The sequence below is a fragment of the Trachemys scripta genome, chromosome 4 (assembly GCF_013100865.1).
Source record: "Trachemys scripta elegans isolate TJP31775 chromosome 4, CAS_Tse_1.0, whole genome shotgun sequence".
Lineage (NCBI taxonomy): Eukaryota > Metazoa > Chordata > Testudines > Emydidae > Trachemys > Trachemys scripta.
The window spans coordinates 63,654,596-63,785,432 of NC_048301.1; the positions used below are offsets into that span (position 1 = coordinate 63,654,596).

Below are 130,837 nucleotides of genomic sequence, written 5' to 3' on the forward strand. Positions count from 1 at the left end.
TGGCAGGCTACAGTTACACAAACACATTTGGGAGTGGCCTGCATGCTGGTGGCCAGTTGTGAGAAATCCAGATTGGAAACTACAACAGCAAGGCATTGTAAGGCACCCCAGGTTACAGGGCACGGGTGACACAGGCCTCCACTGGTCTGGATTCTACCCCGGTATGTCACAGACATCCTCCGCTCCTTGGTGTCCACAAGAATTGCCATTCCAATCAGTGAAGTCCTCCTGGAGGGTTTGTGGCACACTCTGGCCTCGCTTTTTGCAACTTTGAAGCAAGTAGAAAAGCACTACCAAGTCCCATCTAAGGGCTTAAAACATTTCTGTGTGCATCCAGCACTGTTGTTGCTCATTATCTGAGGTCCAAGTCAGAACCTAATCCACCAGGAAGGCCTCAAAAGGAATGTAAGGAAAAACTGAAAGACACGATGAAGGAAAGGTAGATGATACCCAAAACAGTGCCACAAGTGGCAATGGACAAGTCTGATACAGCTACTTGGTCCATGGTCAGAGGGGTCATAATGCACAAGGCTTCTTTGCTACAGGAGCCTGAGATACCTAGAGAAGTCCAGATGGAAATTGAGAATTTAATTTTGATGGCATGATTGAGTAGCTGACCTGAAGGATTCAATGGTCATGTTCAGATCCCTGAGTATTTGTACTACAAGCCTTTCTGGTTACAGTCACTCAAAGACAGAGAACACTGTCTTATTCCCATGTTATCCTAGAAAGCCCTGGTCATCCTCCTCCATTGCACACCAGCCTCCCTCCTAGAGGCATCAGGTTGCCGAGATGGTTGAGAGCTACACCACAACTACCCCAGAGCTGACCTTAAGAAATCTCCTTGCCCGCTTCTACTGAGCATGGGCAGACATTGCAGGCTACAAATCGGTGTGGACGTTGTCATCCATGTCTACCCCATCCAATTCCTTTGTCTGCCCCCTCCCTGTCTCCCTTTCCCATTCCCCCTTAGGGACCTTTCTCACAAAAGCCAATTACAAAATTAAGTGATTTTTTTTTCTTTGTCTAGGAGCCATAAAAAAGATTGCAAAGGAATACACTGCCACCTCAGATTCAGGATATTAAAACTTTCCTCCATTTTTCCATCATTTCAGGCTCAGGGCTGGTTTGTGGCTTTTGACTTACAAGACACGTACTTCCACATTTCCATCCACCTGGCCTGTAGGATGTACCTGAGATTTACTGTGGGGCCTAATTACTATGAGTACAATGTATTACCTTTTGGGCTCTCCAAGGCATCCGGAGTGTTGCAGTGGTGGCAGAACACCTGAGGGAAAAGGGCATCACATCTATCCGTATCTAGCTGACTGGCTGATCAGTGGCAGATCATAGCAGGAAACTCTGAAAAGCCTCAACTGTGCCCCTTCTCTGTTTCCCATGCTGGGCCTCCTGGTGAATTATGAGAAATCAACCTTTTCATCCCATTGCAGATGATAGAGTTCATAGGTGTCAGGATAGATTCCACAACAATGAGGGCATACTTACTCAGGACAGATTCTTCTGACTTCAGTCTTTACTGAACGTGGTGATACCTGGCTACCTTGCCTCACATTATTAGGCCATATGTCCACATGTACATATATGATGCCATTTGCCAAACTTTGCCTGAGGCCCCTACAGCTCTGGCTCAGGTCAGTCTACTCTCTTACAAAGGATTGCTGAGCAAGACATGGTGCTGACCTGGTGGCTGCCCCCCAACAATGTCCAAGAAGGGGTACTGTTTGTGACTTGCTATGCAGGGCATTAGTCACAGATACAACAGATGGGCTGGGGAGCCCACCTGGACCACATAAATACAAGGAGTATGGTCCACAGAGGACACAAAACTACACATAAACAACTTAGAACCTTGAGGGGGCATTCTTCCCGGTCTTATAATGCTCTGTAATGAAGATAATGACAGACAATATATCAGCAAAGTACTACATTAACAAGCAAAGGTAGGTCCTCTTTTTTCCCCTCTGCAGGGAAACAATCAAGCCATGGAACTGGTGCTAACTACATGGCATAATTCCAATAGCCCTGTGCCTTCTGGGAGCCAGCAAGGACTTGGCAGATTTCCTAAGAAGACAGTCTGTCACCAACCATCAATGGGGGGATCAGGGCCGGTGCAAGGAAGTTTCGCGCCCTAGGCGAAACTTCCACCTTGTGCCCCCCCACCCAGCCCTGCGGCAGCTCCCTGCCCCCCCTCCGCCCTGAGGTGCCCCCCCCATGGCAGCTCCACCCCCGCGGGGAGCCGTGCAGCAGCTCCCCACCCCAGCTCACCTCTGCTCCACTATTTAAAAAATAAAAAAAGAGGACACTCCACGGGCCCTGGCCCCGCTCCAACTCTGCCCCTTCCCCACCCCAACTCCGCCTATTCCCCGCCCCTTCCCCAAAGTCCCCGCCCTAACTCCCCCTCCTCCCTCCCAGCCGTGCGAAAAGGGCTGCCGGAGCACTACCAGCTTCACGGTTTGCTGGGCAGCCCCCAGACCCTGCACCCCTGGCCGGCGCTTCCCCAGTGCAGCTGGAGCCCGGGAGGGGAAGCGCCCAGCCGGGGGCGCAAGGTCTGGAGGCTGCCCGGCAAACCGTGAAGCCGGTAGCGCTCGGGCTTCAGGCAGCCCCCATGCCTCCGGACCCTGCGCCCCCGGCCGGGCACTTCTCCTCCCAGGCTCCGGCTGCTGTGCTCCTCCCAACTCTTCGGCTGTTTAAGAGCTGAGCTGCCTGACCGCTATTGGCTTCGGGCAGCCCCCATGCCTCTGGACCCTGTGCTCCTGGAGCCCGGGAGGGGAAGTGCCCGGCCGGCGGCTCAGGGTCCGGAGGCATGGGGGGCTTGGGCAGCTCGGCTCTTAAACAGAGCCGAAGAGTCAGGAGGAGTGCAGCAGACGGAGCCCGGGAGGGGAAGTGCCCGGCTGGCGGTATTTTTCCCGGACATGTTCGGCTTTTTGGCAATTCCCCCCAGACAGGGGTTTGATTACCAAAAAGCCGGACATGTCCGGGAAAAAACGGATGTATGGTAACCCTATGCTCCGTCTCCTCCCCGAGCACGCCGCCCCCGCTCTAATTCTCCTCCCCTCCCAGGTTTGCGGCGCCAAATACCTGATTGGCACCGCAAGTCTGGGAGGTGGGAGAAGTGGAGCAGCGACAGCGTGCTCAGGGAGGGGGATAGGAGAGGTGAGCTGGGGTGGGGAGCCCTGCAGCAGCTCTCCCCCCCATCCTGAGACACCCCCCGGCAGCTCCCCACTCCCCGCCCGGGGAGCTGTGCGGCAGCTCCCCACCCCAGCTCACCTCTGCTCCACCTCCTCCCTGAGAACGCCGCCCCCGCTCTAATTCTCCTCCCCTCCCAGGCTTCCGGTGCTGCTGCAAGCCTGGAAGGCGGGAGAAGTGAAGCGGCGACCGCGCGCTCGGGGAGGGGGCATAGGAACACTGTAAAAAAAAAAACCGCTTTTTGGCGCCCCCAAATCTTGGCGCCCTAGGCAACTACCTAGTTTGCCTAAATGGTAGCACCGGCCCTGGGGGGGATTTGGTAATAGACATGTTTGCCACTTCTGTTCTAGAGGAGGCATGAGCCTGGGACCTTTGCCAGATGTCTTCCTTCTCCAGTGGAATCAGGGACTCCCACTACTAACCCCTAGAGTGATTTACAAGGCCAGACAAGACCAAGTCAAACTCATTTTCATAGCTTCCTACTGGCTGAGGAAGTTGTGGACAACGGCTCTATTACAGATGTGCTCGCAACCATATATCAGGCTTCCAGACTGCTGAGACTGGTTATCACAAGATCAGGGTAAAGTATTCCATCCAGACGCAAAGTTGTTACAACCGACAGCCTGGACATTGGCTTGGTGAATACTATGGAAAAGGACTGCTCCTTACTTGTTCAGGAGATACTGTCACAGAGATGGAAGCTATCTATGAGGAAAATTTACTTTTCCAATTGGTAAAGGTTCTCAATATGGGCAGTCCAGTGTGACCTAGACTCAGACAACGGACCTAGACAACAGAACCAAATCTTTCAGATTGTACCCATATTTATTTGTGTCTATAGCTGGTTGTTCCAAAACGTTAGGCCATTTCATCACAAAGACTTTCAAAATGGGGATAGCACATTGTATCTTACTGTGCTGCCAGCTGCTGATGTACTTCTCCCATTGACTATTAAGGCTCATTGCACCAGAGTCCAAGCTCCACACTCAAGCTGCTTCTGAAATATATTGATATCTGATGTCTGCAAGTTTCTGTGTCTTTAACAAGTTGCTTCTCAAATTCTTTCTTGGCCTACTTTATTATACTTTTACATTTTACTTGCCAGTTTGTGCTTATTTTCCTCATTTTGACTTCCAAATTTTAAAAGATTTGTTTTTGCCTCTAATGGCCTCCATTACTCTGCTGTTTAACCATGGTGGCGTTCTTTTGGTCCTCCTACCGTCTTTTTGTATTTGGGGTATGCATTTAGTTTGAGCCTCTTTTATGGTGTTTTGAAGTCTCCATGTTGCTTTCAGGCATTTTATCCTGGTGACCTGGTCTTTTTAATTTCCATCTAACTAGCATCCTCATTCTTGTGTAGTTCCCCTTTTGAAAATTAAATGTTACTCTGGTTGTGTTTTTTTTTTTATTTTATTTTTTATTTTACCACCTCTAGGTATGCTAAATTTAATTACATTATGATCACCATTACTGAACACTGACCCTGGAACCTATCCTTGCAACAAAGCCCGATGCCAACTCTGTCCTCATATTCAAGTGACATCATCATAGGATCTAATCACATCAGCCATACCATCAGGGGCTCATTCACCTGCACATTTACCAACGTGATATATGCCATCATGTGCCAGCAATGCCCCTCTGCCATGTACATTGGCCAAACCGGACAGTCTCTACACAAAAGAATTAATGGACATAAATCTGACATCAGGAATCATAATACTCAAAAACCAGTGGGAGAACACTTTAACCTGTCTGGTCATTCAATGACAGACCTGCGGGTGGCTATATTACAACAGAAAAACTTCAAAAACAGACTCCAACGAGAGACTGCTGAGCTGGAATTGATATGCAAACTAGATACAATCAATTTAGGATTGAATAAGGACTGGCAATGGCTGAGCCATTACAAACATTGAATCTATCTCCCCTTGTAAGTATTCTCACACTTCTTATCAAACTGTCTGTACTGGGCTATTTTGATTATCACTTCAAAAGTTTTTTTTCTCTTACTTAATTGGCCTCTCAGAGTTGGTAAGACAACTCCCACCTGATCATGCTCTCTGTATGTGTGTATATATATCTCCTCAATATATGTTCCATTCTATATGCATCTGAAGAAGTGGGCTGTAGCCCATGAAAGCTTATGCTCTAATAAATTTGTTAGTCTCTAAGGTGCCACAAGTACTCCTGTTCTTATTACTGAACAGTTCAGCTATTTACCTCTTGGAAAGGATCCTGTGCTCCACTTAGGACTAAATCAAGAATTCCCTCTCTCCCCTTGTGGATTCCAGGACTAGCTGATCCAAGAAGCGGTCATTTATGGTGTCTAGAAATTTTATCTCTGCATCCAGCCCTGAGGTGACATTTACCCAGTCAATATAAGGATACTTGAAATCACCCATTATTTTTCCGTTTTCTGGTTTTGTAGCCTCTCTGACTTCCCTTAGCATTTCACAATCACCATCACCGTCAGGTGGTCGGTAGTATATTTCTACTGTTTTACTCATACTATTTAATCATGGACTTTCTATCCATACAGATTCTGTGGTACTGTTTGGTTCATATAAGATATTCACCTTATTTGCCTCTACATGAATCTGCTCTGTCATTCCTGTATATTTTGTACGCTGGTATTACTGTGTCCAGTTGTTAGGAAGAGAGGCAATAATAGTGAGGGATTTGATTATTAGAAACATAGATAGTTGGGTTTGTGATGACTGGTAGAACCACATGGTGAATTGCCTGCCAACTGCGATGGTAGCAGATCTCAAGAGACATCCAGATACCCTTATCGGTAGTGCTGGGGAGGAGCTAGTGATTGTGGTACATGTGCATACTGATGACATAGGGAAAGGTAGGAGAGAGGTCCTGAAGATCAAATTTAGGTTGCTGGATAAGAGATTAAAGCCCAGGACTTTCATGGTAGCATTCTCTGAAATGCTTCCAGTTCTACATGCAGGGCCAGTAAGACAGGCAGAACTGCAAGGTCTAAATGCATGGATGAGATGATGGTGTAGGGAGGAGGGATTTAGGTTTATTAGGAACTGGATTATTTTTTGGGGAAGGAATAGCCTATACAGGAGGAATGGGCTCCATCTTAACCAAAATGGAACCAGACTGCTGGCACATAAAGTTAAAAAGGTTGTAGAGGATTTTTTAAACTAAGGGCTGAGGGAAAGTCGTCAGGTGCGGAGGAGCAAGTTGTTCAAATAGAGACATCCCTAGGGACCTTTCAGTAGTGCATTAAGCGATGTGACTAACGTATGTCAGATGTGGTTTATTCCCTCTCTCATATCTAACAAGGTCTCATCATGATTCTTAGGGAGCCAGTTTGTTTCTGATTTGCATAAACTGCTTCTTATAATTAAATAGTAAAGTTCCTCAAACTAGACAAACAAACTGACCCTTGCTGAAGCCAACAAAACAAATTTAGAGTTTCTGTCTCAAGCTGATTTTGAGATATGAGGAGCAAAATTAATATTAAGAAACTTTGCAAAAGGTGAAAACAACTCCTTTTTTTAATCTGCTCATTTCCAAATACCTTTGCTGATTTGCTTCAAAATTCCCAGAAAATTTCTATCCTAGCATAAAATCACACACGTAAAATTGTAGGTGGATTGGTTTAATTCTGATACAGATGGGGAAAGGTGTTGATGTAGGACTTGTAATAGAAATCTAGCTTCCTCTGTAATACTATATTCTTACAAGCATTTTCCATTGGAATAGCACAGATTAAAAGAAAGCTACAAAATTTTCATTTTAACTGAATTTTTGTGTTTTAGTATTTATACTTATTTACTCCTAAATCATCAACCTCAAAATTAAACATTCAAAACAGAAATTAAAAACCAAACAACTTTGCAGAAATCTAAGTTATTAAATGCAATAATAATTTGTATTTCTATATTACCTTTCCTCTGAGGATCTCAGCGCAGATTGCGTAGACTGCGTAGACTGTTGGTCCTTCATCAGTTGAGACTGAGCCAATCACAGCACGTCTTCCAATCGTCTCTCGCTCTGGCCATCCTTTGCCATGCTTGTCCATATCTCCGTGTTAGAAAATCATCCCACCTCTTTGGAGGCTGACCGCATGGCTGTTTCTGTTCTTGTGTACGTTTACAATCATTTAATTAAGCCTCCACCTCTATCAAGTAAGTGAAGAAAATAGAAGGAACATTTCTCCCATACACCTGTGAGATGGAACATGCCAACTATTTAACAATGCATGGTGATGACACAAAACAACAGTTTATGGTAGGAACTGAAGAATACCATATCCAATAGAAAATGCAGGGGGAATTTAGGTAGGCAGAATGCAACTACATGCAACTACATGAGTTGGAATTTGGTGAGGATAATAGGGTTTAATACTACTTCTCTTGCAGAATGTAATGCTGTTTTTAGGGATCATAAGTGGACAGGACCTTGATTTTACCTGTCATTCAAAGGATAGCATCTCTGGTAGCACAATATCCTCTCCCACAATGCAGAGGCATTGGCTCAGCTCTGACTCAGAGGAAAGAGTGCCACCTACTGAATATCAGCTCCACTTTTTGCAGAACACAGGTATATGCTGCAAATCTTTCAGCCAAATTCTGACTCAGCATAATTAATTACGGTTATAAGAGCTGACATCATTGCAGCACAAGATATGCCTATACAGCTTAAGAACTTAGGGGTTTTATATGTTTTCTAGGAAATGTTCTCATTTGCTAAGATGTTTTAATTTAGTAATAAAATAAATGATCTAATAGGGAGTATATATATATTGAGCTTTGTTGCTGTTATATTGGTAGAGTCATAGTTTAACACATACACAAACCTTGCAAATCACAGCAACAAAGAGGACAGCATAGTAACAGCAGTTGCTGCAATGAAAAACGATGGTGGCTATGGTTTTAGAGAAAACAAAATTGTAAGAAGCGAAGACTGAGGAATGGGGGAGCTACGTAATAGTGCACGGTGGCAAAACCTTTACAAAACACTTTATAAAGCCTTACATATAGTTCACCAAGGTAACTAGTGAATAAACAAATCCATGTCATGGTGACTTTGAACTTTGTCCTTGTGGTTACTATGTTGCCTTGGCTCTGGGTCAGCAGCTGATAGGTTCAAACTTAGATAGTATAATACTAAGGGGATGGCCATGTTAAAAGGCCTCCAAGAAGGTGATAGAGCACATACATTCTGGGCATTGCAATGTTAACACCTATAAGGCAGGATCATGTCATTTCTGCACAGTGTCGCTTTTGCATTACTATGTTATGGCATTTTCCATTGCAGTTCACAACACAAATATTTTACTTCATTAAACTCAGTCAGGTGAAGTGCTATTCACTCATCCTTGCTAGGAGGCAGGGCTGTGCTCTGGCATGTTCCAACTTGGTTTGAGGGCTTAGTAGGTACTGTTTTTCAAATGAGCTGAATTAAACTTAAATCAGTTCTCTCCATCTCCATTCCCATTCTCCATGAAGGATAGAGATCCTATGACACTTTTGCAAAAGAGCAGGTAATAACTCCAATGTACAACAGTACATCATACTAGTTTGTATTAGGGCAAATTCAACCCTGGAGCCAATGCATGCACCTCCAATTGCCTTCCGTTGGATTCACCACATTTACAACAGGTTTTAATTTGTTTCTTTATGTATGGCCTGTGAGCAATTGCTAAGCACACAGGCCCAGATCCAGAAAGGTAGTTAGGCTCCTACAGACCCCAGATTTAGGTGCCTAAGTTTTAGTTTTGGCTCCGCTGTGATCCACAAAACTCCTAACAAACCCCGAAGGCACCTAAATTCAGTTGGTGCTTAAGTTTTCAGGCCAAAAGTTCCCTTGGTAGTTGGCACCTATGTTTCAGCATCTGAGCCTGCACAGTGCTGCTAGCCTATATAGGTGTTTGGTCACCCATCTCTCACCTATGCTCCAGAGCAATTCACAAACTGGGTGAAGATAGGCATTTGGCTGCCTAAGTTACGTGCAGGGCACAATCCAGTGAGTGGGCTCTGAGTATGCCTGCTGGATTGGGTCTCATTTAAAATCTGGCCAGACAAGGAAGTTGTGGCACCAACCACATTGTGTAACATTTAGCTCTAGTGCTTAGAGAACTTACTGGGGATATGACAGACCCAAGTTCAATTTCCCTCCCCCCAGCAGAGAGAGAGAAAGGATTTGAACAGGAGGGTGTCCCACCTGTAAGGAGCATGCTCCAATCACTGAGCAATCTGATATTCTGATAGGGGTTCTCCCTCATTCTCTCTTGTTGAAGCTCTTCCAATGTGGCTAAATAATGAAAGTGTAACTGGAACAGGGGGACTTGACACAGGTTCCTAGGTAGATGCCCTAATGGCTGGACTACAGAGTCATCTTTCTGCTCTTTCTTTCTCCCTCTCTGACCCAATAACTAATTTAAGTATTTATCCACGGTAGAACAGTTATTGGGCGCATGCTCATGAGAGAGAGTGACTGTGGTCCAGTGGCTACGGCAGCTGTTTAGGAGACCCAGCATCTGGTCCAGTTGCTTTGCTCCAATCACTCATCAAGAGAGGCTCAGGGAACCCCCATACCAGGCTATCCCATAGCTCAGTAGTTAGCACACTTTCCTGAGAAATTGGAGACACCTCTTCAGATCCTTTCTTCCCCTCTAGCAGAGAGAAGGGATTGAATCTGGGTTTTCCACAGCCTGGGTGAGTGCTCAAACCACTGGGCTAAAAGTTATAAAGTGGTGGTGGCGGCGGCAGCAGCAGCTTATTCGCTGCCATTTTTGTGCAGAGCCAGGCAGTTGCCTAACCTTTCCCTCAAAAGTGCCTAAGTTGCCTGACTCCAGGCAGCTGGTTCCCCTTTGTGAATAGCTCAGCAGAGATAGGTATCTCTCTGCTGCCTGGACTTAAGTGCTTATCTCTGACAGTGGCAGCTGGGCTTAGCACACACACCCCTGGTAGGCATCTCCCTTTTACTATCTTATGTAGCACTGTGGCTTGCATGCTAGCTTTTGTGGATTGCATTCTAAGGCACCTATCTCTCATGGATTGTATACCAGGGAGACCAGGCATCTAACTTGGCTTTGTGAATCACTTCCTGTGATTGTTTTTAGGTTCCTAAAAGTTAGGACCTGTCAGGCTCAGCATTCCAACACATAAATCCCTTCATGATCCCACCCATAATTACTTCTGCATTGGATTACAGTCACTGGACTATCATTTCCATCTATACAGCACTTCTGGATAGCAAATATTAATGGTGCTAGAGAAAACTAACTTCTATTTGATTTTACTGTTGGTACAATGTTGCATTAGTGGGGGGGAGGTTGGAACAAGAGATAAATACTACAAAAATTTAAATGAGAAAAAAATCATTTGCTATTTGAAAAAAAAAAAAAATAGGTAACACTAAACCAGGAAATCATGGGTGAAATTCTGGCTCCACTGAAATTAATGTGAGTTTTGCCATTGACTGTAGTGGAGCAAGGATTTTACCCCATATCTTTAGTAAGAAACTATATGTCATCAGCATGCCTGGATAGAATTACATCCTTTGCATTACATGGTTTCTCATTTTTGTACAGGCACTAACAGGGAGGTAGTGTGGTCTAATAGACAGAGCACTGGTCTGGGACACCTGAAAACTGGTTTCTGTTCCCAGATCTACAACTAACTTGCTGTGTGATTTTGAGCAAGTCACTTCATTGCCCCGTGCCTCAGTTTCTCATATCTATAGTGTGAAGATAATTATACTGACCTACTTTGTAAAGCACTTTGAGATCTATTGGTGGAATGTATTCTATTATTATATTGCTGTTGAAAAAAATAAAAAACCCACTAGAGTTGTTTGCCTGTATCATTTGTACATTACAAATCTATGTAAACTAGAGATGAGAAAAATCCCCAGGTTTGAGTACAGTACAGTAATTCTGTATTAACCTTTGTGTGCTGGATAGACCCAAGCCTGGGGCAAAAGTAAATGGGGGGTGAGAATATCAAGTGCTCAAAAGTGAGAGAAAGGGAATATACAGGAGTCTTTTCACAAAATGTTGCTATCTTAACTTTGATTTGTCTTGTTAGTATATTTTGTTCTATATGATCCCCGGGATGATTTTTCTGATCATTTTAAGACTGTCCAAAGCATTGCTTTATATATTTAAAGTTTTGCTTGTGGTTAATGAAATGGGGAGTGATGATGGAACAAGAACTTTACTTCCTGATCTATAGTGGAGCAGGGTGAGCATGTTTGCCAGCACTTAACCTTTTTTTTTTTCCCTCAGGCCAGGGTGACAGAAAGGGTTATATTCCAGAATTGCACATGAATCATTGAGAAATCCCAAAAGTACATATTCCACTGGGTGAGAGAACAATTTCCTGTAGCAAAAAAAAATTATTTTAGAAAGTTTCAGCTGTTTGAAACGTTAAGCATTTGTTGAAATACTCTGAAGATTTGTCAAAAACCCAGAACTCTATGGTTCCCCACTTTTAATCCTACTGTATTTGCTTCGGGGGGGGGGGGGGGGGGGAGAGAACCAGGAAATATATTCTCTGGGGCAAGTAGCTCCCTAAAACAAATCACATTATAATATTTCCTTTTAAAAAGAAGTAAATAGACCAACCTTAACGGGAAGGCTGGGGGCTAAACACATTATATAACCTAGGAGTTTTGCAAAGTATGACATACACAGAGCGGCATTTCACAGCGAGGTTTTGCTTCACAAATCAGTGCCGCATAACTTCCCCTCCCCTCTTTTCTACAAATAAGTAACAAATACCAAGCACAGAAGGTCAAATGAAAATCTGTGAGAAGGCAAGGGCAGCAAGAATCACGATACGGCCAGTCAGAACTCCTCAATAATCAAGGGTGGAAGAGAGGAAGGAGCTGCTTCCCGACTAGAACTCTAAACTGCAGCTTCTGTGAGAGGAGCAGAGGGAGGAGTTGAATTAAAGGGACTCATTGGGAGCCTCCTCCACTTACAGTATGAGGAAGTGACGCTTTTAGTGAGCCCCAGAGAGAAAGGAGCAAAGTTTTGTTTGTTAATTGTTTCCTCTTCGTCCCCCCTTCTCGGAGTAGCAGAGCTGGGAACAGAGCTAGTGCCTTTACCTTCCAAGGTGAGCAAACAAATTCCACTCCCCACCCTCTTTCCTGCAGCTTCATTTTTGGTATTAATTTATTTTCGTGTCAGTGGTATTTATTTTTTAATCAGTGGGTTGGTCTGTGGTTATTTGGTGCAAGATGAGACGAAAAGAACTATAGAGGGAGATCTACTATTAAGTTTCCGTTTATATGGCCTTGACACACACATACACTCTATCTCAGTATTGCCAAATGACAGGAGCAGCTGACTTCGCCCTTCGGGGGCCCAAGCGCAAGCGACTGGAGTGTAGCAGAAGTTCCTTTCTTTATGAGAAACACAGCTTTCGTTTCTTCTGTTTGAAAACAGTAAAGATTAAATTCCTTTAAAATAAATTAAAAAAGAAGGCCCTGCAAAGCCATTGGGGGGGGGGGGGTTGGTTGTTTTTTTGCCAAAGCCACATCAAGGCTCTAAATATGGGTTTGCAACTCCGTCCCCCCCACTTAAGAAGCTGTCTCTTGCGTATTTTTTTCTCAAGTTAAAATTTCCAGCCGATCCGTATCGGGATCTCAGTGCAAGATTTTTGAATGTTCCATGTTTATTAGCCTTTGCAATGTGTAAAGTGTGGGGAAAGTGCTGTCTTTAAGCCTCCTGTGCATGTAGGAGGGAAGCTAAATTATTTTTGTAAAGTACTAACTTAAACAGAAGGAAGCTCTTGCTTTGCAAAGATCATAAATATCACTGAGATTTAAACAGTTTTGGATGTTTTTTTTAACTTGTTTTTGACAATCTTGCATTCTATGTTGTACAATTCTTCATCTGACTGTAACTGCAAAGGACTGATATTTTGCAGTTTACTAGTAAAAGCTGACAATACACCCACGCACATATGTGAATGTCCTATATAATACAAGCCCTTTATTCTAACACTTTAAACAAAGATTTATTTTTGCTTTATAAAGCCTTGCAAGGTTGCAAACCTACAGGATTTTTTTCCACACTGCATTTTGTAGACTTATTTCGCATTTGTTCTAAAACAAATGGTTGAAAATGTTACAATAGACAGGATAATAACTTGATTAAATCCAGCTTTACCGGTTTGTAAGCAGTGCAGAAGTTTTCTGCATCAAAGCAGTGAGCAAACAGCAAAGGGAGGAAAAACAGAGAAGAAATATCCTAATGCAGAGACTGAGATTAGTTGTTGCAGTTCATAGCAGCCATGGCTTTATGAGTGTATAATTACAATGTGATTGCATAGGAAGGCATTGTTGGAACTAATGTGCATACACAGGCTATTGTGCAAGACTTCAGTATGGAACAAAAAGTAGATTTGCATTGCAAATAGTAAAAAGAAAACGTAGCCCTTACTAAGGTGCTAAGTTCTTTTTTGCCTTTTGACCTCAAGTCATCATGATCCCTCCCTGAAAGTTAAAGAGAGGAGAGGAAAATGAAGTTGTTTGCATTGCCCCACCTAAAAAGAAATGAGAGAAGGGAAGTTTTGCACAGGAAATTGGTGCCACTACAGGAGTCCTAGATTTTATGTACTCCACAGAAAATACCTATAATAATATCTGAACTTGTCAAAGATTTTGAAAGCTTATTGAATTTGTGGACTTGCATTCTGACAATTTAGTGGATACTAAGCAGTCAGTTTTGCTAGTAGTAGTTTGGTGGATTTTGTGTAGACTTCTGCTGTACAATTGTGACTCTAGTCAGGGCCTTGTCTCTTGTATACTGGGTTGCAATTCAGCTATCCTGTTTTTTGGTAGAGCAAGAGTCAAAGGAGGTAGTTTGCATGTTCTGTCACAAAAAGTAAAAGGCTCAGAAGAGGAGTGGTAATAGAGACATGATGTTCCCAACTCTGGTGATTTTATTGTGAATCTGGCAATATTCAGTGTTGTTCTTAAAATCCCAGATCCAGGAATCTTTTGATAACAGAGAATCGGTTTCCATTATTATTATTATTTTATTTATCATATATATAAAAATAATTCTAGCCCTCCTGGAGGCAGCCAAGCTTGAAAACATGACCTAAGTATACCCTAAAAGCCACAAAAACCAAGAGGCAAATAACCCACCCCCCAAATTTATTATTTTTTTAAAATCTCATGATTTGAAAGATATTTTATGTTTTTTGGAGGGGCCCAAGTCCATGATTTTTTTTTAAATATTTGGATTAGGCAATACTGGCAGAGCAATGGCTAGTTTGATCCATACGGCAAACCTAGCAATTCTTTGGAAAATCAGAACTGAAGAGGAACATTGATTTTTTTCAATAACAAATTTTGAACCTCTCTTTTTCTGTAGGTAGTGTTGGCTCATACTTAGAGCAAGGAATTGGGAACTAGGATTTCTGGGTTCTATTCCTGAGTGCCACTGACTTGCTGTATGACTTTAGGTAAGTCTCTTTGACTAAGATTTTGAAAAGTATTGTGTAATTTTGGGTGTTTAAGTTCATAAGTGCTCAACTTGAGACACCGTAGAGCTTTTCAGAAGTGCTGGGCAGTGATTTAATTTGAAGTTGTCGGTGCTTGCCACTTATGAAAATCAGGTCCAAAGTGGCTCAAGCAGTCAGAAATTGGCGCTCACAAGATCAGAGGCCACTTCTGGAGAAATTTGGCCTTAAACTCTACTTCAATTTCCTCAGCTATGAAATGGGGATAAATACTGTCCTACTCTGTGGATGCTGTCAGGCTTACTTTTGCTTATAAAGTGCTTTGAGATCCCCCTGGTAAAAGGAACTATAGAAGTGAGAAGTGTTATTTCATAATAATGTCTTGGAAGCTTAGAGTAGATTTCAGCTCTATCCGAAATGCAATTCCTTTGATGTGTATATACACATCAGTTTATTACTGTAGGTTTTCCCTATCATCGGGCAAATAGTGCATATACAATTATACATAGTTCTCTTGAACAAAGAGCATTGAATTTGTTTATTTTAAGCAGAAATTTACTTGATCTTTGCAAATAACTTATAAACCACAATATGTAGGTCAAATGGTAGGCCCACTAACCTTGCCAGTGTTCCTTCAGTGAACCACCAGTACATTAAAATAAATAAGATATTTTTAAACAGTGCACGATTGAACCGTTATATACCTGTGCATTTCTCTTCATCCTGCTCCTCCTAGGGTGACCCCAGACAGCAAGTGTGAAAAATCAGGACGGGGGTGGGGGTTAATAGGAGCCTATATAAGAAAAAGACCCAAAAATCGGGACTGTCCCTATAAAATTGGGACATCTGGTCACCCTAGCTCCTCCTATCTGACTCATTTAGTGAGACCCATAATCACGTGTTCTGACATCAAAATTATTTCCAGAAAGAAAGACAAAAAAAAAAATTCTCAGAAATGCTTATTTCCTTGAGTGGCTTGTGCTGTAATGCAGAAAGATCAGCTCTCACTGAAATCTTTTGTTTTCTTACAACTCATATGAAAGAAGTCTTAGGCCATGTTCCTGCAAATCCTTACACAGATAAATAGCTTTATTCCCATGAATAATCTGATGATATTCAATTAGATGACCCACAGGCATATAGTTACATGCAGAAGAGTGTGTATTATTGAGGGGTTAGGCCCTGATCCTTCAGAGACTTAATTATATGCTTTAACTTCACATACCTGAGTTGTCCGTTGGAGCCAGTGGGACTCCTCACATGCATAAAGTTAAGCATGTGCATAAATTTTTTTGCAGAATCAGAGACTAGATTTTAATACATATGAAAACAGTAGGGGTTTTGAATCATTCTATTCAAATCAATATCAAGGATATAATTGTCTATTCAGCTTTTCTAGGATGGTTCAAGAAACCTCTAGAAAGATTATGCTTTTTTTCATTAAACTTTATTGGACTTTATTATGAATAGAGCCCTACCAAATTCATGGCCATGAAAAACACGTCACGGACCATGAAATCTGGTCTCCTGCTGTGAAATCTGGTCTTTTGTGTGCTTTTACCCTATACTATACAGATTTCACGGGGCATACCAGTGTTTCTTAAATTGGGGGTCCTGACCCAAAAGGGAGTTGCAGGGGTGGTTGCAAGATTATTTTAGTGGTATCGGGGTATTGCCACCCTTACTTCTGCACTGCCTTCAGAGCTGGGCAGCCGGAGAGTGGCGGCTGTTGGCTGGGTGACCAGCTGTGAAGGCAGCACCTGCCAGCAGCAGTGCAGAAGTAAGAGTGGCAATATCATACCCTGCCGCCCTTACTTCTGCGCTGCTGCCTTCAGAGCTGGGTGGCCAGAGTGTGGCGGCTCCTGACTGAGGGCCCACCTCTGAAGGCAGCAGCGCAGAAGTAAGGGGAGCAATGCCATACCATGCCATCCTTACTTCTGTGTTGCTGCTGATGGTGGCTCTGCCTTCAGAGCTGGGATCCTGGCAAGCAGCTGCTGAACTCCAGCTGCCCAGCTCTGAAGGCAGCCCCACCAGCAGCAGTGCAGAAGAAAGTGTAGCAGTACCGCAACCCGCTCTGCAATAACCTTGCGACCCCCTGACAACTCCTTTTTGGGTCAGGACCTAAGTTCCCTCTAAGCTGTGTGGCCGCGCAGTTGCCTATTAAGCCCCGCGCAGGAGCTCAGTGCTGTGGTTGGGAGAGATGCCTCTCCCCCAGCACGGATGCTTTCCCCCAACATGCCAACATTCTCAGGCTTGTCTAGATTAAATTGCGACCATCTGCCTCTCTTCCACACCTCAAACTCAGATAGACAATGGTTTATTTTATTTATTCTATACTACATAAGCTGTACTGACACACTGTGGAATTTCCATATCTTTTTATCACCAGTGAATCTGACAAGCAGTCATATGTACTAATAAATTACACTGGTACCTGTTGTTGCTTTGACAGCTAGTGTTTAGCATGAAAGTAGACTTGTAATTTTTTTTTTAGTATGAAGTTAAAATAAGACTGGGAGAACCCAGATAAGTTTAGAACTTGTCAAAATAAGCTATTTTGAAAGACACCTAAAAAAGCATGGGAGGACTCCTGGGTTCTGTTCCTAGCTTTGTCATTGGGTTCCTGTGCATTCAGTGTTTGAATACAAAGAGAGAGAGCCAAGACAGTGCAACATTCAGGTTTCATTCCTTCCTCTACATATGCTGGCCTCTCATAAAGTACTTCATGAAAGCGGAATTCTCTAGTTCCTTGGCTTTACCCTATACATAATCATACTACAGCTGCTCCTATGGGGAAAACTATCTGGCACAACATCTTTTTTGTCACATTTATTTCAGAAAGAAAAATTGAAAATGTATACTATAACTCATTTACATATTTAACGTATCATACTCCCTTAAAGTCTCTCTCTCATATATGTACACTTAATATCAACATATTTTTGGACTAACTCTTCACTTGCTTGGGAACTAATCTCTGGATCTGGCAGGGTTGTTTTATTTATTTATGTATTTATTTATTATGCTTTAATATTTGTACATAGTCTTTTGTATAACTTAGGCAGGTTGATGATGAGCAGGTATAACTTGTTTCTTCTGGTGATGTGGTGTGTTGAGAATCTTTTCCAATATCTATTAATCGCTTGTGAGCCTGTGTTCCTGATGATCGTCACAGAGCAGTGTATATTTCTCTATTCTCCACATCTATGTCTTGTGTTCATAGTGAGTGAATGTATTTTAGTTTCAGTTAAATATATGTCCATCCCCTGTTGTCATATGAATGAGGATTTATCTATTCAGTACATCTTGCCTGCTTCTAATTGCAGGATGTGGCCCGAGTAAAGAATTGGATGTTGGCAGGATCTCCTGTTGTGGTTTTGGAAGGTCTTTAGCTTGTCAGTCATAGCAGGTTTTGGCCTTTGCAAGTCTCTCTTCCTTTTTGTCTGTTACTCCTTCCACCACTGCCAAGTATAGTAATGCTGGGGCTATGGGCAGCAAGGTATGCATGTCTTGACATCACATGTTGTAATGGGCTGCTATTAAGGCCTTCTGTGGGAGTGTTTCTTAATTCAATAATAGTTTGCCATATATTTTTTTTGCTTTTTGCAGCTTTCTTTAGTAGAATCTTAGCAATTTTTAACAGCCAATTCAGGTTTCTCATTTGACTGGCTATTGTATGGTGATGAGGTGATATGACTGAATTCCCATTCCCAGTTAAATTGTAGGAATTTGCTGTTGGTCAGCTGGGGTCTGAAACTACACAGTTTGGGATACCATGCTGCTGAAATGCTTCATTGCTTTGTCTGTGATGGCCCTTATTGTAGTGTCTGACAGTTCATCTGGTTCTCGAGGTCTGAATAGTAGTCTACAGTAATGAGGTAGTTGGTGGTGAAAAGGTCATACTTTGCACCAAGGTCAGTTGGGGATGTTGTGTATTTTTCTTTTATTTTAATGCTTTCCCTTCGCTATTTGGTGAATTATCTCTTGCTGGCTTCATTTACTCTCTGTTTTGATGTGAGCTTGTTCACTAGCTTTGCATATGTTTATAGCTCTTTGTAGAGTTAGTGTGGGATCTCTTAGCATTCTCATTTGAGCTTCTGCATCTTTCATCCCTATTACTAAGTTACCATGAATTAGTTCATCTTTTAAATTTGATAATCACAGGAGTTGGCCATTTTGCACTGTCGGGCAATATACTGATCTATTGTTTCTCCATTTTTTTCATCACAATTATTGGAAAGTTACCTTTTGTATATGACATTTTGTGGGTTGAAAATGCTTTTGGAGTGATTCTAGGGTTTTACATTTGGTTTTGCTCTAATGCAAAATAAAAAGTGAAACATTTCTAAATTCTCCGCAAAAGGGGATGGAGCTGCAGCTCTGGGGCAGTCTGCCTGGTGGGCTGTGGCAAAGCCACACAACCTGAAAGTTTGGTCTGTTGAGCAGGGAAGCTGGGAGGAGAACAAGTAGATTTTGAACCCGGCCTGGGTTCTGTTGGAACTTTGTCAAGATCAAACTGTCTCAGTGGTTGCAATTTAAACCAACTGGCAAATTCTGACAAAAAAAAAAAGTCAGAATTTTTTCCAAACCAGCTCTAGATATTACCTCCTGTATGTAATCAGTCGTAACACTGTGATCTTGTGTAAGTCACACAATCTTTCTGTGCCTCAGGTTCTTCACAGGGTTGTTGTGAAACGTAACTAATTAATTCTTTTAAAGGGCTTTGAGATGCTTGGATGAAAGATGCTAAGAAATTAAATGTACTGTTCTTAGGACTAGCACTTTTATTGTTCTTAGACTGTGAACTTGAAGTAGAAGTGATCCTTTTTGAGTGTTTGGCAAGTACATTGCTAGGGCCCTACCAAATTCATGGTCCATTTTGGTCAATTTCACAGTCATAGTATTTTTTAAATTGCAAATTTCATGATTTCAACTATATTTAAATGTGAAATTGTAGGGGTCCTGATCCCTACAATTTTAGGGGGATTGCAGTATTGCTACCCGTACTTCTGCGCTGCTGCTGGCGGTGGAGCTTCCTTCAGCGCTCGGCAGCTGGCGAGGAGCTGTCACCAGCAGCATCACAGAAGTAAGGATGGCATGGTATGGTATTGTCACCTTTACTTCTATGCTGCTGCTTGCAGAGCTGGGCTCTCAATCAGCAGCCACCACTCTCTGTCTGCCTAGCTCTGAAGGCAGCAGCGCAGACGTAAGGGTGGCGTGGTATGGTATGGTATTGCCACCCTTACCTCTGCGCTGCTGCTGGTGGGGCATTGCCTTCAGAGCTGGGTGCCCGGCTAACATTTGCCGCTCTCCGGCAGCAGCTCTGAAGGCAGTGCAGAAGTAAGGGTGGCAATACCATGACACCCCTAAAATAACCTTGTGACACCCCCCCTTCCCGCAATTCCCTTTTGGGTCAGGACCCCGAATTTGAGGAACTCTGGTCTCCCTTGTGAAATCTGTAGAGTATAGAGTAAAAGCACACGAAAGACCAGATTTCATGGTCCAGGATGTGTTTTTTGTGGCCGTGAATTTGATAGGGCCTATACATTGCACATAGTGGGTGCTATCACAAATAAATAATAATATTGTTATGGTGCCTTTGTGTCATTTGTGCAAAAAGCAGCATTTTAGTTTAGTCTCAGAATTGAAATGGCCTTCATTCAAAAACATTACTTCCCCGGGTCCCAAACTGTGTGTGAGAATGAGGCACTTAGGAGCTGATTTGTTTTCTTTCCCATTGTACCAAAATATATATCCTGAAGTCTGAGGGCTGTTTTGAGTCTTTACTTCTGCTTTTGGTGCTGGTATGGTCATCCATTCTCCCCCCCCACACACACCCCCAGCAGAGGCAGAATATCCCAGAAACAACATTCTGTAGAACTATCTTGCTACTGGAGCACTGTAGATTACTTGTGATTATTGAATTTTTTTCTGCAGTGACTAGGGCGCTGTGACTGCATACAAGAGGGGAAATGTGAGAATTATGATTTTTTGTTTATATTCTAAAAACAATTTTTGATTTATTAAGTTTGAATTTAAAATAGAAAGAATAACCACTCAAAGAAATATTCAAATGTAAAAACTCAAGAAGTTTAGAGTGATACCCTTACTCATGTTAAACAATTCTGTACTCCTCAAGTAATCTCCTTGAAGTCAGTGGCACTATTTGTAAAGTACTGGTCAGTATGAGTAAAGGTATCACAATTTGCCCTTTAGTGGGTAAAACCCCCACACCTAATGCATCAAATAGCAGAGGATGCATGTCTCAAGCAGCTGCAAATATTCTATCTCAGGTTGTCACAGAATCTTACTACTATAATTAAAAAAAACCCTAACCATTTAAACGCCCCCATAAACTCAAAACAATGGCAAATAAATATATTTAAATATCACTCTCTTCAACATCAATTATTAATTTATCATCTTTCTGAACAGGTGAAGATTTAGAATCTAGAAAAGGTTTAGCTTCCTTATAGTCCTAAAAAGTTAAATTGGACGTTGTGGATGATATTGGACAACTTTACGAGGTATAAAAGAGAGGCTGTTGCTCCAATTTTCAAAAATCTCACTTGAAAGTCTCAAATTTATATCTATAATTCTGATAGTTTAGACAAATTGGGGAATTATTTGATTAACCAATTAATTTGTGTTTTATTGCATTGTAAAATATTACATTTCTTAAAGTTCTTGTTTTTGTTCCACATTTAATTCATCTGGGGTTTGAAACTGCTAGACATGTGCTTTTCCTCTGACCTGTAAACACCTTCTCACTTAAAATAAAAGCTTGAAAGCAATTTTTGGAAGTATTCTCTGGTTTTGTTTATTTTCGTCATTATACCAAGAGTCATGGTGGATGTTCCATCACTGACCACTTTTTAATGAAGATTGAATGTTTGATCTGAAAGATATGCTGTGGGAATTTTTTTGGCCTGAGTTATACAGGAGGTCAGACTAGATGATCACAATGATCCCTTCTGGCCTTGGAATCTATGAAGACATAGTGCTTACGCTAGCCTACCCCAAAATTTAAAAACATCATATTTGCTACTAGTGGTGTGGTAGGGTTACCACCTTTGAGATGCAAAAATCCCAGCACCCACTCTCCCCACAAGGCAAACCTGCCACAACCCCAACCACAAAACAACTCTGCAACCTCCTTCCACCCCCTTCAACAGCCACTTATGGTATCTAGGGAGATACTTAATCTTATCTATATATGTTAAGAAAATAATGTTCTCACACTGCAGAAGTGGGAACTCTGCAACATCTTTAGCTGGACACAAACTTTTAACATTAGATATACTAGTGTATTGTGATAATAATGCAAATCTTTAGATCCACATTAAAAAAAAAATGGGCAGATCAAATTATTTTTCTGGTAACTGGCAAATCCATAAACAAGTCAGGCTGGTCAAATACTAGCCAGGAGGTAACCTATGGTGTGGTGTACCTATTGCAGGTACTAGGATGAGGAGGCCTAGGCCTTCCCACAACTAGAGGCCCGCTCCCTCAGTCAGGGGGAGGAACCACTGAGTCCAGTTGCAAGTGATTATGAGGGACAACAAATTAAAAAACAAGAATGGGAGTGAGGGTCATAGGACCAAAACAAGGGTTCCAGATGGGCACACCGAGCACAGAACTCCAGACATCACCCACTGTTCCACAAAGGAATCCAAATATTTAGTAGCCAGTGCCAAGAGGAACTCTGCCTGAAGATGTGATACAGAGGTCTGGAAACAGGCCCCAGAGTCAGAGAACTCCCTGCATTTAGCTTTCTCCTCCTGGTGTGATGGATGGCCATCCTTGCCAGTGGCAGAAGGAGGTTAATGAGATCTTGCAACTTTGTGGGGCCGCAGATAGGGTGTGTAAATATAAGAAGGTGTGTGCAGAAATGCAGCCAGAACCTCAGCAAGAGGTTCTGGAGGAGCCAGAAGAGGGGCTGCAGCCTGACACACTCTAATAGGTGTGTGCCAGGGTCTCCCTCTCATTGTAGAAGGGGAAAGTGTTAGAGGAATCCAAAAACTCTGCCAACCACACACCTATACTCACGGCTCCAGGTAGGAGCCACCAACTAATATCCTCACCGGGATGTGGGACCAGGGTGGTGAATAAGCTGGTCCATTGGGCTCCCTGCCCTCTGCAAGCGGCAACAGGTCCTGCTGCTTGGTATTTGGGTGGGACATAAGGGCACGGAAGTGGGTGGTATGGAGCATGAGCATGTACAGATATTCTCTGTGTGCAGTTCAGAGATGGACTGGCTGGATGGCATTCAGCCTACTCAGGTTGTGTATTGGGGTGGAGAACTACTCGTGAGGCAAGGATCCAATGACGACCTCCGGTGGTCAGGGAGCGCCCTCCCACAGGGCCTGCTTGAGAAAAGTGAGAGAAACAGGAGGCAAGGCTGTCCTCACCTCTTGGAGCACATGACAGGGGATGCGCGGGGTGGGCAATCCCATGCACTAGCTGTGCACCATGGGCTGCACCCAATACCTCCAACGGTAGTTCAGAAGGTCTTTGATTCTCGTGTCACCAGCCAGGACCATCTTCTGGTGCACCAAGGGGGACTCCACCACCAGCACACAAAGGTGGGGTTGCATAGTAGGGGTTCTGTGAGGAGGTCTTTTCCCTCAGTGGCCACTGTGAACATGGCTGCTGAAATTAGTTTCCAAGTCCAGAGGTGGTCCTGGTGAAAGACTGGCAGCTTGGAGAGGTTTCAGGGCAGACACAGTTGGTGTAGTTAAAATAGCTGTTGGTTATTTCTAAGCTAGTGGAGGAAGATGTGCACCAGCACACTCCATGCCGGACTATGACTACCATAAAGGAATCTCTACGGGGCCTGGAGGTGGAATGTGTGGACCTGGCTGCTTATGCAGACCAGGCCCTGCCCGCTTATGCAGACCAGGCCCTGCCCACTCTCTCTCTCAGAAGGAGGCTCAGGCCATCTAAAGAGACCTAGTGCTTTTCCTTGCTGGAAGAACTCCAGGATCTTCTTTTGGAAACTGGCCAAGGTAGTAGTGGTGCAGTGTAGGATCCATTTGTTGGTCCTGATGCTGCAGTTTCTCTGTGCACAGAACTTTCATTGATTTCACTGGTAGTTCTGAGTGTGAAGTGCCTGTAAAATCAGGTCCTTGATGATGCCATTTTCTTTGGATTTTCTTTCATTTATATGTTTCTGATGAACTAATAATATTCACATCTGATCTCAAAAGACTTTACAAAATTAACGAGACGTTGTGATCTCAGTTTTACAGATAGCATAAACTAAAGCACGGAGGAGTTAAGGTCATCTTGCTAGGCCAAAATAGAGCCAAGAAAAGAACCCAGGTCTGACTCCCAATTTGTACAGTTCTTCTGTAGCACTGAGATTCTTTTATAAATAATTACTATTAATAAAGCTACCTGAGCAAAGAAACCAGATCCTCCCAAGTAGTGTGTAGTGCCATTGTAGGATGAGTTGGATGAGTTATTTTGCTTATGTGCTGTGCATATGTATCCCAGGAGCATAGAACAGACCTGAAATCAGCCAAGCCGCTCTGTAAAGAAGGAGGCACAACTATTAAGAGGAATTTATGTCTTGGTATTTTGGAGAGCAAAGTTAGATTTTTTTTTTTTTTATTTGGCATCTGGATGTGCTGCTGCTTTTTATGAGTTCATAGTTTTCTCCACAAAGTGCCTTTGCCACAGGCATGGCTAGGCAGGTGTGAGACCAAAGGCACTGTCCCAAATACCTGTCAACATAAACAACTGCTGACCATGTGCATGAAGATAGCTTATTTAAAGGACCAGTGTACTCTGATCGTTTATATGGATAATAGAACAAAATCATAGTCACAAGACACTCTTTGTTTAGAATACATGTGTATTATTGTGCCATATGTAACTGGTTTTGGGTTACATTGGATTAGCTTTTTGGGTGTTTTTAAACAGAAATTCTCTTTCAATGGCAGGACTAAACCAATAAGCTAATCCTGTCCTAGTAACTATATTGTTTGCAAGTACAAAATTACTATTGATTGGTCTCTTTAGGACTTATACAACATAGTGATAGTCTGTTAGTGTCAATCATTAAACTGCAAAACTAAAATAGTGAAAGATGCCATAAATGTAGATTAATATTTAGACCCACTCTTTTAATGTCCCCTTGATTCAGGGTATTGGTATTCATTCTAGCCATGTAGTTGGAACCCAAAATTCAAGTACTACACTAAATAATGCCCTGCCTACTTCCACATACAGCAGACTGGGAGAGTTGCAGGGTGACAAAACAAAACAACCAACCAACCCCCCGCCCTCCTTCCTCCCCCCCCAAAAAAAACTCTCAAGAGAACAAGTGCCTCTGGTTGTTGTTGGTAGTCTGCTGCAATTCCAACTCTTCAGCAATCTTGCAGCCTTTGTTTCAGTATCTGATACAGAAAATAGTATATGCGGGCCCTAAAACTAAGTTTCAGGGTTAATTAATTTTTGGGCCTTTCAGCCTTGGAGTGTCTTTTTTCAAAACAAAGCATGATGACTGTAGATGAGAAATGTTTGTTCTAAAAATTAAATAGGACTAAACTCTGTTTCACTAGTCCCTAGGGATCTTCTGTTGCTTTTTGGTGGTAGACTAAAGAGACTTGAAGGATTTCTACTCAACTCCTAACTTGCTTTGGGGAAAGACGCTGCTGTTCTATGTAGCATGAGAACTGAAGAAGAAATGTATCTCCTCTTGCATTATAAAACTCTTAAGCAAAATTCTCTCATGTTTTCATTTCTAAACTTAGATTAAGGCCTTGTCTAGACAGTGCAGTGGGCACTACAGGGGTGTGATTTCTAAAATGCACTAGCATGTTGCACTCTAATTAGTTGGTAGACCCTGCTGGTGCACACTATAACTTGACTAGTGCACTTTAACACAGTACTATGTTAAAGCGCAGTAGGGAACTTCTAGTGTGTCTCAGCTGGGTCTACACAGGGACCAATTTGTGCACTTCAGAAATCACACCTCCATAGTGTGCACTGCTGCTCCATGTAGACAATTATGGATTCTGAACCAATCTGGTTTTACTACTACTTCTAAGGCAATTTAAATTTAAAACAACATATATTAAACTGAGGGCTGTTCTCATGGCTTCTGGGATCTACAGGTAATTCTTCTGTTAAAAGGAGATTCAGCAAAGTGATCTGTTAGGATAGCCAACCCTCCCAATTGGAGTCTCCTGGAATCGGGCTCTATCTCCTGGAGGCTACTGAAGCCAAACCAGGAGATTTTAGGCCCCTAAAAGTCCAGCGGGGCTAAGGCAGGCTCCCTGCCTGCCCTGGCTCCGTGCCGCTCCCAGAAGCGGCTGGCACATCTCTGCAGCCCCTGGGAGAGGCCAGGGGGGTCTCCATGCGCTGACTCTGCCCTGAGCGCTGACTCCGCAGTTCCCATTGGCCAGGAACTGCGGTCAATCGGAACTGTGTGGGCGGTGCCTGCAGGCAGGGGTAGTGCGCAGAGCCTCCTGCCCCCCAGGGGCCACAGGGACATGCTCGTCGCTTCCGGGAGCAGCATGGGGCCAGGGCAGGCAGGGAGCCTGCCTTAGCCCTGCTGTGCTGCCAACCGGGAGCTGCCTGAGGTAAGCGCCGCCCAGCCGAAGCCTGCACCCCTCACCCCCTCCCACATCCCAATGCTCTGCCCCAGCCAGGTGAAAGTGAGTGAGGGTGGGGGAGAGCGAGCGATGGAGGTAGGAGGGACAGAGTGAGTGGGGCCGGCCTCAGAGAAGGGGTAGGGCCTCTGGAAAGGGGTGTGGCAGGGGGCAGGGCAAGGGTGTTTGGGTTTGTGTGATTAGACAGTTGGCAACCCTAGTTAGCTAAGGCAACAATCCATCAACTGGGTCTGCACTGGCAGACCTCAGCTCCTATATGGACCTACTGCTTAAATTCTATCTCTGTTTTAAAGAGAGAGGCACACTTTTTCCCCTAATGTATTCATTACAGTAGGAAGTCCAAGTCAGACAGGACCACAGTAAGTCAGTGATTTTTACCTAGACCTTCTAAAAATGTGTTATATAAAACCTTAAACATGTATCTTTGTCCTGAAGTAAAACAAGGGTTCTCAAACTTGATTGCATCGCGACCCCCTTCTGACAACAAAAATTACTCCACGACCCCAGGAGGGGGGGACTGAAGCCTGAGCCCAAGTGAGCCCTGCCATCCCGGGGTGGGGGGCCAAAGCCCAAGCCCCACCACCCTAGGTGGGGGGCAAAGCTAATGCCCAAGGGCTTCAGCCCCAGGCCTGTAATCTCAGCCCTGGGTGGAAGGGCTCAAGCCATCGGGCTTTGGCTTTGGCCCAGGGTGGTGGAGCTTGAACTTCACCTTCAACCCTGGGCCCCAGCAAGTCTAATACCAGCCCTGACGACTGCATTAAAACGGAGTTGTGACCCACAGTTTGAGAACTGTTGGACTAAAATATTTTCCATGTCCTCCTTTTCAGCTCAACAGAAGACTGGTACAATGTTTTATCAGCCTTGTCTTTGAATTTATCTCATGCTTAGCAGTACTGATTTGTGCAGGAACAGCTGGCTGGTGCTTTCTTTTCCTCCAACTGTCTTCATCTGGTGTTGCTGTGGTTTTGTTTTCAAACATCAGTGCTATGTTCTTGAAACCGTTCTGGAAGAACGTTTTATCCTCCACTGTTTTCATTGATGTTTTGTCTGTACAGAGACCCAGTGAGCTGCTTATACTGAAATGAAAATTTCCTATGTAAGTGCATAATGTGTATATAGGGCATAGCAGTGTTTTTCCCTGTTTTGCCCTGGCCAGGCAGGTCAGTATAGGCCTGTAATTTTAAAATGTGTTATCTATTGGATTAAATACAGGATTACACTTAAGAGAAAAGAGAAATATAATTGGTACAGTCGGCAACTGTATATCAGGAGGTAGTATGGCCTAGTAGTTATATGACATAATTGGGGAACTGAATTCTGTGTTTTTATTCCCAGTTTTGTCGCTTGTTTATACTGTTGACATGTAATTTTACTCTCTCCTTGCCTCAATTACCTCCTTTGTAAAATGGAGATAATTACCTACCTAACAGAGCTGTAGTGAGGCTTACTTGCATCTCGTAAAATACTTGGAGATTCTTGGATGGAAGATGCTGTGTACATTAAGTGAAAAATATTTTTATAAATTAATTTGCCATAATGAAGAAGAAAAAACAATATAATTTTGGAGACAAGTAATCGGCTATAGAGCTTTCACTGCCAATCATTGGTTCTAATTCAAACCAGGTTGGTAGTGAACAGAAGGAATCGCTATCTAATGATTGTAATTCTGTAAGAGTTAGTGGTCTCAGTCCAGTTCCTAGTGACAAGTATCTGTTTCTACATGGCACCAATCTAATTGATATCAGCTAGAGCTGAGATTAGCAACCTCATCAGAAAGGTCAAGGACTGAGAAAAACAAGGAGATTGATCTCTTCGAGCAGGGTTCGGCAACCTTTCAGAAGTGGTGTGCCGAGTCTTCATTTATTCACTCTAATTTAAGGTTTTGTGTGCCAGTAATACATTTTAACGTTTTTAGAAGGTCTCTTTCTATAAGTCTATAATATATAACTAAACTATTGTTGTATGTAAAGTAAATAAGGTTTTTAGAATGTTTAAGAAGCTTCATTTAAAATTAAATTAAAATGCAGAGCCCACTGGACCAGTGGCCAGGACCCAGGCAGTGTGAGTGCCACTGAAAATGAGCTCGCGTGCCGCCTTTGGCACGTGTGCCATAGGTTGCCTACCCCTGCCATAGAGGATGATCCCTCCAGCTCCACACTGAGGCACAGTGGCTGGGGTATTTGCACAGTAGCCGCCATAGGTGGCGGGTATAATAGGCCAGGGAGGCTAAGCCTCCCTGGCACTGCCACCGCCACTGGACGCCCAGTTCTGAGTTTTGACAGTTTACACGGGGGAAGTTTTTGCTTATTATTATGCCCCATGCAGGTTCCGAGGCATCTGAGGAAGCGGTATGTGCTATTCAGCTTCCAGGGTTCATCTGTAATCTCTATGGACTCCAGGGAGATTACTGATGAACCCAGGAAGCTGAATAGAACATACCGTCTCCTCAACTGCCCCAGAACCTCCCTGGTGCATATCAAAAGCTCAGGTTCTTCGGGAAGAGACAGGAGCTTTTCCCGTGGGATGGCTTGGGGTCTCAGGAGGGGAGGCGTGGCGTGGCTGGGGCAGCTCCAGCCAGCCTGGGACTCCTCGCCGCATGGCGTGCGGCCTCGGGGCTCCAGCCGCTGGAGGGACATGGGGAGGCTAGGGCGAAAGGGGCAGAGCTGGGGGGCTAGCCTTCCCAAACGGGAGCTCCACCCACCGCCCCTGGTAGTTGTCCATGCCATACCCATCCTGAGGATGAATAGGACTTTAGCGTCCACAACTGTCAGTCTGTCAGTTTTCATAAGCACTAAAATCGCTTCAAGAAAAGAGTTTACTGTGACTTAAATTTGTAAGAAGTAAGAGGAAACCTCCCTTCACAATTTAAATAAAATTACTTTTTGTTTAGTGACAGCTACAATGGAGACATTTTAAAATGACAGAATTTGCTTGAAAAATATTCCACTATGAATAAGTATGAAATGTTTAGTTGTATTTGAGTAATCATCCCCGCTGTACAATGTGGGGTGCATTGGGAGAATGTGAAAATCTATTGACATCTTTAGTTACTCAACAAGTTTATTTTTGGGAGTTGATAAATTGGCAGGACATAGTGACCCTATGCAAAGTGAAGGAGTGTAATCATGTCAATGCAGGTATCTTAGCAAATGCTTTATGAAATGCTTAGTAAATGGCCTGGAAGGCTATACATCTTTATGCATAAGGTTTTCTGTTCTCTTTTCCTCCTGACAACAATAGAAAGACCATGGAGTTTTAACCATTTGTCATGTGGACAGAAATGTTCTGGTCTTACTCTCAATAAATTTTTAAAAAACATCTTTATGCAAAATCATAGCGTGGATGCTGTGCAGACAACAAACGTTACTTCAGAATCTTTTAACTTAATAGGTTTGTGGGACAGGAGATCTCTGTGTTAAATTTGGGATTAGTCTGGAAAAATGAGCTGAGTGGCAACTTTACAGATTCATAACCACTTATGAGGGTCGTATGCTTTTTGGGGAACAGCTAGAGGTTGTATTCAGAATCAACTCCGGGCAAGAGGTGCTGCACGGTTGTGTGGCCTACTCCAACCAGCATAGATACCCTAATATTTCCTTGCATATCGTTAATTCTGAGTGTAAATAGGCAAGGAGAAAGATTGCTGGAAAGCACTGGCTGAACAAAAGCACAATTGTATTCTGCATGGCACTGATGATATTCAGGCTGGCGACTATATGCTTTGCACTCTGTGGCTGGGAATATTATAGCAAACAGGGTCAAAAACTGACAGTAGCAACTGCAGACTTGTGCAGTAACTCTCCCCTCCCCTTTATAAACTCTCTGCACCCGGCTGACTGGTACACAAAACTATCATCCAGTGGAGTTGGTAAGGAAGGGTTGGAGGAAGAAAGCTTATCCTTTCCAGCACTAAATTCCTAGTTTGGAGAGCTGACATGAGTTTGCATGGAGTAAGTTTGTTCTTTGGTTAATGGTTTACAGAAGTATCTGGGAAGCTACTTTGAAAGAAAGCTGAATCTATTTGTGTCTCAACATTCCCATATCTTACACAGGCAAAATCCCCTCCCTCCGTGGGGCAATGCTCTGTCCCTGTCCTCTGATGTCCCAGAAACTGCTCAGACCCACTTTCTTGTAGTGTTCAGGCTGTATTTTACTCTAAACTCTTCCACCCACTCTGGTACAGTGCAGCATTCCAATTTTAAATCTCTACATCTTTCAGCCTTTCTTTACTAGGGCCCTAGGAAGAAAAAAGATCTCCCTCTCTAGGGAGCTCTTTCATTCTACGCTTCGCTAGCCTCCTCATTGTCCTCCTCATCTTTCCTGCCCCTTGGAATACTTCCTGTCAGGTTAGTCAGCTGAGGGTTAATAGGTTCCTTACTTCCTCACACTCTCCTTCTGATTAGCTAACTGTTCAATCAACCATCACTGGAGGAAACTAATTGAGGCTACAGTGATTAGAGTGCTGACCCACCTGTTGCACGTGAAAGTTATTTTCAAAATTCAGTAACTTTTTTCCTTTGGCACTGTTTCCAATAGCTTCTCAAAAGTGTAAATAAAAGGTTTCCTTACTTACTCTCCACACATGCATACACACCTATTAATGATTTAATGTCACAGATGTACTTGGTGCAGCTATTTTTGCCCTGTCTTACCCTAGTTTGTAGGGTTTCTTATGGCTGCAAAGGTATTGTACATAGATCTTCACCTCTCAAAGGGCCTTGGTTAGTTTGCATGTTGTGTTATTTTGAGAGTGTGTTTTTTGCATAATTTTAAGAAAAAATATTGGGCAAAACTGCCCCCACTGTCCAGCATTTCTTGAGTTATAACTTGTATGCTGAATGACATTTCTAGAGATAAGACAAGGTCAGTCAACGATTTCAGGTGTTGTTAACAGACCCTTGCTTAAAATATCCTTTGCCACCAGCATCCTTCCTGTCTTGTGCAAAATTGCTGTGGCCAAAAGCAATGTAATGTTGTGGGATCATTGCTTTTCTTTATCGCCAGGGCAGAGCACTATGTATGAATTTGGCCTGTGTTGCTCTGGGGCTCAGGGACGGCTCTATGTATTTTCCTGCCCCAAGCATGGCAGTCAGACGGCTTTCGGTGGCATGCCTGCGGGAGGTCCGCTGGTAACGCAATTTGGCAGCATGCCTGCAGGAGGTCCGCCGGTCCCATGCCTTCGGCGTACCAGCCGCTGAATTGCCGCCGAAACCGCAGGACCAGTGGACCTCCCACAGGCGTGCCGCCGAAGGCAGCCTGACTGCCGCCCTCACGGCAACCGGCAGGCCGCCCCCTGTGGCTTGCTGCCCCAGGCACGCACTTACTGCGCTGGTGCCGGGAGCCGCCTCTGCTGGGGCTGCGAAATCTTGGAATATGTTCCTGGAGTTTTCTGGTTGGTTGGTAACATGTGTCACTGGGTTAGTTCATTTTACTTACCGAGTGTTTGCAATGTGTGGATTCTCCTTCATTGCTGGAAATGAGTACAGAAGATCTAGGATGACTAGAGGAATACTTTATTCAAAAATAGTAAATATTAATACATATTGCATACATTAATAGATAACCATATAGACTGAGAGGTAGTTAGGTGTTCAAAGCATCAGATTTGAGCTTAATGTAGTTTACCCTGAAGGATCTTTTGGAGGATAACTTATTTAAAGAGAAACAAAAAACAAAGGGTTTATCCCCTCTAACCTGAGATCTTTAATGACCAAGCACTTTTCAGAAGAGTAGGGTTTTCCTGCTTGTCACGTGCCACGTTTCTTTCCTGCTTCACTTTTGTCTAGCATGTGGCGAGCTGGCTTCCTGCATAGCCTCCAGAAGCAGTTGCATACCGTTGGTGTGGTACATATATAGATCAGGAAGCACTTTGGGGGTGCTTTGAGAGGAAAGGTGCTATATAAATAACATAATATAGGTAATGAAATTAATATAAATAATAAAAGAATGTAATAGAACTTACTTATTTTGTTCCATTATCATTATCTTTCTAGTTTCTGGAAATAAATAACTCTGGGGGAGGGAACAAACAAATTAAAACAAAACAGGTTTGCAGTGAGTCACTGAAGAATTAATAGCTAAGATAGGCAGGGTGGGTACCTCTGTATTCTTGCATATGAGCTGATCAAAAAATTTGGGGGGGGAATTGAAATAATTTGTTACAGCAGTTTTGCAAGAACTTCTATGGAAAACTTTTTGATTTTTTTTTCCCCACCCCTCCCATCCACCTTTTCCTTTTAATTTTGTCAATTAAAAACGGGGACAATGGGAAGGGGGAAGCAAAAGTAAACTTTTTTCACTTTTTAGACAGATCCAGTGCCCCTTCCATCTTGGCGCAGGCTTCCCCTAAGAACAGGAAGTCATTGGAGGCTTCTGAGAGGGCTCCAAAGAAGCCCAGGTCCCCTATGAGATCTGCATTTTCCAAAACCTTGACCACTGAGCTCAGTACCGTTGAGTTGAAGGACTCCTCTGCCAGTACCAGCAGTGCCAGAAATCCCTGGAGCTCGAGGGAAAGACATGACTCTGACAGAGCTTCAGTACTGTCTACCAGGAACGAGGAGGGCAAGCATAATCACCTGATCTGGTACCATCAGGCTCAGGCCTGCCATTGGCAGCTACCTATTCAGTACCCTCAGTACAGAGTAAGTGATGGCACCAGACTCCATTGGCACCTACATTGGTATGCCTGCCATCGACGGTACCATGATCTTCAACTACCACATCCTCGGCTACTGCATTGGTACTGTTTCCCTGCTCGGTACTGCGAGAGTTTAGAGGCACCTATCCGTAGTGGATGAGCCAGAATCCCCACTCCTCATGGGTACCAAGCATGTCTTGGCACTAACACCTTGGTCTCCAGACTGCTATTGTTCCCTGGTACCACAGGACTCTCCACCCTTTTCTATGCAGACTCTTCCATTGGATAATGTTGAGGAGGATGAAGGGGACTTCTAGTCAGTGTCTTCAATTTCAGTCCAGGATTCCCCAACATAACTTGTCAGGAACTCATTCTTTGACAGTGACAGGGAAGATTGCAACTGTCATCAAGGGTGGTGGAACCAACCCTGCATGCCACCCCACTCTGGTATGCCCCACCCCAATGGCCATACTGGGATCCCTGGGCTGCTTACCAACAGCGTTTATTCAGACCACTGGTACTGTCTCCAAGGGACACTAGGCTTGTTCAGTCTTCTCCTCCCCAACCAGCTCCCTCACAGGAGACGTTTGAGGAATAGGAGGCCAGGATGGATAAAGAGGCCACCCCTTAAGCACCCATCTCATTCTTGTCCCCAGATGAAATGGTTATACCTCCACCACCTTTCCTGGCTGACAATTTTAAGACCTTATAAAGAGGGCAGTTGACACTCTTCAGATTCCACTTGAAGATGTCGGGGATTCACATCACAAGCAGTTGGTTATCCTACAGTCAGCAACACCCTCCAGGGTGGTGTTACCCATTAACAAGGTGTCCCTGGATCCAGCTGAGACTATGTGGCAAACACCTGCTACTATTCTACCAACATGAAAAAGGCCGGATAAAAAGTATTATGTTCCCTGTAAAGACTCTGATTTCTTTTTTCTCCCACCCTCCACCTAACCCCTAGTTGTGGATGAGGTAAATGAGGAGGGCAGGCAACACTTCTCCAGGTCTACTCCACATGACCAGGACTGAAAGAGAGTGGATCTATTTGGACGGAAGTCCTATTTGTCAGCAACCCTGCAGTTCCAGATTGCAAACTACCAGGTGGTCGTCGCCAAATACAGTTTCACAAACTACAATAGATGCAACAAAGAGTCTGGTGGCACCTTAAAGACTAACAGATTTATTTGGGCATAAGCTTTCGTGAGTAAAAACCTCACTTCTTCGGATGCATAGAGTGAAAGCTACAGATGCAGGCATTATATACAGACACATGGAGAGCAGGGAGTTACTTCACAAGTGGCGAACCAGTGTTGACAAGGCCAATTCAATCAGGGTGGATGTAGTCCACTCCCAATAATAGATGAGGAGGTGTCAATTCCAGGAGAGGAAAAGCTGCTTCTGTAGTGAGCCAGCCACTCCCAATCCCTATTCAAGCCCAGATTAATGGTGTTGAATTTGCAAATGAATTTTAGTTCTGCTGTTTCTCTTTGAAGTCTGTTTCTGAAGTTTTTTTGTTCAATGACAGTGACTTTTAAATCTGTGATAGAATGACCAGGGAGATTGAAGTGTTCGCTTACTGGCTTGTGTATGTTACCATTCCTGATGTCCGATTTGTGTCCATTTATTCTTTTGCGGAGGGACTGTCCGGTTTGGCCAATGTACATGGCAGAGGGGCATTGCTGGCACATGATGGCATATATGACATTAGTGGATGTGCAGGTGAATGAGCCCCTGATGGTGTGGCTGATGTGGTTGGGTCCTCTGATGCTGTTGCCAGAGTAGATATGGGGACAATAGATGCATTACTTTTATTGAACATCTGCCCTAGGAACATAGGGAGCAATTCCAGGTCATCTTTTTAGAAGGCCAAATATTGGCCAGGACCGCTTTTTAAGCATCCTTGGTTGTAGCAGACACTGCCTCAGGTCCATCTATATGGTGGTAGTTATGCACAGGGCATCATGGCTCTAGCACTTGGGATTTCCGAGAGAAGTACAGAATACTATTGAGGATCTCCCCTTTGACAGTCATAGGCTTTTTCTGGAGGCTATAGATGAGTTCTTCCATACACTGAAGAACTCTAGACCCCTTTATGTTCTCTGGGCATATATACACCTACAAATAAAAGATGGTGTAGTAGGTCATGCACTGCCCAGAGATTGCATCCTGCTTAGTCTTCTGGATTCCATAGAGCCACCAACCCCCCCCCAGGAAAAGACATAAGTTCAGAGAAAGAGGGCTAGCCCCCCAAGACCACCCAACCATTGGGCTGGTCTAGGGTTTGAATTCCCCTGCATCTCTGGTTTTACAGGTGTGGCCCATTTCCCCACCATTCTCTCTTTTGAGACCACCTTTCCCATTTCCAACATGCTGAAGATGGATCACTCAGACAAGTGGGTCATAGAGAACATAATATTGGGCTATACCATCCCTTTGATGTCACTCCCTCCCTGCAATTTCCCTTCCCCATCCCTCTTCAAGGAACCCTCTCACAAGCTTGTATTAAGACACAAGGTAAACTCTCTCCTCCAGTTAGGAGAAATAGACCCAGTCCCTCCCCCTCACAGAGGCAAGGGGTTTTATTCAAAGTATTTCCTTATACCAAAGAAGGTCAGAGGATGGAGACCAGTCTTAGATCTAAGACTTGTAAACAAGTTCATAAAGCTATAATTCCTTCAGTGGAGAAGGGGGGATTGATTTTCAGCTCTTGATGTTCACAGCATTGCCTAAGAACATACCAATGTCTGATATATGTAGGTCCGCTACATGGGCTTCAATACATACATTTTAGAAGTACATGCTTTAATCTATGCTGTCAGATTCGATGTGGCTCTGAGTACTGCAATACTGTCTTCAGTTCTGGACTCAGTTCTGAAACTCCCTCCTCCCTCTGGGGAAACTGTTCAGAAGTCACCTTAAGTGGAGCACCCACAGGGACCCTACCTCAAAGAAGAGGTTACTCACCTTGTGCAGTAACTGCAGTTTTTTGAGATGTGTGACCCTGTGGGTTCTCCGCTACCCATCCTTTCCTCCCCTCTGCTTCAGGCTGTTTTCTATGGAGACATTCAGGTGGAGCAGGAACTGAGTGCAGTTGGCCCATGCATCTCTATATAGCCTCAGCGTCTAGCATGAGAAGGCATAGCATGCATGCAGGGCCTTATGAGCACTGCTAATGGACAAATCTCCGATCATGGGCTCAAGAGGCACATGCACACCTGAAGTGGATCACCCATAGGGAAATACATTTTGAAGAACTGCAGTTACTACACAAAGTGAGTAACCTCTTCTTTATTTAAAAAAGCCATATCTTTTTAAAAACACACTTCACTATGATAGCTAGTCAAAGGTTTTTCAAATGGTTTGTAAGGGAATTTACTTTAACTCATGTTACTTTAGGCTACCACATATAGGTACTGATCCTGCAATCTGATCTACGTGGGGAGACTGCTGTGTATGTACAAAGCTCCACTGATTTCAGTGAGGTGCTGCACATGTGCATGTGTCCACCTACATAGATCTGATTGCAGTCTAGGGGGCATAGAAGATATTTTAAAATGGAGTTAAGGTACAGATTCCATCTCATATATTCACCAGGAAGATTGTGGAGCAAGATTAAGAATATGTTAACCATAAAATCCCTTTCTTGGTCCAAAATCTTTCATCTTTGCCATACTTAGATTCCAGCTTTTAGTTTATCTATTTGAGGAGTCTTCACAGAGAGATTCTCATAGACACTTCCCTCCCCTCCCCCCCTTTTCATGATCCTGGGGACTACCTTCTCTCCCATCCACAATCACATAACATTCCTGTGGCAGCTACAGAAATTGCTTATGTCCTTGGTTTGCAATCTGGTTTTTATTGGCGCCTCCCACTCCTTGGGATGGATTAGTGGCTGCGTGCTGCATCCCTCCAGATGCTGCTAGCCTTAATTTCTTTTATCCTGTCTCTCTCTTCAGCCCCTTTCTGTCTATTTTCTTAACTTTGTTTTTGTGTATTTTTTCTATATCTATTTTAGTAAGTTGAATATGTAATAATATTTAATAGGTTTTTCTGCTCCTCTCCTTTGATTCCATCTCTGTCCCCTTCCCTGTTCCTCCACTTACCAGAAGGCTACATGCTGCTGGGAGGGAGGCTTCCCCTGGTGCCACCCAAAGCTGAACTTAGTGCTGCAGGAGCAGAGCAGCTTGCACTAGTAGCCTATTCATGTGAACTGATCCTGCTCTATTTAGGAGCAGGAAGAGAAGGCAAGAAGACAGATCTTTATATGCCCCACTTCACTGAAAACAGAAGCATGTTTGGAGAAGCATGGATCTGGGGTTCCGCAACTTTCCCAGCTGCAATGTTCGTCACTTCTGTCTTGTGCCTCCTGCACCCAGTTTGAGGCAACAGCGGTTTAAATGGAAAAAGTAATGTTAGGGAAGTATTATTTTTATTATAAACTGCATCTAGTGAGACATGTTATTTCCTTTCCACTGTTTACTTCTGCTCTTCGCTTAGTCTCCCCTTGGCATCTGTTCTGTTGTCCTTTGTCCTCCTCATCACCTGCACATGTTTCCCAGCTACTTGCTTCCCTGTTCCCTTAAACATGTTGACCAGTTACTTGATTCTCTTCTCCCATCTGGACATACCACCTGGCTGCCTCTTTCTGCTTTCCTAGATGGTTCCCTTTCACTGGTAGCTAGTGGCTTTGGACCCTGAGGTTAGTTCTTGTTTGTTCCTCCTCATGAAGCAGAAGTCCTAGTAGAGGCAGCTAGGCAGACAGGCTAGCTTCATCTCATTTCCAGCTGTTTATAAATCTCTCCAGGCTCTTGTTGGCAATGAATTGCTTGGAGGCCTTTAAAAGCATCTGGGATCAAGGAGGAGGAGCCAGCACCATAAGACCAGCCCACCCTGAGGTCTGAAGCAGGTGCTCTGTCATTGATTGGTGTTTTATGTCCCACCCCTACCAGAGAGGCATTTCAGGGAATTAGAGCCCCAGTACAGGAGTTCTTGTCTCAGGATTGGCTATTTCTCTTCCCCAATCCTTTTTGCACAGCCAGTTTATGTTTAAAAAAAAACCCCCAAACAATGAAATAACCAATCAACCAAAAAAAAAAAAAAAATTAAATCCCCCAGTCCCGTGTGGAGGCAGTTCATGGAAAGGGGTAGTGAACTGCTTTTGGAGATTACCCCTCACTCCACCCTAAAGTAGTCACCAATGGTATTACAGAGAGAAGCAAGGAGTAGGGACCATAGAGCTAGTATTACAGTTCTTAGTGTGAGAGAGATGCATGATTTTTTGAAAAATAAAATGGCTCTTGTATAGAAGAGGTAGTGCTCACAGTGAGCAGGCACTGAACCACAGATTCTGAACAACAGTTTTCTGTTTCATCTGAGCAAGCCAAATAAATGTTAAATAATTATTGTTGTTTTTTTTGTATTGCTGTTGTGCCTAGGAGCCCTGGGCATGAATGAGGACCCTGTTGTGCCAGGTGCCGTGCAACCACAGAACAAAAAGATGGCCCCCGACCCAAGGAATTTATAATCTAAGGCCATGTCTACACTAGTGAGCTTACAGCTGTACCGGTGCAGCTGTGCTGCAGTAAGATCGCTTGTGTAGCTGCTCTGTGCTGACAGGAGAGAGCTCTCCCGTCGATGACATAAAACCACCTCCACAAGCGGCAGAAACTCTCCCACCAACATAGCGCTGTGCACACTACCACTTATGCCAGCGAAACTATGTCGCTCAGGGGTGTGATTTTTTTTTTTTCACACCCTTGAGTGACTTACGTTTTGCTGACATAGGCCATGTTTACACTACCATTTAAGTGTCATGACAAGATACAACAGATGGGGAAGTACAAGGAAACAATGAGACCATATTGGTCAGCATGATCAACAGTGATCTCAGCACACCAACAGCCCAACTGTTGTCAAGTTTTGTAGGCATCATGGCAAAGGAGAGTTTGAAGGAGGACCATGAGATAGCTTTGTGGATGTTTACAAGGAGCACTTCCCACGCATGAAAGGCAGCATGGGAGAAAGCATGAAGGTGCTTTTTTTGAAAATCTAACAGGTGGGTAGTGGAGGCTGGCGTCATGGGCCAATGGGAATTGAGCATCAACATCTTGATAGTGAATGACAGATGATAGGATAGGGATTGACAGTGAAGGATCTTGAAAGTGAAGACAAGCAGCTTATGTCTGTGATAGAGAAGATGGAGCCAATAGAGAGATTTAAAGAGAGGGGTAATGTGGCCTAAGTGATGGGTTAGGAAAATGATCTTTGCAGCAGCATTCTGAATAGATATGAATGGGGCAGGATTGTATTGGTCCAGGCCAGAGAGACGGCTGTTGTAGTAATCTATCAGTGTTTCTCAAACTTTTTTATTTTTGCAGGCCACTTGAAAATTGCTGAGGGTCCGGCAGGCCACTTAATGATCTTTCCCAATGTTGTTTGTACCGTTAGCTAACTAGTGTAAAGCGCTTTGGATAAAAGGGCTATATTAAAAAAACAACTTAATAATAATTAATGTTTTTTTGTTCTACAAATAAAAGCACACAACTCATATTTTAATATCAGTGGTCTTATCTTTCTAATTTGACAGATGTGCCCTCTCTCCCCAGCCATGGCAGCCCCCAAGCTGAGGCTGGGAAGGAGGGGGGTCTCTCCCTGGCAGTCATAGCCCTGGAGCTGGGGAAAGTTGCCTCTTTCTCTGGCCACCTCAGCCCTGCACATCCCAAATTCCCCCCACCCCTCTTCTCACCCCACTTTCCCCTCCCACCTACCCCCTATTCCCCCAAGGCCACCACCTTACATGTCCGTCTTCTCCAGGGTCCAGGCACCTAATTAGTGGAGCCACGCCTGTGTGGCTCCACTAATTAGGTGAGTGGTCCTTCATTCTCTTGTGCGCAGCCTCCTAGGCGCGCACCTTAAAGGGAACTGTCCACGGACCACCTGAATGGAGTTCGTGGACCACTGGTGGTCCACAGACTGCAGTTTGAGGACCTCTGATCTAGATGCTAGATGATGAGTCTGGAGAGATGATGTTTTTTAGATGTGTAAATTGATGAGAAAAGCCATATATTTGAGCTGTTAATCCAGGAAGAATCAGCAAGATTTAGATGTAGTCTGGATGTGTGGCCCAAGAGTGAAGTCTGAGTTGAAGATGATGTCCAGGTTGCAGGCCTAAATTCCAGGCAAGATGGTGGTGTTGTCCAGAGGATTGAGAAAGGAGGTCGTGGGGAGGGCTTTGAATGGTGGTAGGGAGATTAGGTTCCCTGCTTTAATCATGTTGAGCTTGAACTGATGGCTAGACATCCACAAGAAGATGTCAGCCAGACAGGCCAAGATTGTAGTTTGTATAGAAGGTACAACAATTGTGAAAGAATGTTAACGGTTGCTTGGATGAGGGATGAGTGGGAGTTCAATTTTGTCTTTTTTTGCTTCATTATAATATATTGAAAGCCTGAAATATTTGTGTGAGTGGCAGGGTGTCCTTTTTTCCCTTAGTATCAGAATTTCAGGTCTTCCTCCTTTGAAAGACTGAGTAGAGAGCTAGTAACATTGTGCCATTGCAAGAGTTGAGAAATGAAAGTTGAGCAATTGAGGGAGAATTTTGTGTTTTAATTACTGATATTCTTGATGTTTCTAAGTATTTAAAAAAACCTAATAAGAAACATCTCTTCTTATTTTTAATAAACATTATAAATAAGATAAAAGGGATGGGGCAAACCCTCAATTTCTTGAAAGTGGGGAGTAAGTTTCAGATAATCATTAATGGATTAGAGAAAGCCCCCACCTCTTCTCTACTTACTAACACTTTAAACACAGCTTTGGGCATGAGGCCGTACTATAATGTTCGCAGCAAGGTGGAAGCCAAAATATTACCATTAAATAAATAATCTATCCAGCTTTGCTGAGAGGTTGAATAGCATTTTTCTGCCAATGGCTGGATTCAGCATGTCATAGTTGTTACTTATTGATCTTGTATGTTGCAGAAAAAAATGAATTGCACTTAGTTACAGTACAGATGTCTATATCCACAAAGCTACCTCACTACCGTACTTATGAAGGAAGAATCCCATGTACCGCTACAGGCTGGAGACCGACTGGCTAAGCAGCAGTTCTGCAGAAAAGGACCTGGGGATTACAGTGGACGAGAAGCTGGATATGAGTCAGCAGTGTGCCCTTGTTGCCAAGAAGACCAACAGCATATTGGGCTGTATTAGTAGGAGCATAGCCAGCAAATCGAGGGAAGTGATTATTCCTCTCTATTTGGCACTGGTGAGGCCGCAGCTGGAGTATTGTGTCCAGTTTTGTTCCCCCCACTATGGAAGGGATGTGGACAAATTGGAGAGAGTACAGCAGAGGGCAACAGAAATTATTAGGGGGCTGGGGCACATGACTTATGAGGAGAGGCTGAGGGAACTGAGGTTATTTAGTCTGCAGAAGAGAAGAGTGAGGGGGGATTTGATAACAGTCTTCAACTACCTGAAGGGGGGTTCCAAAAAGGATGGAGCTCGGCTGTTCTCATTGGTGGTAGATGACAGAATAAGAAGCAATGGTTTCAACTTGCAGTGGGGGAGGTCTAGGTTGGATATTAGGAAACACTATTTCACTAGGAGGGTGGCGAAGCACTAGAATGGGTTACCTAGGGAGGTGGTGGAATCTCCATCCTTAGAGGTTTTTAAGGCCCAGCTTGCCAAAGCCCTGGCTGGGATGATTTAGTTGGTGTTGGTCCTGCTTTGAGCAGGAGATTGGACTAGATGATCTCCTGAGGTCTCTTCCAACCCTAATTGTTTATGATTCTATCCACCTTCAAATCCCTTTTCAAAACTCTTCTTTGCTGTGATGCCTACAAAGAAATTGATAGCAGTTAGGTTGTTGGTGTGCAGAGGCCACTGCCTATCACGAGTAATGTCTTATTGTTTCTTTGTACTCCCCATCTGTCTATATCCATCTGCTGTCTCTTGTCTTATACTTAGATTGTAAGCTGGTTAGGGCAGGGACAATTTTTCTGTTCTGTTTGTACAGCACTTCACATCATAATATGTACCTAACAGTGCACTCCATGAGACGCTTTTTTCCCTTATGGTGTTCTATAATGTCCCACAAAGAAAGGAAGCAAATATTGATTTTAATGAGGAGATGCTTTTGTAATTGTAGGTGGTAGTGTATGCGCTTCAGAAAAATGTTACTGGGTACGCTGTGCCATCCCTTGTGAAACAATTTCTGTTCCCATGATCTCTTTGGGGCACCAAAGGCATTTGGTAATAAATGCTGGACTGTTGTTATGTTGTACTGAATGTGCAAAGGGAATGGAGAATGCAGGTGCAAGATGAACTGTGCTTGCAGAAACCAGCATACTTCAAGGTTCACAAGGCAGTTAGTTAATTCTTCCTTCTAATCTATCCTACAACATTTCACTCTGCTCTCAGTTGCAGCCTTCTTGCACATTGCAACAGTAGTGGAAATGAGCTGTTGTCTGTGCTTGACCTCAAATTTTAAATACCCAAAACAAACATGGGGGTAATGGAAACGTCAGATTTTTCAGCCATAGGCCCTGAGTCTGCAAGCTGCTTTAGGGAAGTCTGCGTGCCTGCACAAAACCTCATTGTGGGACATCATGCAAGCATAAGAGTTCACCTGCATGGAACATCTTCCAGGGCTGGGGCCCAGGACTGTGCTTAGAGTGCAAAAGAAAGCAGGCAGGTTTTAGCAAGGCAGTACCGTAGTTTAGGAATGGTCCATGCAGCATAAGTCTAATCTGATTTTTAAGGGCTGTCGTCACTTAAAAATTACTCTTGTCAGAATTTTTTCCCTAATATTCTTGCAAGTAACATACCTAAGATTAAAGAAAACAAATATTTATTTAATTGTTTTATTTGCTGTCTTTGACAGCACTGTTTTCTTTATATACTCAGTTTCTCCTGTAGTTTGGGATTTTTCACACAGCAACAGGGAAAAGAAAATGTGGTTTTTTGTTGTTGTTTGAAAACCACAAAAATTGGCAGGGGGACTCAAAAACAAAGAGAACAATTAGTTATTTAAAGTGATAACCACTGTACAATCTAATCAATCAGAAAAAAATAGTTAAAAGTAGTTTCAGGTTCAAAGCATGTTCTTAAGTAATACTACTACTTACCTTTCCTCGTGTGTAAATCTCAAAGTACTTTAAATAGGTGTCTATCGATATACCTGTCTTACAAAGCAGGAAACCAGTTTTGCCAATGCTCACAATTTTACATTTAATGTTTTTTCTTAAAGCCTCAGCCCCTGGAGACAAATGATTGTGAGAATTTTGGCTTTTGTATTGTTTAAGTGAATTTTTGGCCCTCATGGCTGCTGAGAAAAGCTTGAAAATGTGCCCCAAGTGTATACTAAAAGCTCAAAACCAAGAGGGCAAATTAAAATAAGCAACCCAAAATGTATATACTGTATTATTTTTAAATTGTCATGATTTCTAAGCCAGTGTCATGATTATTTGGCTTTTGTTTTTGAATGTTTGGGGTTGGCAGTGCTGAGAGCCAAAGTGTTTAATCTTAGGTAAGGCACTTAAACAGTGAGTCAGCAGCAGAGCTGCTGAGACCTCTGATCTGACATTGTCCCATTTCCTATGCTACCAAGTCATGCTCTATCTGTCCCACATGTATGTACATCTTTGTACTTGCCTAGCCTACCTGCACCTGGAGAGTTTGTAAACAGAACTGTTTTGTGAGCATAACATCCCAGAAGAAGGCCTGTTGGATATTTTTGTCTCTGATATGCACCCCAATTATCAGTTGTAATAGCTTAATTTCCGTTTAATGCATATGTAACTATTTTGAACATAGCAAATTGCAAAGAGAGGTTTCCTCAGTGGAAAGATAAACTGCATATGTAGTCTTCGTGGGTAACACAATGTTCTCCAAAAGTCATTCTCCTGGTGTGGTTTGAAGAGATGCTAACTAGATGCTTTTTTGCAAATCAAACAGTAGATGTGTGTGAGAGGGAAAGCTATTCTGTAGAGCGAAAATATACTGGAAATCCCCAGCTCTGTGGAGTTGCTAGGTGGTTTTAAAACCCTTTCACTGCCTTATATGGCAACGGGAAGTGGGAGTGGCCCAGGCCTGCTTGAGCAGGGAGGGAGCGGGGGAGAGATGGCTCCTGACTTAGGCAGTTGTGCTGATGAAGTGGAAGAGCTGGTTTCAGTTCTCTATAGTGCATGTGTGTTTAGGAGGCGGGTGCTTCTTGTTTCCTTGCCTGGGAGTTGTGCAATCCTTTAGGTCGGAGAAAGCGCCCTCCCTCGCTGCTGCCGCCACCGCCTTGTTGGTTTTTTTTAAAGCTGTGAGCTCAGCCGATGAGTCAGAGCCATGCAATCCTGACACTGCATCGTGGGACTGGAGGTGAGAGAGAATCAAAAACAGGAGCTGTAGATTTCAGTCAAGTACAGTGCAGGACTTCGCTTTGCTTGTGCACAGAAGGGGAGCTGAGTAGTGACCACTTCGTGGGATATTCTTGATTGCAAGAGAACTTCCTGCTTCTTTCCTGGGAGCCTTGAGGATCGGGTCTGGAAAACACTTTTTTTTTTTTTTTTTGTCGTTTCTTGGGAAGTGAAACAAAAAGAGAGAGAAAGGACTCGCTCCGTTACATAATTTTGACAGTGTCTGCCTCATATTAGGACGAGGTAAATTGAAATATAGGGTTCTTATAAGGTCCAAAGGGCCTGCGCACTCCTGCACCTTGCTCCTGATTTGAGGCTAGAATCAACACCGTGGAGGCTATTTGAATCATGGCTGTGGTTTTTGCAAGCCTGAAGGTTTGCAGCAAGGAGAGGAGAGAGAGGGAGAGAGTGTGTGGGAAATGGAGAGATTGAGTGCTTGGTAACTTTGCTTTTTATTTTTATTTATTTTTTATCTGTATAATGCATGCAAGCTGCGTATGTGCAGCTACGCAGCTCAGCGCTGCTAATGGACTGCCTCAACAGGAAGACTGCCTTTTTAGTGTGGAAACTTGGTACAGAGAATTCTGGCTCATATTCATTTTAGTGAAATGTGGTAAATTGCCCTTTGGGTGGGGAGTTGCTTATGGTATGAGAGCAGAGAGGTGATTCAAATTGCATTGCTGTTATTCATTATTTGACAGCTGCTGCAGTCTTGCTACGTGCAACTTAAAATTAATACCCCTCTTTTTGTCTTAAAATTTTAGAGTAAACTTAGTGTTAACGAACATGAGGGACTTGTGTTTAGTACAGGTAAGAGCTGTACAAGATTTCCTCCATTCCCAGCCTCCCAAATCTCTACCACGTTTATCTTAATTCTGAGCTGTATACGCTGCTATCCTAATTCTGGACCTTTTGAGTACAGGTTCTTAAGTGGACAAGATGGGTGGGTTTTGGCATGTATAAATAGGGGTTAGGTCATGCCATGCTTGTTTTCTGATAGGTATCCAAATCCCCTGGAACAGGTTTCTGTGCTTTCTGTAGGTCAGTGCTTCTGGCTCAGGTTCTGAAATCTCCATGCACCCAGGAATTTGATTGCAGTAACTGCAAGCCTGTATCCAAATCTTGGATATCTTGTGCATGGAAACTGATTTCAGTACTTAATATCGCTTTCAGATCTCAACACTAGCATATAAGGCACCTGGTTTCAGCATCCCATAAGGACAGAGCAGCAGCCAATAGGATAATCTGCAGTTTGTTACCACCTAAAAATTTTTGCTAGTCAGTTTACTTATGGTTAGAAATATGATGTAAGCTAGGGAGGGTTAAAGTTAACCAGTGTATATTAGGTAACTGCAATGATTTCCTACACCCAGAATATTAAATTAGTTCCTCTGATGGCTGTTCCTGTTGAAATCAGTGGGGATTTTGCCATTTGCTTGGGAACATGATTAGGGCCTGTATTTGAGAGTGGCTCATTATGAAGGTGGACATATTTGACTCTGAACCGCTGGACTCTAAAAACATTCAGCTCTAACAGTTCTCCGTTCCTTGGGGGCCTGGAAGCTAGTTTGTGTATTTTGATGGTTCAAAGATTGCAATTGCACTGTGGGGGCGGGAAAGAGAGAAACTATTCTGTCTTCTTTTGGAGTGGTTTAGGGAAGTAGGTGGCGAAGTTGAGCGTAATGTACAGTCAAGCTAGATCTCTCACTCAAAAGCACTATCTTGCTATAACTAATTTTTTTTATCCTTTTTAAAATAATATCAAAGTGCATTTCTTACACTTTAAAAGATTTTGAACTGTGTTTCTATCTGTTAAATGTAATAAATTTAAAACAAATTAGTTTTAACTTTAGGTAAGTGAAAATGCCCCTTTACACTGTAAATGCATTCATGGCAAGGATTCGGTCAGATTGTCTAACATTGGTCTATAGAACATATGGCTGCCCAGACAAAATTAAGGCATAGTTCCTGCTGAGGAGAGACTGGAATAATGAATGCTGTGTGCACAAGCTGTGGCCCTATGAAGTGGACTTAATTGATGTTCCTGGATTGTGATAGGACTTCCTCTCTGCGTGCCCTGTACATTACTCCTGTTAAGAGCTTAGTATGTCTTTTGTGGTCCATTGGTGGTAAAAGGAAATTGGTAGTACCCATTCTAAACCTGTCTCAGCTGCAATACAGTGTTACCATATCCTTAGTTTACCATATCCTTGGTTTAGTATGAGTGGCAGTTCCTGCTGAACACTGGCCCTAGGCTGGAATAGAAAAGGTGTTGCAAGCCAGCATTGTGGTACGTAAGCAGAGTACTAGGGTGAGGTCTAGGACTGGGTAACAGAGGAAGGAGGGTCTACTGATTAGCGTGCTAGCCTAAATCTTGAGAGACCTACGTTCGGTTCCCTGCTCTACCACAAACTTCCTGTATGATCTTAGGCAAGTAAGTTAGCAATTCTGTACCTATGTTCCCATCTGTAAAATGGGAATAATAGCACTTCCTTACCCTGTATTGGTATTGTGAAGATAAATGCATTAAAGATTCGCGTGCTCAGATACAGTGGTGTCGAGGGCCAAGTAAGTACCTAAAGAAGTGGATGCTACAGTTCAGGAATGAGGTGCAGGGGCAGTGCAGCAACAGGTAAGGTTGCAAAAAAGTCAGCCTGCTCTGTGTCTGAATCCTGATAAATGTTAGTTTTATAAACACTAAATTCACTAAAACGTTTTAGGTGCCGTTTTCTTTAGCCTGCAGTTTCAGAGAGAGCTTTTGGAAAAAAATACAAAGGGAGTATAGAAGAACAGATGCACAAAGTATTTAAATCATGATTTGGGGACATCAGTAACTCAGGCAGAGGTTATGGGTCTATTACAGGAGTGGGCGGACGAGGTTCTGTGGCTTGCAATGTGCAGGATGTCAGACAAGATGATCATGATGGTTCCTTTTGGCCTTAAAGTCTTTGAGTCTAAAGTACTGGTCAGAGAGCTGTCCTATTGATGATAGAGCTTTTCTATAGATAGCAATAGCCAGGCGTGTGGTGTGTGTGTGTGTGTGTGTGTGTGTGGTTTTATTTTTTTAGAAAAATGTTGCAATTATACTGAAGCAGTATGATGCTATCATAAGTCTATTATTTACACAAGAGGTAAACAGGGTCTCCCAAAGATCTGTAGTGGGAGTTGGCAGGTGATACAAAATTGCTCAAGATAGTTAAGTCCAAAGCTGACTGCGAAGAGTTATAAAGGGATCTAGCAAAACTGGGTGACTGGGCAACAAAATGGCAGATGAAATTCAGTGTTGATAAATGCAAAGTAATACACATTGGAAAACATAATCCGAACTGTACGTACAATAACGGGGTCTAAATTAGCTCTTACCCCTCAAGAAAAGAGATGTTGGAGTCATTGTGGATAGTTCTCTGAAAACATCTGCTCAGTGTGCAGTGGCCATCAAAAAAGCTAACAATGTTAGGAACCATAGAAAAGGGATATATAATAAGACAGAAAATATAATGCCACTATATAAATCCATGGTATGCCCGCAACTTGAATACTGTGTGAAGTTCTGGTTGTCCCATCTTCAAAAAGATATAAAGAATTGGAGAAGGGTAAGAAAAATGATTAAGGTATGGAACAGTTTCTTATGAGGAGTGATTAAAAAGACTGGAATTGTTCAGGGTGAAAAAGAAACGATTAAGGGGAGATATGATAGAGGTCTATAAAATTTTGACTGCTGTGGAGAAGGTGAATAAGGAAGTGTTATTTACTCCTTCACATAACACACAAATCAGGGGTCACCCAATGAAATGAATAGGCAGCAGGTTTAAAACAAACATAAGGAAGTACTACTTCATGCAACACACCATGAACCTGTGGAACCTGTTGCTGTGGATGTTGTGAAAGCCAAAAGTATAACTGGGTTCAAAAAAGAATTAGATAAGTTCATGGACGATAGGTCCATCAGTGGCTATTAATAAAGATGGTTGGGGCACAATGCCATGCTCTGTATGCCACTAAACCTCTGACTGACAGAAGCTGGAACTGGACGATGGGGTGGATTACTCAATAATTGTTCTTTTCTGTTCATTCCCTCTGAAGCATCTGTCACTGGCCATTGTCAGAAGACAGGATACTGGAATAGATGGACCATTGGTCCAGGCCAATATGGCCATTCTTATGTTCTCAAGGGTGGGATGAACTTGCTAGATTATTATTATTTTTGAAAGCTGTACTCCTCAATATTATTTTCTAGATTTTAGTCCATATGATCAGAGTATAGATGTTTTTCCTCTTCCTGATGCCTTCCAAACATGGTCTGAAGGAGTGAGCAGTGGATGTTGGAAGCCAGGAACTCCTGAGTTATAATCCCTGCTTTACCAGTGACTCACTATGAAGCAATGGGCAAGTCACTCTGCCTCAGTTTACCCATTATAAAAATTGGATTAATAATATTTACCTACCTGCTCAACTGTGTTGTGTGAGGCTTAATCAATTAGTGTTCATACAGAGTTTGTGGGACATCCCCTTCACTCACTTTCCTCAAAAGACTGTTCTATTCAACCTAGAAACTAACATATTGTGTGAGATGAAGGGTATTTATCTAGTTTAGTGAAAAATCCCTTTAACTCAGCTGAATTGTTGGTCATATTGACAGCAAAAGGGCCTCCTGCTGCTCCTGTAGAAGTCTTGGCAGAATTCCTTTTGACTTCAGTGAAAGCAGGATCAGGTCCTCATGGAATTTGTACTCCTTATGGGATGACTGATCCCTTTTTGGTCTACTGTTTGCAAAATGATATAACTTTCATGTAAGAACTTTTATTATAATAACACTTAGCTGCTTTATATGGAAGAGGTCTAATGATTAGAGCAGGGGTCAGCAGTCTTTCAGAAGTGGTGTGCCTAGTCTTCATTTATTCGCAGTAATTTAAGGTTTCGCGTGCCAGTAATACGTTTTACATTTACAGGGGCCGGCGGATGGAACCCCAGACTGGCAGCAGGCTGAGCGGACCGGTGGCTGGGACCACAGACCTGCAGCAGGCTGAGCCGCTCCCTGTCAGCCAGGGTCCTGGCCCCGCTCAGCCCACTGCCGGCCTGGGGTTCCGTCCATCCAGGCCAGCAGTGGGCTGAACGGGGCCGGCGGCCAGGACCCCAGGCTGGCAGCAGCGTGCCACAGTAAATCAGCTCTCTTGTCGCCTTTGGCACACGTGCCATAGGTTGCTGACCCCTGGATTAGAGCTAGATGCTGGAGTCTGTTGCCAGCTTGTCCAGTAAGCTGCTCTGTGATCTTGCCCAAGTCATAGAGGTATTCACAAGTGAAGAGGATCTATGGCTCCTTGTGATTTTAATTGGAATTGTGTGCTTAGTTAGCACCATGGAAAATCAAGCTCTTAACCTCTTTGTACTACAGTTTTCTTCATCTCTAATATGGAGGTAGCGATACAAAGATGTTGCAGGGATTAATTCACAAATTGTCTGTACATTGTTTCAAGAGCCACAGATAGAGCTATGGAAGTGCAGAATAAAATGTCAAAGCGCTTTACAAACATGAACTGATTAACCCCTTGCAACATTTCCCCTCGTACATAGGTAAATTTGGATGTTTTATTTTTTTCTGTAGTACCAGTTTGAGTGTGATAAAATATTGTTATAATTTTGTGTAATGTTCAGAATTGAGTCTCATGCTTGACAGGGTGTATTTGATTTAAATCATATAGATAGGAAGACTCGACTTAATCATGGATTTCTACATAAAAGTGCATTCTTGTTGGTTGTTATAACCTTAATACATATTCTTCAGAACTCAGAGATACATGTAGATTTAATTTTTAGAAGGTACACGCTATACATTTTTAAAGTGATTTATTTTGAAAAATTTTCAGATTAGTTTTACAGCTATATCAGAAAATGAATGATTGTTTGATAATTTCATTTACCAAAGGTAATTAAAGCAGATATTTATGAAGTCATTGGGAGGTGAACTATCTCCAATTCAACAGGTTAATCATTAATATTCGGAAGATTTTCTTGCCATGCTGTGTTAGGAGGAGAACATCACCAGACAGACATTTAAATTGTTTTATTTAACTAAAACAACAACGTTATGTATTCTGGATTTTTTCTTCAACAGAAAACATAATATTTTAACAAAACAAGCATATCAATTTTTGAATTTAGTTAAACATTCAAGTTTTTTTAAATCAGATTTGTTTTTGTTAAAATTGTGTTTAACTAAAATAGTCGTGTTTTTTTTTTTTTTTTTTAAATATTTCATTTAACTATGTCAGCCAGGTCAACACGAGAAACTTAAAATATTGGCTTCTGCAGCTAACTCAGTCGTTTTCACCTCCATGTTCCTGTTCATAATCTGGAAAAGAAAAACAAGCTTTTCTGCTTTTTCAGGTCCCAAACGATTTCTCAGTTTGGAATGAATTAGTCCAAAGGAAGAAAATATTCTTTCTACACTGGCAGAAGAAGCTAAGCTGTTAAAAGTGAGATTGTCACTTCAACAGTCTCTGAATCCAAGTGCTTAAGTGACTTCCACCAGTTCACCGGTGTGTCTTTCTTTAAAACATCATCAGCAAACATGTATGAAGTTTATTATAGTTGGCATTATGGAGGGATGATTGCTGGATGTCCACGTCATAGCCAACTCCTCTTCTTCAGCAGTTAAGGTTTGACCCTGGTACTAAGTATTGAGAATATTTGCAAGAAAATGAGCTGGAGATAATGCTTGTCCCATTCGTTCTTTTAATGCTTGTAATTAAACTCTGTGAGTGCATATTTTTCTTTTTAAGATCTCACTCAGTTCATTCCAAATTTCAACAGCACGAGCAATAAAATAGCTATTTCCTTGCATTTTGTAGGGCTACAAAAATAGGCTTCAGGGTACTCACCATGTGTTCAACATTTCTCTTAAGCCCAATGTTGAGAACTTTGCCTGTGACAGTGCCATCTATTTTTTTCACAATTTTGTTTACAAACTGTCATCGGATTAGGACAGTTCTTGATATAGTGCTCAAAACAGTCCATTACTGAGTTCCATCGCACGTCTTGTGGGAGAGTTAGCTTGGTTCCTCCCACTTTTTTCAGAGCAGCTGCTGCAAAGTGGTTGTTACGGAAGTATTTTGCAGTTTCAACAGCATTTGCCTTGATTTCTGGAACACGGAAGTCTTTGACTAGGAGGTGCATCAAATGAGCACCACACCTGTATGTTGTTAGCTTGGGACTCTCTTCACTTTCTTCTAAATTTCTTCTCATCTTGGATACATTTGCAGCATTGTCTTTGACCAAGCTGCGTACTAGACATTTGAATTTTTTTTTTCACGGTTTGTTATAGCTTTTACTGCTACTTCTTGTAAGTATTCTGCTGTGTGTGCAATTCCTGAAGTATCAGTTGCTTCTGTAAGGAAGACATTCCCTTCTTCTGTTATCACACAAGCACATACAAAAGGATCTTGGTGGCATTGCTCCACCCATCAAGACTCAGGTTAACAATTTCACCCTCTAGACCCTTTGCACACTGCTCAATTTCTCTTTCATACACTTTATCCAGCAATTTGCCTGCGACATCTGCTCTGTTGGATGGACTGTATCCTGGTCTTAATGACTGAACCATGTTAATGAAGCGTGGGTTCTCAATCATACGGAAAGGAGAGTTTGTTGCTTAAACAAACTGGGCAATTTTTTCATCAATTACCTCTTTTTGTAATCTGCTGGTTCTTATCACAAACTTGTTTCTGGATGATGGAGATTTTTTTTTTTTTTTTTCATTTTGCTACAGGTGATATACTGTGGCTATGTGACATATATGATATGACTGAAACACTATCATTGGCAGATAACTCTGAAACTGTAGAAAATGATGGTGATCTTGAAGGTGGATAGTCTTCAGAATACTATATGTTGAGGATGTGTTCTCCTAAACTAAATAAGTCAATGCAGTTATTTAATTATTATTACCATACTGCTCATTTAGTATTACTCTTTGCATTCACTGACACTCAGTACAACTTTAAAGGTGAAATTGTAAAAGGAAGATCTGTCTATTTCAGCTATTTTTTTTTTATCACAACTGCATCTAAAATGATAGTACCATAGAGTACCAACTATGTTTTTTGCTCCAACGTGAGAATTCAAGAATAGTCCAGAAGGAAGACAGGCAGTCTTTAAGAAAGAAGTATGAAATAAAAAAGGTTACCAACCTGGAAATCCTGCATGTTCAGATATGTTCCTTTCTTCTCAGGAGGAAGCTGCGTTGAAGATGATGAAACACCTCTCATAATGTTGTTTCGTTCGGGCAACCAGGCTTTGCATTTCTTTGTTGCACTGTTTGCATTTTGCATGCATGCCTATCTTACCCACAGGTAGAGGAACTTCATTAAAATATTCCCAAACTGGGTCTCTTTTAGGGCCTGCTGCCATTATAGGTTTTCCCTTCTATTGTATAGTAGATCTCAAATCAGTGAAGGTTACATTCAGAAAAACCTCAAGACTTCTGGAATATGCTGCTCAAACAATTTCACTTTTGTTTCTAGTGCCTGTCCCTCCCTTCTCATATTTATCTCCAGACTTCTTCTCCTTGTCCAGATCTATTCCCCCCCCAACAATCTTCTATTTATTACACTTTTTGAAACTTTGTACTTTTAGAGAGAGGTAAGGGATTGACTCTTGTGTACACAAATTTGCAGAGGGACAGTAGGGTTGAGGTCTGTTATTTCACATCTCTATATTTATTTATTTAAAAACATTTTTGCTGTTAACAAGCATGTTTTCTCTGGAGACACAAATCCACAGTTTGAGAATTGCAAAACTAAGCATCTCTGATGGTATCTTAGACTGAGCACTGAGTCCCATTGGGTAGATAGAAAGATTAATCTATACAGAAGCCCCTGGAACCCCATAAAATTGGGTCCCTAATCCATGAACTATTGGAATTCATTTACAAAACTTTTCTTAAACATTACATGAATAATGTTGTCTCATACTATAGAATTAGAATTTATAATCCCTACTCCATGTTGAGATATCTTTGAGCTATAGTGTATCTTAATTAAAAATATCTTTGGATAGGTTTTTTCCTCAAAAAGCATTTTATCAAAAAAATCTAATTTAAATAAAAAAAAATCTGATTTTTTTTGGTAATTCATTGATTTTTATCCATCCTGATGCTTGATTTAAAACTTTTTGCAAAGGTTTGCAGGCAGGAGAAAATTTGTTCCAAATGCAATTGTAAAGAATGTTACTCTTTTCTGAATTATTGGTAAGTGGAGGGCAAGTGGTTTCTTTCTCTGCTGGCACTTGTGTAAGTCCGTTTTGCAGGAAACTTCTGACTTTCTGAATAAGCTTGAGGCCAATATTGCCTTTGCACAGTTATTGGTGTGTTGATTCAGAATGTGGTTTAATAAGGACACAAATTAGCTGCTACAGAATTGGTCAAAAATTTGCTTTGCTTTTGATAGTTTTGATAGTACCAACCAACCTGCCCTTTTCTTCCTCTAGTCGTGTACTCCCGCTCCCCCCTTAAGATATGTGGGTTGGGTGAAAGGGGTTGAGGAAGTGGGGAATTCTGAATCTAGAGCCAGGAAGATACCTCCAAGGCTTAAAACTTGTAGCATTCACTTCTTAATAATCTGCCCTCCACAGTGCTGGTTGCACATCTAAAACACAGCTTTTAAAATACAGTTACTGAAACGATCTTTCTTACCTGTTGACGTCATAGGCACTGCCCAATTCAATAACCTACATAACTACCTGACCTTGCCCCTTACTGCATCACTCGCTCACTCCTTTGCTCTACTAAAAGTGACAGCCTTGATAATTCTTTGTCTACATTTCCCACAAACATTCTAGTCTACCAGCAACTACCTTCACGTCAGCTAAATCCCTTCAGACTTTTTTCCCCACACTACTTTTAAAAAGTTACACTATTTATTTAAGTGTTTTAGAAAATTCAACTGAACCGCTACAATCTTGTCTACTCTTGGAAACAGCACCAATTTTAGCAATTGTTTGCTAAATGATAGCTGAATTAGTGGTGGCCGCTGTCTGTCTGTAAGTGTAGGCATGGACAAACTGTGTCCAGTGTTGGTTCAGCTAAGACAATTACTGAAACCATACGATTTTCTAGTGTAGACCTGGTGTAAGATACACATATGACTAATGAGCAACTGTATGATCTTACTAGTGTAACCTTTGTCCTTCCACCTGTCTACTCCCTATTGTTTGATTACCCCCAACTTGTTGCATCACGTCTAAAATTAGACTAAACTCTGGGGAATAATCCCTGTCTATTTGTACTATAAAGTGCCTAGCATACTTGTGGGTGCTATAAAAAATAATAGCACCTTTCAACTGGAGATTTCAAAGCACTTTATAATCATTAATGTATTTAGCTTCACAACATCCATGTGAGACAGGTATTATCTCTTTTTTACCGATGGAGGAACGGAGTTGAAGAGATTACAGTCTGTGGCAGGGCTGGGAATAGAACCCAGATCTCTTGACACCTTGCTTTGTTCTTTTAGCCGCGCAGCCATTGCCCTAACCTCAGGCCCACACAACAACTACTAATGCCTACCTGATGATTGGAACAGTGTCTCTACTGTGGACTAACAGCTATGGAATTTTGGATCCCTATCGGCGAGTAGGAGACTCTCCTAGTAATGGAAAGTACAGTTACCCCAGCTTTCCCTCCTCGCCCCTCAGAGGAGACTGTCACCTCCACAAAGCCCTATGTGGGGAAGGAATCTGGTCAGCATTCAAACTATGATCCTCCGTGCAGTGTGGACACTCAGGTCTTTCTTGCTTCTTACTCTTGACCGATATAACAAGAAAGGTCAAGAAGGGACAAAGATTTACCCTGCAGTGTATATTCTTACTGCAGTCCTGCAAAGTCAGGCATGTATTTTTCTCGGTGCAAAAAGGCACAGTGACTTCGTCATATCTGCTGGGCATGTCCAATTCCACAGCTGGCTTATTTGCGGTTGGGAAGAAACTCTGAGTGAAAGAAGTATGCTTATGTCAGCTATGTGAGTGCAAGTGTAAGGAGAGCATTTCGGCCAGCTCTCTGCCATTCTGACTATGTTGCTGTCTGCAAATCCTGCACGCTGGAGTAAACATTTCTCTCTGTTGCTAGCAACTGCCTTCCCTGACAGTTCCAAAGAGAAGAGCCTAAAATAGCTCTAAGCCCTTACAATTAGCAGAAGTGTTAACCCATTTCCACAGGAAAAGAATAGCACAGAATAGCTACTTTCTAGCTTCATGTAGTCTCAGAACATACAATGTTCTTAAGTTCTTTGCTTCTCCGTCTGCATGCCCCACCACAGGCTGCACAATCTTCTTCACATCATGTTATTTCTTAGTATTATCTGTCATCCTATTTGGCACTGACAGCACTTCTCAACTTCAATACAGTTTACAAACATTAGTTAATTAGAGGAAACAAATGGCAGAAACCTACTTTTACTGAAGTATAATACTGCACTGTGGTGTTCTCCCATACATATAAATGACCATGCCTTCCCTCCTACCCCTTTCCTGCCTACAGTAACCCTGTTTATGTCGGCTGCTTTCAATTCTATGCCAAATGTTGCATGCTGATGCATGCAGAAGTAAGGATTGGTATGGTATTACCACCCTTACTTCTGTGCTGCTGTGTGCAGAGCTGGGTCCTCAGTCAGCAGCCACCACTCTCCAACTGCCCAGCTCTGAAGGCAGCAGAGAAGTAAGGGGTGGCAATACTGTGATTCCCCCTTAAAATAAATTTGTGACCCTCCTGTAACTCCCTTTTGGATCAGGACTCCTAATTTAAGAAACCCTGGTCTCCCCTCATGAAATCTGTATAGTCTAGGGTAAAAGCACACAAAAGACCAGATTTCACAGCGGGAGACCAGATTTCATGATCCATGACGTGTTTTTTATGGTCATGAAATTGATAGGGCCCTGTTTATGAGATGATAAACTGATGCTTTGCAGCAGTCTCCTTTTTTGTTGTTGTTTGTTATCTTGCAAGATTTGGAAAAATTTCAATTTAGTTATTTTGGAAACATCACTTAGAAAGTTAAACTGAGGATCTAGTTTGTGCTAATTGTTCTAAATTGTCTGCAGCTGCTAGAAAGGACATTGTCACCTCTAAAATCATTTCCCCCCCTCCATCATTTTTTGTAATAAGCTTGAAACACAAATGTTTCCCTAACATAATTTGTTTTCCTTTGTATGCATACTGATTTTGTTCTTGTGGGGTGAGTCACAAGTGCAGGGCTTCCTATGCTGCTTTGCTATTGTGGGTTGAGCTCAGAACCGGCACATCGGAGCACTGCTTTCTTAAAATCCATCTCCTGTTGCTTTCCTTCCCCCAAAAACCAAAATAAAAGCCAGAAGCGTTTTGGAAAGCAAACCTTGAATAATTTCAGAGTTTACAAACAGGTATAAGAAAAACTATGAGAATAGGGCACATTGACACGTCCTTTTAAAGTACAGAATGTCCTCTGGATAGGGCTGTTGTCTGAAAGCCTGCTCTGAGGTGCAGCTGCTGCTTTTCTGACCCTCCAACCCCATCAGGCATTCTCTCTTTATAACATGCCCTTTGCTAGAATGTATCCAAGTATTTGGAAGGAATGAGGAAGATGTCAGTGAAGTTAATGGGTAAATAAAAGCATATTCATAAAGTGAAATGATAGGCCAAAATGACAGTTGGAGTGCATGTTTGGGTGGAATTGTGATTTAAAAAAAAAAATCTGCATGTAAACAAAAGAAACCAGCCTAATTAAAACAGGTGTTTTATAATTCCTTCCTTTCTCTTCACCACCACCATTTGCTGGTAGGGGGCAAAAGTTAGGGGTCGTGATGTGATGTAAACAAGAGAAATAAGAAGGATATTAATTTCTCCATATTATGAGTCATGTTCGTCAAAGTGAAGTTTATCCTTGGTCCTTATTTTTCTTTTGCATTGATTTTTTTTTATCACTTTTTTACTTCCTGTTTCAAAACGGTAATTCTCCATTGAAATTCACTTTCATTTTTTGTTTTGGTCATTTATAGCAATATTCTTGATGTTTAAATCTCTGATTTTCTGAAGATCCTATATCAAATGGGTAGGTAGATTGCTGTATGATAGCTTTCTGCTCACTCTGTCTGCCATCACAGAGCTGCTGAACATCACTCTAAAGACCCTGATTGGTACATCTGCTTAATGGGGTTTTATTGATTTATTACCGGACTGTGAGTGAGATTGGAGAAATGAGAAGGGTGGTAATAGTATCTTTAAATAGGTGCACCAGGTGGCTGTTCTGGCTGCTTGAGAAGTTACTGCATTGTTACTTTCTTCAGTAAGGATGTGTCAGGTACATGAAAAGCAACCTTGGGTATAGCACCATGTAGCCTTTATATACAGCGGTTACATTTCCTGGATGCTAATTCCTCCCCTTTGATATTGCCTGTCTCTCATAAACTGTTTCCCCTTACACCGTCATCCTCCAAACATATCCAAGCACTGGAGAGTTCCTTCTGTGCTCTGCAGTATTTTCTCAACGGGGCTCTCTTTGATCTCTGTCTTTCAAAATGCCTTATTGATTTCCAGGACTCTCACCTAATGCAGTTGCCTAAATTATTCTGTTCAGTCAGGAATGGCAGCCATAGGCCTACACTACTCCTGTGTATTTTATCTATAATGGGTCCTTAAAAAGCTAGAAGCAATTCTGCCAGTCAGTGTCTCTTTTTCATGTTGAGTTTAGGTTGTCTCTACTTCGTTGCACTGGGCACCTGAACAACATATCTCTTTAGACCGAAGCCTTTTAAATATTTGTTGGAAAGGTTTTGCTGCCTCCGGTAAGGTGAGAGGAGGCATTTGGGAGGCTGGCATAATTTAGTGCAGGATTTAATTTCTTTTGCTTTCTGAACAAGGGTATGATTTTCAGTGCCTGATCACCCCGGCAAGTCTTGTTGCTCCACCCGCTGGGTGGATAAGATAGACCCAGTTCGCTTCCAGATCACTTTACACAGCTTACAATGATTGTTTATTTTTCCCTCTCCTCTTCCTGATATGAAAGAATGCTGTGTTGCTGTCCTTCCTGCTTTCAGGAGTCTGAGGGTAGTGAGTAGGAGGAAAGGCTGGGTGTGTTCAGTCTGCAGGAATTCTGTTGGTGTTGACCGACTACTTGCAAGAAAACACTCGAAAATGTGTGAGGTTTTTGGAGTAGAATTTTAGTGATTGTGAGACCATGATTTCATGGCTCGGTGTAACGTATGCAGAGGCTATGCCATAAGCTCTGCAGAGTTCATTGTTCCCATGCCTGCCTTCATCACTTCTTATCAAGTATGTCGCAATAGATGGTGATTTAATGATGATAAACCTCCAGCTGGCTGAGATGAGAACATTTTTTCTGCTTATGACCTATCCTAAGTCTCCAATGATGAAAAGCTATTGAATTAACACCAGTGTGCCACATTTTGCATCTACACTCACTATCGTGTTGATGGATGAGGGAATCATTCCCACTTCAAAATGGGAAAATTTAATTATTTTTCTTTCACTCTGCTTGTGTGTTTATGGAGTTGACCTTGTTCCCTTCACCTTTGCAGCTGGTAGTTTGACAGGTATTGTCTGTGTGTCCCACCCCCTCAGAGTTAATTTATTCTCACGTAGGAGCTCTTAGAATGTCATGTCTTCCCTTGCTTTTCTTCCTAGTCCTTGGTATCCTACATCATAGCCACAAACTTTGCACCTGAGGACTGGAAGGATCTCCTTTCAGAAATAACTACATTTCTTTTGCTGGCTAGGGGGAACAGCAAATACAAAAATTCCCTCTTCTCTTTCTCTCCTACTGCGTTCCCACAGATGCTTGTGGTTCTGGACCATGAAAGGAGAGAGCTGAACCAAATAACTGACCTTTTGTCTTCCACATAGTGGCATGGAGCGCAATCGGTAGGCAATGGATATGAACTGTATTGTGGCTTTTTTGTTGTTGGCTCCTGGATCAATCCATTTTCTCTGTATGTCAGAGGCATTAAAGTCTATTATTCCCCTTCAACACCAACATAGGCTACTTTTATCTGCTTTGTGTAAACAGCCCCACCCCCATCACTCAAGGCTCATTGCTCAGCTATACGATATTCTACAGCTGGGGTGTATTAACTGGAGTGTCATACATATGACCCAGGAGATAATTGTTCCACTTTACTGGGCGCAGGTGAGGCCTCAATTGGAATAGTGTCCAGTTCTGGGTGCCTCACTTTAGGAAAGATGGGAACAAATTGGAGAGAGTCCAGAGAAGAGCAACAAAAATGCTAAAAGGTTTGGGAAAACCCTACCTATGAGGAAAGGTTTAAAAAAAACCAAAAAAACAAAAAAAGCTGGACATGTTGTTTAGTCTTGAGAAAAGAAGACTTGGGGGGAGGAGGGAGGATCTAATAACTCTCTTCACCTATATTAAGAGCTGTTATAAAGAGGACGGTGATCAGTTTTTCTCCATGTCCACAAAAGGTAGGACAAGAAGTAATGGACTTAATCTGCAGAAAGGGAGATTTAAGTTAGATATTGGGAGAAACTTTGCAACTAAAAGCTCTGGAATAGGCTTCCAAGGGAGGTCATGGAATCCCTGTCATTGGAGGTTTTTAAGAACAGGTTCGATGAACGCTGTCAGGGACGGTCTGGATTTATATGGTCCTGCCTCAGTGCAGGGAGCTGGACTAGATAACTTCTCAAGGTCCCTTCCAGCCCTATATTTCTGTGATTCTATAAAAGTGACTTAAATAAAAATCACATAGTTTTTATTGTCTTTTAGAGTTATTTCAATACTTATCTATGTATGTAAATTTAGGGAGTGTTTTATAGTATATAGAGCAGGGGATTAATAGTCAGGACTTTGTACTGTTCATGATTCTGCCCCTGATCTCTCTTAACTCCTCTGTCTTTAGTTTCTCATCCAGTAGAATGTGGGTCATGATACTTTACCCACATGTCATAAATGCCTTGAGATCCCCTAATAAAAAGCACTTTGAAGTGCTAATTATTAAGGCTGGAGAAAGGTTGAATCTGAGGCAACTGTTCTGTCTTAGAAGGGAAGCAGAGAACTGTGTAGCCTGATTTTGATTCCAGGAACAATTTTTAGATTCATTCACTAGAGACAAAGAAATTGAACTTCTTAAAGAGGAGAGCAGTAAGCTCAGCAGCTGCAGCAAGGGGATTTAATGAGAAACCAATCTCATCAGACTAATCTGATAGAGTTTCTTTAAGGGTCTGACAAAGAAAATTGATGTGGATAAGGCAATGGAAGCATTTTAGCTAGATCCTAGCAAGGCTTTTGATGAAGTATTGCATGAAATAATTTGTAAAATGGAGGAGCTTGGTGAAATAGAGGACGACCTACTACTATTTATTGTAATTTTCTGCACCCTATACTTCATCCACTTTTCTGAGGAGAAGCCACACAGCATCTCATAGCTCAGTATTGGGGCCTTCTATCTAATACAGTCGTTTTCAAACTGGGTACACATACCTCTAGAGGTACACTAGCTGTTGTCGGGGGTACGTGAGAAAAATCCTGTAATGGCAGACAATGGATCGTGTTAGACCTTTTTTTCATAGGTATATTATGACCCTATCTCAGATGGGTGTATGCAGTAGACCAGTGGTTCACAAACTAGGGCTGCCGCTTGTTCAGGGAAAGCCCCTGGTGGGCAGGGCTGGTTTGTTTACCTACCACATCCGCAGGTTTGGCTGATCGCAGCTCCCAATGGCCGCGGTTCGCCGCTCCAGGCCAATGAGGGGGTGAAGGGAGAGTTGGACAGTATGTCCCTCGGCCTGCGCCGCTTCCCGCAGCTCCCATTGGCTTGGAGTAGCAAATTGCAGCCACTGGGAGCTGCGATTGGCCAAACCTGCAGACGCGGCAGGTAAACAAACCGGCCCGGCCAGCCACAGGCTTTCCCTAAACAAGTTGAGGCCCTAGTTTGAGGACCACTGCAGTAGACTACATTATTTAGAAAGGGGTATGTAGCCTAAAAAGTTTGAAAACCACTGATCTAATAGTTGTATGCAAAACATCTTAAAGTGGATCAATAATGCATAGAATTTAAATTTCCTTATGATGCCAAATACGGGTGGAACAGCAGGTGAAAGTGAGAAAACCATAAAACTGCAGGGAGGCTTTCAACAGAAGATCTGGAGAATAGAGTTTCATGTCATTACAAAATGTGAGGTCAGGAACTTGGCATATTAAATGGTAGAGAGAGAGATTGTTAAATGGAAAACAGTATTTTAAATAAAGAACCGAGTGCAATAGTAAATTTCCAGGCAAAATCTTCCAAAATAGAATTCATGTTGGAAATAAAGGTCTATTCATGTGAAATACTATTATTAGAATGGTGTGCATTTAAAGAAGAAAATTGTGAAAAAGCCTTTTAATTAGGATAAAAATATGGACATTAAATAATAAGGTTGTAGTTTAAAAAAAATCTAAATGTTAAGGTCTAGAAATATTTTGTAATTCTATGTCAATCTTAGTTTTTCCCTCTTATGCTTGTCTATTGTCCCGCTACTGGTAGAACAACACAATTATTTACCAAGTGACAGAAGCTAAATTATCCCCTCTTAGCTAACTGGTTATGTATTTTGTTGTTTGATCACATAACCTTCCTCTCTGTCCTTTCTGCCCATATCAGGTACAGGGGGTTCTTGAGCTCTTCTTCAAAGTGTGCCTAGGATATTCTTTGTCCTTGTATTTTGGGTATGGGAGGGAGGGAGGAATGCAGCTCACAATGAGTTGATGGACAGTCCTTGACTAAAATTCTTCCCTGTCCCCAGTACTGTGCTGTATCCTGGTTGTTTACTGCCCTCCACTCCAAAAGTTGCAGTGTTTCACTGGTGCTATGTGTTTATATAGTGCACAGTTCCTTGGTGGGGGGATCCTGTAGCAAGAAAAATGCGTTAGAAGTTTAAAATACTAATAAAAGTATAATGAGAAGTACAAGACTAACGTGTTATAGAAAAGAAGTCCTCTGAAGAAAAGCTTTGTGAAGGGTATTTTTCACCTGGAGGGGCCGCTAGTATGTGGAATAGTTGACCCAGATGTGTCAGGAGCTGACAGTCTTTGACTTAATTTCACTAACTTTAAATCCTGCCTTTTCTCCATCCTTTGTACAAACAGTACCACATAGCACTCTCAGACACTGAGGGGTAAGGGAGCATGGCATGGGGGCTGGTTCCTGCATATGCTGTATGCCAGTGGTTCTCAAACTACGGCCGCCGCTTGTTCAGGGAAAGCCGCTGGCGGGCCGAGTAGGTTTGTTTACCTGCCGCGTTCACAGGTTCGGCCGATCGCAGCTCCCAGTGGCCGTGGTTTGTCGTTCCAGGCCAATGGGAGCTGCAGGAAGTGGCGCGGGCCGAGGAACGTACTGGCCGCCGCTTCCCGCAGCCGCCATGCGGCCACTGGGAGCTGCGATCGGCCAAACCTGCAGATGCAGCAGGTTAACAAACCGTCCCGTCCCGCCAGGGGCTTTCCCTGAACAAGTGGTGACCCTAGTTTGAGAACCACTGCTGTATGTCACAGCAGTTACCAGCCAGAGGCGTTCTATGCTGCTGCTCAGAGGAGTAGTACACTTAACAATATGTTGCAGAAACCTGTCCTAATGCAACTGCAGGATGACTCTTGTGTAGAAATGTTAAATTTTTTTTTTTTTTAAACTGACATGATGATGATATGAGGTCATCCCCAGACATCAGGGAGGGGAGCCTGCTTAGTCATTGGGGCAACAGAGCTCAGCAGTGGAAGCTGTCAGTTGGGAGCAATGATGCTACAGTCTGAATAGACCTGCTTCATCTTAAGCTATAGATTATTATTATTATTATTATTATTTTAAAGATGGTCTGCAAGGGATCTTTTGTGCTGCTTTACTGTGTGTAGAAAAAGGCCTGTAAGGTTTATTTATGTATTGTTTGTTTTTAACTTCAGAAATGTTAGGAATATAAAATCTAATTCTTTGTTGTTGTTTTTTTCCTGGAGGAATCTTGAATGTGATTTGTGAGCTCTCATACCTTAATTGAAGGTGCAGGGTGTTTAATCTTTAGCAAATAGATTTCTTTCTCCCAAGTATGTCTGTCTTTATTTAAAACTTTTTGGTTTTTTAATAATTTAACAATTCCCTTCCTTTCTTAATAACTCAGTTTCAGTCTTTTGATTTTTGTGATGTTGTAACTTCACTAGTTTTCCAGTCACCATGGTCTTCCAAAGTAGACAAGACCTAAATTTCTTATATATACCTGTGTGTGTGTGTGTGTGTACTCTTCTGACAACCTTTCAAGCCCTCTTTGAACAATACAAAGACATAAGTCCCTTTTTTCCCTTTTACCGGTCACCTTTGACCTTCTTTCATAATTGTTATATTAGCATTTTCATGTTTGTTGCTTCTCTTTTCCAGCTAAGTACATCTCCAGACCACATACTATTACTTTCTGCATACACTAGGGCCTCGTCTAATAATGGAAAAACAAAAGCCAAGGCCTGGGCAAGTAGAGAGTTGGAGAGTTACCATGTACGTTAATAGAGGTCTTTTTTGTTTATCTGAGACCACTATTTTTGAAGGTCTCATTACCAGGCCTTACCCTGTGTCTGCATATGGGCCACTATACTAAATGCGTTTGTATGGTAGATGCAGATTGGAGCCACACTTTGTAAGTACAGGGTCAACTTTCTTTTGGGAAGATGTAACTTAAACAGTCTTTCCTTGTCTGTCCGCTCATGGGTAGTGTTCCTTATGGCTGCCTCCAAGGCACAGGAGATGTGTAAACTCAGAATGTTTAAGGTTCAGACTCGCAAATGGAAAGCTGCCTTGGTGGTACTGTTTTGTGCTTCACTGAGAACTCCAATCTCTTACTGCCAAGTTTTTAGAGCACCTTAGACAAGGCATGCTAATTCCCAGCAGGAAAAGAGGAAACTGTAACCTGAGCAATGCAACCCTTTATAAGGGCCCTGCAAGCCCTCAATTCCTACCACTTTCTCAAAATATAGTCTCTAATATAGACTCCAAAGAAAGGGGGATGGAGGGTTGGGATTGTGTATCTGAAGTGATCTATTCAAAGAGCTCCAATACCAAATAAGTCTTTCTATTTTGAGTACTATCAGTATATATTCCCACCCTTGGGAGCCTCCAGCAAAGTGGGACTTGAGGAGTCTTTCTTAGTTGAACAATGACTGCAGGGCAACTGTCCCAAACTGGGCATACTAACACAAGCCTGGGTCAAGAGAGCAAGGTGGAGGGAGAGACAGTCCGTGAGATAATCTGGGGTGTGTTATGCATACAGGGCTTGGAAAAGGCCAAGGATCTTGAACTGAAAGCAAAATTTGACTGGCAGTTATGCAGAGTGTGGACCAGTGGAGTGGATGTGTTTCCTCTGGTTGACCCTGCTGAGGAGGATGTGATGTTCCAGGTGGCCCCTTGGGTTTGTGGTAGAAGTTAATTAGTAGATGTTTGGCTAGTTTAAGAAGGTATAGGGCATTTCTGATCATTGCAGCTTTCAGGGCCTTTAGGAGTGATGAGGAGCTGAATGGAACCCAGAGTACAACCTGACTATATTTAAGTCCGATACCTTCAGTGTTGGGTGAGAACAAATTTTTATCTGTCTCCAAAAAAAGACTTGCACATCAATATTCCCTCTGGATTGGGTTTTAGCCAGCTATATTTCCTCTGGTTTCTCACTTCACTGTATTGCATGATTGGAGGAATCATTGGGAAGATGATGCAAAGCAGAGCAATGGTGTTTGGTTTTTTTCCCCCCTCTCTCTTTCACTGCAACACCCCCTTCGCCTTCCAAGATTGAGATCCTCGCTTTGAAATGTGTTGCAGTCAGCAACAAATCTTTTAAAATCTCATGCCTTGATCATGTTGTAAGAGAGAACCTGAGATCTGAAGGATTTTCTTCATTTATTGCTTAAAAATAACTAATACACTTGATAGATGGTTTCTGAAGCAGGTGAAAAAGAAATAGGAAGGGTTTTCTAGATGTTCTAACTAAAGTAAGTGCAATTCAGAGAGAGAAATTCTACAAGAGATTCTAAACCAGTGAACAAGTAGGGGAGGCAGGTATCTGGTTTGAGAACAGTCTGTTGAACATTAGCAAGAGGACAGGAAACTGCTAAAGTTTTAGATGAATTCATACAGATAACAATATGCTAGATTTGAATAGTCAGTACTATAGGAATTCAAAAAGGACAAAGGAAGGAAAACTGCAAAGGAATTGATTTTTTTCCCCCCAAACAAATATTTTGCAATTGCTCTGGAAAGTATAGTAGTATCATAAGGCACTATTATTTGTATAACCTTACACACTGTAGTTAAACAGTGCTGCTAATTTGTAGCAATTCTGCAGAAAACAAAGGGGAAAAATAACACTAATACTCTTAAGCAATGTACATTTATTACTTTTGTCCAAGAGTGTTCATGTTTGCAGCCTGGGTTCCATTTTAAAGCATCTCTTATCTTGTGGGATGTGGATTTTCAGGGTTTCACTGAACACGTTTGGCTAGTTACATTGTGTGTTGATAGGATTTTAAAAAGAGAATTTTTCCATCTCCTGTGTCTCTCATTTCTTTTGGAGTTATTTTCGTGCTGTCCAAAGGGGATTGGAAAATGAGCTGAGAGAGTTTGTGCTAGGTGAAGGAAGGAACGCCCTGGCCTCTGTCATACTAGGTGGCAGAGTTCCATTGCTTATGGCCAGGGTGAAGGAGTAGGAGGAGGGAAGAGAACAGCAGTAAAACAGGCAGAGGAAGTGAGTCAGTTCTCACTGAAACAGCAAGCCGTGATTCCACTTGCAGGGAAGCCAAGCTTGGTCTAGATTGAAGGTAGAAGTTGCATAAATCCTGTGCCTGCCTCCCCCCTTCCCAGTTTTAAAATCTACTCTGCAGTCATGTGAAGTTTGAGGAGATTCAGGTTACAGGACCTTGGGCAAAGGGGAACATCCAGTTTAACGTCCGTTTTTAATATATAAAATATTTTATTGCACCTTGTTGTTGGGGGTCTTTAATTAATAATAATAAAAATGTCTTGTCTGCTCTGTGTGGGTTTTAAAAATCCCATGGCAGACTCCATAAGAAATGGCCTTGTTTTCCTTGCTCAAGAATTCCCTTACACGGCACGATGTGTGTGTGTGTCATTTGCTTCCTTGCCATCTCAAAGAAGGCTGCTTTTCTGTAGTGGTTGACGTGATCCTGGATGGAGTATAAATTGTGTGTTGGTTTGTAAAGCGCTTTGTGATTCTCTGGGATGAAATACACCATTTAAATGTTAAATATTATTGAGCGTGGAAGCATTAGTGAAGAAACAAACTCTTCAATGGTGTTTTCTCCCTTCTCCCAAGCCCTCTGTACTTTTTTTTCCATTCTCATTATTTTATGGGAATTGTGGCCTCCTAGTCTGCATCTGTGCTTCCTGCTCTTCCTCACTGTTTCTACAACCAATTCAGCTCCACAGGTGGGAGCTTTGAACTTTGGTGAATCTTATTTTAGCAATGCCCCAAACCAAACAAACAAAAAATCCACCACACTGAGCACAGTTCTCAACTTGCTGCAATCATCATTCATTTCTCTTTGATAGTAAAAGGAAGGTTGTGGTCACTGTGCAAGCCAGATAATAGAGTCCGTTTGTGGGCTGTCATTCAGACTTTTCACAATGGGAAGGAGGTGAGGAAATGTAAAGAGCAACTGCAAATAAATGTTTCTACCCCCAAGAGACTTCATGTATTTGTCCTCAAAACTGTTAAACGCAGATCAACCTCTGCAGCACAGGTCAGGAATGAGGGGCTGAACTGGAATCTAGGACTTGGGTTCTGTATGCTTACGTGTCCTGTGCAAACAGTGAGTTGGCCATATGTTGTTCACTGGTGTTTGTGTGATGTAGACTGTATAAGCAGGTGGAGTCCCCATCATCCTGCAAATAGACTGAGCATACATAAAGGATATGGTCCAAATTTACCCTCTTCCTGGGGCCTCTTCCTTCTATTTAAAATAAATAATGACCGAGTATTTATTTAAGCTATTATATTTTCCATTAAGCAACTGAAAATACTGACCTTTGGGAAAAAGTAAATAACAACACTGACTCCAGTTGTAAAGACTGAAGATAATGTACCTATCTAATGTAGTATATGACATATTATATACCATATTTATAAAGCTTGTCCTCAAAAGTTAAATGCTTTCCTCTGATTTTATGTATAAAAATGCAGATTTTAAGTCCTTTCTTATTAATTCATTACTAAATTTGAGGTGGGCTCATTGATTCTGCTTATTTTTAATTTATTAAAATTATTTTAATAAATGATAGTAAATTTAGACCTCATATAGGTAGTCATGAATTCTAATTTAATTTTAACAGGTTTATTTTTAAAAAGGAAATATTTAAATTTAAAATCTGATTTAAATCATTTAAAAATACAGGGTAGATAAGAATCATTTATAAAAATAGTGTGTATAATAATTTAAAAAAAAAAAGAAATACAGTAAAAGCACCATCATATCCCATATGTAGTAGTAATATCCACACAATAGGTTTTTTCGAGCATCTTTCACTGCCTCTCGCATTTTGCCCACTAATCCCATCTTCCCAGAACTACTAGTAAAATTCCAAAACTAAGTTTCAAACAGCTGCCATTTTAAATACTTTAATTTTTTTTTTTTAATGTTTACACCATTAGCCATAACTGTTCTTCTTTTCCCTTCCAAATGCAGAATTTCCTCATCTCTTCCCTGCCTTCCTGTCCATTCCCCACCCCATCAAAAAGTCTTGGACTAGTGAGAGCTAGAAATGGTTGCTATTTCTTATTGGAATGTGAAGATTCCTACCTTTCCAATGGGATCTATGGCACTTCTTGTCCTGGTAGGCCCCAAGGTTTTTTTTATCTTGGAATCATGGCTTTATTAACTTGCTCTAGATCATTTTAGAGATTATAACATTTTATTAGCATTTTCTCTCCATCTGAGGTCTGAACAGTTAGATTGTTCGCTAAGAGAGACTGGCTTTGTAGGTGGATAGATACAAATAGTATTATTATTATTTATTATTTTAAATATAAAACATTTCAGAAATAATTCTTCTGTAAAATGTGACTTACTGGATGAGTCTATGAGAATACTGATGACATGGCATGATATCTAGGTTTGGGATAGCCTCATTACTTGGGAGCTGGTATTTCTATGTATTTAAGTTTAAGATAATAATAAGATTCTTATCCAAGGCTTAAGGTCATTAATAGCACACATTTTAAGAGAATGTGCCAGTCCATGAGCGTTCTGGAGTATGTGCCATAGAAGATGGCTTCCTTTATTATGGCTTTTCATCCTTGATTATGTGTATTCATGTGCTTGAGGGACCTTCTTTTCCTGTTGTACACTGACAGATATTTAGTCTGAAGATCGTTAAAGGTGCCTCCAGACTCTTCATGAACCACTATTCAGTGTGAAATCCCTTAGCAGAAATAGCAACTTCCAACTGCTGCAAAAGACATTGAGAGTACAGCAGGTTGGGCAGGTCCTGCCTGTAGTGAACTGTTAAGGGATTTGTTGGCTGATAGGCTGCTGCAGAAGCAAGATAATTTCTCCACAATACACCTACTGGCTAGTTCCCTTCCTCTCCCATTGTTGAATGGAGCACCTTTCCTTTATGTTCAGCTGAAGATTTTGGTGGTGTTTTTTTTTTTTTTTAAACTATCTCAGAGAGGAAATTTGGGAATCCTGAGATAATTTAAATTGTTTGCCTTTTTTAGTTTTAGCAAGTCATTGTTATTTTTTCAGGGTTTGAATTAAAAGCAGATCGATCAGCTCACAAGAAAGAAATTAAATAAAAATCAATGGCTTGATGGGAGGAAGGTGGGAATGTTAAACAGAAAAGGCTTCAGAGTGGGCTAAAGCAGTGGTGCCCGATCATCTTACACAGGAGGGCCACATAAACCTAAACGCAATCTTGTGTGGGCCAAACAGATCCTACATATTTTAAAAGTCACCTGTTTTGATTTATATTTTAAGTTCATTTTGTTTCATGTGTATTTAGATAGTTTGTTTCTAAGTACAGTATTGTCTATTTATACACTTGGATAAACTAAAATGATGTAAACATGACGACAAAACACTGATGAATTGGCCGATAGTATATTGTGTTGAAGCAGGACGCGGGCCTTATGAAATGTTGTGGTGGGCGCTGTGCGGCCTGCGTGCTGTAAGTTGGGGCACTCCTGAGCTAAAGTGTTCATTATTGAAATCAGAAGTGCTGTTTGCAACTGCTGTTCTTGTTGTGCAAAAGTACTCTGATATTTTTTATTTCTTTTTGAGTAGGATAAATAAATTATCTTCCTCCACTCCATTCCCCACGGGCAAGATTTTCCTGGTCATGATTTTTTTGGAAGGAGAGACAGGCACACACCTTACTGTTTGCTGATTCTGAGGGTGTATATGCCATCTGATGTCCTATTGCTATTTTGTGCTCCTTACTGGTGACTCATTGATGCTCATTCTCTGTTTCAGGCATTGTGATCAAGTGGACTCCAGCATCCTCTGAACTGCAGAGAAGAAGAGCAGAAAGAAGAAAGGGAAAGGCGCACAGAGGAAAAGGAGGTGGAGGCACTTCCATCTGGACTTTTACGAAACTGGAACTGGATGGGAAAGTGAACTGTTTGGTGTCTTTTCTTCCCCCAGTCTCTGAGATGGGCGGGTTGTAAATCTGTGTGTGTAACTGGGAATAGACTGAACCATGAATCTTCAGGCTCAACAAAAGTCTTCAAACAAGAGGGCTGGGAAACGGATTGCATATTTTAATGAGCAGGATGTAGCTGTGCCATCGAAAGAACTGCAACAGCAGCTGAAGGAAGGACAGTACTATGGACATGGAGGGGAAATACCTGCTTCACAAACTATGGAGCTTTCTAAAGCAGGGGGTTTAACTGGTGCTCCCAACAATGTTGCCTTGATGAACTCTGTTGTTTATACTCAAGATCGGGGGGATTCCATGATGATGTCTCAGCAGCTGGCTGCTGTCAAATGGCAGAACTCATTGATGGGGAACAGGTTGCCTGAGAGGATTGATTCCAGTTGGCAGCCTTCACCTGCGGCATGGAACCACGGTGTGGTCTATGGGGGCAGTCAGAAAGGGGTCCACCACAATGCCAGTGCCCCAAGTTTCTATGGCCATCCTGAAGCTCTGAAAAGAAGCCAGGAAAAAGAAATGGAGGTGCAGCAGCTAGAAATATATGGAGATGCTGCTGTTCAGCAGATGATGGCCCAGAAGCGTCAGCTGGAACAACAAGCACTAATCAGGCAGCAAGCTCAAATGAATTCGTATCACCAGATGCAGAAGCAGCAACAGCAGAATCAGACTCTACCTTTACAGCCTTTCCAACTTGCATTCGGTCACCAAGGCCAGAAGCAAGGCCTTCCTGAATTGTTACATGTCTTTCAACAAGCCCCAGCTTCCTCCAATCCAGTCTTTACTACCCAGCAGAAACAACAGTCTCTTCCTCAGCTGCAACTGTTTGAAAACTTCTACCCACAACAGCAGCAACAGGCCACCGCGCAAGCCTTCAACCTCCAGCAAGCTGCTTCTATAGCACAGCCCCATGTGGCAGCAACAGCACCCCAGCATCATATGGTGGCCCACCAGTACCAGCAACCGGAGAGGAACCAGGAACTCTTGAAAGCCCTAACAGAGCAAAACCAACAGACTGTGCTACCTCAGACCCAGATACCCTTTCCTAGGAGATCAAGGAGACTCTCCAAGGAAGGCATTTTGCCATCCGCTTCTTCAGGAGAAATATTGGCTTCTAAACCAGTAGAGGAACAAGCTAGCAATCTGTTCCTGCATCACTGGCAACCACAGCAGCAAGGACTCCAGTTTCAGCATGAGACTGAAGCTCTGGGCCACAACAAGGGTAGCTATCAACAGCCCACGAGAACACACCTAGGACAAAAGGAGACCCTGAGTAGTAACGAGTTGAACCAGCCTGACACAGAGAGGCCGGCCACGTCCTATAATAGCAGAGATGGGGAGAAGCAAGTGGCAATGACCGAAGAAAGCACTCAGAGAACTAATGACTTTGTGGGGGTGAGAGGTGGTGTGATCCAGAGCACCCGAAGAAAACGGTGTGTTTCTCAAGAGGCCAACCTGCTAACTCTGGCACAAAAGGCTGTTGAGCTGGCTTCTCTTCAAAATGACAAGGTAAGGGGATACATCCTGACCATAACAGCATTTCTAAAATAGCCCCCGTACCATATCACATCCTAAAAATACATCTCTCAGAGAAAAAACGTGAGGGAAGTCAACCTAATCGAAAACCACAAGGAGTCCGGTGGCACCTTAAAGAGTAACAGATTTATTTGGGCATAAGCTTTCGTGGGTAAAAAACCCACTTCGGATGTTTTTTTTTTGCCCACAAAAGCTTATGCTCAAATAAATCCGTTAGTCTTTAAGGTGCCACCGGACTCCTTTGTTGTTTTTGCGAGTACAGACTAGCACGCTACCTCCTGATACTTGACCTAATCGAAGAGAGACCGAGTATACTACTGCAGAGTCAGCTCCGGAATGGTAGCGGGGTGCGGGACGGGACCCGGTTACAGAAACTCTTACATGTATGAGAGTGATCTCCTCAGAGTGCAGTGCGGTTACCTGAGCAGTGTAATTTACTCCACTGGTATTGAATAAAACTCCTAACCCAGGCCCTCAAAATAAAATATAGCTAGCTATTCAAGCTGATCAAGAATTTAGAATAACAGGTGTAAATCTACTTGGCTTGGTTTCTTATGGCTTGTTTCACCTGACCTCTTTCTTAAAATCTGCCTCCCTTGACTAATCCTCACAGTCAAACATGAAGGATGACATCTTTAACAAATCATTTAAAAATATTTTAAAAAAAATGAAATAAATTTTTAAAATTCCAAATTGAGACAGCCCTGAAGAAATCTGGCTAACCTATAGGGCAAAGGCCTGTAGGAGTCTTTATAGGACTTGTTGGGGAAGACACGCTATCTCTTGGTGAATAAGAGATAAGAGCAATCACTCCATTGCTCCCTCTAGTGTTCCATAGCCATAAGCGGCATAGTATCATGTCACATGGTGAGATGAGGAAATAGGAGGCCAAGAACTAAGGGGCATAACTGGGAGCTATGTTCTCTTCCAAGCTTGCTTAGACTGGTCTTACAGTGAATCCCTCACATGGGAAGGTAAAAGATCATAATTCAAAATGATCTGGACAAATTGGAGAAATTTGGAGAAATCCTGAGGTAAACAGGATGAAGTTTAATAAAGACAAATGCAAAGTGCTCCACTTAGGAAGGAAAAATCAGTTTCACACATACAGAATGGGAAGAGACTGTCTAGGAAGGAGTACGGCAGAAAGGGATCTAGGGGGTATAGTGGACCACAAGCTAAATATGAGTCAACAGTGTGATGCTGTTGCAAAAAAAGCAAATGTGCTTCTGGGATGTATTAACAGGTGTGTTGTGAGCAAGACACGAGAAGTCATTCTTCCGCTCTACTCTGCGCTGGTTAGGCCTCAACTGGAGTATTGTGTCCAGTTTTGGGCACTGCATTTCAAGAAAGATGTGGAGAAATTGGAGAGGGTCCAGAGAAGAGCAACAAGAATGATTAAAGGTCTTGAGAACATGACCTATGAAGGAAGACTGAAAGAATTGGGTTTGTTTAGTTTGAAAAAGAGAAGACTGAGAGGGGACATATCAGTTTTCAGGTATCTGAAAGGGTGTCATAAGGAGGAGGGACAAAGCTTGTTCACCTTAGTCTCTAAGGATAGAACAAGAAGCAATGGGCTTAAACTGCAGCAAGGGAGGTTTAGGTTGGACATTAGGAAAAAGTTCCTAACTGTCAGAGTGGTTAAACACTGGAATAAATTGCCTAGGGAGGTTGTGGAATCTCCATCTCTGGAGATATTTAAGAGTAGGTTAGATAAATGTCTATCAGGAATGGTCTAGACAGTATTTGGTCCTGCCATGAGGGCAGGGGACTGGACTTGATTGACCTCTCGAGGTCCCTTCCAGTCCTAGAATCTATTAATCCTTTTCTCTGAAGACTTCATTGCTGAATGGGGTGGAGGTGGTGGGGAACAAAGCATGGATTTCAGGATATAGAACTGTCTTTGCAGCGGTGTATTGGAGAACCGTGACAAGGAAAATAAAAACATTTCCTTTTTGCCATTTTCCTCCCCACCCCTTAATCTCCTGCTTGCTCAGTGGTTGCTTAGCCTATCCACTCTATACATGGATGTGTAGTTTATTCAGTTTTTGTAAGCAGTCAGAGGAAGTGCACACACGCTGCTAAATCTGTTCCACAGAAGACCAACAAAAACCTTCATCAGTTAGTTAATCGACCTTGTTAACATGATCACCTTTTCCTTGCTGCACCATTCCTATTGAGGAAGTTACTTGTTAGCACGCTTGGTAGAAAACTGGGGAGTAGTTAGCAATGTGAAATATGTACTCTTGCTTATCTATTGCCCTCCCACCCACAATATGCTTATACTTATCCAAATAGAGCTGCATTACACGCAATCTGATCACCAGCATGGTGAGTGCAGTTAGAGAGATCTGGTTGTGTACTTAAGAAAAGGCTTGGGGAGATCAAATAGAATTTGACCGTTGAAACAAGAAATTTCACCTCTGCATATTGCCTTGGTTAGCAACTTGAGGACAAAAGAGAGCAATATTTATGACCGATTCTGTCTGTTCTTCCCAATGAGCAGTGAAAAGGGTTTGATTCCACAGTGGCCCAAATGGAAGGGATTCTGTACACCCCACTCTTCTAGATAATTTTATACATTCAAGATGAGATTTTTCAAAGCTGTCAGTCTGGGGCTAATGAACCCTACATTTTTAAGGGGTTAACTACAGTGGATCAGTGGGTGGATGCATGTGAGAGAGAGAAGGCATATGTTTGTTTGTGGGAGTGTGGTCTGCTCCCCCGCTCTCCTTAGTCCAGTGGTTTTCTGTCCCACAATATAAGATGCTGCTTCCATTGTTGACTCATTTCCACTGATCAGAAAATCTACTGAGCACAAATCCAAAAAGCACCTACCTGATTGTTGTAGCTTATGCAAAGAACATATATAAGAAGGGTAGAAGACCACAGAGCTGATGAAAGAGGTTTATTTATTCATTTATTTATTCAGGTACATTTCCACTGGATAAAGTATAGTACAAAAGTCAGTTTAGTTCTTTGGTCAAGAAATTCAATTATGTGAGTTCTCAAAGAAGAGGGAGAACCAGGGAAAGCAGGTATATTACAGTTCAGCAATTTGGATCAAAAGTCAGACACTTGGAACTGCAATGTACAGATGTTCCCAAAATAATGAAAATACTTCCCCATGTACTTATGGGGAAGTATCGGGGAAGTATCGGGGAAGTTATGTGCAGGGCATAAGTCAATCTGGAAAACAAAATGTAAAACTATGAATGTGGGAATGAAGGATCAAGAGAGTAGTAGATACTGTTTCTAACGCCAGTTGAAATAAATGGGACAATTCTAAAGTAGTTTTGCCAACTTTGGAAGATAGTTCAGATAAAGGATCCTTTTCCCCAGGTATTGTAGTTCTGAGTACTTTCCAGCTAAGAGAATGATATGTTGAGAATACCATGGAACCCTGAAATAAGAGATTTAGATTGAAAGTGACATATTGTCTGATTAAAAGGTGGGTGATTTAAAACTTTTAAGGTGCATGTGGGATTTTTTTCTTCTTGTCTTCAGGAATTGGATACTTCAGAAGAGAAGAAGAATGTGGTGGCTGCAGCACCTTCAGCAGCCAAAAGTGTTTTGGAATTTGCCAGTTCTCCACAAGCCTCCAAGAGACCCCGGGAAGATAGCAGTCTTGTTCCTCTAATCATGCCTGTGTCTGTGCCAGTGAAGAAATTCGACTTGCAAGCTATTGGGAAGGAAAAGGGTGAGGAAGGGAAACTCCAGAGGGTGCTGGCAAATGATCGAGGTCTTTCTGAACGCAAACCCTCTGTGATAGTCACCCGAAGAAGGTCCAATCGCAGCTCCAACATGGAAACCTCAGTCCAGGTATGGTCACGTTAATAGACCTAGGGAGACTGAAGTCTGCTGGATCTATGTGCCCAGCTTCATCCTTTCTGTTGAAACAACTTTTAATTGTGAATGAGTAGTTTGAGTCTCCTAAACTTAAAAGGGGCACCTGATCTTTTGGCTGAATTTGATCCAGAGACCATATCTGAGTCCTGTATGTAGAGGGTTGGATTTTTTTATGTGCACCCCTGCCATCTGATGGCTAATCTGTGCCCACAAAAAGTCTGGAGGTTAGAGGAAATGAAGGTAAACGATGTGTCTCTGAGTAAATAATGTGTTTGCTGTTGGAAGCTTGCTCTATTCAAGTGATCTTCCCTTACTTAGAGCATAGCTCTGCTAAATGGCATTTTTACCATTTATGCACAGGTAACTTTGAGTTGTAAAACTATGTGCCTATTTTTGGGTTCTAAGTCCCAGACTGGACCTTTGTTCACCTGGCTACCAGGATGTTATAAGAATCCATTGATGGGGTTCCCTCAATATCTACTTTTTATTTATTTATTTTAATATTGCATCTAGCCAGAAGAGAGAGATTGAGATAGAGGATTATAGTGGATAATTTTGCTGGCTGGAGAGATGACAAATAGGATATAGTTTCTAAGTAGCTGCAGACTTTTGAGAAAAGACCCTTGGATTTTCCTCTGTTCTATCATTCAAAATGACTCATTCCTCCTCTCACCCTGTGGTTCTGTTAAAATCCCATCTTCCCTCTTCATGACCATCTTTCTAACCCAGCGTCAGACTGGACCTCTGTCTGGAGCCTGTAAACGCAACTTTATAATCTACCAGAAGTGTTATCACTGAATAATAGTTGCGCGCCCCCCCCCCCCCCCCCATTAGGGCTGCATGCAGTGCCTCTTAAGCAGCTCCTATCCTGCAGTGCACTGAGCATGTCATCTCACTGAAATTTTTTAAACAATCTGAAGGCATCATTAAAATACAATTTATGTTTAGATCACCGTTTCTCAAACTTCATTGCTCCGCGACCCGCTTCTGACAAGAAAAATTACTGCACGATCCCTGTACCCTGTGTTACTCAGAATAGTTAGTATTTTAAATAAAAAAATGCATTACAAGGCCGTATTAACAAAACGTAGCCACTAAATATTTTAATGCACAATACAATCACAAGACAATCTTTATATCCAGTAGTTAAAAAATAAGTATGCACCTAATGGGAGGGGTGAGCTTGCATTGATGAACACAAATCCTTGAAGTGGGGCTCTGTGTGGCTGAGGGAAAGACGGAGGTAATCTTTAACAGCGAGACCTGACCTGTATTCGTTTGTTGGTTTTTCAGTGCTTCAGCCCACAGTCACCTGCGGAGAGGTGGGCAGGCTGGCTGGGTCTTCAGCTTCCCTTTGCCTGTGGACCTCTGGGCTGGGGCTTTCTGCCCTAATGACCCCATCAAAATGAGATTGTGACCCACATTTTGAGAACCCCTGGTTTAGAAGTTTGTATTAAAAAGATATTTCTTTTTGTAGCATGAAGATGCTGTTCCAAAGGAAGAATCAGAGGGCTTTTCCCGGAAACCAAAGCAGCGCCCAAGACCTGAGCCACTCTTCATACCACCAAAAGCAGGCACCTTCATTGTCCCTCCAGTCTATTCCAACATCACTCCATATCAGAGCCACTTACGCTCACCTGTGCGCCTTGCAGATCACCCTTCAGATAGGAACTTTGAGCCTCCTCCTTACACACCTCCACCGATTCTCAGCCCAGTGAGAGAAGGATCTGGGCTGTATTTCAATGCTATTCTCTCTGCTAGTGGTCTCTCAATTCCACCTCCAATGACCCCTAAAAGTACTCACAGAACTCTGCTGAGATCTAGTAAGTTCCTTTCTTTGTCTTGTTGGGAGTGGGAGGCTGAGTGCCAACATGAAGGAAATTATGGCTCTCTTAGACAGTTATGGATAGCTGGATGTGGAGCTTCCTGTTGGGAGACTCTGGGAAGTAGAATGTAGCAGAAGTGATGCTGCCATATTTGGAGATGTACACCATTGATCTCCTGCACCCACTACTAACTTCCTAAAGAAAAGATTTAGTCTTGAAAGAGTTAGTTGTTCTCTCAAGCATGGGATTAGTTTAGCTGAAGTATGAGAAAGAGTTTGCTTTAAGGGATGGGTTACTATAATGAAAATGGTGGACCAGAATGAAATGGTGGGTGAAAATTCAAAAATCCCTCTTCAGCTTACTGTTCTTTAGAAGTTGAGTGCCTGTTTTGGGTGATGGAAAGTCTGTGGTCCGATGTGTTCACACACTTCCACATCTGGCCCAAACATAAAATTGATGAGTTTTGAGCAAGTCTGTTGCTTGTCTTACAGATAGTTCAGAAGTCACGCCTCCCATCCTTTCAGTAATGGGGGAGGCCACCCCAGTCAGCATTGAACCGTAAGTATCAATACAGTCATACAAAATCCATCTCCTTGCTTGATGGCAAGCATGTATTCCTTACACGGCTTACAGATTTAGGAGGATAAGAAAGTGCTGCAGGGTCCCCTTTTGTTGGTTTATCTTTTAGAAACGTTCAAACTCACTCCTATCAGTGTCTTTTTATTAAAAGTGTAGGGTTTTCTTTTTTTAAAATTGAGGCAGAGTAAATCTATTGATGATCCACGCACTAAATATAATTTCTTATGGTCCACTGAACAGTTGCCACAGTGGTAACTATTTTCCATCACTACTGTTTAGTTGCTGGGCTGAATTTGAACTACTGTAGTTAACTAAAGGTGATAGGGTCACTATGTCATTCCGCCATGCGTAAACATTATTATGCATGTTGTTTACTAGAGTTAGGAAATATTGCTTCTTAAAGGGAAGGCAAAGCACAGAATGGACAAACATAGTTAATTTTCAGAATGTAACCAGCTTCAGGAACAAATTCATAGGGTTCTTTTTTCTTTTCTTTTCTTTTCTTTTCTTTTCTTTTCTTTTCTTTTCTTTTCTTTTCTTTTCTTTTCTTTTCTTTTCTTTTCTTTTCTTTTCTTTTCTTTTCTTTTCTTTTCTTTTCTTTTCTTTTCTTTTCTTTTCTTTTCTTTTCTTTTCTTTTCTTTTCTTTTCTTTTCTTTTCTTTTCTTTTCTTTTCTTTTCTTTTCTTTTCTTTTCTTTTCTTTTCTTTTCTTTTCTTTTCTTTTCTTTTCTTTTCTTTTCTTTTCTTTTCTTTTCTTTTCTTTTCTTTTCTTTTCTTTTCTTTTCTTTTCTTTTCTTTTCTTTTCTTTTCTTTTCTTTTCTTTTCTTTTCTTTTCTTTTCTTTTCTTTTCTTTTCTTTTCTTTTCTTTTCTTTTCTTTTCTTTTCTTTTCTTTTCTTTTCTTTTCTTTTCTTTTCTTTTCTTTTCTTTTCTTTTCTTTTCTTTTCAGTAATGGTAACTGAGTTAGCAAAACAAAGGGGAGCCTTTAAACCTAAAAATATAAATTGCATTAATCATTTTCTCCCTACTTTATCTTGCTACTATCTGGTGATTCTAGAACTTATAGCAACTGGTGCTGAAAATGGTTTAACTACTGTTGTACATGAGATGGAAACATTTTCAGCACCTTTGCAAATTCCATCCAATATGGGGCTTGGTCTACACTTAAAACTTATATCAGCATAACTATGTTAGTCAGGAGTGTGAAAAAACACACTCCTGACCGTCATAGCTATGCTGATTAAACCACCAGCATAGGCATAGCTGTGGTGACAGAAGTCGACATAGCTATTGAGACAGTGATGTTCCTGTTGGTGTATGCTGCATCAACACTAGGGCATAGGCTCCGTAGTGTAAACGTAGCCCCTGTCATGCTTTCTTCAACCATTTTGTTGTTAATCACTTGTTAAATTGTTTCACACCAATGCAATGGAACCTGGTGTTGACCACTATTGTCATCAAGAGATCAATTTCTTTATCTAGATCATGGCCTTTGAGTCACAAAATATGTAATTTGGGTCAAATTCTCAGTTTGGTGTAATTTATTAAATCAGTAGAATTGTGCCAGCAAAGTATGTGATCCTTCATTGGAATTTGTGAAACTTTATCTTTGGAGGTTTCGGGTTGCAGTCAGATTCATCATTTTGCTTAAGCTTTTATGGCCAAAAATTTCTTGCGCTTTTGTTTTAAGCGGAACAAGCATTGGAAAGGTCAGGTTGAAGACTAAAAGTAATGGTTATTTTCTGTGCCTACTTGTAAAATGTTTGGCATCATAGGGCATTGTGGTGTGGGGCCCTCTGGTTCAGTTAGGTCCATATCTGCAAATCAGCCTCTGAAAGGTAGATTTGAGATCTTCATTGTGGGTATGTAGTGACTTGTTTTTTTCCAGCAATATTACCCATTGAGGGTGTTCTTGATGCTTTTTCGTTCTCCTGGGCCCCCAAACTTTTTTTTTCTTTTTTCTAATCTGTTCTTGGCCCGATGTAGTCCCCCTTTAAAACTGATCAGATTATCTAAATATATCAAAATTGCAGTTTAACATTTTCATGGTTTCGTATAAGGTAACTTGTCACACTTAACATTTATCTTCTGTATCAATGTCTTCATGAGTTCCCTTTCCAGTGCTAATTCCACTTACCTGCCTTACCCCTCCTCATGACCTGCATGGCTTGATAGAGCAGGTAATGGGGACAATTCCATTTCAAGGAGTGGGATGCAAGGATCTATCTTGCAATCTTTCTTGGGGCCCCAATTCTGCAAAAACACACATGCTTAACTTTTCTACTTGGCCCAGTCGTGTTTACAACCCTGAGAAGTTCCACTGAAGTTAAGCTAGTATGTGCATAAGTGTTTACACGCTCAGGGCACTGGGCATTATCAATAACTGTTGCAAGTAGTAATGTAATTGGTCTTTAGACTAACAGAGCGTTATTCATCCCATCTCTGAAATAAATTCTTTTGCAGCATAATAGCTTTTCTTGGAAACAGATTTCTTGAGCACTGTAACCGCCTGTGCTGTGACATTCAGCCTCACCTCACCTCCCTGCAGATGGCAGATCTGTGTATGCCTGATAATGTGATTCTAATTCTAAATCCTTTCTTGGAACTAATTTTTAAAAAAAGGAGGAAAAGATGACAGGAGTCATTTTTATTCTGTAGAAAAGATATTTTTAGTGTGATCTACTAATTTTTATTCTTGGGTCTGCCAGCACGTGACCATAGTTCATACTTACTCTATACTTTGTTTTGAGTTGCCTGTTTGTGGTTCAGTTGCTCACTCTATCTCAGCATCTGTTAATGCTGCTCAGTAAGTCAAATGATGGCAGAGATATGAAGTAGGAAAGAGGGTAGTCAAAGGTTGTGCTCATATTTGGACTCATGAAATAGTACAGTGTGTAGTTGTGCTCAATGGGGCTGGTTGTGGATTTTCTTCTCCTTTCCTCCTGTAATCAAATCTCTCTGTTGACTTCAAGTCTGGGTAGCACCGCTTCTGTCCTGTACATTGATCAGCTAGGAGAACCAAGGGAAAACTACTAGAACCTAATACACTGCTTGAATGGTCTTGATTTGTATTAGAGCTGGGTGCTTTGTAAGTAATCAGACCTCAGATTAGAGACTGAGTTGAAGTTCAGCAGTTCTAAGGGACCCTCTCGTTAAATAGAACAACATAATTAATAAAACAACACTAGAAATTGGTGATAGGGCACAGAGCCTTTCGCCTCTAGTTCACCGTCTTAGGTTTGACTCAAGTAGTACTAGTTACTGAATGTTGTTCTTGCCTTATGGCTATCACGTGGCCTATGTTTTAATCTCTTTGGGATCGATTGTGTTTTTAGAAGATAGGTGCCTTCTAGATATTTTGAGGTGGTCATTGTCATTATTTGTTCTCCATTTCCCAGGCGAATCAACGTGGGATCCCGGTTTCAAGCAGAAATCCCTGTGCTCCAAGACAGATCTTTGGCATCAGCTGACAAGCATAAGGCGGACGTGGTGTGGCAGCCATGGGGGGACCTGGAAATCAACCAAACTACTCAAGAGAATGGTAAGGGTCTGGAGAGATTGGTAAATGGACCCCAAACAAAAAGTAGCAGCTTTGGTAGGGTAGCTGTGTCCTCTACCTTTAGGCTCCATTTTAAATAACTTCACACTACTGATCAAGTGTCAAGTTTCACTGAGTGTTGTTGAAAACTTCTTGTGGAAAATTATGGAGACCAAGGATTCATAGACCTGAAAGGGCAGAAGGGACAAATTAGATCATTGGCTGAGTGAAGCAAGGCATTACATTCAACTCTGTGTTGGCAGTGTTGCTGTAGCTGTGTTGGTCCCAGGATATGAGAAAGAAAAGGTGGATGAGGTAATATCTTTTATTGGACCAACTTCTGTAGGTGGAAGGTATGAGCTTTTGAGCTACGGAGAGCTTTTCAGGTCTGGGGAAGGAAGCAGAATATCTCAGGGCTCATCTACTCTTAAAATGCTGCAGCGATGCAGTTGCACTGCCTACACTGACAGGAGGGGTTCTCTCCCCTCGGTGCAAATAATCCATCTCCCAGAGAGGCAGTAGCTAGGTCGTGGGGAGAATTCTCTCTACAGCGGGGGTTTAGGCCTGTTTAATTGTATCACACAAGGGTGTGGATTTTTTGCACCTGTGAATGACCTAGTTACACTAATCTAATTTTCTAGTGTAGACCAGGCCTGAGCTAATTATAAGTTGGGAGAGATTGTTAAATGGAAGAGGTAACATGGGAGTCGATCACTTGAAATGAAGTGGGCAATTGGGAGTTAGATTGTTATGCATGAAGGGTTGAAGTGGGCAATTAAGGGTAGCTGGCTGTGTGGTGTGTTACAAATTGTAATAAGCCATAAAACCAGTTTCAGAGTAGCAGCCGTGTTAGTCTGTAAAACCAGTGTCCCTGTTAAGTCCATGGCTTTTGGTGTCTAGCAGAGTTACGAATTTAAGTTCCCGGGCTCACCTTTTGGAGGTGTTCTCCTCAAGGGAAACCTGCACTAGCATTGAAAGGTCAAATGTGAAGTGATCACTTTGTGAAAAGAGTTTGCCCACAGGTGATAGGAGTATTTGTCTTTTATCATTTTTCTGTGTGAGTTCATTTGAGAGTGTAGCGATTTTCTGGTTTCACAAACATAGTTGTTGGGGCATTTGATGTACTGGATGAGGTATGCTACATGTTACAATAAGCATGTGTAGCACCCATGAATCTTGAAAGGTGTGTTGTGGGTAGTATTGATCATCATAGCTAGGGTTACCATATTTTGTGCCTCCCAAAGGAGGACACTCCACGGCCCCCGTCCCCGCCCCCAGCCCCGTCCCCGCCCCCTCCCCTGCTTCCCGCGAACATTTGAGTCGCGGGAAGCCTGAAGCAGGTAAGGGGGAGTGTGGGGGGAGGAGGCGCGGCCCAGGCTGGGCCCGGCCCCCGGCCGACCACCCCCAGCCCGCCCAGCACTGCGGTCCCCGGCCCGGCCCCCAGGCCCCCGGCACCGCACCGCTGGTCCCCGCCGGAGCCCCCGAGCCCCCGGCCCGGCCCCGCCGGAGCCCCCGGCCAGGCACCGCACCGCCCGCCGGCCCTGGAGCCCCCGGCCCAGCCCCCANCCTGTATTGCTAAGCCAAAGTACTTGGTGGAGTAAGAGGAGGCCCTGAGAAATAAACCTTGGTATCAGAGGCCTAGTATGAGGCCTAAGGCCTGAACTAAAGTAATGGTCAAGACTTTGCTAACATGAAGCAAAGTTAAGCTGTGAGCAAGAGGCAGGCCCTGCTCACAGAAGTTGGCAAGGAAAGGGCTGATGTTGCAGAAATATATATTCACCTAGCAAAGTTACAGTATAAACATGGTACCAAGACATACCATACGGGAACATTCCACAGATAACATGGAACAGGCCAACCCATCCCAATGACAGGGGCAAAAGGGTAAAATGATGGATAGAGTTGTTTTGATCGAACCAACATGTACAAGGTGAGAGGCGGCACCTTACTGCATAGAGGGGTTGAACCTCAGTATGTCAGGAGTGATGTGTAACTTGTTTGTACCTGTGTATAAAAATGGATCCCTGGGGTGGTGTCTTTGTCCGGCCACGGGGGCAGTGGAAAGTCCCGCCACTGAGCTGGGTCCTTGCCAAGAGGCATCTATTAGCAATATGCCCGGTAGACTAAGTAATCTACGGGGAACTGCAATTGTGTCCGAGATCGCAATAAACCTGGCCGAGGTGCCTTTGTACCTTACTAGACTCTGTGGTTATTGGGGGTTCTCGTCGGGTCTGCTGTGTCAGCTATCTGCAGAGCTGGGGCAGCACACAGAGGGAACACACGCACGCAGCCGAGTGATATCAACAGGAGAAAGCAGAAGCACCACACCGGTAGCATCTCACAACAACTCTCAGCCTCGACCGGTTCAGTGTTCCGAACAATGCGAGAAAGCCTTTGAAACACTAAAGGAACGGCTCACACGGGAATCCATCCTACGACACCCAGACTTCCAGAAGGAATTTATACTGCAAACTGACGCATTGGAAGCGGGCTTGGGGGCTATCCCAAGAAGTAGACGGGGAGGAACACCCAGTGCTATACCCGAGTCGTAAACTGTTCCCTCGGGAACAACATTATTCGACAATAGAGAAAGAGGCTCTGGCGGTACAATGGGCCATCGACTCCCTGCGTTATTACCTGCTGGGGAATAACTTTAAGTTGATCACGGCTCACGCCCCCCTACGGTGGATACACACTATGAAGGACGCGAACCCCAGGATTATACGGTGGTACCTCTCCCTCCAACCCTACGACTTCCGGGTGTTCCATCGCCCTGGTAAGGCCCACACTAATGCGGATTTCTTCTCCAGGCAAGGGGAGAGGGGGGAGGGGGTGGACCAACCCGGGGGATCCTTCTTAAGAGGGGGGCGGTATAGCCCCGGCAGCGCCAGACAAGTAGGTCTGTCGACGGAAGTCCCGCCTCGCTCGCACTGGGCATGCTCCAAATGCTCAGGGAGTATAAAAAGAGGGAACTCAGCTCAGTCTGGGCGGGCGGCCGCAGGAGAAGCCCCTATAGGGAGAGCGCTGGCCGAGGACCAGCCTGAACTCCTGAAGCGACCGGGAACCGAGGCCTCTCCAGGCCGGTGCGAAGCCCCACTGCGGGAGGAACCAGAGGAGGCAACCGACTCTGAGACTCGCAGCGAACCAGGGGACCCATGGGAGACCCCAACGGCTGAGCTGGTTGGAAGCGACCCTGGGGGAGTGAGGACTGGTATCTCGGCCCCGGTAAGCCTCAGCGTGTTTCAGTAGGACACCCCTCACCCCCCCCCCCGCTGAGTCAGTAACAAGGTCCTACTGCCCTGTGATGAGGGCTGATTCCCTGGACTCCGGCCACTAGGCCGTGCTGCCCTGGGACGCGGGGGTTAAACCCTCACAGGGGCGCATGGGGACGCTGGCCGGTCAGGTACCAGGATTAGCTGGGCACACAGGACACGCCCCGCAGGGAGCCGCACCTGGCACACGGCTGCTACCTGCTCCAGGGTCAGGCCTTGTTCCTGGCACTTCCTGGGCGCGCAATGAGCAAAGTGCACAGGCTGTTTGCAGGGGCTGCCGGCCGGCTCGCCCGCTCCTTCCCCGAGGCCAGAGGGTGAGACCCCTCCCCAGGGCAGGACCCATGGGCCTGGCTGTCGCTCTGGGGGTCTGTTGGTGCCTCCTGGGGGCAGTGGCTGCTGGGGGTGAGTATGGGAGGGGCTGGGGAGGGACTGAGGCCCGGGGACCCAGGGCCCAGCTGTACCGTGTCCCCTGGCGTCTGCAGGGGGCAGTGAGGCGGAAGGGCGGCCGTGCAGAGCCCCAGGGGCCCTAGGGCTGGCTCTGGTTCACGCACCCCAGGAGGGTCGAGGTATCACCCAAAGCCAGGGGCCCTTTTGAGAAGTGTGGGCCGGGTACTAGCCCCCCTGCTGTGTCGGGCCCAGCCCAGCCTGGGGCTGGGGGTTCATTGGGGCTGGAGAATTCTCCCGCCAGCAATAACAGCTGCACGTCCCTGCCAAGATTCACGGGGCTGCCGGGAGCGGGCACAGCCGGTGGGCAGGCGCTGGACGTAAGCAGCAGAGTTTTACAGTGAGGGGAATTAACCGCTGGAACATCTGCCCCAGGGCCGTGGAGGACTCGCCATCCCTGGCGGTTTGTGAACCAGGACTGGCTGCTTGTCTGTAACATCTGCTCCAGGGATAACGTAGGGGCTGTTCTCTGGCCTGGTGTCGTACGGGGCAGACTGGTGATCACAGGGCCCTGCTGCCGTGGGATCACGGGAACGTCCTCGGGGAGATGTGGGCTCATTCCCTGGCTCTGCCATCAGCTGCCTCAGACAGTGGTGCGCAAATTTAGGGTTACCATATTTTGTGCCTCCCAAAGGAGGACACTCCACGGGCCCACGGCCCCACCCCCAGCCCCGCCCCTGCCCCCACTCCGCCCCCTCCCCAAAGTCTCCGCCCCCTCCCCTGCTTCCCGCGAACATTTGAGTCGCGGGAAACCTGAAGCAGGTAAGGGGGAGTGTGGGGGGAGGAGGCGCGGCCCAGGCTGTCCCCGGCCCTGGGGTGCCAGCCCTGGGCCCGGCCGACCACCCCCGGCCCGCCCAGCACTGCGGTCCCCGGCCCGGCTCCCCCCCCCGATTTTCCCGGACATGTCCGGCTTTTTGGGCTTTCCCCCCGGACGGGGATTTGGAGCCCAAAAAGCCGGACATGTCCGGGAAAATCCGGACGTATGGTAACCCTAATCATAGCAGTGGAGATACGTCTGCAGGTTTTGCATCTGTTGTTCCAGCAACAGAAGTTGATCCAATAAAAGGTATTACTTTACTTACCTTGTCTCCTTCAATTCTATGGCATTTCTTTGTATGTAATATAACTTTTGTATGTTGTATCAGATCAATTCCAAAATTTCAGGGAATGTTCCAGGCATCAATGGGCAGAACCCTATAGATTTTGGTGAAAAGTGGAAAAACTGAAAGAGGGAAACGGGGGATACCTGGAGTTCTAGCATCTGGGTAGCACCCAGCCCCTTCAACCACCTGTTCAATTGTCTGAAGATCAAAGAACCAGTTGATGGCAGCCAGCTATTGACACCTTCCAGCATAACAGTAGCTCCCATCTCAGCTCTGCTCATCCTCCCACTACAGTTTAAAAATATTGACACCTAAATGACTTCTCTCCCAGACAGAGGGAAAAGGAATAAGATGGGGGAATGGGGCTTACATAGAGTACCTGGCATGGAGGGGAGACTTGGGGACATTGGTGTCCGAGGAGGGAGACATGGGGGGCACACACAGCCCATGGCATGGGGCAAGTTTCCCATCTCCCAGGGGAATGCTCTAATTACTAGACTGTAGAGTCATTTTCATTATTTCTCTGGCCAAATGGCTATCCATTGTCATTCACAGTGGCAATTCATAGTCATTCATGGATAGCTGTTTGGCCAAAGAAATAATGAGAATGACTACAGTGTGGTTAGGGTACTCACCTGGGAGGTGGGAGAGCCAAGTTCAAGTCCCTACTCCAATGACTATTTATAAAAAGTGGAACAAGTGGAGAAATTGAGAATGCCCCACACCAGAATATCACATAGCCTAATGGCTAGGGCTTTCTCATGCAATGTGGGAAGCCCAAGTTCAAATCCCATTTCTGCATCAGGCAGGGGGGGATTGCATCTAGGGACAGGTCTACAACTAAAACTTAGATTGACCCCTAGCTACATTGCTCAGGGGTGTGAGAGACTTAGTTAAGCCAACGTAAGCCCCAGTATAGACATTGGTAGCTCAGTGGAAGAATTCTTCTGTTGACCTAGCTACTGTCTCTTGAATAATAATTCTATCGCTGTAGCAGGTGTGCACGCTACAATGGTGTAGCTGTAGCGCTCGTGTAGTCTCAGGGTCCCACATCCCAGGTGAGTGCCTCAACAAGTGGGTTAAAGTTATAAGGGAGGTGGTGGCACCACCACTTTCTCCCCCATCCATTTTGTCAGCGCAGTCCTCCTTCCCTTTGCTTTTGTCAAAATGCTGGAAAGTGGAAACGAAGATGTTGTTTGATTCGCTGAAGAATTTTGAAAAATGCCTTTTTTGACATAGCTGGGTCTGCATTAGAGGTTTTTCTGGCATAGATGTGCCAGCTAGGGGATGTGATTCTCCTCCCCACCCCCACCCCTAGCCAACAGAGCTGTGCCAACAAACTATGTAGGGCAGTGGTTCTCAAACTAGGGCCGCCACTTGCTCAGGGAAAGCCCCTGGCGGGCCAGGCCAATTTCTTTACCTGCCGCGTCCGCATGTCCCTCGGCCTGTGCTGCTTCCTTCAGCCTCCATTGACCTGGAGCGGCAAACCGCGGCCACTGAGAGCCGCGATCAGCCAAACGAACAGACGTGGCAGGTAAACAAACCAGCCCAGCCCACCAGGGGCTTTCCCTGAACAAGCGGCGGCCCTAGTTTGAGAACCACTGATGTAGGGTAGAGCTGGCCTGAATCCTGGGTTTGTTCACTTACTGAAGCAGTAGCTCTTGACCAGCCTTTTCTGGAAAAAGAAGGAAATGGTATTTGCACGTTCATTCGGATTTGTATTTTCTCGCCTTGCTCCCATAGTGTTCTTAAATGCTACCCTAGAGAGGAAATACCTTCCACCTTTCCCGTCCCTCCCCCCAAGTAAGAGGGAAATTCAACATTGAGATTAATTCAGTCTTGGCTCTCTTCCCTTCCCTTTAGTCCTGCATTATTATATCTTATCCGAACATTACCTGGATTCACCATCCTTTCTTAGAGTGAGAGGGAGTTCAAGTTCTGTGATCATTCAATCTTATGTTCTTTCCTGGTTTCTCTAGTTTTGACTGGAAAGGACCAATTAGGATAAAATAATGCAAATCCTACTGTTGCCCAAGATATACGTGGGCACTAGCTCATCGAAAACTATGCTGAGACCCTCACCAACTAAGCTGATTGAATAGGGGAAAAAATAGCAACTACTTTTCTGTTTCTTAATCTGATCTTTTGCTTCTTCCACCCCATTTCTTTTTTTGGTTTGATGGCACTTTCCTGGTAATAGTGGAAAATCTGCTAACTGCTGCCTGTTCAAGTATTTTTCCTGGGGCTGGTACCAATCAGGAGCTGGCGCTGCACGTCTTGCATGAAGCAAAGGGAAACATTCTGGTGAGTCCTCTTCAATCTTCTGTCTATCTTTTGAGATTGTGGGAAGAGACCTTAATGATCACTATAATCAAGGACTGATTGCACAAGCAAGAAGCTTATTTGAAAGAAGGAAGCTTGCAAAGCACTACACAGTTCTGCCAATACATCTGAATCCTAATGCTCATCACCTCTTCCTGTCGCTATTCCGAACGTGGCCCCGCACAGCTCTGCTGATGCACCTCTATTTTGACCTGCACCATCCTCGCTATTTCAGTCTTTGGCCTCTCCTAAGCAGAGACTGCTAAAAATGTCGAACTGCATCAGACTGTATGTGGTTTCTGTTTTTAGCTTGCAGGGATCAAGTGGCTGAAATTGCTAAACTAAATTCACTTGCCATCTAAATTGGAAGCCAAGTCTCATTCGAGGGAACATTGTCTACTGGTTTTACAGCATGGGACTGGGAGTTAGGACTCCCAGGTTCAATTCTTGCATTTGTCACTGACTCTTTGTGACCTTAGGCAAGTCATGTAACCTCTCTTTGTCTATCTGTGAAATGGATATGCTTATCAACCTTGCAGCAGTTTGTAACCATTTATGTTTATAAAACACCGATTTCTTTGGTAAATGCTGTAAAATTGCAAAGTGTAGCTGTTTAGTGCACCAACCTTTCATAATCCTCTCTAACTTCAGGACAAATTGTAGCTATAGTTTTAAGTGCAAATAAAAAGTGGCTACAATTGAATGGCTTTATAGTCTCTGAGATAAATTTCTTCTGCTGAAGTGATCCTTCCATTTTATTTTGGAATATTGTTTACTCAAGTGAACTAAGATTTCTAAACCCGTTTCACTGGTGTCCTGAATCTGCAAAGGAGTGTGGCCAGTGGGAACTGGCTTTGTAAGAGAGCACATGCTACATGGGATCATCACTACACAAGAAAATACTTCTATAAGGCCTTTCATCTGTGGGAATTATAATCCTGTCTCTCAACACCTTTTATGAGCTAGAGTAGGTGAGTAGTATTTTACCCAATGTAGAGATGGAAAAGTGGAGGCATGGAGAGGTGAGGTCACTTGTCCAAGGTACCAGAGAGTCAAGATCGGAATGCTGGTGTCTTGACTCACATGTCGCTGTTCCAAATGCTAGAGCATAGGGTGGGAAAGAGAGCTTTTAATACAATTGACCTGCAGGTAGAGTATGATACTAAGGGGATTGCCTGATGTTCTTTGTTGTAATACCTGTATAAATTAGTGTCCTATATGAAGCTAATTCTGTTGTTGTACTGTCTCTTAGGCTACTTTGACCAAATTGCTGCTGAAGAGGCCAATGAGATCGCCACACCACCCACTGGCAGACTATCACTACACAGGTATGCTGAGGGGAACTCATCGCGGCTGCCTCTGCTTCCTTTGTAGCTGGCAGCCCTAGCTGCAGATAGGGATTTTTTTACCCTTTTGCACAGCAGGTGATGGTGGTTGTTGCTGCTCTTTTAATATTGATACAGTGTCATACTTTTTTTTTCTTTTTTCCAGGAAGCTTTATAGGAATCAGACATCGTCCCTTGCCTGGATGAGTGCAGTGGTGAATTGCAGGGATTCTTGCCTGCAGCTGTCATGATACTTAGGATTTGCTAGTGTGCTGCACACACCACAAGGCCATTAGTCACTGGGCCACTTTTTTGTATACCCAGGCTTGTCAAGGGACTAGATGTCTTCACAGAGAGCGATCACAGAAGGGAGGCTTATGGGTGATGGAATGACTGTCCAAATCTCAGAACTGCAACCTCTGTGGCATGAATTCATAGCAGGGAATTGAGAGAGAGTATTAGTGGGAGAATTTCCAGTCGCTAGTAACCTATGCTGCTTACAGTAGGATGTTAGAGAGTACAGAGACTAGCAGGTTATTGCATCTAATTGTTTCCTCTATGGAAGCAAAACTGCAGTGTCTGATGCAGCTGTGTCTGTCTGTCCCCTCACTCAATATATAACCAATTGCAAGATAGTATCTTTCGTGACCAAGGATGGCCCTAGGTAACCCTGGGAGACCTTGGTCTGGTGAGGGTAGAGAGAAGCTCAATAGCTCCATCTCTAACACGCAAAAATTACACGTCTGTTCACATTACAAGTACAACAGCTCTTTGACACTACCCGAGTACTTTCCACTGTGGCTGTATGGATAAAGAAAGAATGTGGGAGAGCAGAGCTAAGGGACATTCTGGATTGTGTGTTTTCTTGTTGGAGGTGAAAAAGTGTTTATTGTACTAAGACTACTTCAGATGTGTCATGAACTGCATATCGTTTGGGCTGGTTTTATTTAAAGGAAACCTAAAGAAAAAACAACTAGAAGACTAAAAGCTTGAAATGAAATAGGTTTCAGTTTAAACTTCTTTACTTATAGGATCAGACAGGTGGAAAGTTGATGAGAAGAAACTTTTCAACAAAGGCATTGCAATCTACAAGAAAGACTTTTTCCTGGTCCAGAAACTTGTAAGTTACTCTGCCAATTACTTAATGCACTGTGGAAGGGTTGACCTGAGCTGATGCAGTTGGTGCTGACAGTGACACCATCAACACAAAATATACTGCATTCCCTCTTGGGTGCTGTGGGTTTTTGTTTTTTCTTCCCTCCTCCTCTTTTCTCCCCCCCTCCCCCCCAAATTCCTTGGAGTGATTAAACTTAAAAAAAAAATTGAAAATATAGTGCTACTTATTGATCCCACCCCCAATTTATCAATCCAATCTTCCTCATTTAGCCCAGGGCACAGATCAATTACACAGAATATATTTATAAAATGATGGTAGTGCTCCAGTAACACTCAAGTAGCCCAGTTACAAAACTGAATGGGAAAAATTCCTATTGTGGTAAAATGGCTCATAGATTACTCCTGACAAAATTCTGTGCCCCTGCAGGGGTGCAGAATTAATATGGCCTCCTGTACAGAAAAATGCCAAAGAAATCTGCAGGGGGACATGCGCCTCTTTCCCTAGTAGTCCAGGCAGTGAGTCAGTTCCAATGTGCCTGGCCCTGGAGCAGCCTCAGAGACGCAAATCACTGCAGGGGGAGAGAGGTCGGGCGGGCGGGCGTGCCTGCGGGGGAGACGATCACCATCACGGGGAGGGGTCGGGCGGGCGTGCCTGTGGGGGAGACGATCACCATCACGGGGAGGGGCTGGGCGGGCGTGCCTGCTTGCCAACAAGCGAGAGAGACTCTGTCCCTCTTGCTTGCTACTGTGGCTCGCCAGGGGTGTGGAGGGATAGGTCTTTTTATTATGCAGGAAGAAGGCTCTTTCCTGCAGGCAGAAATGTAGCAGCCTGCCTGTGTAGTAACATTGTTAATATTCCTGTTGTTCCTTAACTGTTCCCGTTCTCAGTCAATTCTCCTAGGAGCCTAAAACCTGTGAAAGGTTTAGGTTCCTACATTGCCAGCATGATGTAAAGGATCCTTATGATAAATGACAGTAAGGGAATCAGCTAGGAAGGTCTATGTGCTTTCTCACTTTTTTCCTGTGCCAAAGTGGCACAGTGGGGTTAGATTACAGCTCAGGATTTATTTTACTTTCCCATTTAAAAAAAAAAAAAAAAAAGGTTTGAGGGCAAATAAAAAGTTTACCAAGCAGTCAATAAAAAGTCAGGACAATCAGAAGCAAGCACTTCCCAAAGTACCCAGCCAGGTCCAGGACAATGATTAGTATTGTCTGACTTTTTTATCTGTGGAAGTCTCTGAGCAATTTAAAATGACATTCTACTTTTTTGCTGTTTGGCGTTCTGTAATGTAATGAAAATCCGGGATTATAACTAGAATGCAGGGTATTAGTTACGAAGTGTTTGTAACTCAACTTTCATGTGTTTAGGAAATGCTGAATAGTTATTGTGACTTTTTTTCTGCATTGTAGTTTAAATAAATTACCAAAACAAGTGAAACTGATGTGATTATATTGCATTATTTTGATAAATAAAATATGCAGAATTTTTTGGTGCAGAATCCCCACAGGAATAATAATAAATGGATTTGTGATTGGTGAAATATCTAGTAGTTTTACTTCCAGTGATCTATAAAAATTAGAGACAGTAAAAATGTCCTTTTAGTACATGCCTCCTCTCCATTTTAACCCATCATGAAGATGTTTTCTTTGGAGGGAAAGCTACAGAAAAAAAGAAAGTCAGGAGTAGTTTTCAAATTTCTCATGAATAAATAACAAATATGCAAAACTTTGTATTAACTTGTGAAAGCCTAGGCATTAACAAAAGCTGATACTCTGCCTCCAAACTCTCAAATACGTCACAGATAGAAAATGTCTAATCGTTCCTGGGTCTGCTGATAATCATGTGTTTCCAGATGGGTACAGAAATAAAAAGCTCTGCAAGCCTTCCTCCCTATCTGTTAGACTTGCTTTCCGGTTGTTCCTTAGCTAATATGCTGTTGGAAACTAAATACCTCCCAGGAAGCTGCAAGTCTGCTCTGAGGCCTGACAATTCAATTGCGATGTTGTAGATACCCTTAGGGAGTGCCCATTTATCTTTGTATGTCTACATTGCAGCTGGTTGCGAGCCTCCCAACCTGGGTAGACAGATGCTCACTTCCAGGGCTTGAGCTTAATTAGCTCAAAATAGCAGTCTGGACGTTTCAGTTCAGTCTGCAGCTCGGACTTTTAAGTCTAGGGGAACACATGAGCGTGAAAGCCCAACCTCCAGCCACAACATCCACACAGTGTGTGTCCACCCATGCTGAGAGAGACTCCCTTACCTGCAGTGTAGGCATATCCTCGGGCTTGTCTACACATAAACCCCTACAGTGGCACTGCTCCAGCTACCCTGCTGTAGCGCTTCAATGAAGACACTACCTGTGTTGATCAGAGGGGTTCTCCTATCTGCATAGGGAGTCCACTTCCCTGAGAGGCAATAGGTAGGTCGACAGGAGAATTCTCCCGTCAACTTAATGCCGTCTAAACCAGGGGTTAGGTTGGTTTAACTATGGGTATGTCTACACTACGAAATTAGGTCGAATTTATAGAAGCCGGTTTTATAGAAATCGGTTGTATACAGCGGATTGTGTGTGTCACTCGCAGGGCCAGATTAACTCTTCTGTGCCCCGGGCCTATTGCACTTTGTGGGGTCCCTGTATACAAGTATTTTTCCTGGGAGGGAGTTTGGTGCATAAGGGGGCTGGGGCAGGGGACTGGGGTGCAAGAGGGGGTGTGGGGTCTGGGAAGCAGTTTGGGTGCAGAAGGGGATTCTGATCTGGGGCAGGGGGTTGAAGGTGGAGGAGGGGGTCCAAAGTGCAGGCTCCAGCCAGGAGGCATTTACTACAGGCAGCTCCCAGGCTGCGGTGCAGCGGGGCTCAGGCAGGCTGCCTACATGCTATGGCCCCACGCTGCTCCCGGAAGCAGCTGTGGGGAGGGGGACAGCATGTCTCTGTGCACTGCCTGCTCCCACAAGTAACCATAGCTCCCCTTGGCCGCTCCCCTTGGGAGCTGCAGGGATGGTGCTGAGGGCTGGGGGCAGCATGCGTAGCTGCCTTCTCCCTCCACACACACACCAGGGGTCACAGAGACGTGCTAGCAGCCAGCCGCTTGTGGGAGCAGCCTGTGGCCAGAGCATGCAGGCATCCTGCCTGAGCCGCCCCGCTGTGCTGTGGGACTTTTAGCAGCCCGGATTTGGAGATCACAGCCTGTGACTTATTTTTGCGGGGCCCCCCTTGAGCCAGGGTTCTGGGCGGCAGTCTCTAAAGCCCCTGCCTTAATCTGGCCCTGGTCACTCGGGTGTAGGTTTTTCAACCCCCAGAGAGACATAGTTATATCAACCTAATTTCCTAGTGTAGACCAGGTCTCAGTGCCAGTTCTGTCATCCTTGTGTTGACTAGTACCGTATTGTGCAAGTAGCCCCATTGAAATTTGTGGATTATTCAGTCTAAAGTGCTGCTCAGTGTGAGTAAAGGTGCCAGAATCTAGCCCTAAGTAATTCCAGTGGAGGCCAAAGAAAAGATTTGTTGGAAATGTAACACAGTGTAAAGAACTTAAAACAATTTTCATATAATAGAAAGATTTTGTTGGAAAAGAAAATTACAATGTAAAGTGACTTGTAATTACACCTTTTAATGAGTATTAATACACCTTTTAAAAGGAATTTTCCTCTTTTTTCTTCCCTTTTTAAATTTTTTTTTTAAACACCAGATAAAAACCAAGACGGTGGCCCAGTGTGTAGAGTTTTACTACACATACAAAAAACAAGTGAAAATTGGTCGGAATGGGACCTTAATCTTCGGGGACATTGATGCCACTAATGAGAAGTCTATGAAAGATGAAGCTGAGGTTGATATCAAGGTAACCACCCAACCCCCTTGCCTGCTTTTGGCTTCGGTGCCAAATGCAAACTTCATAGACTGAATCACAGTTCACTCTTTATAATTTTACTGATGCTACATATATACAAGAAATAATAAATATTGTCCTAACTGTTGCATAGATTCCTTAAGTAATTGTCTGATTAGAAACGCTTGTAATTCTAAGGCCATGTCTACACTGCCACTTATATCGGCAAAACTTTTGTCGCTCAGGGGTATGGAAAAAAACACCCCCTTGAACATAAGTTTTGCCAGCGTAAGTGCTGGTGTGCACAGCGCTCTGTCAGTGAGAGATGCTCTCGCTGCTCGTTGAGCTGGTTTTATTGTGTCGACAGGAGCGCTCTCTCCAGTTAGCATAATGCGGCTACATGAACGCTCTTACAGTTCATTAGGCTCAGCCTCCTATCCTTTTTCACATAATTACCTCGACCTGCCATAGAGCTGAAGCTCGAAGAAGAAAATACTAACTGTGTCTCTTTATCGTTTCTTCTTGTCAAGAGTTCGCATAGGTTTGCACGTGTTCTTCCTCCCAGAAAGGAGAATTACAATGAGGAACATACGCACGTGGAGGAAGTGTCTGAGAAGGAGGAAGAGTTGGATGATAGGAAGAGCACAGTGCCTCCCAAGGCCACGCAGACACTACAAGCCAATGAAGTGGTCAGTGTTGCACTGAACTGCATGTGCTTCCCCCCACCAGTCCTTTCTACACCCCCCGGTTAACAGTTTGGAAAATGTTGAATAAAGATAGACAGTTCCAGACAAAGTATCTTCAGCTTTAACTTTTCCTGGTGGAAGGAGCTTGAACTGGAATAACTCTGAGTATTACCAGCATCCAGATGGTGTTCTATATGACTTGATGGGCAGGGAGAGGTGGTGACTAAGAATGTGATGAAATCCTACGCAATGCCCTGGGACTGGTGCTCAGAGAGGAGGATGAGTGGCGCTAGAAATATCAGAGAGAGTTTCTCATTAGGGATGGCTTGGATTGGAATACTGTGGGGTCAGAGTTCAGCCAGCAGCCTTTATTCCAGAGATGCCTCTTTTTCAGTTTGCTTTAACAACTGTCTCTTTTCCATGTAGGTCAATGAGATCCTTATTTCAAGAACCGAGGAGTCTAATGCCCCAGGGGAAGCCAGCAGTAGGACTGTAAGGAAGCCTAAGGAGGCAGCAGTGAAGCCTCAAAAGACTCCTCCCCCAGTACAGAGGAGGAGACGGAAACCAAAGCCAAAACCAGACACACCCAGTAAAGCTCAGAACCAAGAGAACACGTTTCCATGTAAAAAATGTGGCAGGTAAGAGTAAATGCATTGACAATGACAATCACAGGAACGTTGTACTAAAGGAACATTAGCTTGAGAAGCAGTTTTTGTGGAGATGTACAATAAATTGTTGGAAATGGAGGCAATGATATGAACAGCTTACCACCACTGGTGCTGTCTTTCAGATTAGATCTTAAAAACAGTTGGTCCTTAATGACTCAAGGTTGTCAAAGGTCCCATAGTATTTTCATAATCATGGGCATATTAACCCAAGTGCCCTGAACAGATTACAACTTGGATGATCACATTCTGCGCTTCCTCTCTCCCCCCCCCCCCCCCCATGTATGCTTTAATGTTGCTGTGTGCTGCTGTTAAACGGCTGTACGTCCCATCTCAGCAGTGTTTACATTTCACTGGTGTGTGGAGAGATTCCTGTATAGCAGAAAAAGCACTTCAAGAACTTGTCAGATGACTAATACTATAGGCATGTAGCGCATTATCATTACGATATCAGCAAGTGCCAGGTAAGGGGTGAACAAATGGTTTGATTAAATTTACACAGGTCTCTTGTGCGTATCGTATGTATATTACTTTCCCTCTGTGACTCCAGCCAAGAAAGTTCAGTTTGCTGCCTAAATTGCTTAATCCCAAAGAATGACGAGTCTCATAATACCAGGAGTTCCTCACCATTTTAAATACAGAAGCAGGATTGGGAGGAGATGAGGAGAACCAGAAGGAATGACATCTTTATCTAATTCAGTCATCAGTGGTGGTGACAGGTTTCCACGGTGTGGGGGTCACTTAGCTGGCACTGGCAGGACACCTCTCCACTAGGCCCTGACGTAGCACAGCTTTGAGAAGTGTCACTGTTGTCTCTCTAGCCTGGACGCTCACAGGAGGAGAATCTTAATGGTGTTCAAGTCTATTTGGTGCCACTAAAATTGAGAAATTATTGCAGGGGAGAAGAGGATAGAGAGAGAATGGAAACCACAAAGGGCAAAAGGCAAAAAACATTGACCCTGGGGGGAGAAGTGCAAAAAAGAGAGCACTGGTCATTGTTTGCTTGCTGGCTTATTTATTTGTATTACAGTTGTGCCTAATAAACTGGGGGCCATTATTGCTCAGCAGTGTACAGATCCATAGTGAGAGGCGGAGCCTGCCTCCAAGAGCTTAGCATCTAAATGGACATGACAGATAAAGGCTGGGAGGGAAAATCAAGGCCTAGAGAGGTGAAATGACTGGTCCAAGGTCATACAACACATTGTCTGCCAAAAACAGAACCTAGGTCTCCTGAGTCCTAAGTTAGTGCCCCATCTACTGCACCACACCGCTGCGTACGGAATGGGAGTGAGAGCAGTCGTAGTTGTGGTAGTTCCATGTTGGTGGTGATACAGGGTCCTTCTCTGTAGTCTATAGACTTCAAACCAGAGATGCAACAACCCCTTTGGCAAGGGAGGGAAGAGGAGGTACGGAGAAACTGAGCAAACAGGTACATGTGTGTGTTCTTCCTCAGGGTCTTCTACAAGGTGAAAAGCCGCAGTGCTCACATGAAGAGCCATGCGGAACAGGAGAAGAAGGCAGCAGCATTGAAACAGCGAGAGAAAGAGGAGGAAGCGGCGGCAGCAGCAGCAGCGCAGCGGGAGGAGAGCAGTGACGAGGGGAGCAGCAGCAGTGACAGCAGTGGCAGTGGCAGCTCGGATGAGGATGGGGAGATTTAGCCATATCCCTGGGGAAGTCGAGGGAGTAGCAAGGCTGGACCCCACCTCTCTCTCGGTGTGTTTGCCTCCATTCCTGCACTTTCCTTATCTGGACTGAGTTATACTAGGCTTCTGTCCATTGCTGCCATTTCCTCATCCCACATTCTGCACCTCACCCTGTCAGTATAGACTGAGCCAAATCAGTGGATAAAGAGATTTGTGTGAACTTGGATATTCTTTTTTACAAATCAGATTTCTATTTTATTTATAAAGGTACCTGAGGTGCGTAATAGAACAATGTCATCAGGAGCGGAATTCAGTTCTCCTGCGGATCAGTCAGGGCTTTCTCCTTGTGCTTGCCAAGAATCATGGCAACGAGACTCTTGAGTACAAAGGCTTCCAGACCTGAGCAAGAAAAAGATGCTCTGCCCTGAGACTGTCTGCATCTAGTTACTGTGACACCGGTGTTTTGTAGTGATTTCCTTCCATAGCAAATTGCCTGTCACTGCCCTTCCTGCTTTCCTCTCCGAGTGCTATCCAGGCTCTTAGCAAGTTCTGTGGAAATATGAGACATACCCTGGGTCACTGTATGACAGAAGTGTGAGGGGGAGGGGTGAAGAACAATTCACCCCACCCCTTTCCTCTGAGAGGAGATTTCTATTTTCCTGTAGCAAGGGGATGCCTGATATTTCCTGTGCCATTAAGAGTTCAGTAGAGGACATATAGCATCCTGGGAGATAAGAGTAGCCACAAACCTTAAAGATCTGGCCACATTGTGTACAGGAAGCGAAGTAGTTATTGGGTCACTTTTAGAAGAATTTGCCCCCTCACAAGTGCAATTTGAAAGGCCTCTATCAATCACACCTGGCTTTAACTCATTACAAAAGGGAGCAAGGCTGTTAGGAGACTTGACCCAAGACACGTTTTTTACATTGTGCATGCCTCACAAAGATGGGACAGGTGGACTTTGGTCTCTTCCTTAGGCTTCTTTACTCCCTTCCACAAAGGGCCATTATGCAGGAAGATGCCCATTTTCCATTTACCCATCCCTTTAAATGGCCACCTACAAGAGTTACACTGAAGAAGCTGTGTGTCCTTCCATTCATTCCTTTGCAGATGTGATTGGACTGCACAGAATGCTGGGCTATTCCATCATGGCCACCTTCCCAGTGAAATGTAGACTCTTCATGCAGAGTTGGCATTGAAATAGGCAAAAGTCTAGGCAGCTAGGCCTGTATGAAAGCAAAGTGTTAAGAGAAAGCAAAAATAGGTCAGCTGAATGCTAAAATTGCACAGAATTTGTCTGTACGTATATACATAATGTTCACATACCTTCTTTATTTCATAAAACTAAAAAATCCAGTGTAGTTGCAGCTGTGTTGGTCCCAGGATATTAGACAAGGTGGGTGAGGTACTATCTTGTATTGGACCAACTTCTGTTGGTGTGAGAGACAAGCTTTCAAGCAGGGGTGCAGTATGCAGTACCAGCAAGAGATTTTTATTGGGTATGAGGCACTGGAAAGACTTGGGGCAACCCCTCCCCCCGCCCCCAGTGAATGAAGCTGCACTTCCCTCCTTAAAGGAGCAGAATGCAGATAGGGAGGACATTCACTCTTTATATGGCTTTAACAGCACAATATAAAGTTTGTTAGCATATATATTGTGCTGTTACTTTGGTCAGGAGTTTTCAAGAGGGGAGGGGTGGGGGGACAAAAGGTGTTTAAACAGTGTTTTTGATTCTGTTTCTCACCATTGATCTGAATTATCCATGACATTCACACTGCATCACATCAAGTCCAAATCATTAGAGGAATGCCTCTACTTGCACTGACCAGTGGAAGTTTGGATTCTGATGTCAGCCCAGTTCTGCAGCCTGATGGGAATCAGGTGTTGTCCCCAGTGTACATAGAATTCCTTTTTGCAGCCAAACTAGTCTAACATGCATTTTGCTAACTGGAACTGGAGCAGCAAAAGAAAGAAAACAAATGCCTTATTTTCCAGCTTGGTGGGTGAGAGAACTATAAGTGAAGATTATAATGCCGGACACTGACAGCCTTAAACCAGGTGCCTCGGGAATCTGACAAGAACTCTGCTGAAAATATGTTCCTCATCTTAGCAGTGGAGCTAAGGGCTGGTCCACGCTAACCCCCTACTTCGAACTAAGATACGCAACTTCAGCTACATATATTCACGTAGCTGAAGTTGAACTATCTTAGTTCGAACTTACCGCGGGTCCACACGCGGCAGGCAGGCTCCCTCGTCGACTCCGCATACTCCTCTCGCCGAGCCGGAGTACCGGCATCGACGGCGAGCACTTCCGGGATCAATCTGGGATCGATTTATTGCAACTAGACAAGACGCAATAAATCGATCCCAGAAGATGGATTGCTTACCGCCGGACCCGGAGGTAAGTATTGACGTACCCTGAGACTTATCATACATTTGCCCACCTTTATTTAAATGAAGCTCCTTCTGATCTGACAGCTTAGACATTGTCAGTTTCACCCAGAACAATTTACAAACTTGGAACCTAATCCTGTAAACCCTTTAATCATTTGATCAATCCCATTAAAGATAATGGGACTATTTGCATGACTATGGACCACTTTTGTGGGCTGGTAAAAGTTTCAGGAGTCTGTTCCTATAAAGGAAGTTGAATCCCTCATTGAAATGCAATGTTTGGGTACCATAAAGCAGTTAAATTTTGTCTTTTAATAAGTCATACATGGGTTGAAATGGCTCCTCACCTAATTCCCATATTCCTTATAAACAGACTGAATACTACATATTTGGGGGGAAAGTGAGTAGTTAACCATGTTGATGTTCGTATATACAAAGGGGGGGTATCAGAGGGGACGGGAAGAGCGTGGGGGCCCCAAGCTCGGGGTGGGGAGGAGTCACTTGGGGAGGTCACGTGCCCCCCCCTTGTGTCCCTCCCATGAGTGCAGTACCAGCAAGAAATGATTTCTACTTGCACCACTGCTTTTGAGCCACACAGAGCTCTTCTTTTTCTGAAGAGCTCTGTGTGGGTCAAAAGCTTGTCTCTCTCTCCAACAGAAGTTGGCCCAATACAAGATAGTACCTCACCCACCTTGTCTCTATAAAGAATCCAGTTGTTTCCTTGTGCTGCATCCATTGCAGAAGAGAGTAACTGGCTCCTTTCATGGCCTCTGCCCTTCATTATAAGTATAGGGAGAAGAAATGGGGAGATCGGCAGGAGCCAGTGAGAATAACTGAAGAGGCAAATTGGATTTAGTGGCAACAACACCCTGCAGTGAAGCATCCGTAGTACTGTGAAGCATTTGTATCTGCAGGCAGCCAGTTCTCACTCCCACCTCCGGAGGAACATCATGTGCTGATATTTATGTGACACTTAACTGCATGAGCAAAGAGCAGTGGTTAGTAATAAAATGTTTAAATGTGGCAGTGAATTGCCAGTTTTCTGATGCTAGTGCAATGCACATCAGATCACGTGCAGTTCAGTAGTGCCATCTGGTGGAAAGATAAGTTAATTGCCTGTGCATTCCTGAGCAGTGCTGCTTGGCTAGTTCCAGTGGATGACAGCAGGTTGTCCCTGATCTGACTGACTTGCAATAGGCTCTCCAAGCTGCTGGATAAGTTTCAGGTAAGAATGCCTTTGTGCTTGTTCATGCCTTGTGCTTGTTCAACTACAATTTAATATAGGTCAGATTCCAGCCTGTCACCTGCCTGTCCTGGCTCTTTTGCCCCCTGGCACCAGCGCCTCCTCCACAGACCTTGGGAGTATCTCCTTTTTTGGCAGCTACAGTTGTTTCACTGCCTAATTAAGTCTTGTAGCCATATATTTGATACCCTACTCTTTAAGCTGTTCATCTTTGCACAGCTCCTTTTCCTTAGTTAGGAAGGCTTCTTCCTTTATAATAAAAATAAATATAGTTAATTGGCTACTATTTTTTAAATGTTAATCATTGTAATTGACAAGAAATGCCCCTCTTTCCACCCGCTTATTTAGCTTCTGTAACTAGCCTGGGCTTATGCCAGTTTGGGGATCAAAAAGCCGGCTTCCAGTCCAGAATCCAGATCTCCGTGTGCAATCATATAAAACCCATTTGTCACTGTGTGAACTGGTCTGGACTGGAATGTGGAAGCAGATTGCCTGTCACCTGCTATTAATTATTCATTAGCAAACTGCAGAGAACCAAAAGCAAATAATTTTCACAAGAAAAGCTCAAGCAGCGAATCTTAAGAATTTAAATATTGATTATTAATAAAGAATATTTTCATTTGAAAATTGGGCACACTCTGCATGCTCTGCGCTATCCCAGCAGCGCTGTAAATAACTGAATATTTGGAGGGCTGTGTCAAGGAGAGAAAAAAGTCAAGTAGCTGTGTATTATGGTCTACTCAAAATAAGTCACTTCTGAATTCTTCACATCTGCTAATGAGCCATTTTCAGGGTTGGACGTAAATTCCAGTAAAAGGTTACAATGCCGTTAAGCCTTAAAATGGCAGTTCTTTCCAGAAGATTGGAAAGTCACTAATAAATGCCAGACCCTGGGAATTAGAGAGTAATGCAGCAGTTTAAAAAGCAAATAGGACGATTAGGTGCATTTTAAAAGGGATTGAAAATAATGCAGAACATATTATACCATCATATTGAACACCTGGAGTACTCTGTCCTGTTACAAAGTGGAGATCAAAAAGGCCCAGAAATAAGCAACAAAGATAAGTGGAGATACAGCTGGACTTATATGGTCTGAGAGAGTGAGCAGTCACTAGGATCATTGTGTTGGAGAGGAGGCTTGATTTGAGGTATTGAAAATTATGAAAGTTATAAAGGGAAACTTATCAGTCTCTCTCCTTTATTCCATAATAATGGAACATGGGAACAGTCTCTAAAATTCAAGAACAGTGCAGTTAGAACAAATACAAAGAAATACAACAGCATGTAGCCACTCTGGAAATCATGACGTCAGATACCCTGGCAGGATTTCAGAAAGGGCATATAATATCACAACCTCTAGAATTCTTAGCTAGGAAAACTAAGATACGGCTAATTAAATTGTATGGGTCAGAAAATGTTCTTTTGCTTTCCCAGTGAGAACAGTGCAGAGTTAGCTAGGTGAGTTGTTCTTTACCTTCCCCTGAAGCTAGGTAAAGATTCCAAACTAGATGAATCATTAATCTGCTCTGCTGTGAAAAATCCTCCATATAGGACAGGGATTCTGGGACACACCATCTAATGTGCCCCCAAAATGCCTGTTCTTCCTTTCTGAACAGAAATTAAATACAGTTCTTTATCTCTTACTCTCCTTCCCTGATTATGCCCTGAGTAAAATGATTTAGTATTTTTAAAATGCTCCCAAAGTATGTTTGGTGCTTTAAAGAACAAAGTCTAGTCACTGCCATGAAGAACTCGCAGTCTGGTTGTAGCTATGACATGGCAAATGATGGTAGTGGTCAGTCAGGAGGGGAAGGGATGAGGAAGTATAGGGTGAAACAACCAGATCATGCAATTACGCTATGCATTGACTTAGTCTTCCTTATGGGATTAATAGCAAGTTCTATTTCTAGGAGCCAGTAGACTAGCTCCTTACTTAGATCTTCTTTACCTCTTTCTCTTATACCAGGGGACATCCATCTAGACATGGGCGCTGATTGATTTTGCTCTGTAGAAAGTTTTTTTTTTTTTGTTTTGTTAAATGCACAAAATTAGTGGATTTATTAGATATTAATGAATCAAGCATTGGTTGTTTTTTCATCCATGCAGATATCTTCCCTCCTAACCTTTTGCAGCTTGTCAGTCTGTTCTAATTCAGTGTGTGTGGAGGTGGAATAGGTAGAGTTCGTACGTTTGGTGGGGGTTGCTTAACAGAGAGTGCCTTTTCTATGGGAACAAATTCAATGTTTAAACAAAATCCCCTTGTAGATTGCGATTCTGCATGTGTAAACATAGTGTACTAGCCTTTTCACTGTTGGAGGCCAAGTGAGAATGTAAACCTACTTGCTATTTGGCAAACATTACCCATTTGAATCTACCAGACACTGGATGCCATTGAGATATACTGACAGGGTGCGTGTGGGAAATCATCTCTTTTGCCTTCCTACACTGTTCCTGGCTTTATAAGCACTCAGTATTACACTTGCTGTCTAGTGTGATCTTCATAGGGACAGCATTTCAGTTTTGTAGCAATGTGTTTGTTTCTATAGCTGTAGTTATATAAGGAGAGATGCAAATCTACTGTAGCTCTGGTATGTTGCAATTTAGCTGCAATTCCACAGTTTTATTTATTCAGCACAGTTATATTTCAGGCTGGACTGAACAGGTAAAACTGATCTGAGAGTACTTGGCTCTGAGGAAAATGTTTCTCAAGTCTACCAAGATGCTACAAAATAATAACAAACAAATGAAAAAGCCTACCGTGGCACATAATGTTTTGAATGACTATGCAGGGGTAAATATGGTATTTGATAGCTAGCGACTAGTAGAAACACAGCTATATGACAGCAGGTAAAGGGTAACTTTGAAATCTGAACCTAAAGTGTCTGTTAAAAATATCTGTTCATCCCTATGATGATGTTGAAATGTGAAATTAAAGTTAGCTAACCAGATTTCTGGGTGGCTGATTTTTATTTATTGACTTTAAGAATTTAATTGGATGAACCTTTTAGTTATAGTACACTAAGATTAAGAATAAAGCGGCTGTCACACAAAAACAAGTGTTTTCTAAGCCGCACAGAATGCACCTTTTTACAAATGTCTCTGCCTGTTAGCTGGTGTGCCCATTCTACCAGTCACTGGTCTAGAAAATCATAATGATATAAAAGTCTCCTGCTTTTAATATTAATAAATATTGTGGGGATTATGTCCATAAATATCTTTGTTTCCTTTCAGTATTTGTCTACAACAGGAGAACTTGATATTATGACAATGTTCTAGCCCCAGGATAGTGTCTTCTAAGCAAAGCTCTGTAATTTACTGATTACTGCTGTCAGTTAAAAGCTAGAACATTTTCCCATGCACTCTTTCCCCTAACATGCCAACACAAACCGTATTCTCCTCCAATGTACACTTTTGAAGTTTATTAAATTTGTCAGAGATTAGGAAGCAGTGTCTGTACTGCCAGCTTTGTTTTGTATGAGAAGTGTGTTTTTGTAAATTTTCCATTTGGGTTCAGCTGCTTCATTCACCCGCATTCTTTCCTGTGTCAGTTGTTGGGAGAAATACAAAATTCTAATCCCCAGCTGTCCAAAAAAAAAAAAAAAAAAAAAAAAATTCTTACTCGAACAGGGGATTCCATCAACAGCTGAGCCTGGAAAATCCCAGCTCCTTAAGTTTGGGAGAAGGCATATATTTTTATAAAATGTAATTGCATATTTTTAAAAACCTCTTTCCATGTTCGCCAGCTTCTCAAAGTGTATTCTTTTCCCTTTGTAGCTTAGATTTGATACAAATAGCTTTTTTGTGTGCGTTTTACCCTATTTTGTTCTGTACTGTACAGGAACAGTCTCAGCCTTTGTAATTACTGTATAAATGCTTTATTATAAAAAGTATATTACTTTTATTTTAACAAATGAGCAGACACTGCCTTTTTGTGTGTTTGCTGCTTAGGGCACCTTTTAAAAGACTGTTACATATTAAAATAGTGTACATATCTATATAAAATATTTACCTTTTTTTGCTGTACAGTTGTGATAGACCAGACTGAATTTATTTTTTGTGCTCTTTTTATAAAATATTAATACACTAAAGGAAATCTTGCTGATGTGATGTAATGTACCCATGTAACTTATTTACTTAATGTCCCTCTGTAACTTTTTAAACCTTTTATTAAATAAGGTTTAAAAATAAGTTTTATAGCTGAAGTTTCTGTTGTTTTGGTTGAGCATTTTAAGATAGAAGGTGGAAAGGGCTGTATCTCAGCTGTTATGGTGTCTGAAGCATCCTTAAATGTGGTCCATGTAACACACAGACAACAGTTCTGGTTCATGTTATCAGTCTCCTTTGCCTTGTATGATCAGTGATCCAAAAATTCACAATAGCTCCTGCGAGTCCCAGTCACCCCAAGGAATCCTCAAGAGTCTGTCTCCATTTTTCTCTATATACCCTCTTCCCAAGACAACATATTGACCTGCAGCAACTTCGTCATATCCAGGAAAGCAATTAACAGTGAGAATTTTGTCTACAGTACTGCTCCTGAAGCAGCCAGAAGGGTTGCAGTAAAACAATTCAAAATGCAGTTCTTCAGGACAGACTGAACACCCTCCCAGCATAGGAGAGAAGGACCAAATCGGTTTCAGATTCTCTATCTGGTTAACACCGCACTGGTCCTAGGAGTTTGCTGTTCTTGCCCACCCTTTTCAGAGATGCCAATTCTGGTGTTTATGTATGCAAACTAGAAAGCCTACTGCACAGTTACAGAAGCCCATGAAAAGTGGTTCCAGGTCAACTCCCAAGATGTAAATAAGTGATAGGATTCTACTTCTGGCATTACAAGCTCCTAAAACCACAGCTACGTGCCAAGTGCTAGGGGAGATGAAATGGTGGTGGCTTGACTCCTCCATTTCAGTGACAGGTGTCTGAAGCGTGAAATCCAGGAAAGATCAGTAAATTGGTAGCATTGGAAAAAACATGCTAGAATAACTTCCTCCAGCAGTCCTAGAGCTAGCAGTAATACATCTCCCATGTTTGATGCTTGAGTGCACAGGATGCAGAAGTACCCAGTTATTCCAGCTGCAAACTACATACTGCTCCATAATTTGCTTGTTTACATTCGTGTCAGGTTTGGGTTTGTTTTTTTTAACTCTTCCATTTTGGCAAATAAGCACATGGAAATAAACACGTGTTTTTATCCAGAAATTACATCATTATGTCTCTTTGAAGGAGTTTGATCTTGTTTACTTGATGAACCAGCACAGCTTTGCCTATAGCTGGTGGTGTCTTAGCTGTGATGCCTAATAAATATAATAATTCCTGGGGCTTAAAAAATAGTCTTTAGTTACTGTAGTTAGATGCAGTGACAATGAGCACTATATAAACACCTAAGTGCCTGGATTCGTAACCAAAACAGGTGCATCACTAAAATTTTATACAGTCAGTGTCTTGCTGGCATCTAATAAATAAATAAATGATGAGTAAACAAGGGTGCCTCACATAGTTAAATTACTTTCCCCTTATATAGTAAATGTGTAGCCACTTAAACCTTTATTCCATGGCAGATGGCCAAGCTGTGTTAAAAGAAGGTTTATCTAATACATAGCTTAAACACGGCTCTCCAGCTCCAATGTAGATGGGGCCTAAATGAGGGACGCTTCTAATCAAGGTCAGTGGTTAAAGAAGCACGTGGTATTTTGTTTAACTGTTGTTTTAGAGGGAGCAGAATTGCTATTGATCGCAAAACAAAGTGCTTACTTAAATACTGTGGCTTTTTAACAATATAATCAAAGTCTGAGGGACATTTGTCAAAATTTAACCTACATTAGAATGGGTCCAGTGTTGGCCTTGAAAAGGAGACTGCGTAGCCCTGAAATGGTTAAACCATGCAGATTTTTCATTTTGCTAACTTTGGACCATTACAAAGGGTCACAGAGATCAAATTTTGAAGTCTCAAAATGGGACCCACTTCCTTTAAGAAAAGGAAGCAACTGGTTAAATCAACCATTCCCACTCTTTTCCCCACCTAATTTGTGTATTTTTCCATACTTAGGGTTGGTTACTAAGCCAGGACTGTGCTTAAAAATGTTGTCAATCTAGTAATATTAGTTAATGACATTTTTATACCATCAATGCCCATGGTTTAGGATGAGTTATACTGGCAAAAACATGCGTTTGCTAGTAGGGCTTAGTTCATTCCGGGCACTGGTATAAGTTGTGTTCTCAGTAGGGCAATTTATTGCCATAGCTATCCTAGCAAACCTTTTCTAATGTAGACAAGGCCTTAGAAGGAAATTTGAGGTAATGGATGAGTAAAAAGTTTGGCTTTGCAAGAGCCACTCAGGCAGTATAAACTTAAATAAATACACCAAGGCTCTGTAAGCTTTCCAGACCATTTTATAATAGTTTCAGAATATTAAAAAGAGGATTTTTCTGTGACAGGGGAAGTGGTGATGAGTTAGTGGGACTGGGCTGAAGTCACATTTTCTATTACAAAAGGTAAAGGGATAAAGAGGATTAAGAGTAAGACCATTTCACTAAAGCCTTATGTTGTAAAGCTAGGACAGGGATGTGAACAAAAATGGAGGATAAGATATAAGGTTCTATAAATTGTCCTTAAGCCAAACTATTGCTCATCATCACACACAACAGGGAGGCACTTTTTCTTTATAAAATAACATTTATTACTATTTATGAACACACTTCACAAAGTAACATTTAGAATTTAGGCCTAAATAACTTAATACACAGCAAGTTTAACATTTTGGTCATGCTACAAAATTACTTGTATATAAAAGATTACCAACAAACTAGGTGTTAAAACTGCTCTCCCACTTGGAGTTTGTTCTAGAAGTGGAGACTTCTCATGTCTGCATTGCAGCTGGGTGTATGCTTCCCAGTGCAACCTAGGCAGCAGTGCTACCTTAGCTCACGCTAGCATGCTAAAAATAGCAGTGTGGCTGTGCTGGCATGTGCAGCAGCTTGGGCTAGTCACGAGTACCCCTCATGTAACCTGAGTGAGCCACACACAGACTCAGCACTGCTGGCTTTAAGTTCCCTTCTCACATTCTAGCAACAGTTTTCAGTGTAATTACTGAATGGATTGGCTGCTTGGAGACTGACAATATGTTGGCAAGCATGGAAACACCCATCCATTTACTGACACTCCGCTTTAATGTAGCAAATTTCTACAAGAAGGAAAAAAAAGGGGGAAGTGTGGGGAGAGACCACACTATGTTTGTGGGGGAAAGCAGGATTCCATGTGGCTTGAGAATTTTACATGGGTGCTCCTTTCACCCATGATCAAATCACTAGGTGCTAGGTATCATAACAGATGTGGTGAGACATGGAAGATCAGAGAGTAAGGAAATTCTTTCAACAACCTGCTCTGCTAGGCCCAGATCCTGAAAGGTACTTAGGCTCCTAACTGGTAGGCCCCACTCCTTACGGCTACATATCTGCCATACTTTCCACCAACATCCAGTGCATAATTTTTAAAGTGCAAATCTTCTTTTAAAAAAAATCAACCCCCTTCACTTTATTTTGCAAATGTAAAGTTTGATTTGTTCATAAGAGTAAGCATAATACATTAGGCAAGGCAAGACTTTAGCTGGGCTTTCCTGCCAACTGTTAGGGGAAAAAAATCTGATTTTGATAAAAAGCTTTTTCAGCTGACAGTAAAGGAAACCCATTTGGTGCATTCCTTAGCAAATACTCTCAAATAAGTCTGATATTTCAGTTCTTGTCTTATCAGAAAGGATGTTACTCCCCCTTCTGTCCCCACTGCACCTAAATTACCATTTCACATTTATTACAGGATACATTTTGTGTTATAAAATGTACTTTAATGTCAATGAGATTGGCTGCCTAACCCCATTAATGGTGAATTTTAATTGTATTCACAAGCAGCAGCACAAAAAGGCCAGCACAATTCTACCAATTCCTTAATGGTTGTAAGAGCTGCTCTTGGACTTCGCTGTACAGATACTGTTAATATTTAAGACAGAGGCGGCAGGAATTGCACTTTGTTCTGTAACCATCACCCTGGATTATCCTGCAAATCTTTTCAATATATTGCTGTTTTGTGCTAATCCCCTCTCCTGCACCTTTCTAGTCTGTTCTCAAATGTTGACGCTGACTTGGGAAATGCTGCCTGTGTACTTGCACACTACAATGACTCTACATGGAGATAAATCAACCAGCAGGACTGTGGGTAGCATCGGAAAGTGTTTTTCATACCCGCCCTTCATCCACAAAAAAGGACTAAGAGGTTATAGCTAGTTTAATACCATTGGTGAATGCTTAACTAAAATGACAAAGCTAAATGGCTACTTCTGTGCCCACTGTTCTGAGGCTAGCCATACTCACAGGCTACATGATAGCATACTCTTCTCAAATGTGTATTAGAGCTATTGTCAACTGTTCGGAGTTGCTTTCCCCCCCTCCTTAACCCCTTCCTTCCCACCTAGTGCCAGAGAATGCACTATTGGTAGAAGGAGAAGAAAAGCAGAGGGCAATAGCATTACATGAATATGCCAGAGGCAGCCTCAAAGCTCAGTGTGCCTGAGGGCATACTTCTCTAACAGAGTCACTTTTGCTAGCTGTGCTCTGGTCATGGCTCTGCTGCAAACAACCCAAACTGGAAGTGCTACGCAGCGCTCTAAAGGAATTACAGAAACTACAGTTAACCACCTCCTACAACTAGCCCTGAAGCTACACATGTGCAAACAGCTTGAGAATGTGTTACTTTAGGAAACCTGGACACCAAGACTTTTGAAGGGAATTCATTTCAGCAACTAGGAGTGAATCAATTCTAAAGTAGGTCCCACCTGACTGATGCTTTCCTTAAGAGATTACTTTGAAAATCCTCCTCAACCCTCCATAGGAGTTTGTAAAATATGTGAAGAGGACTGTTCCTACTTGGCAATTCCATTTGCTAGCAGTATTTAGTCACGTTTCATACTCACCCAGGCTTTGGCTTGCACCAAGAAATGCTAATATTTTAACTATAGTATTCAAGGGCACAAATCTAGCCTACTGTTCTTGTACACAAGAGTTGACGGCAGCAGAGGCTGAGTATATCATCAATGTAGGGTTTAAAAATAATGTGTAAAGCCACCTCCTGTCCAAAGAATTGTTAATTACTAACTCTCAATGAATTTAGTGCTGAAAGGGATCAAAATGACAAGCCTGGTAACAACAGTTAGCTGTCTACAAAGTTCCCAACTTTACCCATCTCCCAACAGTATTGTCTATGGCCACTACTGTCTTGTCCTGATCACCAGGAGAGACTGCAATCCTAGAAAATTACTTTTGAATGGCAAGTTGGCTATAAGATGACCAACAGGACCACTGAGAATAGAGTCAGACTGCATTCAAGGCAGCACAGCAGGCTGTCTGGAAAAGTTTTATCTTAGGTGAAGACTGTCAAAGGCAGAGGACTCTCTGCATCTGTTCATTAAAAAGGAAGAAAAGACCCTAAAATTAGATTTGAGTCTTACCTGCAATGACTGGGCAATTACTGGGCATATATGGCATACATATTCCTGTGGGAATGTACAGAGTAGCTATAAATAAGTTAATAGCATTGAATTACTTTGCCTGTAGTCTTCTACTTCACACTGGTCCCTTAGGCCAGGTCTACACTACCCCCCTAATTCGAACTAAGGTACGCAACTTCAGCTACGTGAATAACGTAGCTGAAGTTCGAAGTACCTTAGTTCGAATTAGTTCGAACTTACCTTGGTCCACACGCGGCAGGCAGGCTCCCCCGTCGACTCCGCGGTACTCCTCTCGGCGAGCTGGAGTACCGCAGTCGACGGCGAGCACTTCCGGGTTCGACTTATCGCGTCCAGACTAGACGCGATAAGTCGAACCCAGAAGTTCGATTTCCAGCTGTCGAACTAGCGGGTAAGTGTAGCCAAGGCCTTAGAAATTGATTGTCAGAGCTGGAACTCTACCCGAGTTAGACTGGGGGAAAGTAATGGTACTGCCTACCATAACAGGAGCTGAATACTGCTGTTGCCTGGGGCCAACTGCATCACCACTTTCCTACCTTTGAGCATGGATTCCAAAAATCCAACCACAGCTTCAGCTTTAGAAACACAAGACAAATTACGAGTGAAGTTCTACTTCTCTCCCACACTCATTCTGCTCCTCATACAGCAATATGCTCATTGCTGCCATTTTAATTTGATTAAACTGAATTGGTACCAGGAATAGGAAAGTAAACCCAGAACTTTAGCAATCTGAGCTGATAAAAGGCCTGTTTAGGTCATTTTATGCATTTTCTAGGGGTCAATGGTGCTTTCTCTAATCATCATTTCATTTAAAAAGGATTTACTTGTCACATCTGGGGACTTCACTAAGATGTCACCATGTGGCAAAGCAATTTAGCTCTTTATCAATATTTATTTTCCAATTCCTACTTCTAATCTCTTCTGTCCTTTCCCCAGCAGCTACCTAAACCTTTCATTCAGCTGCCTACATCTGTGCTTTAGAAACAAATGCATACCACCCCATCAAAGCTTATAAAAATACCTTCAAGTCCAGGTCTTTTGTACATTTGTTTGTTTCTGAACAGCTATCAACCTCCTTAGTTTAGTAGAATATTCCAGAGCTGTGAAGGACTACATTAATCAGTCAGCTAAAAAAAAAGTCATGCTCCGGCTAGTACCACAAGTCAGCTATTGGCTAGTAAAAGTCTATGTATTCAAATCTAAAGTGCCTAATTTCTTATAACAATGTAAAGAAAAAAACAATAAGTACTTAAATTCCACCAAAAACTATGCAAAGAGTTTCCATTGCTTCATTTAAAAACAAATATATCAAAAGGTAGTTGTGGCCTTCTGAGTAATGAAGTTTTGAGTTCCAGTGCAGTTCAAGATGATCAGTTATACGTGCCATTGCTAATGATGACAGGAGATCATTAGACCATTCACTGCCTTTTCTAACATGAGCCCATGACAATTACTGGGCCTACCAAACTACAGATAACTGGCAGAGCTCAGAAGGGCAGAAAAGACAGCCTCACACATTCTTGAAGTGTTGAGGAGTAGTGATTCTTCTTTGAGTAAATGCAGACGTGTATTCCACTTCGGTGTGTGTGTGCCTAGCACGCTGGACCACAGACTTCTGCTGAGCAGTACTTGTAGAGGGACAGCGTATGCACCTTGTGACCGTGGCCCCTCCCCTGACTATATGAGGTGGCACTGCCCAACCCCCTTCAGTTCCTTCTCACTGTCTGTGTTTTTTCCTAAGTCGCACTCTTCCCCAGAAGAACTGCATCTCCATTCTCTGGATGTCAGGCGATGTCTAGCCTTTTATCTCGACAGGACCACCGGTTCATACTTCACCTTGCCTGTTCATGTCACATGCAGCCTTCATGAAGGGGCAAGTGGTCTCAACACAGACCATCTCTAGATGGATAACATGCTGTATCAAGACTGAGTATGAGATAGCTTCGGCTACACCTCCTCCGTGGATACGGGCTCACTCCATGAAGGTGCAAGTGCTGTCCATAGCATTCCTCAGTGACATTTCCATAGTGGACATTTGCAGGGTGGCCACGTGGTTGTCCACACATACATTTATGGGCCATTATGCTACTACTGCATCTTCCAAAGGGAACAAAGGCCTCAGAAGGGTGGAAGATTTAAAAACAATCCCTACTGCAGTAGACTCCAAGCCCTGGTTCCAGATTGGGGTGCTTGCTTAGAAGTCACCAAAGCAGAATACATGTCTGCATCCATTTGAAGAAGAAGAAATGATTACTTACTGTAAGTGTGGTTCTTCGAGATGTAATGCAGGCGTGTATTCTACGACCCACCCTCTATTCCCTCTGCATCGGAGTCTCCTCTCATAGGCTTTTGGTGCGAAGGAACTGAGGGGGGTCGGGATGGCTCCGCCTCATATAGCATGGGGAGGGCCCACAGCCACAAGACGCAAATGCTGTCCCTCTACAGGTACTGCTAGGCAAAAGACTCCGCGCTGAGTGCGCACACACATCTGCATCACATCTCGAAGAACCAGTTACAGTTAGTAACTGTTTCTACCTGTGACAGTATTAAAAAATAACAAAAAGCCTAGCCTGCAAAGAGTGTGTAAAACAAAACACTGTTGTTCTGTTTCTCTGTTTCAAATGATTTAAAAAAAAAAAAAAAAGTTCAGCTGCACAGTTAACAAGAAAAACGGTTCTATCATAACCAGAAAGACAGATCTACAATCATCACTAATTGGGATAAAAATCAGTATGTAGTTTTAGTTAAGGTCTCTCATTACATTAATCAGACAGACAATCTCACTTTCAATAGTCCTCACAGAAGAGCACATGAAATGTACAAAGTTAGTGTCCCCATGTTTTGGTAATTAACTCTTTGGGTGAGGAAAGGAGAGTATGGAGATGAGTTAGTTAAAAAAAAAATTTGTCCATAGATTTTCTTTGAAACAAACATTTATACAAAAGTTTTGTGTGCTGAATTGCTCTGAAGAAACTTAAATAATATAATACCACACAAGAAAGAGTTGTGTTAGTTTTCTCCTTCTTCACCTTCTTCTTGTTTAATAACCGGGACACCTAAAACAGAGAGAGAAAATGTCTGCTAAGACTCACTGATGCAGTACCCACTACTAATGCTAGTCAACTAGGAGTGCAGAGGAGAAGCAAGAACAAGTTTAAGCCGCCACCAGCAAAACAGCCTTTTGCCACTGCTTTTTAACTGAAGACAACGAATCAAGCTTCCTATGTGTCTGAATATCCCCCTCCCTTCCTGATTCGAACTGTTGGTTCTCCCTTCACTACCCCAGGCCTTAGCTTAAGAGCTCTCTTCTATGCTGTTGCTCCCATTTCTTGGGTAGCAGGGACTACAGTATATTAAAGCATGGCCTACCAATAATGAGTGGGTCAGCGTTCTGCCCAACTGGGTCATTGGAGAAAGCACAGTGTTAGTGGTGAGACACCACAATGCAGCCACCCCAAGAGGAGAGCTGCACACCTTCTTCTTGGAGGTACATGATCTCGTGCTGACAGGGTACGAGGAACACAGATTAACTCTTAAATCTTGGTGTGTGCCACTCTAACAGTGCACTGGTGTCGTTATGTAAACAAGGGTTACCCCTTTGATCATACAAATACATGCCTCATACCAGCTTCTCTATTCAGCTGTCTAATCTTCTCACACAGCACCTGTTGCTCCAGCTCATCCTTCATATCAACATTTCTCTCTGGCCATGTCTCAGTGTCCTCTTTCCTCCCACCTCTTCAATAATTCAGGCTCTGACTTCTCATCCTCTGCTCCCAACACTGATACTGTATTCTTCACTCATTTGCCTGCCTGCCTCTCCTACTGCTGCTTTCACCACTCACTTCCCAGCTGCTACCCACCCTGCCCACTTCTCCCACTTGCTGTCCACTATTATCCAAACTACTCTCCATCCTTTAGAAGCCATTCAAACAGAGAAGCTCTTTAGATTTGCCTTAAAGGAGAAGTGAGCTGCTTTTTAAATAAATACCAGAAAGATTTATGATCATCAGCCATTAACATAAAATTTTAAATAAGCTTAAAAACAAAACACAATATTTGAAAATCATTTCCCCTTTTATTACCTGCCAGGACAAGAGCTTGGAATTCTGGGTCTCCCCTGAAAGAGCTGATGACATCCCTAGCCCTAGAATCAAGGTAAAGAACATCCCGCATTGCTACGATCTAGGTGTTTTCCCTCTCACCATCTCTTGTGGGAATATTCAGAATCCTGAATATGGGTGTTAGGAGATAAATCCACTTATATTACTGGGGTCTCATCATTAAGTCAACATGTGAATTCCACAAGAGATTTCAAATCTTAACGAATATTATCTATCAAAAAATCAAAACACATTTCAGTTCACCTCTAAATTTTGCTGTTATGAGTACTTTGACTGGATACTAGTTCAACACATCAGAGCAAGACCCTCTCTGAAGCACTAATGATGCAAAGTGACAGGTCCAATTTGAAATAGGCTTTGTTGTAAATGAAGTCACTTTGAAGGCTGAAGCCAATTCAGAGGAGCTCCATAGCACTCACCCTCTTTCAAACACTTGAAAATCCACTCTCAGAAGAAGTTGAGGCTATGGCTGAACAATTTTGCTTGTGCAGAGGTGAACACATAATAGAGTAAGTGTTGAAAGGAAGAATGCTGCTCATTGAGTTGGGTCCCACCCTCCTCCAGATCTCACAGTTGTACTTTTGAGGTGCTGAGCCAATACCCTACTGTTCTCATTACACTAAGCAAAAGATCTTGTATAATAAATGCCACCCAGCTGCTGCTTAAAGCTCACCATCTAGTTTTTTCAGCCTAGGCACTCGTTTGGTTGCTTCCTCAACCCAGCTGCTCTGCTGATCGGCAGAGTATTTCTCTTCCAGTGGATTGCCCACAAACACCAGATCCTCCAGTAATGGCAAGTCCGCCAGTCTCACAAACTCTGCTGCAATCACAAAAGAAGATGTTAGAAATAGACTGTGGAACACAAAAAGCACATCTGCACCAAGGCTGCCTTTCAATACCTGCACAGATACAGCCAGGATGTTTTTAGGTGAGGAAGGATATGGATATATTGGGTACGAATTGGGTACCTGGATGAAGAATGCAGGTGATAAGATGATAAAAGCAATGAGTCAGATACATAGTTCAAAGAACAAACCCCACATGACACAGAAGTTGAATAAACAGACTTTCTCACTATTTTTTACATTCTCTGGTATGAGCAGGCAATCTGAACAGCTTGTTCATCTCTGCAGTCTCCATGCTAAACTTGCCCACTCAGAACCTTAGGAGCCAGTTTCCTCACTTTGACCCAAGCTGTCTCAGCTGATGCACACTCACCATACTTAAGAAACTTCAGAAGAGAAACTAGGAGCCTAGGCTTACCCCAATCTTTCACCAAATTATTGGACATATAGAGAATCTTCAGCTTCTTCATGACATGGATGCCCTTCAGCTTCTCAATTAAATTGTATGAGATCCACAGTTCCTCTAATGTATCTCCAACTGCCTCCTGGAAAATGATAACACCTCTCAGAAAAGTGAGAGTAAGTCTTCCTATATTTCCCAGATTATCTCTGCTCCCTTTCTCCCCTCCAGATGCTATGTCACACAACAAACAGAACCATATCTTTCAATATTCCTTGTTTTCTTTTAAGCAGGTTCCTAATTCTGGATGACAAAACTTCAAGGAAAGAAAATCCCAAGTTTTGAAATACATCTCTCAGCTTGTTTAGAAAAATAAATTAAGACACGAGCAAGATATATTGAACATCTGAGCAGAGTTCTACTCAAGGCATATGGAGAGAAAGGAGTTATTTTAGCTGCATGCCGTGAGTTCTACAGTGCTAGACGACTGCAGTTCATCAATTGTTTTAGAGGGTTTAGTATGTAATATAAGGGATTGCATAGTTTCAGACAAGTGCATGCTTATATCTGCAGGTTTCAAATTTCACTTTCTATCCTCAGCAATCCTCCAGCAAGAGAAGAAAGAAACAACCATAACTGTTGTTCCTTCAGAGTCGCCGCTGTGCATTCACACCTGTGGGATACAGCAGCCCTGGTGTTGAGTGGAGGAACTGCCTGGAAATGCCATATCCTGCAAGCAGGAATGCACAGAAGCTCTTGAAGAACAAACTCTTTCCTTTATTTCTTTGGTTTTAATTATACAGACATCTTAACAGAAAGGTAATAAAATTGACCCTGATCTGCTTCTTCTCCTCTAGATCTTTGCCTTGTTATATATATTTCTACCCTTGCCTCTTTGCCACATGCCTTTTATCCCATTGTTCAGTGTGCCAATCACCCTTCTGATGGGTAGAAAGTCACAATGTGGTTTATAGGCAGGCCAATGTGTGCAGTGATTGACCACAATACCAAAAGCACCTTCTGGCGAGAGATGAGATTCATATAAGCAAAGGGAGTAGAAGTTATAATTCATATAATGCCACTGGAGTTTATAAAAAGAACAGGAGTACTTGTGGCACCTTAGAGACTAACCAATTTATTAGAGCATAAGCTTTCGTGGACTACAGCCCACCGAAGAAGTGGGCTGTAGTCCACGAAAGCTTATGCTCTAATAAATTGGTTAGTCTCTAAGGTGCCACAAGTACTCCTGTTCTTTTTGCGGATACAGACTAACACGGCTGCTACTCTGAAACTGGAGTTTATGGTGCTTTACATAGATAGAGAATCTGCATTTTTTACCAATGGATCTTACAATCTAAGAGCTCACTCTTGTGTGCAGAATCTCATGTTATGGGAATTGTGTGTGGAAGGCCTTACAAGATCATATCCCAGGTTAGAAAAACAACAAAAGCAATAGCAAAAGATTCTGGGAAAGTTGGCTGAGTGAGACAATAAGGGTAGCAGATAATGCATATTTAAAAAGAAAAATGTTCCTCTTAAGCTTATTGGGGGATTTAAATGTTTTATTTGGTGGATTAGCATTTAAAGTCTGTAAAGAGGGAGGGCATTTGAAGGAGAGATTTCAGTGAAGAGAGGGTGGTTGACTGGCACAAGGGAAATGGGAGACTGCTCCAAGCATCATGAGCAACATGTAGGAAGGTGCAAAGATGGCAGCAGAAGAAAACAAAATAAATTGTTAGGCACTAAGGTTGAATTATGTGACTAGAGATGCAAGGGTAGGTAAAACACTCTTCCCCTATGCCTTGATGCAAGAATTATGTAGCACTTCATTGCTAATTTTAATAAATGTAAACTCCAAAAAGGGACGTACCAGCCCATTCAGGTTCTTTATGTTGTTTCTCCCCAATGAAAGAATCCGCAAGTTTTCTGCAATGGAGGGAGAAGAGCTTCTTATTAACAAATGACTGGTGCTTAAAATGTAAAGAGCTGTTGGAAATCTGACAACATACTGCATACCACAGACAAGAGAGGTTTATATTCTGAACAGGCTATATTAAGGAAGAATGACATATCAGAAGCAAACTACATACTGTTCTATATATAGATTGTAATGAATGGGTGGAGTTGATGGCTCAAGTATGGGTATTAGAAAGTTTTTCATCTGTAGGCTGCCTGTTCACATCCAGTCCAGGTAGGGATGTGAACAGGCAAAACAGGCTGCCGTTCTAGTGCTCATGTGCATGAAGCAAGATTAAATTTTTGGTCCTGATCTTTCTAAGGATGCAGACTCAATTCCTGAATAGGAGGCAATACCTGCTGTTACTTTATAGCAACCAGTGTCTGATTAGAAAGAGGTCAACTATTTTGGCCCGTGAGATTCTAGTAGCAATACAGACACACTGATGAGATTTATTTTCAAATTGCCTATACCTGTTCAGCTACAAATTGTTCTTGTGATGTGCCCGAACATCTGAAGCTATCACAAAGACTCTTTTTTGTGAAACTTCATTTCCAGCTGTTCTTCCAGATATATGCATGCACAAAATCATTCTATAATGTCTAGTTAGATGAATCTCTAATCAGTAGTTTCCATGGCTATTTCAAGCCCTTTCTCACCGTGTGCATTTGAACTAGGCATTAATTACCTAATGATCTTGTTTTTCTCCTGTTTGCACAATGATGAAAAATACAGTATGTACTATTTAATGATGAAGCAAATGAATATTCCACTCAAGAACCAATGGGTGCTGCAGAGAAAGCACATCAGCTGTTTAGAGTGGCTGGGATGGGCTTTGGGTTGGTCAACAGTGACCTGTCCTGGCCCGTCACACCTGTAATTAAAGGAAGGTTGTGATCACAGAAGACCTATATACAGGAGGTAGAAGAGAAGGGGAAATAGATGGACATTCATGAAGAAATTCAAGTGTAATTGGAATTCTTAATGAAATCCCAGGATCTGTGCAAGTCCTGGACACATTACTTTCTTGTGTGAAGAATACGATAGGGTGTAATGTCAAAAGACAGTTAGGTGACGTCTTTGGAAGGGAAAAAGTAAATGCCACTCAAAATACAGTAAACCTGAAGCCTATTGGAACCATGTTACCTTGAATTTCCCAAACTCCCCATCCCCTGGAAAAAGACTCTTGATCTAGCCCAGGGGTCGGCAACCTTTCAGAAGTGGTGTGCCGAGTCTTCATTTATTCACTCTAATTTAAAGTTTCGCATGCCAGTAATACATTTTAACGTTTTTAGAAGGTATCTTTCTATAAGTCTATAATATATAACTATTGTTGTATGTAAAGTAAATAAGGTTTTAAAAATGTTTAAGAAGCTTCATTTAAAATTAAATTAAAATGCAGAGCTCCCCAGATGGGTGGCCAGGACCTGGGCAGTGTGAGTGCCACTGAAAATCAGCTCACATGCCGCCTTCGGCACACGTGCCATAGGTTGCCTACCTCTGATCTAGCCAAATTATCCTCATGTTCTTTGAACCATGATTAGAAACTATGGATACTTTTCCAAAAGCACGTAACATTGGCCTTTTGAGTATCTGTTCAGTTATTATAAACCTTAAAATATAAAATTGGTGAACTGATGTTACCTGAAATGATGTCCAATTGGGGAAAATATTACTCCTTAAATACTCTTGTACTCAGAAATCCCAGACTTTGTAGGAAGCAAGATTTTCCCCAATGACATTAAATAAAACACAATTAAATGATTCAACCTGGCCTAAGCCTCACCCCTCAAAGGGAGCTAGGCACATAAGTCCAGGCTGGAGGGAGGCATCTCCCCACCACTCAGAATTTACAGTCCTGAACTCTCTCATAGAGTTAGTTGCCTCAGCCAGGTCAGCACTTTCTTAAGGAAAATGGAGGCAACAGTACCTCCTTATAGCCAATGGCCCATTGGTTAAAGCACTCAACGAAGATGTAGGTTCAAATCCCCATTTTGCTTCTTGTGAAATGGGGACTGGAATCAAAGTCTTCCACCTTCCTGGTGAGTCCCCTTTATTTATTTATTTTTTTTGGAAGAGGGGGAATGGAAGGTGATATCAGAACAGGATGTCAATAGTTGGCCATGTGTCACATGCTATGGAACATATCTAATCCAAGCAGCTGGAATATAAACACAATCAGTCATTGACATATCACTTACTTAGGCCGTTCAGGTTGGCGATTTTTTCAATGCAGTTTGTAGACAGAGACAACTTCCTTTAAAAGCAAGAATAATTAACAGCTTATATTAACAGTGCAACAGGAATCACTGAATCAGAAGGCGGCCCTCTTACAAATAACATTTTGTTAGAATGAAATCACATTTTACTCTTCTCTTATTATGTAGTAAACCTCTGGATACATGCACAGTCCTGTTCTCCTCAAATCACGCATCTCTGTAAGATTTAAATTTCACTTTTTTGGGATTCCACCACCAATTTTATAACATATGTGTGGCATCCTCCTTTGTGTGCCTGGCTCAAACCAAAGACAGGTTACAATATTTCCCAAACTTTTCTTTCTGACACTACCAATTAGCTCTATTTTGTCCTCCTCTTTCCTCATTCAGATGGAGCTAACATTACAGTGTTTCTCTTGGAGATATTTTGGTCAAGAGCAATGCCAGGAACAGTAGCACTATGAGCTGTCATGGATGCTCTGGGCCCTAATACTAGGATTTCTAGTCCTGTGGAGACCCAGGACCTCAGGACCAGTCAGTCATTATGCTGTTAAGAAAGTAATACTGCAGCAAATGAATTTCGGTACTATTACCATATGAGATTGAACCTCGAGACTTTTATTTCTGAACAGCAGTTCCTAGAGAAGGCCTGAGCATCTGGATGTGGTGGTGTAGACTTCGGCTCACAATTTCACACAAAGAGGTTACGCAGCCACAACAGTGCAGGAGTCTCTAAAGGGACCACATGCTCGTCCACAGCCTGGTGGACTCCAGACATGGGACAGAAATTATTCACTTCAATGCCGTCTACCAGCCATTCAATGGACTGGTATTAACACTGAGTTTGCGTTAATGTCTGAGGGAACTAAGTTCTGTCTTCTCAAGTAAGTGGCAATGATATTACTAAGCAGAAGAGCATCAGTATGTTTCTATGGGAGAAAGAACAGAGCTTAGGAGAAAGGAGTGGCGTTGGACTGAAGAGATATTTTGCTCACATCTAGAGGTAGATGTAGGGGGAGAGAAAACCTAGACTTCAAAAAAACAGAAGCAATGATTAAAAATGGACTATTTCCAGGTTTGTTTGTTTGTTTAACAGAACTTACTCGCAGTTAACAAGTGTGGACAGAGATGCATCCATCTTCTCTACAGGAGGAACTTGGGCATATAGTTTCACCTCCTTGGCCTCCGATGCCTTCTGGCCGTTTTTTTCCTCCTGAGGAAAACAAAGAAGGAAAAGAAAGGGCAAAAAAATGAGACACTGATTGGAATCTGCACTTGTTATAAAAATTATCCCTAATCTTCAAGAAAACAGAAGAAAAAGGGTTTGAAATCTTGTTTGTTGTTGTTCATCTGAATTACACACACACACACTTAATTTAAAGGAAAAGAAGAAAGAGAAGACTTGCTTATTTCCAGGATATTAAAATGCTTATCAATGCATGTATTTAAAAAAAAAAAAATACAGGGAGGAGCCCTGGATCAGATTCAGGATTCAAGTCTCCAGCAAACTCAGTTGTTTCCCTTAGCATCTCTGCTCTTTACACCTATTCATTTCAGTCTGAATTAGGAGCCAGACACAGCAAAAGTGTATACTTAACAGTAGCACTACTTTCCACTACATCCCTAAAGGTCAGTTTCAGGGGAAGACAGACTTAAATTGTATTGATCTGGGCTCCTCATAGTTCTGGCACCGTAATCCCAACCCTGAATGCATGTTTCCAGATCACTGATAAATCAGCTACCAAAAGGTTTAAGTGTAAGGCACAAAAGCCTCAAATCATAATCTGAAATCGGTAAGTCTCAAAGCATAGACAAAATTGGTAAAACAGTAAACTGAGGAACATTTACTTTTGGTACTAAAAGAATTAAACTAAAGATCCCCAACATTAAAGGAATATTATTTACATTGCAGTTAAGCACTCAAAAGTTAGGAAATGCCAGATTTATGAATGCTTATGTAGACTTAATTCTGCTTCCACCTCGCGTACCTCCCAACAGTTGAAATGGCTAACATAGAACTGGTGCTGCCCCGGGGGGAAGGAGAGGAGGGGTCAGGGTGTGTGTTGCAGAGTGACCCTGACCTGCATTCACGCTGCAGCAATGGTTCCTGCCCCAAGGGGCTGCCTGTGCTAGGCTCCCTGCTCTTGGTGTTGTGACCTGGTCCCTGGCATAGGCGCAGACTCCATGGGTGCTCCAGGGCTGGAGTACCCACAGGGAAAAATTGGTGGGTGCTCTGCACCAGCGGCAGCCAAATTCCCCACCCCAGCTCACCTCACCTCCGCCTCCTCCCCTGAGCGTGCCGCGTCCCACTTCTTCTCATAGCGCTTGCTGCAGCAAAACAGCTGTTTCACGGCGTAACAAGCTGTGGGAGGGAGGGAGAGGAGCGGGAATGTGGCGTGCTCAGAGGAGGAGGAGGGGAAGAGGCAGGGATTTGGGGAAGGAGTCCAATGTGGCAGGGAGGGGGCGGAGTTGGGGCAGGAACTTTGGGGAAGGGGTTGGAATGGGGGCGGGGCTGGGGTGGAGTTAGGGCGGGGCCGGGGTTGAGCACCCATCGGCACCAGCAGAAGTTGGTGCCTATGGTCCCTGGTGCTTGAGGTTGCAGCACCGCTCAGGTTTGGCCTGTCTGCCCCACTGTAGATGGAGATGGAGGATCAGATGGCCCAAACCAGAGAGGGGTGCCAAGCCCAGCCAACCCTATGGGACAAGAGCGATTTCAACCAGGACTGGGAGTTTGGGGGTCAAAGCAGGACAGTCCCATGCAATGTTTCCTCTAATTTTTTATATCCATGTGTGGAATGAATTTTGTTATGTGCACCAATATGGAGGTGACGTGTGGTGGGGATGGGGCCGGGGGGTTCAGAGTGTGCATGGACGGGCTCAGGACCAGGACAGGGGGTTGGGGTGGGGTGAGGGCTCTGGCTGGGGGTGAGGGCTCTGGGGTGTAAGAGGGGGCTCAGGGCTGGGGCAGAGGGTTTGGGTGCAGGGGTGAGGGCTCCAGCTAGGGGTGCCTGCTGTGGGGTGGGGCCGGGGATGAGAAGTTTGAGGTGCAGGCTGCCCCAGGGCTGGGGCCAGAGGACTCCCCCCAGCCCTCTCCCCAATGGCAGCAGCTCTTGGAGAGAGATGCTTCTCCCCACCAGCAGGAGCTCTGGGGCCAGGGGAGCGGCACCTCTCCCTGCGGCAGCCCTGCACGCCCCAACTTGCTCCCCTCCCCGTCTACCTCTCTCCTCTCCCCACACCCCTGTGACTGCATGCCTGCACGGTCCTTTATAGCCTGCTGTGCGGCCGCGCAGCTTAGAGTGAACTTAGGTCCCATGAAACCCAAGACTATTGGGAGGTCTGATCCTGTGCACTGAATAAGGCAGGGGTCTTATGAGAAAAAAGTATGTGATCACTTCATAAAGACTATCTTAAAGCATATGAAGAAGGGGGCTGGATTTAGGCTGTGTAGGCAACCATAAAAAACTAGTATTTCCTAACTTTCAAGTGCTTGACTTTGCAACCTAAGTAATATCCCTCTAATGTAATTTTTGGTATGTTATTTCCTAGGGTTTGGTGGGGAGGGGGTAGGAAAAAGGTAAAAACAAGTTTAATTACATGCAACAAGCAGTTATAAATGCCATCAGCACCACAATTTGAACCACAGACCTTCACCACTTGAGTTACTGGACTAACTACATACTAGAAGCATGAGCAGGCATTTATTCCAGAGGAAGGAGGACCACTGGGTCCAAGTACTAGGTCTTGGGGGTAGGTTCTGGGGAGCAGATGGAGGATAGGGTAGCCCAGCTCTCTCCCCACACTCTCCTCCAGGAGTTGTGAGGAACTCCAGGCCCATGTAGTGCCCTGAGAGGTTGGAAAGGGATGCTGGGCCATGTGCTAGGGCTGTTGGGTAGGCATTTATGGAGGGGGGAGTCTGGCATGTTTCCTCTCCCATGAGTGCCTCCAGAAAGGTATATTGGCCACTTGGTCCACATGCCAGGTCCTGGGGTGTGAGAAAACACAGGCTGTCTCTCTTTCCCCCCTTCTACTGCTATAGCTGGGTGTTTGCTGTAAAAGGTTTCTGCTGTTGCTGCTATGGTGATGTTAGCCCAGTCTCAGAATGTTCATGTACATAGCTATTTTGACAGTGTCCCTGTTCTGAAGAGTTTATATTGTAAACAAAATAAACTTGCATGTAAAAGGAGAAACAGGTTGAAACCAGGAGGGACTCAGTCAGATTCTATCACATCTCCCAAGGATACAGGTTGAGAGTACAGAGAAGAATAGTTAAGAAAAAGGAGTATCCTGAACTGAAAATCCAAACATGGTAACAAAGCTCTATTATCCTACTCTTGGGTTGTGCCTATACACTCCATACCAAGCCCTGAACCTACTAGAACAGTGATTTTCAAACTGTGGGCTGCGACCCAGTACTGGGTCGCGGAATGTAAAGCACTGGGTCACGGCGGCTCTGGTGAGCACCGCCGACCAGGCCGTTAAAAGTCCTGTTGGCACTGCTTCCCAGTTAAGGCAGGCTAGTTCCTACCTGTTCTGACACCACACAGCGCCCTGGAAGCGGCCAGCAGCAGGACTGGCTCCTAGGCATGGGGTAGGGGAGAGGGGCACGGGACTCCGTGCGCTGTCCCTGCCCCGAGCACCGGCTCCGCACTCCCACTGGCTGCTAAAGGGGGCGGTGCCTGCAGGTGAGAGACGCGTGGAGCTGCTTGCGCGCCTCCGCCTAGGAGCCGGACCTGCTGCTGGCCGCTTCCGGGGTAAGCCTGCACCCCAACCCTGGGCCTCAATCCCCTGCCCCAGCCCTGAGCCCCCCCCAAAACCCAGAGCCCCTTCCTGCACCCCAAACCCCTCATCCCCAGCCCCACCCCAGAGCTTGCACCCCCAGCACAGAGCCCTGACCCCCTCCTGCACCCCAACCCCCTGCCCCAGCCCAGAGCCCACCCACACCCTGAACCCCTCATTCCCAGCCCCACCCTGCAGCCCTCACCCCCGCACCCCAACCTTCTGCCCTAGCCCTGAGCCCCTCCCACACCCCTCATCCCCAGCTCCGTTGGGTCGTGGGCATCAACAATTTTCTTCAACTGGGTTGCCAGAAAAAAAGTTAGAAAACCACTGTTCTAGAAAGTAAAACAGTATAAATAACTTCTCTAGAATCTGGAAGGAATTGAGCATATGTGTCACACCTATGCCATGATTCAAAGCACACCGAGGTCAGTGGAAAAATTCCCATGGATTTTGGATCAGGTCTCTGGACTATTTTCCATACCATTGTCTGATATCACTACTGTGTGATCTCCAACAAACAGAGCTTTCTAGAGGGTTCTTAGCTTAGTATGAAGGCACTTAGTCCATAGGCACATCCCAAAAAATGGATATCTATACTAAATCTAATTGAAAAAGAATAATATATAGTAAACTTGTTGCTCAATTAAACTTTGCAGAGTGGATAATGGATCTGCATACATGGGGGAAAATTTATGGATGATACTGATGTAAGTCATCGTTAGCCTTTACACTGTTAAAACATTTTAAACAGAGACTTAGTTTTGAATTCAGACTTTTTTTTTAAGTTACTTCTGGGAGTTTTTTCTTCATGTACTGTTCAGATAAAATCTTGGCTCAACTATGTCAATGGCAAAACTCCAATTGACTTCAATGGGGCCAGGATTTCATCCTTGATTATTTGTGCTAGGGATAAACTCTAATTAGGTGATCAAGACTGAACAGGGTATAATTAGGCAGAGAAAATCAAAAGACATCCTGCAGAGAAAACTTCTTTGTAGTATCAGATCTTCTGTCAATGTACAATCTGACAGCATTAGGCCAGACTCTAAAATAGAGCTTTTGTGGTCAGGACAATTTAATAAGAATAGCACACAGGGGTTCAAATGAAATTGATTTCAGTGAGATACTAATAAAATAATATTGTTTCATGAAGCTTCTTTTAGCGGCAGATGTTTCAAGGAAATTATTTTTTCTACATTATTGTAATGAATTCATCAAACTGGATGAAGCCATCCTATTTACAAATGAGATCCAGGCCACAGAGTACCACTGAGACAACTGCAGATACTTCTCTTGAACTTACCCATCTGGCTAGAGCTTCTTTAATAGTTGTTGCTTTTGCCTAAACACAAATCAAAAGAAGAATCATTATAATTTTTTTTGGCTGAATTGTTCATTGCAGAGCTAGTTTTTTCCCCTTAAGTTCCATGGACTCTCTTCCTACAACTGATCCTAAGAAGCAGAAATTGAACCCCCTTCCAAAAGCTGCTTTTAATTTCATTCAGTGAATCGTCCAACAGCAATTTTAGAGGTGGTGCAGTAAGTTTGAACATACATACATGCACAATTTCCCCGGGAGACTAAGCACATCATCTTCTTGATATTGCCTGCTCTCTGTAGGCAGGGGTAGCACAGGGCTTGGATTAGTGGACCAAGTTCTCTGCATCTCAGGTGAATCTCTATTGAAGCCAAAGGAGTTATACTAGTGATTAATTTGGCTTAATGCCCTTAGCAGATCATGCTTATCACAGAGATTTCCCCATGTGGAAATTTGCTAAGCCTTTTTGAAACATACGGAGGAAAACTTTGTCCTTCCTGCACAAGGTCAGGTATAGCCTGTGGGATTTTCTTATTTTATTTTGATTTCTCCATTAACTATCCTATGCTTCTAGGCACCTCAAATCATTGAAAGTCACACTGTGTTCAATTCAAAAAAGAAGTGTGAAAACTACCATACAATATTCACTTAATGGACTGATCCACAATAACAGTAGAAACTTGGTATACCTTACTGCAATACCTCAGCCACCATATTGAGGCCCATTGCAAAACCCCACTAAATCCTCTACCTACTTCTACCCTAATGCCAGTGAAGAAAGAAATTTTGTAGCATGCCCAAAAAAAGTTAAAAAAAAAAAAATCAAGGCTCTAAAGGACAAAGGAGGGAGAAATGTTTCAGAGTCAAGGATCTTGAGGAGAAAACAACCTGTCAACTGCTTCTTCACTTTAAAATCAAGAGGACTCCAGCTTGAACACCTCTGCTGATCTTAACTGTACAGTACAGCACAGGGAGAGATTTCCTGGTAGCGGAACAGATCAGAGAACACTAGTGTTATGTACTTTATGTCCAATGCTCCACTCAGCAAGAGTCATCCCATTCTCACTAACTTTAGTTTCTGAATGGTCTCATCATGTAACCCCCATGTAGAGCATATTACGCTAGTGCAATCTTAAAGTGGCAAAGCATGTATAATAGTAGAAAGGTTAGATTGTAGGACCCTTGGGGCAGGGACCATCTTTTTGTTCTGTGTTTGTACAGAGCCTAGCACAACCGGGTCCTGGTCATGACTAGGACTCCTAGGCATTATGGTAATACAAATAACTAATAATGATAACGATAACAACAACAGCAGCTCTAGATACAAAAGGAAAGTACATGTGCTTTTTGACAGACTACAGAACATACACATGGCTAAAACGGCTGAGTGGTCAATGTGATCCAGAATCTAACAAAATTCCAAACTTGTGAACTTGTGTCTCAACTGGCAGGCACGTTTCTTCATTTGGGGATGTAGATATAAACCTCACCAATTCTTCCACTTGCTTCCCCAACCTTCCACCATCAACACAATCTTATCTAGATTAAGGTACTGCCATCTAGCCTTTATCTATGTCCAGTCACCTAAAAGACATTTGGTAATTTGTTCCACCACACTAGCTGAATCAAACACCAAAAGCATTATAGGGCTGAGAATCATTCTTGAATTAAGAACACTGCATCCCTTCTTCCCTCACTAAATCTCACAACTCTATCAATCCCTGTGAAGGACTACAGATGAGCCAACAAAAGTACATGTCTTTTGGATTTTCAGCTCTTTGGGACATGATCTGTCCTAACACCATGGGGCCCAACTTGATTGCAGCATGCAAATGCTACAGCAATAATAAATATTAAATAACTGGTTCAAAAGGAGGTGACAGATATAATAAAATCAGCATGAACGCTTGATCTGTATCACTCACCATTAAACAAAAAGATGACTAGTACAGTTTCTTTCCCATACTCTAGCCTAAAAACTGACTGAATTTAAATTTAAATAATCCATGTGATATAATTTAAATATAGTGACCAGTTTCTTTCCTGACTTCTTCAGATTTGCACCCCTAACTGTCCTGCCTCTCCTACTGTTGACACCTGGCTTGATGCTGATGGTGAGGATGAAAACCAGAAGCAGGGAAATAGGTCATCTGGGTAGCACAGATCAGAGATCAGGATTTCTTGGAGTGAGTTCAAATTCACTCCAACAAGAATACCAATATAGCCTGCCTTCTTATACTGGAAGGCTTCACTGATCCCAGGCATGGTGCACCAACTAGCCTTGCTGTAAATCTCACATGAACCAGCCCAATACCAGGCATCCTTCACCTGGGAACTGGCTGCTTTCCCAGAATGACTCAGGTTAAAGGAGGTTAGATTGCCGAAAGGAAAGACAAGTAATCAAAATGCTGTACCACTGATTGTGCCAAATAATCAAGGGCTGAAAATGTCATCCTTGACAGCTCACATTGTTGTTACAGGAACAAGAACAACAACAAATAATCTAAGGAAAAAATAAAAAACTGCACACACACAGAGGACTGGTAAAATATAACAGAAAAACATTAAATAATCCATGCTCTGCCCCCTCAATGGAATAATTTCTTACAAGGGATCATTACAGAACATTTACAAAACTTCAAAACATACAGCAATATTCCCAGGGGAAAAATAGATAACTGGGCTTCATCCTCATTTTTATGCATTTAATTCTTCTTGGTCATTTCCGTCAAATAAAACCACATGGAATTTCATAGGAAAGGGAGCTGTAATCAGACTAGTCAAAGTAGATTGTGTATTTACTATAGTCTTTAAACCATCTATTAATTCAGCATTTTAATGATGGTGATTCCTGGCACTCAAGCAGCTCCAGAATGACGAATGAGATCATCTGCTCCTGCTATTCTAATCTAGCCCTGGAAGAACTCTTTCCAAGACACAACCTTTTTTTTGGTTTATTTGTTTCGTTATAACAACCGTTCAAAATTGCAGGAAATAACCTCAAGGTCCTAGATAGTGGGCTAGTTTATGTGTTGCCCTATAGTCTATTTATACCTCTCCAGGGACTGGCTCTGCTACCAAGCTGTTCACTCCACACCAACACCTCTTGCAGCTCCCATTGTAGGGGTCTGTCAAGGAGAAAGGGGGAACAGCAACAGCAAGTTGCTTTCTGGCTATTCTGGACTGCAAAACACTCTCTAGGATGCTGTTGCAGCTGAGAGCAAGTTAGAACAACACAGAGACTGCTCTAACTTATGCTGGGGGCCAGACGGGCCCCTGGCAGGGCCCAGAACACAGGCGGGGCAAAGCTCCTCCTCTCTGTGTCCAGAAACAGGGAGTCAGGCCCATCATTGCCACGTTCAGTGAAATATGCTCCAATGGCCAAGCCAGGCTCCCCAAGCCCCTTCTCCTTCCCCTCCCCTTCCCTAGCCAGGGCCCACTAGGTCCCCCAGCTCCTCCTTTCCCCCCACCCCAACCAGGTCTCCTCAATCCCGCCTCGCTGCCCCCGCCAGCCAAGTCACCTCCTCTCTCCCTCAGCCACCCCAGCCGGCCAGGTCCCGCCTCTCCCCTTGCCCCATCCAGCCCCTCACCGCCCCCTCCCCCAGCTCCCCGCTTCGCCTTTGAACAGACTCACCATTACGGTTGCTACTGTCGCTGATCCGGTTGCTATGGCACGCTAGTCTCCTGCGCATGCTCATCTGCAGTAAAGGCGAGGAGCCGGGGATCATAGAGACACCATGGCAACTAGATAGTCCTGAGCCCGGAAATCACATGACCTTTCCCGCCCGCTCTGCGCTCACTCGTCTTCTCTTCTGCTGCGCAGAGCGCCGCTGTGTCGCTGAGCGCAGTGGTGCATTGGAGGACACTGGTCGGGGTCTCTGTCGCTCGCGAATGCGGCACAGCACGCACGGTACGGTAGGTAACCGCGGCTGCGTGCGTGGTGCTACGCTGAGGTGGGGGTCTAGTCCGTCGGGGCTGGGGGGCGTGGAGAGGTGGCGCGGCTGGGAGGTGGAGGGGGCTGTGTGTGCTGTGGCGAAGGGGGCGCTGGCACGGATGGGGGCTATGAGGGGCAGCAGCATGACTGGGCGCCGCGCGGGGGAACTGTGGGGGAGGGGTTGTGTGGGGTGTGGGGTGGCACAGCTGGGAGGGGGCTGCAGGAGGGACTGTGTGGGGTGGCATAGCAAGCCTGGGGGCGAGGAGGGGTTGTGGAGGGCCGTATAATAGCCAGCCCAGCCTGGTGTGGCGGTGGTGTCACCCGTCCCGGGACTGTGTGGGGAGCAGAGACACGGCCGGGGGGGGGGGGGGGGGGGGGGGGGGGGGGGGGGCTGGGGTGG

The 130,837-nt window shown here is 43.2% G+C and overlaps 2 protein-coding genes across 5 annotated transcripts; one reads left to right on the plus strand and one right to left on the minus strand.

Annotated features, from left to right (window-relative positions):
• The first annotated feature begins 11,930 nt into the window (after positions 1-11,930).
• Positions 11,931-97,935, plus strand: MIDEAS (mitotic deacetylase associated SANT domain protein). Of its 3 annotated transcripts, none has more exons than XM_034769217.1 (14): positions 11,931-12,299; positions 14,570-14,660; positions 69,813-71,499; positions 75,034-75,348; positions 76,853-77,198; positions 77,693-77,759; positions 81,175-81,317; positions 88,334-88,437; positions 89,708-89,783; positions 90,812-90,900; positions 94,584-94,733; positions 95,252-95,410; positions 95,834-96,045; positions 97,526-97,935. In XM_034769217.1, the coding sequence occupies exons 3-14, from the start codon at positions 70,039-70,041 to the stop codon at positions 97,728-97,730; spliced, it is 3,327 nt and encodes a 1,108-aa protein (XP_034625108.1). In that variant the 5' UTR covers positions 11,931-12,299; positions 14,570-14,660; positions 69,813-70,038; the 3' UTR covers positions 97,731-97,935. The 3 variants fall into 3 exon arrangements, with proteins under 3 accessions (XP_034625108.1, XP_034625110.1, XP_034625109.1); XM_034769219.1 differs by lacking the exons at positions 11,931-12,299; positions 14,570-14,660 and adding exons at positions 44,035-44,568; positions 55,207-55,210 and having other exon boundaries at positions 69,827-71,499; XM_034769218.1 differs by lacking the exons at positions 11,931-12,299; positions 14,570-14,660 and adding an exon at positions 44,035-44,568.
• A 13,339-nt stretch (positions 97,936-111,274) lies between these two features.
• Positions 111,275-130,249, minus strand: DNAL1 (dynein axonemal light chain 1). Of its 2 annotated transcripts, XM_034769221.1 has the most exons (8): positions 130,138-130,248; positions 126,489-126,527; positions 121,510-121,619; positions 120,389-120,444; positions 118,101-118,156; positions 116,249-116,375; positions 115,659-115,805; positions 111,275-113,917 (listed from the first exon to the last, which is right to left on the minus strand). In XM_034769221.1, the coding sequence occupies exons 1-8, from the start codon at positions 130,138-130,140 to the stop codon at positions 113,871-113,873; spliced, it is 585 nt and encodes a 194-aa protein (XP_034625112.1). In that variant the 5' UTR covers positions 130,141-130,248; the 3' UTR covers positions 111,275-113,870. The 2 variants fall into 2 exon arrangements, with proteins under 2 accessions (XP_034625112.1, XP_034625113.1); XM_034769222.1 differs by lacking the exon at positions 126,489-126,527 and having other exon boundaries at positions 130,138-130,249.
• Positions 130,250-130,837: the final 588 nt, after the last annotated feature.

Excerpts from the sequence above, each read along its gene's own strand:
- MIDEAS (XM_034769217.1), top strand. The coding sequence starts at position 70,039 with ATGAATCTTCAGGCTCAACAAAAGTCTTCAAACAAGAGGGCTGGGAAA. Across the intron at positions 77,199-77,692 it reads CAGAACTCTGCTGAGATCTA|ATAGTTCAGAAGTCACGCCT; the intron begins GTAAGTTCCTTT and ends CTTGTCTTACAG. Across the intron at positions 96,046-97,525 it reads CCATGTAAAAAATGTGGCAG|GGTCTTCTACAAGGTGAAAA; the intron begins GTAAGAGTAAAT and ends GTTCTTCCTCAG.
- DNAL1 (XM_034769221.1), bottom strand. Across the intron at positions 120,445-121,509 it reads TCCACACTTGTTAACTGCGA|GAAGTTGTCTCTGTCTACAA; the intron begins GTAAGTTCTGTT and ends TTGCTTTTAAAG. Across the intron at positions 118,157-120,388 it reads CGCCAACCTGAACGGCCTAA|AAAACTTGCGGATTCTTTCA; the intron begins GTAAGTGATATG and ends CCTCCATTGCAG.